The following is a 144,179-nucleotide window of genomic DNA, read 5'->3' on the forward strand; positions in this document are numbered from 1 at the left end:
GAGTTAGTGACCCGGGGAGGACAAGATTCCAGCAGAATGTTTTTTACCAAGCTGACTAATAAGTCAAATATCAGCGAGAACAATTTATTGCAAGAAACAAGTGTACTCACACTGCATCAGGACAACCCCTAAGTCGGTGGAGGAGGTGTCCGTCCTTACGGTAAATGGTTTTGCGAAATTGGTTGTATCACTGGTTCTGATGACATCGTTTTTAGCGTGTCTAGTGCTTGCTGGCACTCCTTCCTCCTTATTTTATTTTGCTGCCCCGCTTTGGTGTTGTTGGTTAGGTCTTAGGAGATTCACTGTCGCTGCACCGTTATCAATGTCCTGATACACTTCGGAGGTCTTACTCCGCAAGTTGCTCGGCTGTAACTGTCAGAACGGTCAAAACATTAACACCTTCGGTATTGAAATTATTCAGCGCTACCCTTCGGTAGGTAGCATCGGTGATAGCATCCGTTATACTCGTGCTGCTAATACAGTGGAAGGTCCGTCCTCATACACAGATTTCCACTGCATGCCTCTCAGAAGTAGAGTCCACAAGGGATCGCAGTGAATGTCTGCCGCCTCCGTGTTGCTCTATTCACTTCTATGTCTCACCGCTGAATACACCGATCGTTACATAAAAGATACCAATGTGTCGGAGGTCTGTCACCTCAAGCAGCTCCACTCTGACTGTGATTTCTATATGTTCCACAAACGAAAATCGTACTATGGCTTTCACGAAAGACCTGCCTGGTTCGGCGGTTCTATGCAACATTCTTGTGAGAGACAAACGCTTGATTTTGCTCTTGCCTGTCTCCTCTTCTGTGGGAGCATCGGCCATGAGCAGACTCCCGCTACTAGGTTTTAACAGCAGCTCCAGAGAAGTGAAGCTGACTTCCTGTAAAAATTTTCTCTGAGATATCAGAAATTTACATAATTCCTGTGTCACCTGCACTCTACAGTGCCTTTCAGACGAGGGAGATAAATAAATTAAAACACCGACAACCATTTAAATTTAAAAAATAATATAATTTGAAATGAAAAGAAAACAAAATAAATCCAAATTTCCCTACTCACACGTCCTAAAACAAGTTTCTTCTGTCTCAAAATATTCAATGTTCTTGTCGACAATGCAGTTCCTCACAAAGTCTCCACTTTAAAACAACACAAAATCTACACTTGAAGTAGCACAAAGTTTCCACTTGAAAATGAGACAAAGTATCCACTGCCGTCGACGCCCTTCCTGAAAATGTTAATTCAACGATGGCGGATACGAAGAATACGAGCAACAAACGAAAGAGAAAAACACAAAAAACCTGAAGAGGAAAAAAAACCAAACAAAACCATTCTTCAGACAAATGGCAAGTTCAAAACTCAACTATTTTAAATCATGTTCATAAAATATACACAAATATATCACACTCATCAGAAATTTCCCCATTCTTCAAACAGTTAACACAGGCTCACCGAGAATCAACAAAAGTACACACTCACCTCAACAGGTTCAATGTTACACAAAGATACAAACAAATCTGGTAACTTCCAAGTCTTTTCAGAACTTGTACAATACAATACAAATCTGATCAGGATTTGTACCCAGGTCTACAACACCAAGTCCGTTCAAGACTTGTTACAAAACAAAAACGTCAATCTCCAGCCCCGTAGTATCACTAGCAGAACAAGAAGGGAAATGTCTCCAGGAGGGTTTGTAAGGACACAAATTCTCCCTCACCCCAAGTAAGGACTTTTCGCTCTTTTCCTTTATCAACTGCACGCAAACTCTTGTATGCCCACGTCCATCCATCCTCACCCATCGGTTCTGTCGTTCTCTCTCTCACTTACACACACACCAATTAGCCCTCATACACACGCACATGCGTATAGAGCACAAACATATGAATACACGCACAGGATGTCTTCATACGTTGAACATGCTGTGGAGCTATCCCCTTCCTAGCTACAAAAAACAAATTATAAAAAAATACAGCGCAGTAGGTTTGTGACAAATATCCTCCCCCCCCACGACAACCAACCTACAATGACTGCAAAAAGATAGCGGTGGAATTTGTCGACAGCCCAGACAAGGCCTTTTCAATGTTAATAAATAAAGAAGCAAGTTTAGAAACATTTTTAGGTTTATACTAAGCATTCAAAATTTCAAAATGCGATTTGCTAGCTTTTACATTGGTGGTGAATTATTGGCAGGGACAGGAATATCATGTCTGCTGGTGTTCAGCAACGGGTGAAGGCAAGTTTAAGTGTGAAATAAGACTGCCCATTGTAACGGGATGAAAATTCCCAGCAGGACTAAACGTCTCGGTATAGTCTGCGCATGTTACTGATAGTGAATGAAATTGTAAAACGCATGTTGATGCCTAATGATAACTCATGTTACATGCTAGAGCTGCTTGACAATGGGAAAGTAAACTAAGAATTTGGAATTCCATCTGAAATATGGCTTTATTGCTGAATCTGGGTAAATAAGGGCACCACATCAAATACTTTCCACTTGGCTCTTGCTAGAAATAAAATAACATTGTAAAAGCAAAATTATACAAGCATATTTTGAAAATGTCAGCAACACAAGAAAAAGGTCCAGATTACATGGCGCGTAAGAACAACTGCCCCAGTTACTGTAAACTATAAAAAAGACAAATATATGTGATTTGCCGTTTAAAGGAGCATTCTAAACATATTTGCGTGGTTTTAATTTCAAGAATTATATGTTCTGGTTTCTTGTAGTAAGCTCACATCAAAGATAGCATCCTCCTAAAAACACAGGATAAAATTGGATATAGTAAAATTTCCAAGTATTTGACATTTAATTAAATATCAGATAATCTTAAAGATTTATATGACAAATAATGCACAGTCTTCCAGTCACAACATAAAATCAGTGATCGTCCTGTTACGAGTTTCCAAAATGTCATATACTGGTGTAACCAACACGTCAAAATGGCTACTAAAAGTTTGGGCTTTGTTGTACAGGAATAACAACACAAGATGGATCTTTCACGCTGAAGTTTCTTTATTCTGCTCTTTTCTCAGCGGCTGGCCTGCCTCCTCTCACTCATTTCAATCTCACAAACCCCCGTGCCACTGTCCGCCCCGCTACTTATTCCCCTACCGTCCGAATATTCTCGAATCTCGATCCCTCCATCCCCTGCCCCCCTCGCCCTGTCAGGTCATTGTTTCCACCCAAGTTCTCAGGCGGGTGTAGCAATAGACCAGTGGCCGGGGCGGTAGTTCAGGGTCGAACTCAGTCAGCGTGGGAAAGGGCCAGAGGTCGCGGGTGGACAGTTCAAGGTTGGCTACCTACAGACGCAGCCAGCGTGGGAAATAGGTTACACTAAACAATTTCATAGTACACTTCTACAGTGCTACACTGGGATCATGAACGCGTCGATACCCATTGTTTTCCCTTTCTTACATATTGACAACTCGGCTCTACCTTTCTGTTATCATATATTCAATGACGAAATTTTAAATGTTCAAAAATAAAATTGTGAAGAAACAACTACGATCCAACAATGGCTTGGTGTATGTGTATGTGAATATAGCGGAAGTAGAGACAGAGCTTGAACCAATCGACTGACATAAACATCGATGTGTATCGCTGACTACGACAATCTACACCGCATGAATATTGGCGTCTTCCGTAAAGTTTATTTGTCTGCGTGTTTCATACACAGCTACACCCCAGTGAATGGGCAATTTCACCTTTATTGAAGCGCAGCAGTCGCTCGTCACCATCAGAGATTCTCAGTGAGCCTGTGTTTAATATTGAAGAATGGGGAAATTTCTTATGAGTGTGATATATTTGTGTATATTTTATGAATATGGTTTAAAATAAGCGAGAGTTGAACTTGCATTTGTGTGTGGTAAAGCAGTGGATGCCATTATTCACAATGTATTTTATGATTTCAAACCTGGATACAACAGATGATGACGACGGCAAAAAAGGGTCGCAAAGAAAATTGTTCAAAATGCATGCACACAATCCCATATGTCAAATACCAAAACTGGTATCGCGGATAATAAACAACTAGAACAAAAATAACACTGGCATTGAATCGCATTGAAACACAAACATGAAGGAATTACCTTAATTGTAGTTTGCTTTGACCCAGGCTTGGTGTTCTTTGATATTATTCATTCCTGAATATCAAAAAAGTTTGGCTGTTATCAGAGGATAGTCCATCATTATTTAGAGGCGGCATAGGACCCCTGCAAATGTAATCCAGGACTAGCCCTGCTTCCCCCCCCCCCAAAAAAAAAAAGTTTACAGAATTTCCCAAGTACACAGCCGTTACCAGGGGGATTGGCAGTTTACATGAAATAAAAATAAAGGACGAAACATTACAGGACATAAGAAATAAAATAACAGTGCAAAAGGAAAATTCTGCAACTCACAATATGTTTTTTGAGCTGCTTTTGATAAATAAACCTAAGAAAATATTTATTAATCCATCAAGTTTGAACCGAGACGGTAGTGAGAAAGTTTCAGGCCATAGATAGGGTTTATAAATTGTTTTTAAAATACATCTTAAAATAATAAAATAGAATAAAATTACTGTTCGTACTCACTTTGAGTATAACCTTTAAAGTTATAGCTCTACCTCAACGCACACTGCTCGCTCCTCTACCTCAACGCACACTGCAGCGTTTAGATTGTGGGATGAAGTGCGCATGCGCTGACATCGACTGATTTATGACTATCAAGACACGTTTTACAAAGCGCTTATTTGTAATTATTTTCTAGATTGTTAAATAACATAGAAATATATTTTATACTTAATAGTTATCACAGTTTAAACAAATATAAAGTATGTAAAAAAAGTATATATCTAAAGGGGGCGCAACTCTGTCAGTGCGACCCACAGATGCAGGCAGAGGAGTTTTTGTTTAATTTCACGTGTTTGCTCTTGAAACCTTCGTGTACAGATTGATCTATCATACACAGAACAAAGTGAGGCGCGTCATAAACACAGCCAGCAAAATCGTAGGCTCACAACAGCTGACCCTTTCCCACCTGTACGATTCAGCCCTTGTCCGGAAAGCAACACAAATCATGCTTGACCACACCCATCCACTCAACCCCCCGCTTCGAGCCTATGCCCTCAGGACGGAGACTTTATAGAAGGTCATTCATCCCATCGGCCATCTCTGCTGTCAACAAACAAAAAACTATAAGCGACTAGTAGGGGGATGACGTAATCCCATCTCTGTTATCACTGTTATTATGTAGTCATGGAAACTGGTGTATTGTCCTTTTGATGCGGGCGTGTGTGTGTGTGGGTGTGTGTGTGCTCACTTCTGCCATTGCTGATGTTATTGTTGATGTTTTTGATTTTCTCTCTGACTGCTTGCATGCTGGAAGACACATCTCCTTTGCTGGACAATAAAGTTATCTTATCATGAAGCTATCGTTAAGCCATCCTGAAGCCATCCTGAAGCTAGGAGACATTCTGTAGCTACGTGATAGAATTGTATGGATAAAATGAATTGGATAGCAACTTCTGGGGATAATATAAATGAAATACTTCAGTTTTTACAGATTTGTTCTCTCTCTAGTTATAGAATGCATTCTATGTAAGTATAGAATAAAATGTATAATTATAGAATGCATTACATACAGAATGCCATGTATAGCTATAGAATGCCTTCTATAAGTATCAAGTGCATTGTATAACTGTAAGAGAAAATAAGAGAACGTTGGCCTCTTGGCGCCCCCTAGATGACTCCATCCCTGCCTGACTAGTCAGCCGGCCCCTACTCTGTGTCAGCTCCACACAATGTCTGAGCCTCATTCAGTACCTTTGCACCTGGTGGTTTCGTTATCTTCCTTCCACAGCTACAGCGTGATAAGCCTGATGTGGTCCGGGATGTTTGCTGGTTGTTTACAAACAAACAGGTCCGACCACAGGGTAGAAGGAGTCGGCGAGCTCCATAAGTCAGGGCAAAAATACTAAACACCAGAAGATGGGTCATGACCCCAAGTGTGCAATGTAAACAGCCAGGACCCTAGCGGCCACATGATACCTTGATTCATGGGAGATGATCACAGACAAGCGAAGAAGAAATGTTTGTGTCCTCGTGCAGTAAATCGCAGTCGAATAATGTGTACCATCATTGTGATGTTTTCTGGTGTGTACTTATCATCTTTGAAGTGTTTCTTGCTTATGCTAATTCTCTTATACAAACACTAGTAAGCAACAGGCGATAGGTCTACATCAGTAGATGTTCAGGGAATGCTCACATTGATCTCATTATACCATTGACCTGTATTTGAAGTAATTATTAATTTTTTTTCGATTTTATTAGTAACTGGTATGTCCAGCGAATCATTGGTAGCTCAAGTGCACGACTAGTCAGCCTGACTGTCAAGTAAAACATAAATTTCAACTGGGAGCTTGATATAAAAACTGCACGTGAGTATATTGGTGCTCTAATGTTCATGACATAATTTATAAACAATTATGTGTGTGTGTGTCTGTGTGTGTCTGTGGGTGTGTCTGTGTGTGTGTGTGTGTCTGTGTGTGTGTGTTGTCTGTGTGTGTGTGTGTCTGTGTGTGTGTCTGTGTGTGTCTGTGTGTGTGTCTGTGTGTGTGTGTCTGTGTGTGTGTGTTGTGTCTGTGTGTGTGTCTGTGTGTGTCTGTGTGTGTCTGTGTGTGTGTCTGTGTGTGTGTCTGTGTGTGTGTCTGTGTGTGTGTGTCTGTGTGTGTGTGTGTCTGTGTGTGTGTGTCTGTGTGTGTCTGTGTGTGTCTGTGTGTGTGTGTGTCTGTGTGTGTGTGTGTGTGTGTGTCGTGTGTGTCTGTGTGTGTGTCTGTGTGTGTCGTGTGTGTGTCTGTGTGTGTGTCTGTGTGTGTCTGTGTGTCTGTGTGTGTCTGTGTGTGTGTCTGTGTGTGTGTGTCTGTGTGTGTCTGTGTGTGTGTGTGTGTCTGTGTGTGTGTCTGTGTGTGTCTGTGTGTGTCTGTGTGTCTGTGTGTGTCTGTGTGTGTGTGTGTGTGTCTGTGTGTGTGTGTGTGTGTCTGTGTGTGTGTCTGTGTGTGTGTCTGTGTGTGTGTGTGTGTCTGTGTGTGTCTGTGTGTGTGTCTGTGTGTGTCTGTGTGTGTGTCTGTGTGTGTCTGTGTGTGTCTGTGTGTGTCTGTGTGTGTGTGTGTGTCTGTGTGTGTGTCTGTGTGTGTGTGTCTGTGTGTGTGTCTGAGAGAGCTGGCAGAGATACTCTTGCTCACACATCATATTATGCTTTCACCTACAACAAACAAAACAAAAATAACAGCTTTTAAAAAGAAGCACATTATTTTTTTCTGTAAAGAAAATCAGCATATGAAAAATAAAATAATCCCAATAAACTATAGAATTATCGCCATCTTAAGAACTAAGTGTGGGTTAACATGAGAAGGAAGTGTGCTGCAACATGAAACATAATCACAAGTGGATGAGTTTCATCAGCTTTCTCTTTTACTGTGAAGACTGACTAACAAACAACTTTGTATTTTGTTTGTGGACTAAAGTGTCAGCACACACTGAGGCAACAAGCTGCAGCAAGCAAGTGAACGCCTGCTGTCTGTGTTTGAAACTCCATCTGTCTGGCTGCTCGCACTTCTCTGAAAATAGAAATAAATGCAGAATGTACAGTTACGCACACACTGGCAAAGGTGTGGAACCTACAGCCATATTTTATTGTTATTGACATTCACATGTAACTAACACACAGTAGATGCTGCCACAAGTGGGTTCACGTTGATTAGTCACACAGTGTTCAATCGCTCACAAATGCAGACCACGTACGACCATTATAGTGCACGTCACAGACCACTACCGGCATTATCGCACACGTCACATACTACTACAGCCATTATCGTACAGGTCACAGACCACTACAACCATTATAGCACACGTCACATACTACTACAGCCATTATCAAACATGTCACAGACCCCTACAGTCATTATAGTACACGTCACATACTACTACTACTGCCATTATCGCACACGTCACAGACCAATACCGCCATTATAGTGCACGTCACAGAATACTACGCCCATTATAGCACACGTCACCGAGTACGTACGCCCATTACAGCAAACGTCACATACTATGTACAGCCATTATAGCACACGTGACGTACCACGTCCGGCCATCTGCTGTATCATCTCTAGCACCGGTCACTTTCTTGCTTTGTCTACTTTCCTCTCTTGCTTCCTTCCTGTCGTCTGTTGTTGCCGTCGTCAGGCATGGTCACGTGACACTCCCACAAGGCACGTCACGTTGCGGCCATCCGCTGTCTGAGATGTTGGACGATAGCAATGCACAAAGTCCATGGCGGCCTGAACTGGAGATAACTGCAGGAGCTAGGACAGCAGCCTTGTTTACCTCCCTTATCACACCATGTCCTGCCTCCCAGCTTCACATAATTCACTTTTCTCTTTTCTTCCTCGACAGGCGAGTTCACAGCATCACAAGAATGTTGTCGTCTCACCTTCTCATAAACAAAGGTTATTGTCAGCCAACAAACAACTCAGGTCACACACACACACGCACATGTTCGTACACACACGCACGCACGCGCACAGACATCAGGTGGCAGGTCCACCCGCTAGACACATGTTAGACATGATGTAGACAACTCACAGCACCCAACATCATGAAGCACTCCAAGTTGGGGGAGTGTGGGTAGGGGTGAGTCACTGGTGTTTACGCCGAGTCAGCAGCTGAGGCTTCGTCACGGCAAAGGCCGGCCACACGGACTGGGGGCACGCGCCCACCCCAACCTCAGGGCCCCGGGAAGCAAACCTCAGCTCACCCAACGTGCTGACAACAGTTTCACGTCTGCAGCGCTCGTCACAAGCTTGGTGTCTTGTGGCCTTCACACGTAACACACACATAACACACATATAACACACACCAAACACAACACACACATAACACACACAACACATAGCACACACACATAACACACATATAACACACACCAAACACAAAACACACTCATAACACACACAACACATAGCACACACATATAACACACAACACACAACACACACATAGCACACACACATAACGCACACATATAACACACACAATACAACATATAGCACACATATAACACACACATAACACACACAACACACACATAGCACACACATATAACACACACAATACAACACATAGCACACACACACACCACACACACACATCACACACAACACACACCACACACACATAACACACACATATAACACACACAATACAACACATAGCACACACACACCACACACACATCACACACATAGCACACACACACCACACACACATCACACACAACACACATAGCACACACACATAACACACACAACACACATAGCACACACATATAACACACACATACAACACATAGCACACACACACCACACACACACACATCCACACAACACACACCACACACACATAACACACACATATAACACACACAATACAACACATAGCACACACCACACCACACACACACACATCACACACATAGCACACACAACACACATAGCACACACACATAACACACTCAACACACACATAACACACACATATAACACACGCAATACAACACATAGCACACACACACACACACACCACACACACCACACACACACAACACATAGCACACACACATAAACACACACATATAACACACGCAATACAAACATAGCACACACATACACACACATAGCACACACACACACACACACACAACACATAACACACACAAAACACACACATATAACACACACACACAATACAACACATAGCACACACACACAACACATAACACATACATAACACACACATATAACACACACATAGCACACACATATAACACACACACAATACAACACATAGCACACACACCACACACACACCACACACAACACTACCACACACAACTTTGTTTGTCAAGCAGTATGAGTCATGAAGGACAGGGTCTGTGTGTCACAGATGAGCTCGTCACCGTAATCTGACAACACACCACTGCCAGGTGCACCACGTGACATGAGTGCACACCACTGTCTAGACGACTGTCATGACGATAACAAGAATACGAAGCTAGCGATGGCACTAACCCTGTAACATGGCGAGCAGTTAGCCCTGTAACAAGGCCAGCAGTTAGCCCTGTAACAAGGCCAGCAGTTAGCCCTGTAACAAGGCCAGCAGTTAGCCCTGTAACAAGGCCAGCAGTTAGCCCTGTAACAAGGCCAGCAGTTAGCCCTGTAACAAGGCCAGCAGTTAGCCCTGTAACAAGGCCAGCAGTTAGCCCTGTAACAAGGCCAGCAGTTAGCCCTGTAACAAGGCGCTCATGGAGTGATTAATCAGAATGTGAAAAGTCCGCAAACAACCGTCTCGCTGTTCTAAGCCTCCGGGCTGATAGTCCGACATTGACGGTAGTTGCCCTTGTGAGCACGTGGCCAGTGACGTCACCGGCAGGTAGTATAAAGCACTCGCTAGTCCAGTTCTCGCCTCCTTCTTGCCCCCGAGCCAGGTGGCGCTGTGGTCAAGCACTCACTTTTTAAAAAAAACTCTGACTATCGCGTCACAGGCTGACACGTCGACTGAGAGTGCAGGAACTTCTCTCTGGAGGTGACGACAGGTGGCGCCGTGGTCACGTGTCTCTTGATGTGACGCGTCTTCACAAGGCTGGACATCAAGGGTTATCTCACCCTGCTACCTCTGTTTTCTTCCCCTGCATCATCCCCCTGCCCATAGTGCGAGGTCGCCAGCAGGTGAAGCAAGTAACAAGTAACAAGTGAGCCGCCATGTCCCGACTTTACGTCGTCTTGCTGGCCTTGACCACCACAAAGGTCAAGGTGAGTCTCTCTGAACTCTTGTGGTCTGACATGACAAGGGAGGCAACCGCTGTGATGAGAGTAGACATGGGCGACATGGTGTACAGCGAGCACGAGATGTGGCGAACCGTCTGTAAGTCGCTCGTGCAGTGCGCGCAGCAGTGCTTCTCCACCCCGGGCTGCAGCGCCTTCACCGTCACCCACGTGACCTCATCTCTGATGACGTGTCGCGGCTATTCAATGACCTTAGACAAACTGCAGAGTGGCGTCCCTTCACCTGGCACACGAGCCTACGACATTCAAGGTACATCCAGGACCTCCATCATGCTTCCGCCCTGACCTAAACACCCAGTTCCGACCGACCGACCGACCGACCGACCGACCGACCGACCGACCGACCGACCGACCGACCGACCGACCGACCGACCGACCGACCGACCGACCGACCGACCGACCGACAGACCGACCGACCGACCGACCGACCGACCGACAGACAGACAGACAGACCGACAGACCGATCGACAGACAGACAGACAGACAGACAGACATGATGAGGTCGGCAGTGACTATGCTGACGTTAGATGTTGATGCCAACTACTTGACTTCTTTGTCAACACGAGAACAACATTCTACTCCATTGTGCTGTAGAAAGCTTTGTTGGTAAACACAATAAACAGTCGGCTGCTTCACAAACAACATGTGGTGCTAATGCTTCCTCTTCTCTGTTTGCTCACCAGAGCTGAGTTGGCTGGACAAGGAGTGCACCACTGACTGGGAATGCTCAAACCCAAAGTCCGTCTGCTTGGCTGGCCGCTGTCTGTGTAGCCCCGGCTACTTCTACTCGCACTCTGCACGTGACTGCTGGAGGCGTGAGTACCACTCACTCTCACCCTCACACAAGTAGCTGCAGGCTCTCGGTGACTTACTTAGCAAACGGTGTGAGAGCGTTTTCCTGTAGCCGTAAAAGTCGTTGGCAGGGAGGGTGGGGGAGACAAATAAAGGGCAGACTATAGAGAAGAGTAGGGGAGAAAACTCCTCACAAGTAGTATTGGCGTGAGTAGCCTTGACGTGAGCTGCATTCACAGACAGCAGCTTAGGGCCACGTCCTCTCCGTCTATTGCTGCTGCTAGGGCCGACTGATGTTGACAACGACAAGGCAGATGACGATAATGAATGAGCTTACCATGCTGACGCCCTGTTGACGCCATGTTGACATGTTGACGCCATGTTGACGCCTGTTGAAACCCTGTTGACATGTTGACGTAACGTTGACGCCTTGTTGACATGTTGACGCCATGTTGACGCCTGTTGAAACCCTGTTGACATGTTGACGTAACGTTGACGCCTTGTTGACATGTTGACGCCTGTTGAAACCCTGTTGACATGTTGACGTAACGTTGACGCCTTGTTGACATGTTGACGCCGTGCTGACGCCTTGTACTCAAGTATTAACCTGCAGCAAGTCTGTGGACTCTGGCAGTGACAACCTGTAAAGTTAAAAGGTAATTCAAAAGATTTACATGACATTAAAATTGTTATTTTTAGATCACTTGATTTGCTCTTGACTGACTTCAAAACATAGTACGCAATCGGTTGCCATGGAAACAGCCAAATGGCGCAAAGCAAACAATTTTAAAAGCTTGTAGCTTTACTCCAGTTGTGAGTAAAACTAAAATTAGTTTTGAACTGGCTGCCTGCAGGAATGATAGGAAATAGTTTTTAAAAAACCTAGTTTTATGAATTTTGTTGTAAAGCGGCAAGTTTAATGCGTTTAAACGTTGTAACTACTAAACTTCTAACTTTTTGAAATTATACCAGTGTTAAAATGTTTGCATAAATATAAAGAAAGGCAACAAAATATAAATCCTGTGTCTCATTAAGGTCTTGAATCGTAACACAAACAAGAAATCGAGAAAATGTGCAGAAAATGTTGAAAATCTGTTTCATCCGAGCCCTGTCGAGTGTTTCACCATCTGCTAGTGTTCTCCGATGTACAATTTAAACAAACTAATACATTTTTGCTTTATTGTCCTTTAAAAAGTGAACATGGATGCCGTTGTGTGTCCAAATGCTGACTAAGCTGCACAGAAATACTCAGCAAAGTGGCGTTTGCAAATATTGAGTTACACACTTGAAGTTGAGTTAGTTATCTCAGAGACGAGTGTCCACAGTCTCATGGTATCGCCATCTCTGGTCTCTTCGTGTCTAACACCAGGCTGACCTTGTGAGCAGCAGCAGAAGTAGCAGACCTCTGTGCTCATCTTCATTCTCCACCTTTCGCGAGGTGCTGGAATGACCCCCAACACTGAACTCTGTCACTCAGGAACTCAGTTCAAAAGCTCCATCATTAAAACACAAACTGCACACGGCACTGAGCCCTTGGGGCAGTGTGCCTTATTCATGTCAGTCAGTCAGTCAGTCGTCTCATGTCCGACACCTATGGTTGGAGGGATGACATGATAGAGGGGGCAGCTGACAGGCCGCCATCTTGTCTGTTGTGGGCGACAGTCAGCAGGTCCTGTACAGGACGACCTGTCTAGTAAGTCAGTTCTTCCTCTGACCACCGCGCTGTCCACTGCCCTCCAGGGTACCTTGCAGGACAGTCTTCCACAGGGTGTCGTGCCAAAGAAGACCAGCTTGTCACGTGACTGTTAAAAGTCCAGGTTGCTGGTGTCCTGCGAGTGCGGCCATCTTGTTTCCTACAAAGTCGTTGGTTCTGTGTTCTCTGTATGAGGTCCGGAGCAGCCTCCTCAGCCACTTGGTCTCCAATGTCTGGATGCTTCTTTCCGTGTCGGCGAGTAGAGTCCACGTGTCACATCCGTAGAGCAGGACGGACACTACCAGGGTTTGTACAGCTGGTACTGGTAGTCACCCTTATCTGATGGCTATGCCAGGTCCTATCCAGTCTCGCCATTCCGCTGTTGTTGTCGCGATCCTGGTGTGGATACCAGGCGTGGAGCTGCCGTCCATGGAGAGGGTGGCTCCCAAGTACTGGAAGCTGCTGACCTCTGGGACCTGTACCCCGGTGATAGAGACCTGTGCTGTGTCACTGCCATTGACCTCACTTTGCTCTTGTCAGTGCTGCTCTCCATTCCGTGTACATGTGAACTGTGTGTCTGTCTGTGGGTGAGGTCTTGTAGTTAAACTGTCTGTCTGTCTGTCTGTCTGTCTGTCTGTCTGTCTGTCTGTCTGTCTGTCTGTCTGTCTGTCTGTCTGTCTGTCTGTCTGTCTGTCTGTCTGTCTGTCTGTTGGTGCAGTTAGCCTGCTAACAGGTCTGATATCCAAGTGTAGGTTGTCGATCGGCCTTCCACCAGTGGAGATGGAAGTGTGATGGTCGTTGAGAGCTTCGTGCATGATGTTGGCAAGAAGATATCATGGAGTGTACTTCCCACTGACCCTGATGCTATGACAGTGCTAACCCTGTTCAGTCTAACCATTTCCCGTGTTGCAATCACGACCCTGATGTAGATATCCGTCCTGCAGCTGACGTCTTTGGCAAAGGTGCCGTTGTTTACGGTCTGCTGAGCTCACCTGTCTACAAGCTGCACCAACTAAAACACATATTGCTGTCACAAATAAGGTCTTACACAGCTGTTACATATCGCGTCTAGAGCTGTTACACTGTGCTTACACAGCTGTTACATATCGCGTCTAGAGCTGTTACACTGTGCTTACACAGCTGTTACATATCGTGTCTAGAGCTGTTACACTGTGCTTACACAGCTGTTACATATCGCGTCTAGAGCTGTTACACTGTGCTTACACAGCTGTAACACCGCGTATAAAGCTGTTACAGAGTGCCTATGAAAGTACTTATTACACAGCACTTTGAGGACTTGAACAAGGCTGTTTCCATGTTGACTTATACATCACGTGACACAGCTCCTCGTGACAGACTGTGTCAACAGCCGTGTGAAGTTGTGATTAAGGTCAGTGAAAGTTTCTGTCAGGATGTGACAGCTGGTCTGCCCCGCTGTGCTCCTACCTAGTGTGAAGCCAGCCTCTTGTCCCAGCTTTGGATGGGGCATCGACACGAAAGTGATCGACAGAGAAAGATGAGCCCTCGTGACAGCACGTGACAGCACGTGACAGCTCTCTGGTCAGCTCGGTTTTGGTGTTTTTCACTTTACGTTGTTGCCTACTGAACCCTGCTCTGCTTTCTTATATTCCCAGACTGCCCGGAGGAGGACATAAGTTTGAAGATAGTGGCCTACCCGGGGTGGTACGCAGGCAACATGAAGCTAAATACGTCACTCAACATGGCCGCAACGTCATGCGTGCAGTGGTGCCGTGACGTAACTGCCTGTCGCGGCTGTCTGTACGACGTCACAACCAACAGCTGTTTCCTTGGTGACGTCACAGCCAGTGTAGATGGCGTGAGCGAGTCCACTTCCCGTTATGGCTTCAACTATTACCAGAAGACATGCGCGTGACACTCAACACTCGGAAATGTTTGCCTCGTTTCCACATCGAGATGTCAAGAACAAGCACTCAAGTAACCACCTGGCTTTAACACTACGTGATTACAGTCACCTGGCTTTAACACTACGTGATTACAGTCACCTGGCTTTAACACTACGTGATTACAGTCACCTGGCTTTAAACACTCTACGTGATTACAGTCACCTGGCTTCAAACTCCAGAAGTAAAGAAAATAATAAAGAAATAAAGCAACGTCTATCAGTCACCTCTGCACGCGCGCTCGTGTGTGTGTGTGTTGCGGGGTGGGTGGGTGGCGTTTTGCCTTTCACGTTGCAGTTTGCGTGTGTGAGTCTGCCGCCTGCCGGTCCATCACCGACAGGGCTTTTACTGAACAGTCCATTCCTTGGAGACTGAGGTCTACAAAGTCCACACCTCATGTAGAGACAGGTGCACAAAGTCCACACCTCATGTAGACACAGGTGCACAAAGTCCACACCTCATGTAGAGACAGGTGCACAAAGTCCATACTTCATGTAGAGACAGGTGCACAAAGTCCATACCTCATGTAGAGACAGGTGCACAAAGTCCATACCTCATGTAGACAGGTGCACAAAGTCCATACCTCATGTAGACAGGTGCACAAAGTCCATACCTCATGTAGACACAGGTGCACTAAGTCCATACTTGTTATAACGACAGGCGTACGACAGGTTCACAAGTTGTGAAAGGGAAGTAAAATAACCGGAAGCAGTTTCCTAGCAAAGTGTCTTCACTAGCTGGTCAGCTGATGGCCTGACTCAGTCAGGATTCTTCATTAACCTGTCAGCCTCTAGGTCAGACCTGGGCAAACGCCGGCCCGCGGGCCGGATCCGGCCCGCCTCCTGTCTCTGACCGGCCCGCCCGCTGGCCGCCCACCAATATATATATACTATATATACAGTATTGGGTAAAACTGAGTTAACTATATTAGTCCGGCCCTCTAGAACCATCCCAGTTTCTCATCCGGCCCCTTGGGAAAATTAATTGCCCACCCCTGCTCTAGGTGGTCTTGATAAATTTAAACTATATTCACACAATTCACACATATTGCTATCTCTCTTTAAATCCAGTATCACACGCATTCACACTCACACACATACATTCACCCACACACTAACACACACACACACACCCACACACTAACACACACACACACACACACACACACTAACACACACTCACACACACACACTAACACACACTCACACAGACATATAATCACACACATACATTCACACACTAACACACACTCACACACACACACATATACTCACACACATACACATTCACACTCACACACAAATACATTCACCCACACACTAACCCACACATACATTCACCCACACACTAACACACACACACACTAACACACACTCACACACACATACATTCACACACACACTAACACACTCACACACATATACTCACACACATACACATTCACACACACATACATTCACACACACACTAACACATATACTCACACACATACACATTCACACTCACACACACATACATTCACACACAGACTAACACACTCACACACATATACTCACACACATACACATTCACACTCACACACATACATTCACACACACACTAACACATATACTCACACACATACACATTCACACTCACACACACATACATTCACACACACACTAATACATATACTCACACACATACACATTCACACTCACACACACATACATTCACACACACACTAACACACACATACATTCACACACAGACTAACACACTCACACACATATACTCACACAAACACATTCACACTCACACACATTCACACTCACACACATACTTTCACACACACTAACACACACTCATACACACATACATTCACACACACACACACTAACACACACTCACACACACATATACACACACATTCACACTCACACACACACACGCCGGTCGGTTTCTGACCGCTAATATATTTTTTAAAAACTAATTTTCTTCATCGCTCTCTCATTCTTTCCCTCTTCCATGCTGTTCATGTAGACCTGCTCGTGTAGTCAGATAAATCAAAGGCGAACACCGGTCAGCTGACAACAGCGACTGGCAGGTAGGCGTTGGGAACACATGGGAGACAACTACACTGTAAGCCTTCACTAACGGCCATTTACCTCCCTTTAGAGGCTTCTAGGTTCACTAATCAGTGAAGCAAGTCAATTAGCAAGTCCCACTAAATGTTTCAAGCATCAGGCTCAGTATGACAGTCGTTGACATTTTAGGGTTCAACTGTAGAGATTCTCTCCCCTTTGGGGGAAGCCTGATAGCGCAAGGGTAAAAGACTGTCTTGTCAACCTGTGACACCTTGTGTCATAAATAAATTCATAAATAAGTCAATCAATCTTTATTCTCTGTACTAGGCGTAATCCATGACACAACATTTTCTTTAGTTGAAAATAATGTATACATGTGAGCACAGCACAAGTATATATACATACAGATAAACATACACACATGTAACAGCACTTAACACGCGTGCATACCTAACCCTCGCACACGTACACATCAACTTCATCCAATGCCTCAACGTCTGTCCTCTCGGAATAAGATCCTATAGGGAATCAGTGGCACTCACATCTGTTTAGAAAGCTGGTCTAGAGGATGTGTGTGTGTGTTTGTTTGTTTGTTTGTCCGCTACCCTTGCCATCTCACCATTTATCTCCCATTTCCAATGGTGCAAAATCTTCTGTCGGTAGAAGCACTTTTCTACGAAACCAACTTTGAAAGCGATGCTTTGTGTTTGTTTCCTCGAGACCAGTGCGATATACAGGAAACTGCTTGTTGGTAGATGGCAGCTCAAGCAGATGGCCCAAGGACCGGCATTTTTCTACTCACCACTTGTTGAAGAGAGCTTGACCTCCCTATCTGCCACGACAGACACAGAGTAAGGCGGAGAGTGAGTGTCCCTCACAGTCCACTCGGTTTTCAGGAAAGGACGCTGACGACGAAGATTAAGCAGTTTCATACGGGTGGTAATAGTTTTAGAGGGTCGACGGGCGGTAAGAAGCTACTTAAGGCGTGCTGCCAGTCAACACCACTTACACGTGCGCGTGGGAAAGGCACTGGTGCGGACATTGAGACTCTTGGCCCGCTGACCTATACCCCTTGACCTCTCAAACCAGGCTTAACCCTGATGCAGACCAGGGTCTGGTACAGTGTCGCTGCCCTCAGCCACTGAAAGACTTACAGCAAAACTAATTCTTTGTGTTATAAGTTGTCAAGATTGTCAACATCCTTCGCTGTCATTGTCCATTCGGTGTCTCCGGTGTCCGAGGGTGAGACGACCGTCAGTACAGCTCTGGTGTCAGGATGACAAGTCTGAGGACACGTTCACACGTAGTTAGATGGCAAGAAGGATGACGTGTTGACAGGTCATAGAATGACAAGTCTGATGACATATTGACCATACAAGAAGGCCATTAAGATGACAGGTCGTCAAATATTTAGAAGGATGTAGAATGACATCGTGACAGGCATTTAGCAGCCAAGTAAGATGACACATTTCACAGCTCGCAGGAGGACATGTCTGATAACATACATCTACAAGATTTTTTATTATGTCGATAAACTAATTGCTTTTATAAAAATAATCAACTTCGAATGGCCATATAAATGAGAGAAAAATAGAATTCCTACAAATACACTACTTACAGGCATACAAGCCAGCAACAACAGGCTCACAACATACAGTACAAACAAAGACAAACATGGCGTAGTTCCAGGCCCAAACTTACTCACACACATAACATAGAGCTACCATGCACAAACATATTCACCAAAACTACTCATAACATAATGTACACGCCCACAAACATCCCGCAGATACACACCCATAGCATAAATATTACAGACACACACCATAGAGCATCACACGTACACACCAGTACTATAGACTATTGCATATACTATACCACAGAGCAGGACAGACCTACACGTACAGACCAGTACTATAGACTATTGCATATACTATACCAGAGTAGGACAGACCTACACACCAGTACTATAGACTATTGCATATACTATACCATAGAGCATCACACCTACACACCAGTACTATAGACTATTGCATATACTATACCACAGAGCAGGACAGACCTACACACCAGTACTATAGACTATTGCATATACTATACCAGAGTAGGACAGACCTACACGTGCAGACATTTACTATAGACTATTACATATACTATACCACAGAGCAGGACAGACCTACTAGCATCATACTTGTGTACTATTTGTGACACTGCTAGCATCATACTTGTATAGTATTTTTGACACTACTAGCATCATACTTGTATAGTATTTCTGACACTACTAGCATCATACTTGTATAGTATTTTTGACACTACTAGCATCATACTTGTATAGTATCTGTGACACTACTAGCATGATACATTGTCACTATTTCTACTTGGACATTATTTCTGACACTACTAACACCATACTTGTATAGTATTTCTAGCATCATACTTGTATAGTATTTCTAGCATCATACTTGTATAGTATTTCCGACACTTCTAACACCATACTTGTATAGTATTTCTAGCATCATACTTGTATAGTATTTCTGACACTACTAACACCATACTTGTATATTATTTGTGACACTACTAGCATCATACTTGTATATTATTTGTGACACTACTAACATCATACTTGTATAGTATTTGTGACACTACTAGCATCATACTTGTATAGTATTTGTGACACTACTAACATCATACTTGTATAGTATTTCGGACACTACTAGCATCTTACTTGTATAGTATTTGTGACACTACTAACACCATACTTGTATAGTATTTGTGACACTACTAGCATCATACTTGTATAGTATTTGTGACACTACTAACATCATACTTGTATAGTATTTCGGACACTACTAGCATCTTACTTGTATAGTATTTGTGACACTACTAACACCATACTTGTATATTATTTGTGACACTACTAGCATCATACTTGTATATTATTTGTGACACTACTAACGCCATACTTGTATAGTATTTCCGACACTTCTAACATCATTTTGAAGACATGCACGGCCATGTGTGTTACACTCACTCACACATGTAGCCAGTGTGACCTGTAGTACAGGGGAAGGTGAAGACAGAGAAAGCAGTCTGGCGAGTATCGTGGGTTGTTTTCATTCTCTCAGTCTCGCGGCGAGACAGGGCGTAACAAGGGTCTGAGGGTTCCCTCCGCTTCCATATTGTAAGAAACAAGAGATGAAGGGCAGATAATCTGGCCCGTCTCCTGTCCTGCTTATCAGTGTGCAGCACTTCCTTTACAACTCGACTTATCCTCCCCTCGTCTTGATCACACAGCTGTCACTCACACTACGCCCGCCATGGACCTCTTCGCGGCTACAGGACTCGAGTAATCTACGCAAAGCATTTGACCCTTTGGATTTTAATGTCCTCATTAGCTATGTAAAGCGGTCACGAGTTTTACATCTTAAGAATGGCCTCCACAGCCTCTACAGCCTCCACAGCATCCACAGCCTCCACAGCCACTACAGCATCCACACTCCACAGCCTCCACAACTTTCACAGCCTCTACAGCCTCTACAGCATCCACAGCCACTACAGCATCAACACTCCACAGCCTCCACAACTTTCACAGCCTCTACAGCCTCTACAGCATCCGCACTCCACAGCCTCCACAACTTTCACAGCCTCTACAGCCTCTACAGCATCCGCACTCCACAGCCTCCACAACTTCACAGCCTCTACAGCCTCTACAGCATCCGCACTCCACAGCCTCCACAACTTTCACAGCCTCTACAGCCTCTACAGCATCCGCACTCCACAGCCTCCACAACTTTCACAGCATCCGCACTCCACAGCCTCTACAGCCTCAGCCTTCACATCCTCTACCGCCTACACAGCCTCATAAACTAAACACATTAGAAGCCAGAGTGAAAGCTCCATGCTCCACGGTCGCCTGTAGCTGGAACTTATAGTCTCTCGTGCGTTTGTCTTCAGACTGTACACGTTACACCGAGCAGGATGTCGGCATCCCGGGTGTTTGTACTCGTTACACCGAGCAGGATGTCGGCATCCCGGGTGTTTGTACTCGTTACACAGAGCAGGATGTCGGCCATCTCGGGGGTTCACACACCACGGACGCCATGTTTTCAAACTTCAGTGAGGAACTAGCGAGGCTGTACGTGTAGTTCATCTCTCAATAAGACACAAGAGACGCACGTCACAATAGAACCGAGTCACACAGCTCACCAGATGAAAAGACACGAAGGAAGCACGTTACATACACATCCAATATCAAAGCACCTCACGAAGAACACGTCACAGGAGAAGGCATAGTGTTGCGATAGCCAAACACGTCACAGGAGAACACATTCATAACCAGACACGTGACATGAGACAAGCTTGTGTCCATAGCCAGACACGTGACAGGAGACCACGTCGTGTTCATAGCCAGACACGTGACAGGAGACCACGTCGTGTTCATAGCGTCGTGTTAACACGTGTCCTAGCAACCGAAATATAAGTTTAGGGGAGATAATAGTGTTTCCCACAAAGGACTGTAGGAGCGACGACACTTTCTTCCTCTGCTGAAGAAATAACTCTGGGGATGAAGATAAAATATTACAAGAATATAAACATGAAATATTGAGAACTAAGATTATTACTCTGTTGAACAAAGTATAAAAAGAGTCACACTTTATTTTCTCTCCTGAGCGAACTGTGGGATGGATTTGTACAGATGAGTCACTTATTACTCTACACAAGTGATAGGAGAAATAAACATGCTGTTTCTCTCCTACAGCTTTATGACTAGCACCATGGTTACTTCTCCTACAGCTTTATGACTAGCACCATGGTTACTTCTCCTACAGCATTAACACTAGCACCATGGCTACTGTCTCCTACAGCATTAACACTAGCACCATGGTTACTTGTCTCCTACAGCATTAACACTAGCACCATGGTTACTTGTCTCCTACAGCATGATCACTAGCACCATGGTTACTGTCTCCTACAGTATGATCACTAGCACCATGGTTACTTCTCCTACAGCATTAACACTAGCACCATGGCTACTGTCTCCTACAGCATGATCACTAGCACCATGGTTACTGTCTCCTACTGCATGATCACTAGCACCATGGTTACTGTCTCCTACAGCATGATCACTAGCACCATGGTTACTGTCTCCTACAGCATGATCACTAGCACCATGGTTACTGTCTCCTACAGCATGATCACTAGCACCATGGTTACCGCTGAGTGTCATCATGGCGCCATGCTCACTGTATCAAGTGTCGCGGAAGTATATTTGTGACAACAGGTCTGTGTGACTGTCGTGGGCTGATGGCTGTGTGGGCGGGGTTGACACTAGTCTCATATTTTTTCTACCTTTGTAGAGGATGTCTATGCTTGACGCCGGAACCGCTTGTCCTGTGTGCCAAGGGCTGATAACTCTGGCTCCTCACACGAGGTCTTCGTGCTGCAGACTCCACGGCGAGCAGCGGTCGTTGTCCAGGAGACGTCCAGCTGACCAGAGACACGAGTGTACTCAAGCCCTGGACAGCCAGGAGCAGGAGTGGCCTCAGGATTGGGAAAAAAGGTTTGAAGCCATCTGTGGCCTTGACTTGTTGTCTCCATCCCCTTCTCTGACACCGTCTGCCGAGTGGCGCTGTTGTTTTCTTTTTTTAGCCAATGATTTACTTCATAAGTTACAGCATCTACATGTAGTCTGCTTCCTGTTGTACAACCCTATTCTTGTACAGTACACAGAGCTGCATTTGCTTAGTGAATATAGTCGTGTAGATTATATATAGTCATGAAGCTAGTATTTAGTCACGTAGCTAGTGTATAGTCGTGTAGCTAGTGTATGTAGTGTAGATTATATATAGTCATGAAGCTAGTATTTAGTCACGTAGCTAGTGTATAGTCGTGTAGATTATATATAGTCATGAAGCTAACGTATATAGTCATGTAGCTAGTGTATAGTCGTGTAGATTATATATAGTCATGAAGCTAGTATTTAGTCACGTAGCTAGTGTATAGTCGTGTAGCTAGTGTATATAGTCGTGTAGATGATATATAGTCATGAAGCTAGTATTTAGTCACGTAGCTAGTGTATAGTCGTGTAGATTATATACAGTGGAACCTCGGTTAGCGAACGCCTCGGATAGCGAATATTTCGGTTAACGAACAAAAATTTCGTTAAAAGTTTGTCTCGGATAGCGAACAAAATTTCGGATAACGAACAGCCACGTGAACAACACGTGACCGACCAGCGTGTCATCATTCGCGCTCGAGACACAGTTACGATCAGTCGTTCCTTATCTATGCGCATTCTTCTTATTTAGTGATTGCAGTGCTTTATTTTAATAAGATAATCCTCAATCATGGCTCCAAAGAAGATTAAGAGCAATTAATAGTAGTGAGGTAATGACAAGGAAGCGGCCAACAAATGAATTGAAAAAGGAAATGATTTCAAAGTATGAAGGTGGCATGCGTCTGTCGGATATGTGATGTCGTATTACCGAAGAGTTTTACAAAAAAAGGACAGAAGGAACAGACACTGGACAAGTTTTTTCCTTTAACCTCAAAGCTACAGAAAAGGGAAGTCACCCCCGATTTTATAATGTCACGTGTGCTCATGGAGGGGGAATCCAAAAGTAATTCCACCCCATCCTCCCCACACCTGCTTCCAACCACGCCGTCAAAACGGCAAGTGTTCTGATGTTTAAATGCTTTCGTTAATGTTTTTATGTTTATTTAACTCCATTTATATTGCATTATAACTGTTCTCATTAAAACAAATACCTATATATATATATCCTGTAACTTTCAAATATTAGTGAGTCAACATGGGCTGGGAACCAATCAAATCTATTTCCTTTATTTCCTATGGGAAAAATTGTTTCGGATAACGAACATTTCGGATAACGAACAACTTTCCAGAACGGATTAAGTTCGTTAACCGAGGTTCCACTGTATAGTCATGAAGCCAGTATTTAGTCACGTAGCTAGTGTATAGTCGTGTAGCTAGTGTGTGTAGTCGTGTAGCTAGTGTGTGTAGTCGTGTATCTAGTGTATATAGTCGTGTAGATGATATATAGTCATGAAGCTAGTATTTAGTCACGTAGCTAGTGTATAGTCGTGTAGATTATATATAGTCATGAAGCTAGTATTTAGTCACGTAGCTAGTGTATAGTCGTGTAGCTAGTGTGTGTAGTCGTGCAGCTACTCTATAGTTATGTAGCTATTATATATAGTCGTATAACTACTATATATGCATAGTGTATAGTCGTTCAGCTAGTGTGTGTACAGAGATTATGTAACTAGTGTGTACAGAGATCGTGTAGCTAGTGTGTACACTACACAAATGTCTGGTGACGTCAGTGCACGTGTTAGTACGTCTGTAGCTGACTAGTTTGTGGGATGGAGGGGGTCAGCAAACTCGCAGCCATTTAACCGAGCATCAAACGCTTGATAGCTTCGTGGTGTCTGACAAGGTCTCCAGTCCTGTGAAAGACATCAATTCTTGCTTAGTGTGAAAGTAAGACACACACACCACACAATATACACCACACATACCCACACATCACACAGCAGACACACACACCCGTACACACACCAGATATACACACCTCACACATCACAACATACAACAGTTACACACCAGACATACCCACACACAGCAGACACACACACCCGTACACACACATCACACAACACACAACAGTTACACACCAGACATACCCACACACAACAGACACACACCCGTACACACACACAGCACGTGTGGACACAGGCAGAGCTAGCCACGTGACCTGTTGACCTGTGCGCGAGCTTTTCTGAGAAGTTGTCATTTCTCATGGTGGCGGTGGTCCCAGGCCCCGGTGGCTTATGCTGATCCCCAAGCAACATGAGGAATTTTCCGAAAGCCTGGCCCTTGAAAGAGGACGGACAGGTCAAACCTGTTGACCACCACGAAAATTCAAAACGCATTAAGTGTCTAATCAAGGAAATATTAAAACGAACTAATGAATTAATTAATCGATTAATTAGGGTACAATCTGGTACTTAACCAGCTGCTGCCCCGACTGGACGCACTGCTTCAGCCAAGACGTCCGTCAGGACACGACTGCTGCCCGCTGCTGTTGCCCGCTGTTGCCCGCTGTTGCCTGCTGTTGCCCGCTGCTGCTGCCGCTGTTACCCGCTGTTGCCCGCTGTTGCCCATTGTTGCCCGCTGCTGCCCGCTGCCTGTTGCCCACTGCCAGCTCGCCCAACCTAAGGTAGGCCACTTGTTTTGTCATCAAGTAACGGCTAGAGTTATCTCTCTTACAGTGGAACCTGCGCTTTTCTCCCTTTGTACGTTGGGTGAATACGGCAGCGAGCCATTAACCTTTGGTCTGAAATTCTCATCTGCATTTCTGAAAAGTATCCACTAAGTTGTTAAATTAGTCTTGTTGTTATGGCAACACCTAATTAACAGGTGGCTGCGGTCTTTAGTGACGTCAGCAACTGTCGCTTACGTTAGTTTACACCGTTTTTCATGCAAAAAGAAAAGAAAGAAAAAGAAAGTATCCACGCATTGCTGACATGGAATTAAGTATCAAGTGACAGGATATGTGCACACCAACAAAACATCCACTACAGCTGTGACGACGACGACAGGGAAGTTGCAGGCACCAACATCAAATGGCTGCACACTTCAGTAACTCCGCTCCACACTCGGAAGGAAGGCTTGACTCTAAGATGAGCGCGCCACCTCAGTAATCGCACTAAGCTGTCTCCAAGACAACCACACACCGACTTCAAGGACACCAGCAGCTCCCAGTCAAGGACAGACACCAAGCAAAGCTGCTGGTCATACAGTCACACCAGTCACACCCGTCACACCCGTCACACAGTCACACCGGTCACACAGTCACACCAGTCACACCCGTCACACCCGTCACACCCCTCACACCAGTCACACCGGTAACGCAGTGCTAAACAATAAACAATACCACAACGGACAGCAGCATGAGACAGACACAACAGCAAACAACACAAGTCCAGACAGGTGTACAACTCTCGTGTCACAGCTAGGCACGACGGTAGACATCTGACACTCCTATAATCAGTAGACATGATAATAGACACACAACTCGTACGAGACATGATGACAGTCACACAGCGGATAGTTTAGACATGATGATGACGATGATAATGACGATGACGACGACGATAACGATGGTGATGTACATGTGATAATAATAATACCTCCTAGAGACAAGGGCGTTAAGCAGAGATGTCTGGTGTCCAGTGTTGACAAGGGGAGGTCAGCCTGCCATCACATAAGGCTGCGGCCATCGCTAAAGAATCTTTCCTTCGTGACATTAGTGAAGTTACTGCAATTAATTAATTAATCAATGCTTAATAACATTTACTCCCTAAGCTTAGACTCAGTTCTGTGGATATTCCGTTGTAAAATTAAAGGAAGCTACATGTGAGAAAGCCTGGTGTCCCGGACACTAGTGATGTCACAGGTGTCATGTCATCGTGACACAGTCACAGGTAGCCCACGTCGTCAGCAAAGTCTTCAGCTTTCTGTGTAACTCAGCCGACCTGTGACCAGGAGACAGGACAGGGGAGTGTAACACACACCAGAGTTCACACAGACAGCAAAGTCTACTTTACACAAAGCAAAACACTGAGAGACAGAGAGCGTCACACTTCACACACCACAGATGCTAAGAAGACAGCGAGACACCACAAATGACACAAAGGATGTGAATGCAGTAATTACAAAAGTACAGAAGCAAGAACACTTTCAGACACCAGAATTAATACAAAACAGTCTTACATACATGAGAGTTCATACAAAGACAGACAACTCCAACAGACACGACAGATAGCAGGAAAGCAGGAGAGACTGACAGTGTAAATACCATCGTTCAGACAAACAAAGACCGTGTGAATACGTGGAGTTAGTTAATACAAAGACAGGAGAGTGTAACATGGGAGTTAGTACAGACAGGAGAGTGTAACATGGGAGTTAATACAGACAGGAGAGTGTAACATGGGAGTTAATACAAAGACAGGAGAGTGTAACATGGGAGTTAATACAAAGACAGGAGAGTGTAACATGGGAGTTAATACAAAGACAGGAGAGTGTAACATGGGAGTTAATACAGACAAGAGAGTGTAACATGGGAGTTAATGCAAAGACAGGAAAGTGTAACATGGGAGTCAATACAAAGACAGGAGAGTGTAACATGGGAGTTAATACAGACAGGAGAGTGTAACATGGGAGTTAATACAAAGACAGGAGAGTGTAACATGGGAGTTAATGCAAAGACAGGAGAGTAACATGGGAGTTAATACAAAGACAGGAGAGTGTAAATACTTGGGAGTTGATACATAGAGAGGAGTGTAGAACAGACACGAGAATGAATACAAAGACAGGAGAGTGTAGTCAGGTCAAGTGTTAAAGGGATACTCAAGGCTTGTGATCAAGGCTGTGTGACGGTCAAACGTGTCAAAACTTAATTACCACTTAATTACCACTTAATTACACTATGTCGGTCGCCGATGTTTATAAACATTGATAAAATCCAGTGACATCGACCTTTGTGTCCTTCCGCCGAGTAACCGCGATAGCTTGCCGAGATGGTCAAGCAGACGAGTCTTAGTGTGACGTCAGTCAGGGTGTGACGTCAGTCAGAGACGTACAGGAAGTGTCTGATGTCATTGTGACGTCAGTCAGTGACGTACAGCAAGTGTCTGAGGTCATCGCGAAGATTTGACGTCGTCATCGGTGATGTCACGTGAGTTTATTCAGGTTTTACAGCGAACTTTTCACAGCACAGTGTTAAAAATTATAGAAAACAGTCTGTGTCACGGTCAGCAGTCTTGGTCACATGTCATAAGGTCACGTGACGGAGAACGAGACTTCGTCTCAGTAAACGAAAGAGTCCGATGTCATTTCTCTTCTTAAACACAACATGCTACACAACCCTCAACTTTTCCATATGAACAGACGCGAGAACAGACGAGATTCACGTGGAGCCTACTCTTCACGCCATTCTGAGCAGTTTTATGTTGCCCTTACACTTCCTTTGATGAAGTTTAACAATGTGAACATGTGATAACAGGGTTAGAGTAACAACGATAGTACAACACAGCTTCTTCTTCTTATTATTATTATTATCAGCGATGCTCATGACGTGGGAACTGAGAGCGTTGAAGAGGAATAAAACTTTCGTATCTTTGATTTAAAAAAACGTCTTCTACATCCGACAGTAGGAATCCGGACAAAATACTTCTCATACGATATAAAGTAGTAATGCCGAAAATAATTAGAACATGAAGTAGAGCGTCCGTTGTTTCTGAAAAAAAAAATTCGGCTGGACAGACAATAGAGCATCTTGCAAACAAGAGGTCTTCATCGTTGTCATCAGGCGTTAAGTAAAACAGGTAAAAAGGTCTCACTCTCTGCAAACTGTCGCCACGAGCCCTAGCTTTGACCTCTTCCTCGCTGTCACCTGGCTTCTCGAAGTCACCCGTTGAACTTGTCCACAGAAGGTGAAGCAGGCCAGGGACAGACCACGTGGAAGACCAGCTCTTGCTGACTGAAGGCTGGAAGCAAGTCCCAGGCACCACAGATCCTGGCCATGACCTCCCTGCCCTCACAGGTGTACTTGGTCGCTTGGTGAGGAACTTCTCCACTCACTTCTGGTAGCTGAACCTCATGGCTCCTCCCTGATGCCAAAGGGCAGGAGGACAGCGGTATAGAGGGGGCGCTGGTGGGGAAGTCACACAGGGTTACCGGGAAGCCAGGCAAAGAGATGGTTGGGCAAAAAGCCGCCGCGCCATCAGAGCTGCAGGACAGGAAGCTGGCGCTCCTGACACAAAAGCGGTTTTGGCAGTTGAGTTTTGGCAGTTGAGTTTTGGCAGTTGAGTTTTGGCAGTTGAGCATCATGAGAGGCAGTGTACTGTGGTGATGATTGATGAGGATCATTCGGCGAAGCTTGCATTTCTTTCCTCCACAACAACCATCCTTTCACAACCCCAGTGCCACCAAAACCCGCTGACAGAAATGTCCCTGTGGTCCGACTGACAAGTGTCAAGCTCCACGCTCCCCGTCATCCACATCCTAAATGTCACGGTGCTTGTCACTTTAGTCCACATGACAAATGTCACCTTACTAGTCTTCCTTTCGTCCGCGTGACGTGTCAGGGTTGGCTGTGCTCTAAGAGGATTTTATGACGTCACGTGATGGTTACTTCTTGACTGGGCATGCAGTCCATGCACCACGTGACCAGACAATGGCGTCGCAGAAGCGCTGCTGCTAGACGGAAGTGGATTAGCCGCCCATGCAGGCGCAAAGGTCATTTTGGCCGATGGATGCTGCAAGCTGAGGATTTGGTCTTGAGAACTGAGCCGCTTAAAGACAAGTGCTGCCACCTTGTGTCGTGACAGGTAAAGAACTTTTTCAAGGTCCTCGTTAAGAGCAGTCTTCATCGTTTACTGTCGTCACATCGTGGTCCCCAGTAGAGTTGCTGTCGTCACATGGTGGTCCCCAGTAGAGTTGCTGTCGTCACATCATGGTCCCCAGTAGAATTGCTGTCGTCACATCATGGTCCCCAGTAGAGTTGTTGTCGTCGCAGGGTGGTCGTCAGTAGATTGATTTTTTTCAGCTTTTCTCACAGTCGTTGAAACCGTGGTTGACTTGAGGACGTGATAATGACAGTTTCAACAATTATCGTCAAAAGGTAATCGAAGTGTCAGATAGAGGGATTTATTGACCTTGCCCTTCTAGCCCAGCAAACTGCCAGAAAGGTGTCCAGCAGGTTTCCACACGACCACCTGTAGCAGCAGGAGATTTGAGCTCAGGTAAAGGTGTGAGGCCTGCATGCACAAGTAACAGGGACTTGAAATCATTTGTTACCTCAGCTGGTTACACGACTGAATTGTCTGGTGTGATGATGATGATGATGATGGTGGTGGTGGTGGTGATGATGATGATGATGATGATGTTGGTCTGTCTGAACAACGGTCTAGACGGAGGTTTTTAATTTTCTTACGATGCACAGCCTTATCGCTATCTTGTTATTTTTATCAATTATTGTCTCGATCACTTGCTTTGTCTATTTTTGTTATCTGAGCACGTGATTGTCCACTGGCATTCATAAAGTTGGTCATTTTCACTGTCATTGTCATCGTGATTGGAGTAATGACCAACTTGTCTGTCACATGTTTCTCCCCTCAACTGAGTGAGACCATTCTCTTGTGGAGTCAACTGATGTCACTCACTGTACGCATCTTACTCTGTCCTCTAATGACCAGGAAATCTGTAATCTCTGAGTTCGTGAAGTCTGTCTCAGCATGACAATAGTCTGAGTGGACGTTTGAATACAGTAATGAATGCAGTAGTGAACACAGTAGTGAATACAGTAATGAACACAGTAGTGAATACAGTAGTGAACACAGTAATGAACACGGTAATGAACACAGTAGTGAACACAGTAATGAACACGGTAATGAATACAGTAGTGAACACAGTAGTGAATACAGTAGTGAATCAGTAGTGAATACAGTAATGAACACAGTAGTGAACACAGTAGTGACTACAGTAGTGAACACAGTAGTGAATACAGTAGTGAATACAGCAATGAACTCAGCAATGGATACAGCAAAAACAAAAGAGTGAAAACAGTAGTCAATACAGTAGTGAACACAGTAATGAATACAGTAATGAAATCAGTAGTGAACATAGTAATGAATACAGTAGTGAAGATAGTAATGAATACAGTAGTGAACATAGTAATGAATATGGTAATGAATACAGTAGTGAACACAGTAATGAATACAACAGTGAATACTATATTCAACTGTGAATACTATATTCACAGTAGTGAATACACCAATGAACTCAGCAATAGATACAGCAATGAACAAAGTAGTGAACACAGTAATGAATACAGTAGTGAACACAATAGTGAATATAGTAATAAACATAGTAATGAATACAGTAGTGAACACAATAGTGAATATAGTAATGAACACAGTAATGAATACAGTAGTGAACACAGTAGTGAATATAGTAATGAACACAGTAATGAATACAGTAGAGAACACAGTAATGAACATAGTAATGAATACAGTAATGAATACAGTAATGAACACAGCTCACTGGCCCGGGTCTCAATAAACTAACCCTAACCCTGAGAAGTGAAGGCGGTAATGATGCTACAGCTGCTACACAAACAGATGAGAAGTGAGGCTTTGTACTCACTGCAGTTATTTTTAGAAGTGGCCTCATCCATGACTCAGCGACTCATTCTGCTGCTAACTTTAGTCCTTCGTAATGGCAATCAGTGGATGGACTGGCGCCTGATGGATGTGACCATCAGATGACGTGTTGACTGCTGTGTGGTGGTGCTGGTGCTGCTGGTGGTCTGGTGCTGCTTCTACTGGTGCTACTGTGGGAGTTGAACAGGAGGGGACTGACACAAGCAGGACTGGCGCTGCTGGTGCTGGTGCTGGTGCTGGACTGGGTGAGGAACCAGTGCTCAGCCTCACATTCATTTACACTTCAAAGAACTTGTGTTGTTAATATTTCATCTTTCATTCCATAGTGCGTGTTGTTCTCAGAAGTCTTATCAGCATGGTGGTCTAGGTGACATCATCGTCATCATCATCATCATCATCATCATATCATCATATCATCATCATCTCACACAACATTCGCAAACTTCGTTTTGTCGTCAGTTATTTTGCTCAATGGCCGCTTTGGGTGTTTTTTTTTAATTATTATATATTTTTTCTTCTTCGCTGGTGTGTTACTGGAGGCTGACCTCGGGGGTTGATATTTGGCATCTCTGTGTGAGCTGTAGCACGTGACTGTACACGTGACAGGTAGCCATGTGACACCAGTGACTTTGACCTGCGTTGTGTCGCATGTAGTGTGACCTTTGGTGACACTTCCCTCTGGTGGAGACACACATCTCAATCGTCTCCTGACACTTCCGCGTTACTGTTTATAGCTCTTGTCATCAACTGGCCTCTCAACGCTCGTGCTGACGTCTTCCTCCCCATGTTTACAAACTGGGGATAGTAGTTTTTTCCCTGAGTTTTGTGCGCAGCTTCCAGACAGGGAATCTCCGCGGATAGGGGCTGGAAATGTACGGTTGTGGTTTACAGTTTGTGTACACTTGAGTACAGTTGTGTACAGCTTGTACAGTTTGTGTACAGTTTATTTATAGTTGTATAGGTTGTGTACGGTTTGTGTACAGTTGTGTACTGTTTGTTTACTGCTTGTGTACAGTTGTGTACAGTTTATGTATAGTTGTATACGGTTGTGTACAGTTTGTGTACTGTTTGTGTATAGTTGTGTATAGTTGTGTACAGTTTGTATACTGTTTGTGTACACTTTGTGTACAGTTGTGTACAGTTTGTGTATTGTTTATGTACACTGTGCACAGTTTGTGTACAGTTGTTCACAGATTGTGTATGTTGTGTACAGCTTTGTGTACAGTTGCGTATGGTTGTGTACACTTTGTGTACTGTTTGTATACACTGTGCACAATTTGTGCACAGTTTGTGTACTGTTTGTGCGCACTTTGTGCACAGCTGTGTACACTTTGTGTACGGTTGTGTACGGTTGTGCGTGGTCTAAGCCAGCGACCTGACACTGACACCTACTTGTGTAGCAACACCAATAGTTGTCGCTGAACTTGGCCGCTTAACAAAAGCACACGTGACCTGTAGGGACATCAAGTCAGTCGTGACACCTTACTCCAGAAAAGCTCAGGGCCATGGAGCCGATGGCTGAGTGTCTTCTTCACAATGTTCGTGACATCAAAGTGTCTCGCGCTCTGCCAACGGGACATGAGGGTTATTGTCGTCACGTGACACGCCACACCTTTACCTGGCTTTGCCGTGTGATGTCCGTCACCTTTACCCACACCCGCCATCTTAGTCCACACTTTGGTCAGTGCACACACACACACATACACTTCTGTCTCAAGCATACAAGTCACACACACACAATCTCTCTCTCACACGTCACACACAATCTCTGTCTCACACGTCACACAATCTCTGTCTCACACGTCACACAATCTCTGTCTCACACGTCACACACAATCTCTGTCTCACACGTCACACAATCTCTGTCTCACAAGTCACACAATCTCTGTCTCACACGTCACACACAACTCACAGCCAATTTCCTGTAAAAAGTGACTCTCCGATGTGATGTGACTGACGTGTCGGCCTGACTGATCTCCTTTCAGTTCCCTGAGCTATTTCTGTCCTGTGGGGCTCGCCAGTCGAGAGGATGTGAGCGCCTGGCAAGTCTCGTCTTTCTCTCTGGTCCTTGTCTCTCTCTCTCTCGTCCTTGTCTCTTTCTCTGGTCCTTGTCTCTCTCTCTGGTCCTTGTCTGTCTCAATGGTCTCTGTCTCTCTCTTTGCTCCCTATCTCTCTCTGCTCCCTTACTCCATGGTCTCTGTCTCTCCCTGTCCACGTCTATGTCCACGTCTATGTGGTCCCAGTCTCTCTCTCTCTGTGGTCCCTGTCTCTTTCTCTGTTTTGCAGCTCAACAGGTGTTGTCTGCTCCTGCTCGTGCCCTCTCCTATGGTGTCTCTGTTGCCGGCATTAGTGGTGAACTTTGGCCTCTGTGCCTGCTGTTAGTCTGTGAGCTGCTCGCCTTGCATTGGGATGGACTGTGCTGATGCCCTCTGCTCCTGCTGTTACTTGCTATCATCCCTGGTGGTCACCTGTGTTGGTGACCAGATTTCTTTGCTCTACTTGTATTTCTGGGTTGTTTTATTATTCCTTGTATACACGTGGTTATGTTGCTATTTATAACCCTTTACCTACCTTATATTAGAGTATAGGTGGCCTGTCGCTATTGATGCTACTAATAAAAGTTTTTTATGCCATAGTTCTTTAGGTGGGTTGAGGCACTTATTAAGGTTTAGTGCCAGTCTGTATTTATCTAAAGAATATTTTACTTCTTCTCTTTCTAATTTATTTTCATTGCACTCCAGCGGTATGTGGAGTGCTAAGTATATCCCCACAGGCACATGAAGGAGGGTCTTTACATCTTGTTAGATATTCTTCATTGAGCCTCATTCTAGTTATTTTGGTTTGGTCTGACCTATTTGACTTTACGAACATCAAAGTGTGACTAGGCTGGTCATCTATCAGTCTCCTAGTAGCTTTAGTCCTTTACCTTCATTTTTGTATTTCTCTTGCCACCTTATTTTTATTGCTGGTTTCATTGCTATTCTTCTCTTTGCTGGTGAAATAGGGATGTTTAGGATGACTTTGGGGTTTGTTTCTTGTTTTACTGAAGTCTCGCTAGTTTATCAGTCTTTTCACTTCTTTGACTCCGGTATGGGAGGGAACCCAAAGGAACTTAATGTCTCCATTTTCCTGGTTAATCTTTATGAGAGACAGTATCTCATCTACTATGTCTATTCTGTTTGAGGATTTGTTTTTTAGCTCCTGGAGTGCTGACAGTGAGTCTGATATTACTAGCTAGATTGTCCTTCCTGTTAGGTGACGTGTCTGAAGAGTTGTTAGTCTGTCAGTTCAGCTGTGAAGATTGAGACATGCTTTGGGAGTCTGGTGGAGATGGTCATGTTGTCGGAATACTATATTCCTAATCCGGTTGTGTTTGTCTCTGGATCATGGGAAGGGTCCTCAGTCCATTACTGTTCAATAAAATGATTGAAGACCTCTTTCAAGGTGTCAAACATGTAAAATTTAAACAATTTACGAATGACACATCCCTCCTACGAAAAGTATAAATAGGTAAAATACATAACCATCACAGGCCCAAAACCATAGGACTAGATAAAATACAGGAGGATCTACATGAAATAGTGAAATGGTTTGAATATAATGGCTTCAAACTCTCAGACACCAAAGCCGATGAGGCTATAATACTCAAAAAACCAAATCAGAAAACAGAAGACCCTAAACTAACATCAAATCAAACAATCATCAAATATAGCTCACGGATATAATTCTCGTGTGTAATCTCAGAAAAACAAATTGGATTCCACATGTAGACAAAATCACTAAGGAATAAACCTAATGACAGAAGTTACTGGAAATAACTGGGGAGCAAGTCCAAAGTCCCTTCTTAACCTCTATGCAGCCCACGTGATGTCTAAACCATTGTATGTAGCCCCACTGCTGGTCCACCCGACATCAAGCCACTCTCAGCTCCAGTGAGTACACTAGTGCTAGGAGACCCTCATACACACCAAACCTGTCAGGACTGGCAGAAACCCTTACAATTGATAGTGAAAGGAAGGACGGCCACTAACTACTACAAGGTGCAGTGTCTCCCACCAGTCCACAGTCCGACAGATCCATTTACAAGCCCACAGACACAGAACACGCCTGCCCACCCCACAATCCCCATACAACACACACATCCAACAGAGAAAACACAGAGAGTGCAGAAACAAACATAACAGCCGCTAACCCACCCAGCAACATGTGAACACCACCCTGGACACCTCACACCCACAGGTAGACTGACCTCACCAACTATAACAAAGAACAAAAGCAACTCACTGCTGGAACACAGCTGCACTAAGCACCACACACCGCACAGCTGTATACTGAGGGATCCCTAAGCCAGTTCTAGTCAGCTCTCATCTAGCAGGATCCTGACCTAACCGGATTCTCATTGCTCATGTGGAGGAGGGGGCAATTGTTTGTCAAGTGGACTTCAGATGCTGTTAGCCTCGTTACCGGTGTGTCGCTTGCGTTGTCCTCACATCGACAGTTGTGAGCGTCCGTTGACGTGTGTCATCCCCAGCTGTGTGACGTACATGGTCAGGACAACATCCAGCCCATTGGTCAGTACTCGAATCAACAGGGACACTATACCCGAGTGGAGATCTGAACCCAAAGCCTCTCTGTGCAGCGGTGACAAGCGGGTGTTTGAAGTCCTACACGTGACCCCAACAAGACCATAACGACTTTAGCAATCATCATCACTCATCACACCATCACATCATCACATCATCACATCATCATTTGTTTACAGCGGTCTACTTCCTCCAAGTGGCTTCACGCTCTGTCCACTGAGCCACAGACCAGAGAGCAGTTCGTAACCAACGACCTACAGTACAACATGGCGGACATAACATTCGCTACAGGGAGTCACACTCACCACGTGACACACGTGAAGTCACACTCACCACGTGACACGGGAAGTCACACTCACCACGTGACACCACGTGACACGTGAAGTCACACTCACCACGTGACACACAAGTTCAGCCACGTGGTGTGAAACACTCACCACGTGAGGTCACACGCCGGTAAAGCAGTGCAGTCCGCTCTATCATCTGCTCCATTATCACGATGATCTTAGCGATGTAGGGCAGAGCGAGGTCTCTACAGACGACAGTACTCAAGTTTGAGAGGATCTGCTTTTATCACAAAGTAATAACGACTTTGTAGACGTGAACAGATGTGAACAGATGCTGCAGTCCTCCATTGATAATCTTTGACTCTTGTTTACTTGTTGACTTCTCGCAGTGTTGGACACGTGACACAGCGCCATGGCAACCATAGATGAAGTCCTGCAGCTCTGTGACTCATTACGGATGATGACAGTTCAAAGGTCTTGTAACTATGACATCGGTGGGTCGGCCACCCTGCCCATGGCTGTGTTTCCAGAGAAACCTTTCACAGGCCACTGACGATGGTCCGTTGTGCGACTGCGCGTGCGGTGTGGACAGGAGCGCGTGCCTCTTGCCTCAGTGGCTCAGGTGGGCAGCATGCTGGGGCCACGGCTACACTTTGCATCATCCGTTTGTTTGCGCGTCCGTGTCTGTGTTCTTGTCATGCTGTCGGGCTGTATATATATATTTTGTCAAGAGCTTTGAGGTAGCTTCGTTGGTGCGACAGAGTCCTAAATAAATTAAATTTGCTAGTCGTTATTAACAAACATTAACTAGCGTGTGACGTTAAGTTAATTAACTATCGTTACACCATGACATTATCTCCGGTAAGTCACGCTAAGTTACACTAACTAGTCAGTCAACTTAATCACATGAACTAAAGTCACAATCACATAACGTGAGTGACTCGTTTTAAATAGGCTTTACCAGCCGCGTGACGTGCTAAACCTGGTAATTCTGTACATGTTAATCCGCCACGTGACGTATTAACTCAGGTAATTCGGTACATGTTTATCAGCGGTGTGACGTACTAACCCAGGTAATTCGGTACATGTTTATCAGCGGTGTGACGTACTAACTCAGGTAATTCTGTACATGTTAATCCGCCGTGTGACGTACTAACCCAGGTAATTCGGTACATGTTTATCAGTTGTGTGACGTACTAACCCAGGTAATTCGGTACATGTTTATCAGCGGTGTGACGTATTAACCCAGGTAATTCGGTACATGTTTATCAGTTGTGTGACGTACTAACTCAGGTTATTTGGTACGTGTTTATCAGTTGTGTGACGTACTAACTCAGGTAATTCTGTACATGTTAATCCGCCGTGTGACGTACTAACCCAGGTAATTCGGTACATGTTTATCAGTTGTGTGACGTACTAACCCAGGTAATTCGGTACATGTTTATCAGTTGTGTGACGTACTAACCCAGGTAATTCGGTACATGTTTATCAGTTGTGTGACGTACTAACTCAGGTTATTTGGTACGTGTTTATCAGTTGTGTGACGTACTAACCCAGGTAATTCGGTACGTGTTTATCAGCGGTGTGACGTACTAACCCAAGTATTTTAGTAAACTTAACCAGCCGTGTGACGTACCCACCGTGGAGCCGCCATGTGTTGTGTGGTGTCAGCGGAGAAAACGTAAGAAGAAGACACAGACTAGGGCAGGCTGGCAGCGGTTCTCAACCTTTGACTTGTGACGTCCCCCTGACGAACAAAGGTAGGTCCACGCTACCCCCTTGGCCAGCAATGTCAGCTAATTTCACTAATACCAGTATAAGAAACTTGAAAAAAATGACTACCTTCGTGCCCCCCTTGTAAGCGGTTGAGAACCGCTGGACTAGGGACACCCGGTGTGCCGCCCGTCAGACGATCAGATGACGATAACGTGTATGTGCTGTCGGTGGACGCCTGTCAAAGGAAGCAGTCGATGCAATTCATGTTCCGAGAAATAGTTTGCACTAGTCCAATTTACAAAAAAAAAAAAAAAAAAAAAAGCAAACAACGGTGGGGTTGAGTGGGTGGGCTGCTGACACACACATACTCTCGTAAAGAGAGCCCCCCACACCACACACCCGTCTCCTTTCCCATCACGAGCTGTGGGCACAGGTCCACGTGCATGCACGCGCACTCGGACTGTTTTCTCACAGATGGCTGTGAGAGTGTGGACTGAACTGGGACAAGTACTAGGCTTGCAAATCTTCCACGCATGCGCAGTGAAATAAAGTGGACAGTTGTAGTATGAAGGTGGTCCACCAGTTCTAGTCGTCGGGGACTTGTGGGAGCCGGGGTGTGGGGTGGAGGGTTAGGGAGGCTAGCACCCGGCTGTGAAGGCTGGCAATAGTGTGTTGTGTTGTCATGCTAACACACACACCCCGATATGCACCCCTCTCTCTCTCACCCTCAAGCTCTCATACACACACATGCTAACACACACACACCCTGATATGTACCCTCTCTCCCTCACACACACACACAGGCTAACACACACACACCCTGATATGCACACACACATGCTAAGACACACCACAGTCTGATATGCACCCCTCTCTCTCTCTCATCCCTCTCTCGCTCACACCCACACACAAGGCGGATAGAGAGGTGAGGGTGACGAGCACTAGGGGGAGCCCCTGTGACCAGCCAATGAGGTTGCGAGCAGAAGCAATGTGCAGGACACCTGGCCGCTGATTGGTTGCTGTGCATACCTGTCGTCAGTCGTACTCGTCCACCTGTTAATGAACTGCTTTATTTAGGAGCCGGAAGTTGTGCCCCTTGTGAAGGTATGGGCAGACAACAGCAACACCACTTGTCACAGCCTCCAGCGCCCCTATGGCCACGTGACACAGTAATTCAGACAGACAACTCCACATCACCAACATCTACACAACAATAGCAGTGACAGTTATCTTCTCTTTGCATAGTTTCTAGTTCCTGCTACTCATTTTGTTTATGCTGTTGTTTACTCACATTCGCTCGGTCAGAAACTAGAGAATTTCACAGACTTCTGTGGGAGTGCAGGTGGATGTTGAGCATGTCACTGACCCTGTCACTGTCTGACAGTGGTAGACAGTGGTAGTCGACTTTGTCCCGTTAGTCAAGGATGCAGTCACTTGTTGCCCTGGGTAACTCCACACGATGCTGCAGGATACGACTTCATCTCTTGTCCTTGTTTCCTTCTTGTTATCAGCTTCCTCTTAGTGTTTCTGTATTCCCTTTTATTGTTCCTTGGTACTGTTGTTCATTCTTTTATAGTTCACATGTTCTTGGTCTTAGGCGCTGAGAGCGTGCTCCTTAGGAGTGTGAGTATGTGCTGTACACATTTTGCATTATTATTATATGGTTATTATTATTATCATCTCCGCCTGATAAGGATATGTGTGGATGGTCTTGTTCTGGGGTGTAAGGTGGCAGTAAGTTTGAGGTCTGGTGGTGGATGATGGGGCGGGAGGAATCCGCTCATAGGGATGCATCAAGTCGACCGGTTAGGAATTTAAAAAGAGGAGTTGGGTGGAGGGTGGGAGAGGGGGAGGAGAAAGAACCTACTCTCATTTAGAGTTGCAGTGACAGTACTAAGCTGCATTCCAGGGCAGCAAGATCTGCACCTGCACTCACATGCAACATGAAGTGCAGCTGTGTATAGAGTTGTACTCCACTACAAGATGTACACCCATGTATTACATTTACATTATATTTACACCCTGTGCTTCAGTGTAGCAGCTGTACACAAGCGGCGATACATTTACACAGATATTGGTCTACAGCTGCGCTCCAGTGCAGTCTACAGAAGATGGAGGCAGTGATGAAGGAGAGTAGCTTTCACAGGTGAAGCCGATGGCTTCCTGGCCTCCCAACATCCCCCCCCCCCCCAGACAGTTCAAAGAACGCTCACCGCGTGCTCACTGTGACAATAGCCTAGTTATGTCCCTTGTTCGCATCTCTTGTATCTGAGTTTTCTACTTCGTGTAGCAGCTTGTCTCGCAGTGTTGTATTCTGTCACCAGTCAGCACACCAAACATAACACTCACTTCTGAGGAAAGCTCTTTTTCCACTCACTGCGTTGCCTGGCAACTCGCAGGAAGCTGCGGAGGCTGACAACACGCCGCACGCTGTCGTCCACAGTTGTTGAAGTGAGGTCGCCACGCTCTGCTTGTCCCGTGCGCACGCGCGCTGAGTGCAAGTTGCTTTCACACGTCGACACGGAGATAGAGTACGGCGCGACCCCATGGCCCTGGCCTTGACCTGCATGACCCTACCCCCTCCCCCCGACCCTGGCTTGTTGCGGTCCGCCCGATGGTCCCCCTGCTGTACCTGCCTGGTACTCGTGTCCAGGAAATGCTGACACTTGGCTGTGTGTCGTGTCGAGGCTGGGACATTATGTTTGTTTCTGTTTGTTTGTGTCCCTGCGGTGCTTCACCCTGGGGTCGGCTGTGGATTCCCCTCACACGGCGACAGCGACACCCATTGGCGACCCTGCGTGCGGCAAAACACGGAGATAAATTTAGCCGCAGCCTTGACGGGCAGCAAGGAAAGAACGGGTATTCCGGAAATGCCCAATCAAAAGTCGGGATTGCCCCTGGCCAGCCAATCGGCGCGCTGCTATAGTTTTCACCGCATGGATCTTCTCTCCACGTAGGCGCCGTCACTTCCTTTAGTGGCCTCTCTATTTATAGCCGGCCAATGAGGGGCCGCCAGTGATATAAATATACTGAGACGGACGACCCTTAGGTTGGCATTCACGACTTCAGACACACAAACACGACACGTGCTCTGGACACTAATCGGGCAAACCTCGCTTTTCTGGAACTTCACAGTCTTCACACTGTCTTCACACAGTCTTCACAGTCTTCACACTCTCTCCATCTGGCTACAAGGTGAGTACTGTCAACGGGTGTCTTAGTGCGGTGTACCCGACTGTTCGGATGGCTCAGTGTGGACAACTCTTTTGGTAGATGAATGTGGAAAATGTGAGACTGTCAGATGTGGGCATCAGCCTGATCCCCTGACTGGCTAACGTATGTCACGTACGTATGAGGCTTCCTGTGTTATAGGGCATAGAGGTCTGGTCTGGATATTCAGGGGCATTCCATGTCACAAGCTTGTCTCTATGGAGACTAAAGTTCCCTTTGATGTCAGCTAGCTACCTCAGGGTGTGACGTACACTTTGATGTCAGCTCGCTACCTCTAGGTCTGTCTGTCTGTCTGTCTGTCTGTCTGTCTGTCTGTCTGTCTGTCTGTCTGTCTGTCTGTCTGTCTGTCTGTCTGTCTGTCTGTCTGTCTGTCTGTCTTCTCTGCAAATACCTAAAGCCCAAGATATGCGTCTGTCAGTCCTGTCTGTCTGCTATTGCCATCTCGATGTACGGTGTAGGTGTTGTGACTTGTAAGATGAACGGCGTAGTCGTGGTGTCGTGATGTGCAGATTTGCCTTAGCTGCCTTTTAGTGGTGGAGTAACGGGAGCTCCCAGAAGTATGCAAAATGTAAAGTGAGTGGCCCAGGTGTAAAGTGAGTGGCCCAGGTGTAAAGTGAGTGGCCCAGGTGTAAAGTGAGTGGCCCAGGTGTAAAGTCTGTCGCCTTGACTGTGGTGTTGTAGTCGCTGGAGCCGTAGGAAGGAGTGGTTAGCGTGGAGGAGCCGGCCAGAAGAAGTCGAGACGACACTGAAGCAGCCCTCACCAAGTAGCCATCATTAGGAATATCAATCAACAACACCTCAGAGGGGAAGCCTGAGCTAATGTTGGGACCGTTACTGATGGCGCCATCTGGCGACACGCGTGCGTCGACCACCTACCCCGGGTGCGCAGCCGAGTCTCTAGATTCCGAGACGATCGGTAAGTTAAGCTGTTTAGGGATTTAAACTGTTGTGTGTTTCGCACCATCAACTCTCTATCTTAAGACATCGACTCCTCCGGTCGCAGGACCTCGTACACATCACAACCGTACTCTCCATGTCAACAACAACTCAGTGTTGATGATAGTTATCATCATAAATAACATAGTTACTGGAAAAGACGAGCAGGTCAACTCTGGGTAAAGAGGGCTTAGGTCTGGCTTACAAGCCAAAAGTCAAACAAGTAGAAGTCAGTAGAAGGTGCAGGGTCAATGGTCAGTAACACCAGACTGTATGGTGACACCGGAATGTACAATGACACCAGACTGTATGGTGACACCAGAATGTACAATGACACCAGACTGTATGGTGACACCAGAATGTACAATGACACCAGACTGTATGGTGACAGCAGAATGTACAATGACACCAGACTGTATGGTGACACCAGAATGTACAATGACACCAGACTGTATGGTGACAGCAGAATGTACAATGACACCAGACTGTATGGTGACAGCAGAATGTACAATGACACCAGACTGTATGGTGACACCAGAATGTACAATGACACCAGACTGTATGGTGACAGCAAAATGTACAATGACACCAGACTGTATGGTGACACCAGAATGTACAATGACACCAGACTGTATGATGACAGCAAAATGTACACACCAGATTGTATGCGACACCAGAATGTACAGAATGTACAATGACACCAGATTGCATAGGGACACCTAACTGTATGTGACACCAGACTATGTGACACTAGAAAGTACAATGACACCAAACTGTATGTGACATCAACAAATGCCGTGACACCACACACATATCAAGACAGAAGCTGCACCAGAAGGCCACACAGTACAGCACAATGACACATCATTGAACACACAAGTGGTGGTGGTGGATGGGGTAAAGCAAGTAGCCTCCCCACACTGGCATGCTCTGTGGACAGGGTGAGGTGGTGGCGTGTGAAGGTGGTCAGAAGGTGGGGTGGACTGAGGATGAGCGTGACAGGGAGCATGTACAACTGGGGTGGGGGACAGTGGGATTGGGATACCCCAGTCTTGATGTTTGATGGGTGAGCAGCAAACAGTAATGTGAAGAGCTCTTGCACCAAAAATATATCTGTATATATAAATGAAAATAAATTAAATGAAAAATTGTCCAAACTAAAAATACTACTGCTAAAGTTTTGAGCGGGAAGTTTGGAGGAGAACAGCAAGCAAACAAACAACACAACCAAACACAAAACGAGATTTTAATTTCACTCGCTAGCTGGACACACCGGCAGTCAGGTAGTTAGTGTGTCTCTGTGTTTTCTGGGTGTTCTTCATCTGTTTGTATTCTTGCTACTACACGTGTGACAGTCAAGTCTAGAATGTGTGACAGCCCCGTCTAGAATGTGTGACAGTCAAGTCTATAATGTGTGACAGTCAAGTCTAGAATGTGTGACAGTCAAGTCTATAATGTGTGACAGCCCCGTCTAGAATGTGTGACAGTCAAGTCTAGAATGTGTGACAGTCAAGTCTAGAATGTGTGACAGTCAAGTCTATAATGTGTGACAGCCCCGTCTAGAATGCGTGACAGCCCCGTCTAGAATGTGTGACAGTCAAGTCTATAACGTGTGACAGCCCCGTCTAGAATGTGTGACAGTCAAGTCTATAATGTGTGACAGTCAAGTCTATAATGTGTGACAGCCCCGTCTAGAATGCGTGACAGCCCCGTCTAGAATGTGTGACAGTCAAGTCTATAACGTGTGACAGCCCCGTCTAGAATGTGTGACAGTCAAGTCTATAATGTGTGACAGTCAAGTCTAGAATGTGTGACAGTCAAGTATATAATGTGTGACAGTCAAGTCTAGAATGTGTGACAGTTCCACTTGTTGTGTTGACAGGTATTCTGGTCGAAATGTTTGATGTCAAAAAATTCGTCCCAGCGGAGACCGACAACGTGACAACACAATGTGAGTGCCACTCTCTGATACTCACTGTCTCACAGTAAGACACACTTGCACACTGACACACATACATTGACATACACACACTGACACACACACACTGACACACACTAACACTCACACATACACTGATACCCTCTCACAGTAAGACACACTTACACACTGACACACGCATACACTGATACTCACACTGACACCTACACACTGACACACACACTGACACACACACTGACACACTGATACACCTACACACTGACATACACACTAACACTCACACCCTGTTCACACCTTTTCACTCCCTGTCTCACTCTCTCGCCCTGTTGTTGCCGCCATAGATGGTTACTGAAGCAACTACGTCATTGTGGCGGCGGCGGCCGCGGTGGTGGTGGTGCTACTGATGATGCTCATACCGGTTACTGGTCTCTGAATATTTGCCGAACATATTCTTGCTTTAGAAACTTGGGGCAGGTAGCGGAGTCAGGGAGACAACCGAGCATCGCGACGTTATCGGCTGAGTTATGGCCCTTTAGTCTCTGTACAGTGGAAGAGATGAGGTGGCGCTAAAGGGTGGACTTGGGTGGGTATGCAGAAGCCAAAGGAGGAGGTGGGGGGTAAGACAAGCTTAAAGGGTGAACGGGGATTATTATTACGTGTGTGTGTGTGCGTGAACCACTTTGCCATGTCCGCTATGAGGAGATGTTCCCTGCTGTGTGTTCCTAGCGCCGGCTAACATCCCCTGCCTGGGTTCCTTGCTGCCGACTTTGCCCCACACCAGCCAAACCCTGTCTTCAAAGGGTTGTCTACCCGGCATGTCACACCCACACCGAGAGAAACAACCTCCCTGGCAGTCACCACCGCGACCTTCCACGGACACAGTGTTCCTGACGCCGCTCGTTGCTGCTTCTCCGCAACCACACCAACAGCACCAGCAGCACCAACAGCACCAACAGCACCAAGACACCCAACATCCCAAGCCGCTTCCACCTTCAGGTGGGGCAGGTGCTGCAAACGCTAGCGTGTCCAGTCATCTGTCATCAACAACCTTCAGGGTTTGTGACGTCGGGGTCAAACCGCCCCTGACCCTACCGAGTGAGCAAGCGCACGGACTGACACAAGAGGATGGGTGTGGTCAGCAATGCCGGCTGCTGCAGCAGACACACGCACGAGGGGCGGCCCCCAAATTTCCTCCCACACCCCGGCGCCGCACCCACCCACCGACAGACGGAAGGGACTCCGACCCCCTGCCCGCAAGACAACGGCCTGGCCTGCAAGCAAGTGAGTAAACCCTTGTAAACCCTGTAGCAACTATACAGGTGTTAGAGACCCTGTAACATCTATACAGGTGTTAGAGACCCTGTAACATCTATACAGGTGTTAGGGGCCCTTAACAGTCATACAGGTGTTGTACAGACCCTGTAACATTTATAAAGGTGTTGTACAGACCCTGTAACATTTATAAAGGTGTTGTACAGACCCTGTAACATCTATACAGGTGTTAGAGACCCTGTAACATTTATACAGGTGTTAGAGACCCTTAACAATCATACAGGTGTTGTACAGACCCTGTAACATTTATACAGGTGTTAGAGACCCTTAACAATCATACAGGTGTTGTACAGACCCTGTAACATTTATAAAGGTGTTGTACAGACCCTGTAACATTTATAAAGGTGTTGTACAGACCCTGTAACATCTATACAGGTGTTAGAGACCCTGTAACATTTATACAGGTGTTAGAGACCCTTAACAATCATACAGGTGTTGTACAGACCCTGTAACATTTATAAAGGTGTTGTACAGACCCTGTAACATTTATACAGGTGTTAGAGACCTTTAACAATCATACAAGTGTTGTACAGACCCTGTAACATTTATACAGGTGTTGCAGAGACCCTGTAACAACTATACAGGTGTTGTACAGACCCTGTAACATTTATAAAGGTGTTGTACAGACCCTGTAACATTTATAAAGGTGTTGTACAGACCCTGTAACATCTATACAGGTGTTAGAGACCCTGTAACATTTATACAGGTGTTAGAGACCCTTAACAATCATACAGGTGTTGTACAGACCCTGTAACATTTATACAGGTGTTAGAGACCCTTAACAATCATACAGGTGTTGTACAGACCCTGTAACATTTATACAGGTGTTGCAGAGACCCTGTAACAACTATACAGGTGTTGTACAGACCCTGTAGCAGCTATACAGGTGTTGTACAAAAACTGTAACATTTATACAGGTGTTGTACATACCCTGTAACAACTATACAGGTGTTGTACAGACCCTGTAACATTTATACATGTGTTACACAGACCACCTCACCTGACGATGTTCAGGTGTTTGTAGAAACTGCTTCGTGTACACCAGACCTCGTGTCTCAGCGCCTGGTGTTGACATTTTTTTTTCTCTTTTCCCTTACAAGGGGAGGTAGCTCCGTAGTCTGTACGGATTTACTTTTTAACGGTTATTTCCCTTCCTCAAAGGTGCTTTTTACACACTTTATATTTTGATCATAATACTTTTTGTTATGATTTGTAAACAATTTTTTAGATTAGAATTTTTCATTTTACAATTCCTTTCACTTATATACTTCCGTTGTCAATCATTTTTGGGTTTTTTATTTTTTTTTATAATGTAAATGTTTGTTGCTCTCGCGTTATCGATAAGAGTGAGCCGAGCAGATCAGAGGTCTCAGTGTCCCCACACCATGTTCTTAGAAGTGGGGCTCACACGAGTGAGAGGAGGGGCTGACCCCACAAGTGTCACGTGGCTCTCATGTATCGAGTATCACACCCAGTGATACCCAGTGCACAGCGCCTCGGGTACATTCTGATCTAAAGATAGGGTGCATGAACAGCATTTAGGTGTTACAGACAATAGGTCACGCACGCACGCACTCACACACACACGCACACGCCGAGCGTGCTCAGAAACGATGACAGCGACAAAGATGTCAGAGATCAGCTAATGCCGATAAAGGAGACTAGATAACAGTTCATTATTGCCGTTGTGGAATCCTTGCATGGAGGAGGATGTGAGGCAGTGGGTGCACGCGGTCAGAGCGAGTACGTGTACTGCTGACTTGTATTTCAGATACTTATCTACGACTTCATACCTTTCCGGATGTTTTCTCCGGTGTACCCTGTTTCCTTCACCTCCCCCTCCCTTTCCCCTCATAGTCCCAAATCACCCGGAGGTTGAAGCACTTTCCCGCTAAAGCAGCCAGCCGCATGGTGCCCCGGTGGCGCAGTGGTTAACTGTTGCCACCTAGACGCCGTGAAGCAGATCTTCTGGGTTCAGATCTCATCTGGTGAATGCTGTTGTTTTCCTATCTTGTGGGACATGTTTCATGGTCGGCTCTTTTGCTGTGCTAGAGCCGCGAAATACCAGTCCCTTTCTCTCTCTATTTCACACACGCACACACGCACACGCACACGCCTCCAGTGCAACGAGTGCCGCTGTCTTTCCTTGGTGTAGGGGTGTATCAAGGGGTGTATCAAGGGGGAAGTTTGCCCTTAGATTAATAATGGGACGCGGAAACAACAAGAAACTGTGATTAGTTCCTCTTAGCGGTCGAGTTCACTAGTTTAACGGTCACATGGGCGAGGGTTAGATTGTCAGTTGAAGATTAAGATTTCCCACGAGAGAGCGAGCGAGAGAGAGGGGGGAGGGGGAGAAGACTACAGGGTGACACTACGGGGTCCGGGGCTTCACAATAAGTTGAGAGGAAAGTGAGGGACTTCCCCACGCGACCAACGGTATCTCGACACTGGGTGCGCACAGTCGACGCCGTCACGCAGCATACGTCACATGAGGGCGGGAGGGGGTGGACCCTGACCCAGTTTAGCGGGGAAGGGGGGATGCGACACCCACCTTGCACCCGAGGTCAGCTTACAGAGCGTTGCAGCACGGGTCACATGACTAGCTTGTCATGAATGCGAGTGTACTTCACATCGGCTTTGCTTGTTGTCGTCCTTGGCGCGGCGATGAAAGGCAGCAATGCGTGCCGGGAAGGTCGCCCCCCCCTCTCTCCTACCTTTAGAGTTTAGAGTGAGATGGAGGACCTGGCTTGAACATCTCTCTTTGTTTTGATGTCGGCACCGTGTGCACCACCCAGCACCGTGTTTATGTCTAGCCAAGCTGTAGCTGTTAGCTTAGCCACACAGCTAGAGGCTAGCAGCATGCTAAGCACGCGGAGGCTGCTGTCGAGTGACGATCCCATCTCAAGCCAGCACGCTCGCTTACCTGTGATCTTGCTACCTACCTACAACCTCCTCCACGCAAGAGTGCGATGAGATTCACACAAACAACGTGCGCCGTGACCGCCGCTAGCGTCCAGGGAGGTTGGGGGGGGGGCGGTGACATGCAGACCTGGAATGTGATTAATATTATTATTAGAAAGCTTCTTATTCTCAACAACACACCATTTCTTGTGACTGTGATAACCGGGTGGGTCATCTTGAGTGACCTTTACTTATTTTATTGTTTAGCAGTGAAAGCAGGCAGTGTAGTGATGCTAGCATCATGCGCGTGTGTGTGTGTGTTTGTTTGTGTGTTTGTGTTTTTGTGTGCATGCCAGCACTCACGCACCTCTCTTTGACCGTACAGTGCGAGTGAGTCACTGTTGGCATGGACTTTGCTCACCTCACACACACACTCACACACACACACTCTCACACACTCACACACACACTCTCACACACACACACACTCTCACACACACACTCACACACACACACTCTCACACACACACACACTCACACACACACACTCTCACACACACACACTCTCACACACACACTCTCACACACACTCTCACACACACACACTCTCACACACACTCTCACACACACACTCTCACACACACACTCTCACACACACACACACTCACACACACACACTCTCACACACACACACACACACACACACTCTCACACATCTCACACACACACTCTCACACACACACTCTCACACACACACACACTCTCACACACACACACACACTCTCACACACACACACACACTCTCACACACACACACACACACACACACTCTCACACACACACTCTCACACACACACACTCTCACACACACTCATACACACACACACTCACACACTCATTATCGGTACACCAGCACCAAGCTGCTATCACAGACCTCAGTACGCATGAACTCATTTAAAACTTAAGCAAATTGCTGTCAGTTTTGAGACGAAGGGGCCTGGGCTGCCTCACGTTGTCATGGAGACGCAAGACACAGTAGACGGCAACAAATGTTAGGAAGCACGGCGTGCGTCCTTAGGGTCAAGGTTACGTGAGGGTTAGGGTCAAGATAAGGGCCGACATGTACCTGGGAATGCACGATCTGCCAGTCCCACCCGTGATTAATGGAAAGCCCGTCTTCTGCACCACCCCACCCCCCACCCCGCTACATTTTCCTGGAAGCGAGGGGCCTGACCTTTGAACTGCATGGTGACGTCAGCTAGTCCATCTGGTTGTGACCACCGCTTACTCAGACTGTGTCAGACGTGAGACAGTTTGTATCACACACTCACACACTCACACACACAAACACACGAACACGCGCACATTATTCTGTGGATGTGTTTTCACCAGCATCACACCCCTGACTCCCCTAAACACGTGACTGCTGTGACCATCAAGTGCATGTCACTGTGCGTGGGCGGAGGTGGGGTGACGTACGATGGTCTCCTTGCAAGGTTAAGATGGGAATTGATTACTTGAGTGGATAATGATTTGACAGTGTGATGTAACTGAACCTTGACCTGTATGCGTGTCTGTGTGTGTGACAGATCCTCCCGACGGCCACAGCGGTGTGCGTCTCTTCCGGTTCCTGCTCAACGAGTTGGAGCGTTCCGAGGGTCCTGACGACAGGGGGAGAGCACTGGCGTGGGTGGACAAGCGGCGGGGGGTGTTCCGCATCGTCCGCAAGAAGGAGATCGCCGAGCGGTGGGGCCGGGCCAAGAACAACAACTCCATGACCTACGAGAAGTTCAGCAGGAGCCTGAGGTCAGGAGAACTATGTTGTCCTCATTACGGTAGAGTGAAACCCTGTCCTGGTTATCTCCCTGTGTAAACAAGGTGCGTGTGGCTTCCGCTGGCTTGTGACACCTGCCGTCTTGCTGTGTGCAGGTATTACTACAAGGTGCGGCAGCTGGAGAGAGTGGCCAACCAACACCTGGTCTACAAATTTGGCAGCAATGCGCACAAAGAAGTGTGGGATCGTATCGCCGGCCTCAGCCAGGAGCCCGTGTCACACGTCACTTCCTCACGGGACCAGCAAGCGTCACACACGTCACAGACGTCACGGCCCGCTGCCAGGGATGGTAGCACAAAGGAAGACCACTCCTCTGGCACCTGGCGTCCTCTCCCAGAGTCCTTCAACACCGTGACGTCCCCTGAGCACCCTAGCAGCAGGCTGGTTGAGCTGAAATACGAACACATGGACGCAGATTTCTCGCATCATTCAACATTTTACTGCCCAGACAGCCAGTCTCTTGTAAATCCATCTCTTCCTCATGCCACCAGGCATTCCAACTCAAGGAACTTTTTAAACACTAGAGAAAATCAATTTGCTGGGCATCCGTCTGCCTCGCAGTCTAGCACAGTGACATCACACCAATCACCGACCAATCCGATTTCATCCAACAAAGCCACATCGTGGGGATGTGAGGTGCTGCCTCACTTTTTGCAGGAGAGGCGGGAAGCAGTCAGCCAACAGTCCTTCCAGACTGCGATGTATCGCGAACAATTCTGTGACGCCACGCTTGACATGCAGACGGCCCCGGCAAAGCGTTACGCAGCGTCACACGCGCCCTTTCTCATGCCTGCACCAGAACGTCACAAAGTGACGCACAACCCCAACGATTACAGTCAGCACCTCATGGCAGACCTCACGATGGAGTTCTCGTCGTCTGCCATGTGCACCACCTCGGATCAGAAGGGAAACAAACCGCTGCAAGAGGATGCGCTGTCGTCTCCCCTGCTTCTCAAGTGGTCCACCTCCGCCATGGACACCGAGGTGCAGGTGGATCTGAGGGGCCTCGTGCCGGACTCCTACGACCTCGACTGTATTTCTTCGAGCATTCCAGCGAACTCTAGCATTCCAATGGACTCCAGTATAGCGGTGGACTTTCACAGTGGAGGTCAGGGTGTGGACTGCTTACCTTTCACTCGTAAACCCTCGGCAACTAACCTGGACTTCAAGAGCCACAGTCCACAGGAGACTCAGTGGAGATGAACTCAGGACGAGTCGTAAACACGCCTGCCATCAACACACACACACACCCTCCGTGTCCCTCGCCGCTACACGTGAGACACAGCTGTGGCCAATGGAGTCAGCCAGCTGTGGCCAATGGAGTCAGCCAGCTGTGGCCAATGGAGTCAGCCAGCTGTGGCCAATGGAGTCAGCCAGCTGTGGCCAATGGAGTCAGCCAGCTGTGGCCAATGGTGTCAGCCAGCTGTGGCCAATGGAGTCAGCCAGCTGTGACCAAACTAGACTGCCGGGGACTCCTGAGTCGCCAGGTGCACAAGGTGCTACAGCAGTTGTCGATGTACAAGTGCTACGCCAGCCGTTCTGTCCGCCAAGCTAGTCAATACAGCCAACGAAGAGTTGTGCGTGTGATGTGACGTCAGGTGATGTTGAAAGGTGTGACGTGCTGTACTGTCAGAGACTTTCACCTGTTTCCTGTGAGGGACACAAGCGTATGTGTGATGTACACACACACCTGCCGCAGGTGCATGACTGCTGTAGGTTTCTCTGGCTTTGATCTCGTTGGGAACTAATCCTGTCACACCGCGATGATCACGTTTGTCAGTCGTGACGTTGTAAACACCAATTGCCTGTAAGTCTGGCACCCCTGACCTTTGACATTCCACTGATACACTGATAGAGAAACTATGAACTTTCATGAGTTCACCTGTGACTGTGTTGGTCTGTGATTGTGATGAGCGGCGAGTGTCTGTCTTGCGCCCCATGGCCTTGGTCTGTCTGTCTGTCTGTCTGTCTGTCTGTCTGTCTGTCTGTCTGTCTGTCTGTCTGTCTGTCTGTCTGTCTGTCTGTCTGTCTGTCTGTCTGTCTACTGTGTGTATACTTTGTCTACACACTAGACACTGTGTTGTGGTCCACGCTGACACCATTCACCTGTTGTGAATTACTACCAGGTGTAAATGACTTGGTTTGCACCATCTTGGTCGCTGTTTGATGGGTGGCACATATCGACACTGTGTTGTAAATAAATATAGAACTGCAACACGACTACATAAACACAGCAGGTGATCACACAGCTCACCTCCCAAGCCACTGCTGTGACAAGGCTACATCACGTGACGTTTATAACATCGTGTGACGTTTATAACACCGTGTGACGTTACGAACATTTTAATAAAGTAATGATGAAATCTTGATTTGAGACGTTACAATGAGGAGGTGTGTGTTTGACAGTTATTAATGAAGTGACGTGTTATCAGTTGTTTAAGGTTTTAGCTGTCACTGACACAGACTGACGCTGACTGACACAGACTGACACAGACTGACACAGACTGACGATCAACGACACCAACATTCCAGTGAGAGAAAGTTTGAGATTGAGTCTGTTGGACATCCTTCTGCTTCACACACTCGTCAACTGACACTGACTGACTGACACACTCACTGTATGCAAGCTACCCTCACACTCACACAGGTACACACTCACACACAAATACACACACACAGGTACACTCACACACAGATACACCCTCACACACAGGTACACACTCACACACAGATACACACACACACACTCACACACTCACACACAGGTACACACTCACACAAGTACACCCTGGCACACACTCACACACAGGTATCCACTGTACACACTCACACACAGGTACACACTCACACAGGTACACCCTGGCACACACTCACACACTGGTATCCACTGTACACACTCACACACAGGTACACACTCACACAGGTACACACTGGCACACACTCACACACAGGTATCCACTGTACACACTCACAGACAAGCAGCTGACACGAGCTATTACTGCATCGCTGACAGCTGTGTATGTATATTTGTACACAAACTGAATGAGTGGCCGATGCTGTGGATGCTGTGGATGCTGTGGACGGTGACACCACTTGGGCGGTGTTGAGGAAGTGTCGGGTCCTTCAGGATGCTGTGGATGATGACGCCAAAGATCTGCGCAACAGGTAAGAGTCAGTGACGTCAGGTCCGTTAGTTCCGTTATTGTAACAGCCGGCAAGTCTACTCACCTGTCACATTCTATTTCGTAGTCTTCAAACTGCTTGTAGCCGCGTGTAGCATGTAGTCCCTAGCTTGTGACGTGCACACCCACCATGCATCACTTGCCGCGTGTAGCCTGTAGTCCCTCGATAAAAATAAGCACAATAGCAAAAGCTTCATCGTCATTGCCATCATCAACATCATTATTATCATCATCCGCCACCGCTCAATCATCACACACGTCACAAAGAGGAGAGCGTGACGTCACATTGACACTCCCGCCACGCGCTGTGTGGAGAGCACTTCACTGTCATCACGGACGTGCATTCGGGAACTTCCGGTGGTGGTGCCACACGCTCGCAACCTTGCGGTCTCTTCCGCTATGTGCGTGCGTGTGTGTTGAGACGGGTACTTGTGTATACTTGTATGTAGGTGCGTGAGTACGTGTGTGGGAGTCAATGGCGGGATCTCGTCTCTATCACCACCACCAACACTAGCACCACCACCACCACCACCACCACCACCACCACCACCACCACCACGTCCACCACAGACGCTCCAGGATGTGTTCGTCACGAGAGGGAAGAGAGAAGCTGCTGCTGCTGCTGTGTTGGGGTCACCTCGTCACTTGTCGCATGCCTGTCTACAAGGCTACACGCGCCAAAAACTCACTCGCTCACTTACTCACTCGCTCACTTACTCACTCACCACTCACTTACTCACTGATTTACTCATGTACTCACTCTTCTGCTCACGAGCATTTTTGTCACATCACCACCTCAACACATACAGACACACAGACGCGGCTGGCTGTCTTCACATATTAATGCACACACAGACACGCACACACAGACACGCACACACACACGCACACACACACACACAGACACGTCACAACCACACGCATGCTGCTTACCCCCCCCCAGTCCTTGTCCGGGTAAAAGTTTCAAAATGGCGGAGGCGGAAGAACCAGTCTGTGGAGCAGGTCTCGTAATTTTGCTGGAGGATACATCAGGCTACAGACGATGTACATGTGGGAGGCGTGTACAGCGGTGCCCACACTGCCCACCTTTACAGTGTGGACTCTGACCACCTTTACAGTGTCTGCCCACCTGTACCTTGTCTGCCCATCTTTACAGTGTCTGCCCACCTGTACAGTGTCTGCCCACCTTTACAGTGTCTGCCCACCTGTACTGTGTCTGCCCACCTGTACTGTGTCTGCCCACCTGTACTGTGTCTGCCCACCTGTACCTTGTCTGCCCATCTTTACAGTGTCTGCCCACCTGTACAGTGTCTGCCCACCTTTACAGTGTCTGCCCACCTGTACTGTGTCTGCCCACCTGTACTGTGTCTGCCCACCTGTTCAGTGTCTGCCCACCTGTACTGTGTCTGCCCACCTTTACAGTGTCTGCCCACCTGTACTGTGTCTGCCCACCTTTACAGTGTCTGCCCACCTGTACTGCGTCTGCCCACCTTTACAGTGTCTGCCCACCTGTACTGTGTCTGCCCACCTTTACAGTGTCTGCCCACCTTTACAGTGTCTGCCCACCTGTACTGCGTCTGCCCATCTTTACCTTGTCTGCCCACCTTTACAGTGTCTGCCCACCTTTACAGAGGTGGAGTGACGTCAGTGGCAGTCAGAGCCTCGCGGACCGAGGGCAAGGTACCCTCCTACCCACACGAGAAGATGGCGGGTGTGTGCTTATGCGACGTCTGCTGTGATGCTCTGTTGTTGTTGTTTTGCAGTAGGTGCTGGTGTGGACACTGTGCCTAGGTTCTTGGGTTCTGTAATGGTGGCGCCACTGTGTTGTGGGCGTCACTTCCATGTGACGTGCACTTGTCATCAACATTACCAGTGTTGATGACTAATGTCGGAAGGGAACATGCCAGGAACTGTGGGAGCCGAGGATGGTCGTGGATGGTGGATTGTGGAGGGAAGGGGTTTGTGGTCACTTCCTGTAAGCCCCATGACGTGGCTAGCCGGCCCTCCCCCTCCCACACACCCCCTCACTCACTTGTGCTGCAAGGACACAACACCTGTTGACAACCTGCTGACAACCTGTCGACATCTATCACTTTGATCTTTGCCGATAAGGTGACAGGTGATGGGTGTGAGGATGTCCGCACCGGCTGACAGATTGGCCGCGCCTCATGGCCGGCGGTGGGGCTTGCCGATGGTGGCTCAGTCACCCTGGCAACAACGACGACTGACACCCGCCGACATCCCCCTCCCTGGGGTCCTATGCTACGGCCTCAGGCCAGGTGCGAGGTCATCTTAATGGCGGTGGCTCTCAATGTCCAGTGGACCCTAGCGTGTCGTGCTCTGTCACGTGCACACGCTCTATTTCCACAGGTGCCTCTCAACTCTACCCCAATGTCTCGGTAACACACACCTGCTTCTATAAATAGAAGGCACTCGACCCCACGTCGAGAGACACAAGTGAGAGAGAGACAGAGACTGCTGAATGGCTATCGAAGAGTTACGTTTCCTACTGACCTGACCTTTTGGCGCTGCTCTCCCCTGTGAGGCGGTAGTTCTGTCGCCTCGTGTCGCCACTTTATCCTTTATCTCCACACCGGAAAAAATTCTGCTTTGGGTTCTGCACATTCCGGGGTGGGGTGGGGTGGGTGCTTATCGTGACCTGCTACCCGGTCCTGGGAACGACTCTCCCCCCTCTGGTGTAAAGATACCACTTTGCTGACCTACTGTGACCTCGCGCCCCCTCCTCCCCCACATTCCAGCCTCTAGACTGTGTGTACGTGTGTGTGTGTGGCACTGGATACACACTGGCTGAACGCACTGCCAGCAGTCTGCTAGTGGGGCCTTCAGTCTAAGTCTATCTTAGTACAGTGTGACAGACACACAGACAAGTTGATTACATCTCATGTTGGCGTGCACGTGTTTCCCTCTGTGTGTGTGTGTGTTTGCTCTGTGTGTGTGTGTGTGTGTGCTGCTTGCTCTGTGTGTATGTGTGTTAATATAATTGTGCGCACGTGTAGACATGATTGTGTGCATGTTTGTGTGCACTGACGCTCGGGTAGATGTCATCACAGCAAAGCCACCCGAGCTGTTAGTCCAGTTCAAAAGAACTTGTCTTACTGCAGCACTTTCCTTCTCTACAGGCCAGGTCCACTCGACACCCGGGGTGCACTAAACGTCATGTTGAGAGATAAGAGTACTCCACCCGCTACACCAGGAGCACCACCCTGCAATAAAATGCAAACAAGCAGATGACTGTGTCGTCTGTGTGATTTGCTCCCAGTGTCACCTGCTGACACAGCGACTTGGCCACAGCAGGGCAGAGGTCACAGCACAGACACCCTGACTTGTCCGACACTGTACATCATCGACGATGACTAGACTGACTGTACATCATCGACGATGACTAGACTGACTGTACATCATCGACGATGACTAGACTGAGACTTGTCACACGCCTGTCTACACGCGCCAAAAACTCACTCGCTCACTTACTCACTCACCATAGACGACTGACTAGAAGGGAATCCTGATTGTACGTTGATGTTGACCACGTGGTACACAGGTAAGTGTGAACACCTGTACAGCGCTGTGTGGTGTCAGCACTCACCCAAGCATGCAGCCTGCTGTCACAGCGCCGGTGGCTGAACACAAGGCTACAAGTGTCAACAGCCTTTCACAGCCACGAGGTCTTTGACAGTTGAGTGTGACGGCTGCAGGTCAGGCTGGGGGTCATGTCTGCAGGTCAGGCTGGGGGTCATGTCTGCAGGTCAGGCTGGGAGGTCACGGCTGCACACGTGACTTGGCGGCCAATGGTGGAGGCGCCGTCAGAAAAGCCGCCACAGACCCCGCGGAGCGTGACGGCACCACGTGATCACCCACACAGCACGCGCCACACTCACCTGCTGAGCTGATTACAATCCACTTGTCGGGCTAATTACCGATACGTCACCACAGTGTAGTCTGCTCACTATTCATGCCAGCCCGCAGGTAGATATGTTAATTCTGTAAAAGGACACGTGACCGGATTAACCTCATGAAGGTTGAAAGAAGTGACACAAGACACAAGACAGGTCAGTGGGGTGGGTGGTGTCGGGTGTGTGGGCGGGTGCATTGGGCTGCTGGCGGCACTGACAATCATCCTTAGAGACTCGGGACAATCCACTGGATACAGACGACAGGTTGCCTCACACGGGGGACACGCGACACAGTCCTGCTGACAACAGGTTGCTGCCGGGGTGTGGGGTAGAGACCAAGATGCCTGTAGCTGTCACGGTTGGCTGCTGATGTTTTCAAACGACATTTATTTCCGTAAAAAAGCTGTTTTACAAAAAGACTAGGTTACACAGGTGATCAAAGATGGCGGCCGGCCAGGTGTTGCTCGGTGAGTTTACCCTTCACACAACACGCGAATCAGTTGAACCGCTCGCCTGACATGGGTGGGGGAGTCAAGATGTCTGACAGACACCCTCTCACCCAATCTCTGCACGTGCTGCAGCTGCAGCTGTGTCTCCTGACATGGCGCCGACCTGCTGCTGACAAACAAAAGAAATAAAGGTTCCCTTGACAAGGATCACCCTCTGGACCTGACTCCAAACATTAAATATCAAATAAAGTCATTTTATGCTTTATTACTGCACCTGTCTGTCTTCCTGTGAATGGTCCTTCCTGCAAACACATGAGAATATGAATATGACATGTTGTAGGCCATTGCACCACTCACAGATTGGTAGACAACAGAGCACAGAGATAGACAGAGATACACGGAGATACACAGAGATATACAGAGAAATACAGAGATAGACAGAGATATTATACAGAGATACACAGAGATAGACAGAGAAATACAGAGATAGAGATATTACACAGAGATAGACAGAGATACACATAGATAGACAGAGAGAGAAAAACGTGATTTTGCTCGCACACAGTACACCGGTGTACACACAGTACACAACATCTTGAAGAACATCTCAGTGTACACTGATGTAACCAAAGAGGATAAGGCGTAGTAATACAGTGTGTAATAACTGTAATAACTGCAATAACTGCAATAACTGTAACAACTGTAACAACTACAATAACTGTAACAACTGTAACCTACTGACACACACCCGGCTAAAGACTAACACCAGAGCTCGGTGCGATTTGCTGGAATCGAACACAAACTATCACGATGGTATTTTATCAGGAAGCGGCACGAGAAATATTTTACTAAAGTTTTTCTTATAATCACCTGAGTTTGTGGCGATGGAAAGAACCGAGGACAGGTAAGTATTTCTAAAAATAGCATCGTCGGCATCAGCTGAACTGGACGACAACAGATGCAGTTGTCGTGAAATGTTGTCTTCGGTTTGTACAGTCAACTAGCAAATGCTACAGGTACTGGCGACACACTGGGTGGATGGACTTCAGGTGTTGAGAGATGTGTAGATGTGTAGATATACAGATGTGTAGATGTGTAGATATACAGATGTGTAGATGTGTAGATATACAGATGTGTAGATGTGTAGACATGTAGATATACAGATGTGTAGATGTGTAGATATACAGATGTGTAGATGTGTAGACATGTAGATGTGTAGATATGTAGATGTGTAGATATACAGATGTGTAGATGTGTAGATATACAGATGTGTAGATGTGTAGACATGTAGATGTGTAGATATACAGATGTGTAGATGTGTAGATATACAGATGTGTAGATGTGTAGATATACAGCTACCATCTCTCAGGCTTTCGTCAAAAATAAGTGCGACCTTCGCCCCCGCACTGGACTCAAGATTGGCTGCAAACATGTCACAAGTGACTGGTAGCCTGTCACAAACAGTCGCAGATAGGCTGTCGTTAAGCCACAGCACCAGCTGTCAACACAACTACGACCGGTGGTAAACATCGTAAACAAACATCAAGCACCCGATATCAACATCGGCACTTTCTACACCTGTATAAGTAACAGCGTGACACAGTCACAAACACACCATCAGTCGTGTCATCAGTCACATTATCAGTCACACCATCAGTCGTATCATCAGTCACACCGTCAGTCACACCATCAGTCGTATCATCAGTCACATCGTCAGTCACATCATCAGTCGTGTCATCAGTCACACCATCAGTCGTATCACCAGGTCAGGGTCAAGACAACTGTGAGGTCACCATGCACGTGCTGCCGGCAGCAGACAGAGAGAAGGGAGGGGGACACAAGGAGCAGCTACACAAACACGTGCGAGGAGTAAACAACATTTTCACGCAGCTCAATGAAAGTTTTCACATCGATAAACATGCATTAAATTATTGTTATATTTTTTAATCATTAAAAGTTTATCAGCTATAAAAAAAATTCAATACTGTACAGGGCTTCTGCTTACGCAAAAAATTGCGTACAGTACGCATTAAAAGTTCGGAGGACCCCTTCAATTTTCGTCGATGGGGTCCCATTCAAAATTGGGCGAAGAACAGGGACCCCTTAAAAATCTGAAGAAGGGGTCCCTAGGACCCCAAAGAATTTAGCCTTAGCAGAAGCCCTGCTGTAAATCAGGGATGCCCAACCTACGGCCCGCGGGCCGAATATGGCCCGCGAAACTTCTGCCCACAGTAAAGGAAATCGGCATGTTAGCAATAAAAAAAAAAAGACCTAAAAAACGAAAAAGAAGGGAAGAAGAAGTATTTATCCCCACGTAGGGGCGTCTCTCAATCTTTTTTTCGATGGACGAACATTTCGATTCAGTGCTCCGACTTGGTGTCTCTACGATGCAGCCGGACATTCAGAGGTTGGTTTCGGGTAAACAACTTCAAATATCCCACTAATTACTACATAATTAATGGTAAGTACAACTTGTTTCTAATAAAAATGGTATCTGCTCTATTTTTTTACTTTTTTATTTTTTATTTTTGCGGTGAAGCGGCCCGTGACACGCATGTCGGAAATGTGTATGGCCCGCAGGCCGAAAAAGGTTGGGCATCACTGGTGTAAATGAACTATCCAAAATGTATTATTATCATTAATGTTATTGTTGTTGTAATTGTTATCGTTATCGTTATTGTTATTGTCATTGTTATTGTCACTACTAACACACACCAAAGCTCGCCAGCACTGCGGGTTCGTTTCTCCTGTTTCCGATGCCAGTGTTTACAGACGATCCTAACAATTACCCTAATTATCTACTCACATTAGCGATTATTATTTAAACTGAACCTAACCCAAACACAGATAATGGAGGTTGCACTCGTGTTCGTCTTTACGATGCAGCCCTTCCTCCAGTCCACATCTGCCTCTGTCTCTCCTTCACGGCAAACCGAGACTTTTGTCACAGTCTCAGCCAAGTCCTCCGTCCTCTCCTCAAGTCTCGGCTCACATCAAAGATTGTTTCTCTTCAAAACACGCCGTGTACCTGTGTGTGTGTGTGTGTCTATGTGTCTGTGTGCGTGTGTCTATGTATGCTATGTATGTGTATGGGGGGGGGGTACATTAGTCGCCTTGGACCGGAAGTGACGTTGCAGACGGCGACGTCAAGCTGACGTTTCACGCAGGACAGGCTGTCAACGCACCGATGTGTTGTGAACGGTCACCCGGTACTTCCGGTCAGTTGAAAATGACTTCCGCTGTGTGCTGACGCCGTGTGATGTGTGCAACCAATCATCTGTCAGCTGTGTAGCTGCTGGCGTCGTCCCTGTCGTCGTCCTCCTGAAGTAGATGTCGCTGCTGTAGTTGAACTGTTTTCTGTGAGGCAAAGTGACTTCGCCGTCTTCTTCCTTCAGACAAACAGCGCCGCCTCCTGCCCACCGACATTTGCTTTCCATTAACCCTTCCTTTGAAGTTGGCGGTGTTCACAGTCTTGTGAGCACGTGCTTGAGCGCGCACACACACATACATACACATACACACACACATACATACACATACACACACACACACATACACACACATACAGGAGGCGCACAGGTATAGGTACAAGTACAAGTATAGGTAAGGGTACAGGTATAGACACAGGTATAGGTATAGGTATTAAGTATAGACACAGGTATAGGTATAGGTACAGGTATTAAGTATAGACACAGGTATAGGTACAAGTACAAGTATAGGTACGGGTACAGGTATAGACACAGGTATAGGTATAGGTATTAAGTATAGACACAGGTATAGACAGAGGTATAGGTATAGGTACAGGTATTAAGTATAGACACAGGTATAGGTACAAGTACAAGTATAGGTACGGTACAGTATAGACACAGGTATAGGTATAGGTATTAAGTATAGACACAGGTATAGACACAGGTATAGTATGGTACAGTATTAAGTATAGACACAGGTATAGACAGAGTATAGGTATAGGTACAGGTATTGAAGTATAGACACAGGTATAGGTACAAGTACAAGTATAGGTACGGGTACAGGTATAGACACAGGTATAGTATAGGTATTAAGTATAGACACAGGTATAGACACAGGTATAGGTATAGGTACAGTATAAGTATAGACACAGTATAGACAGAGGTATAGGTATATACAGGTATTAAGTATAGAACAGTATAGGTACAAGTACAAGTATAGGTACGGGTACAGGTATAGACACAGGTATAGGTATAGGTATTAAGTATAGACACAGGTATAGACACAGGTATAGGTATAGGTACAGGTATTAAGTATAGACACAGGTATAGACAGAGGTATAGGTATAGGTACAGGTATTAAGTATAGACACAGGTATAGGTACAAGTACAAGTATAGGTACGGGTACAGGTATAGACACAGGTATAGGTATAGGTATTAAGTATAGACACAGGTATAGACACAGGTATAGGTATAGGTACAGGTATTAAGTATAGACACAGGTATAGACAGAGGTATAGGTATAGGTACAGGTATTAAGTATAGACACAGGTATAGGTACAAGTACAAGTATAGGTACGGGTACAGGTATAGACACAGGTATAGGTATAGGTATTAAGTATAGACACAGGTATAGACAGGTATAGGTATAGGTAAGGTATTAAGTATAGACACAGGTATAGACAGAGGTATAGGTATAGGTACAGGTATTAAGTATAGACACAGGTATAGGTACAAGTACAAGTATAGGTACGGGTACAGGTATAGACACAGGTATAGGTATAGGTATTAAGTATAGACACAGGGTATAGACAGAGGTATAGGTTAGGTACAGGTATTAAGTATAAGACACAGGTATAGACAAGGTATAGGTATAGGTACAGTATTAAGTATAGACACAGGTATAGGTACAGGTATAAGTATAGACACAGTATAGGTATAGTACAGGTATTAAGTATAGACACAGGTATAGGTACAGGTATTAAGTATAGACACAGGTATAGACAGAGGTATAGGTATAGGTACAGGTATTAAGTATAGACACAGGTATAGGTTAGGTACAGATTAGTATAGACCTATAGGTATAGGTACAGGTATTAAGTATAGACACAGGTATAGGTATAGGTACAGGTATTAAGTATAGACACAGTATATATAGTATAGGTACAGGTATTAAGTATAGACACAGGTATAGGTATAGGTACAGGTATTAAGTATAGACACAGGTATAGACAGAGGTATAGGTATAGGTACAGGTATTAAGTATAGACACAGGTATAGGTATAGGTACAGGTATTAAGTATAGGCACAGGTATAGGTATAGGTATTAAGTATAGACACAGGTATAGACAGAGGTATAGGTATAGGTATTAAGTATAGACACAGGTATAGGTATAGGTATTAAGTATAGACACAGGTATAGGTATAGGTATTAAGTATAGACACAGGTATAGACACAGGTATAGGTACAGGTATTAAGTATAGGCACAGGTATAGACACAGGTATACACACAGGTAGAGGCACAGGGACTCTCAGCCTCGCCTACAGCAATGTCCAAGGTTGTGTAGACATGACGTGTCCCTTTCAAAGATTGGTCATAAGAAGGTGTGACGTAGACTACTTTGAGATGTAGAACAGCAGGTGTCACCTGCAGGGTGTTGTTATTTAGCTCAGTGGCAATACTGTCTCTTTGTGTGATAGACAGAGAGATGGAGAGATAGAGACAGAGAGATAGAGACACAGAGATGGAGAGACAGAGATAGAGAGACAGAGAGATGGAGAGACAGAGATAGAGAGACACAGAGATGGAGAGACAGAGACAGAGAGACAGAGATGTACCCGATGTGGACACTAGACGACGCCGCCAATAATCCAACGACATTTCGTTAAGACAAGATTAAGGGTAGATTGTCGGGTACCTGGAAGACTGACACCATGTCCTGAGGTCACAAGGTCAGGTCAGACTTGGGGTAGAGGTGAAGGCGATGTCACGACCTCAGTGGAGACCGAGCTTGCCCGATGTACCCAGTGCAGATCGTGAGTGAGGGCGAGACAGAGAGGATGAGGAGCGCGACCAACAGAACATCATTCCACACCTGTCTGACACCTGTCTGACACAGCAACACATCAACCCACGTGACACACAGGTGAGAGGAAAGTAAAGAGTGATTTTTACAGTTTGTCTCTGGAAGTGTTTGCCAGCCACGTACAGCTTACAAGGCTAAAGGTCATCCACGTGGCCTTGCCATGACCTCAGTCACCTTGGACTTCAGTACAAAACTGTTCACTCAGTAAAACCGCCATCTTGTGAGTTTGTCTTGCGTGATGCTGGCTGACATTAGCAACCAGAACCTGCAGGAAGCAAGCGTCAGGTCAACGTGACACGTGACGCAACGTGCACAGCCTCCACTCCATGCCGAGGTCACACCATTGTCCTCGGACACCACGTGGGTCACATCCGGAAATGCTTCCTTCACCAATCGGAAAAAACAGCTCGGGGAGCCTGCGAGGGGAGAGGAGACACAAGAGGAGGGAGGATACACACCAGGACTGGCATCCCGGACCTGACACTTGACACTCACCCTACAGCTCCAATTGTCATCAAGCACTTTGCAACAGGATGGGGGCGCTTGCCTCCACCACCTCCACCACCACCACCACCACCTCCATGGCGACGGGAGTCTACTACTTCTACTGACGCTTCGTCAGCTCCGCCAGTCAACTCGAGGCTGTGGTCCAGTCAGGGATGACCTGCGGCTGACCTCAGGCTGACCTCCGGCTGACCTGCGACTGACCTCAGGCTGACATGCAGCTGACCTCAGGCTGACCTTAGGCTGACCTGCAGCTGACCTCAGGCTGACCTGCGGCTGACCTCAGGCTGACCTGCAGCTGACCTCAGGCCCCCCAGCGCCGCTGATTGTGGCGGCACCGTTACACTGGCCACAGACAGGCCTGACGAGAGGGGGGGACAGGGGGTCTGGTGTACCCGGGCCCGTGGCTGTCAAGGGGGCCCGGCCTTGGTCAGTGGATTTTTTTTTCTTCTTCTCCTTTTCTTTTTCTTTTAAAGAAAGGTCTAAAGACAGAACACCCAAGCATTACACATGCAGAAGTTGAGTTTGAGTGTAGATATTGAGATTCGAATTGTAAACATACATTATATACTGGGAAAATAATTTACGATTACAAGTACAAGGGGCCCGGAGAGGTCTGTCCCGGGGCCCGGGCTGGCTCTCGGCGGCCCTGGCCACAGACACTTGTTGCTGAGTCCGCCTCAGCTTCTTGGACACACGGCGACACGTGACGTCGGTGAGGTCAAAGCTACAGCAGCCTGTGGTGTCCGCCCGGGGCTGAGGTGTGTCGTGACCACCACCCTGTTTTGTCATTTGTCTACACAGCATGACGGCAGATGGCGCCAGTCAGCTAGTCTCCGCTAACCACTCACTTCTCCGCTTCCCCTACACACCAGCTGTGTAGACGTGCGCACGTGTCCTTTAAATACAGAAATAAAAATGTCAAGAATTGTCTTCCCTTTGATGAGAGAAGCACCGCAGCAGCTACAACTAACGGGTATGTGTGATGAGGAGGTGAGAGCAGCTACAACTAACGGGTATGTGTGACGAGGAGGTGAGAGCAGCTACAACTAACGGGTATGTGTGACAAGGAGGTGAGAGCAGCTACAACTAACGGGTATGTGTGATGAGGAAGGGTGGGTGCGATGTCCGGGCTCGCAGTACACAGCCGAGTTGAGATTGAAGGCCCGAGGTGTCGATGTCGGACATGATGCAGGAGGCTGGCTGCAGGCTTCACGTCCATGTTTGACTTCCTCCACCAGGTCCGGGGAACGGTTCCTGTAACGGTCTCACCCCACTCTCCCCGTTTGACGTCACAGCCCACGTCACTTCAGTCCGACTTTTCCATTTGACTTGAGAGAGTCTGGCTCGCAAAACGAAGCTTCAGCAGGAACTCACGAGCAGCAACAGTGATGGCTGACAGCAGACGAGCGACGAGCATGTTAATGAGCAACACTTTAATTAACCATCACAGGGCCCAGTAGTCCCCGCCATACCCGCCCTCCTCCCCCCGGGTTGTGTGGGCCACAGGTAGCACCACAGGTCTCCTCTCTTGCACTCGGTATCACGAACATGTACTGTGACGTAGCACACGTCGGGTGGTAGCAACCTCGCGACTCGCAGTGACGTTCAGCGGAAGTGGTGAAGGTTTAATTGTGACGTGAGAGCGACGTGGCATCGGTGAGGAAACTCCCATGTATTGCTAATATTTGAGCGTTATGTCACATCGGAGCCTAACCTCACTTTAGTCAGCACGGGACTTTAAGGTGAATGTGACGTATCGCGAGAACAAAACATCTACTGAGATCACACGGGACTTTAAGGTGAATGTGACGTATCGCGAGAACAAAACATCTACTGAGATCACACGGGGTTGTAAGGTCAATGTGACGTATCGCGAGAACAAAACATCTACTGAGATCACACGGGGTTGTAAGGTCAATGTGACGTATCGCGAGAACAAAACATCTACTGAGATCACACGGGTTGTAAGGTCAATGTGACGTAGCGGGAGTTTTAGAAAATGAGCGCCATGATAGCTACAGACTGTTGTCTGTCAACAAACAATGATCACAAAATTCGATGATTGTTATCCAACTCCATGTACTCGTTCTCGTCTTGTCCTGTCCACGTGTACTCCCAGTCACACCCAGCGGCCGTCCAATAAGTTGGATGCGCGCCTGCGGGTGGCGATGGGGTGGAAGCTGAGGTATCCTCGTTCCTCTGTGGACAAACAAGCGTGACTGGCGTTGTGGTCTACACTTGTTATTTATGTCGGGAAACCCACCGGCATGGCCTCACATCGGGAAAGTCCGCTTGCTCTACTGGCCCTCGCAATCTTGCGGAAAGTTTCCCAAACTTTTGTGAATGTCGTGATTCACATTCACCTCGCCGCAAGGTAAACAAACTTGACAAGCTGAGATTTCCGATCTTATAAAAACATTCCTTCCTGTGTGCTCAGGGTGTGATGTAACGAAGGGAGGCTAGCAAGAAACAGGAAAGAGAATAAAGGGAAAGAACCAAGGAACAACAACATTCCCAGTGACTCTCTAGCCTACGTTGCCATGGAGACGGACCAGTGAGTGAAATAGGAACAAGTGACAGGCGACAGTAGGAACTGGGAGCAGGTCTCTAACTCATCGGCGACCATCAGTTGTTGTTGTTGTTGCAGCCTGTCAGGACCTACATAACGGGTCGACCCCCCACCCCACGTTGTGTAGCTGCTGCTGTACACCGACAGACGGGCGCTCGTACCCGGGGTGCTGGGCTCACGCATACACGTAGGCCTTGTCTGGGCGGCTCAATGTTGACACAAAAGGGTCACGTGACGTGGTGTTTACGGGTGGGCCTATTTCTGAAACTTGGCTGCGCTATCAGGAGAAAATCGGTGGGGATCCCCTGGCTGCCTCAGGGCGGAGTGTCGCGTCACACGTGACTACGTGACTACGTGACACCGGGACCCCCCCTTCCCACTACGCTCATCCTGCTCGTCAACATTCCAAGCTCCTCTCCAAGCTCACTGCTCACCTGCTCACTGCTCACTCGAAAGAGTCAGTCACAAGAAGCTGGGTGTAATGTTATAGTATTACACTTACCTTATTAGTAATGTCAGTAATGGCTGGGTGTGACCGCGGGTAATTGACAGTTATATTATTAATATTGTCAAGAGTGGTTAGTGTGACCTCGGGTGATTGACAGCCTTACAATTATATTATCAGTAATATAAGTAATGGCTAGTGTGACGCGGATAATTGACTGTCTTACAATTATATTATCAGTAATGTCAGTAATGGCTATGTATGACCGCGGGTAATTGACAGTCTTACAATTATATTATCAGTAATGTCAGTAATGGCTAGTGTGACGCGGATAATTGACTGTCTTACAATTATATTATCAGTAATGTCAGTAATGGCTATGTATGACTGCGGGTAATTGACTACCTTACAATTATCATCAGTAATGTCAGTAATGGCCAGTGTGACCTTACAGTACACGGTTGAACAGAGAAAAGCTCGGGTTCAGGGGTCAATGAGAAGAAGACAGTGTGCGGAGGGGAGCAGGGTTCACACGCACGCTAAGCTCTAATTTATTGTGAACAGACCAATGCACGTCACCAGCCTAAGTGATACCCTGATCATCAGCTGTGAATGGTTTTCCTACTTCACAGTCTCGGCAGGTCACGAGTGTGATAGTGTGTGCGTCAGTGTGACAGTGTGTGTCTGTCAGTGTGACAGTGTGTGTCTGTGTGTCTGTGTGTGTGTGTCAGTGTCACAGTGTGAATGTGTGTGAATGACAATGCTACAGGTCATGTAAAGTGTGAGTCACAGTATAGTACAACCAGAAAGGTTCGGCACTCATCACCCAGCAACTCACCCACACCACCTCACCCCCTGGATGAGGCTCTATATATAGCAATAGTCCTGGGTGTGTGTAATCAGTGTGTGATGCTCTATATATAGGTATAATTATGGGATGTGTGTGTAATCCGTGTGTGTGATGCTCTATATATAGGTATAATTATGGGATGTGTGTGTAATCAGTGTGTGTGATGCTCTATATATCATATAATTATGGGATGTGTGTGTAATCAGTGTGTGTGATGCTCTATATATCATATAATTATGGGATGTGTGTGTAATCAGTGTGTGTGATGCTCTATATATAGGTATAATTATGGGATGTGTGTGTAATCAGTGTGTGTGATGCTCTATATATCATATAATTATGGGATGTGTGTGTAATCAGTGTGTGTGATGCTCTATATATAGGTATAATTATGGGATGTGAGTGTAATCCGTGTGTGTGGCTCTACCTCTGGGGTGGGACTGAGATCCTGAGGTGGCGCTCTGCTCCACGACCGACAACCTGCTGCTGCAGGAATAACTCGTCCCCGTCAGATCCCACAAGAGATGAAGTAACGCACACCACACGTCACTCTCCAGGCTAGTGACATGCAACACTCCAAGTTGCTGCAGACATCTCGCTGTCTAACAAAACTGAAGGGAAGAGTGCAGCAAGAAGAATAAAGTTGAGTCTTTCTGTTGCTGACTCCTTCTTCAGACTAGAACCTTCTGTCGCTCAGTGGGATGTCACGTGAAGTGGGCGGCTGCTTGCTGTTGGATGCTGGGAGACCACGTGGTTACCGGCGAGCTGCTTACTTTCGCACAATACCCAGGCCCGGGAGGGAGCATGGAGGAAGGTATTGTCTTGTTGACCACCACTGACAACATGTGACAACATGACACAACAACTGATTGTTTGCACGCGCTGACAAAGGTGCACCTACATCCTCGGCCACCCTCTGGCGTCCTGTGACGTCACAGTAGCCCTTCCGCTCGCCCTGGGAGCTGACATGCGTGTCCCCTCGGCCAGTTTCCTTAAGTGAGTGGCTCAGTGGCCTAGTGACAGCGGTCTGTGTCACGTGGGGCAGAGGGCGTCGCTCACTGGGCCTCGCTGTCTCGTCATTTGTTTGATGTCTGTGTCACACTCGTCATCACACGTCACAGTCTGCTCCGCTGATCATCACACGTCACAGTCTGCTAACAATGTCACAGGTCGTCACGCTCGTGATCATACAGCACAGCTGGGGTTACACTGATGATCCGAGTCCATAGTCTGTTGCCTGTTACCATGGTGACTACACATGACAACCCGCGTTACCATGGTGATCATACAGCACACCACAGTCTGCGTGAACAGCCGCACAGCCAGTGTAACAATGACAGTCAGCAGTGTAACAAGTGTCATGCTAGTCATCAACAGTGACAGCTAGTGTCACACTAGGGATTAGTGATTAGCAGAGTGCTAGTACTGACAACCTGTCACACTATCGACATAATCACAGTTTGACGGTTGTGAACACAAGTCACAATCTGTGACACTACTGAGCCGTGATCACAGCCAGTGATTACACTGGTGATCACCAGTCGACACTGAGTGTCTTTCATCTTCGCTATCATCGTCATCATTGAGGTGGATTAACACCCTTGCGGAACAGAGGGCGCTGCGTGATGAGAAACAGTTTGTATAGTCACGTGATCACACGTCACTGCTCTCATCATGTGGGTCATGACACAGTTTGTGGACAGCGATGGCGACTCTGGCAATTTCTTGGATGGTTGATTTTCTGCAATCTACCCGGTTCTTATCCATTCGTGCCACCCGGGCACGTGACCTTTGTTGACTTGTATTGTTGATAGTACTGCTATGACATGTCATGACATGTCACTATTACATGGCGTGACAGTGTACACTATTGCATGACATGCCAATGTCACAGACTGTACTCAGTCTCTCACTGGGGTACAATGTCACAGATTGCATTCCCAGCAAAGCAGCACTTTAACAGTCAAGTACCAAGTACCCGGAATGCAAGGGGTGGGTGATTAGCATGTTGCACTACTGACATCTACCGACTTCAATTAGCGACACGCTGAGCATTGCACCCTTGCGTCACATCCGCACTCGGGGGGACAGGTCACATCAAAATACCCGGGAAATACCCAGGGTCTCCTTGAGGTGACGGAATAGCGGGTATGATGTGTTGCTAGTCGCTGTCTGCGTGTGTGCGCGTGTGTGTGTATTTGTGTGTGTGTGTGTGTGTGTTTGTGTGTGTTTGTGTGTGTCTGTGTGTGTGTGTGTGTGTGTTTGTGTGTGTGTTTGTGTGTGTGCACGTGTTTGTGTGTGTCTGTGTGTGTGTGTGTGTGTTGTTTGTGTGTGTGTTTGTGTGTGTGCACGTCTTTGTGTTTGTGTGTGTGTGTGGTGTGTGTGTGTGTGTTTGTGTGTGTGCACGTGTTTGTGTGTGTCTGTGTATGTGTGTGTTTGTGTGTGTGCACGTGTTTGTGTGTGTCTATGTGTTTGTGCGCGTGTGTGTGTGTTCGTTCTTTCTGCTGTCACAAAGACGTGACTGAAGTAACGACCTGCCTGTGACAATTGTGTGGAGAGCGTGTGTCAGTGACATGTAGCCCCATGTCATGTACACATCACTGTATCTAGTAACCCACTGCACATGTGGCCGTCACTGTGTCAGTGTGTCAGTCATTACACCCCACAGTGTAGTGATTACCAGTGTAGTGTCACGACTGTTACAATGTGTCAGTCATTACGCGTCAGTACACCCCACAGTGTAGTGATTACCAGTGTAGTGTCACGACTGTTACAATGTGTCAGTCATTACGCGTCAGTACACCCCACAGTGTAGTGATTACCAGTGTAGTGTCACGACTGTTACCAATGTGTCAGTCATTACACCCCACAGTGTAGTGATTACCAGTGTAGTGTCACGACTGTCACAATGTGTCAGTCATTACGTGTCATTACACCCCACAGTGCCAACCATTACCAGTGTAGTGTCACTGTACCATACCAACCATTACCCAAGCACTTGTAAGTGTCAAGTGTTGATCATTACTACTGTTTACAGCCTGTCATCCCACGACTGTCACTGCCATCGATGACTTCACTGTTTGGTGTCTCTGTCTCGCCTTCAGTCATGACAGCCGCCAGCTGCAGCCACAGCTGTACCTACCCGCAGGATGCTCTACATGCTGGACACGTGCTATAAATAACTAGCGGGGGGTCACACCCTTCATTGTACCCCCCACACACACACATCATTGTTTTCATCTTGTTAGGGACTCAGTGTGGCTACAGGGCACGTCACAGCGCAGCCAGCGGGTGATCACGTCAATACGGGTAGTGTGTGTGTGTGATAGGTACATGTGTGTGATATGTATGTGTGTGATACATGTGTATGTGACATATGTATGTGTGTGTGATATATGTGTGTGTGACATATGTATGTGTGTAATAAATGTGTGTGTGATATGTATGTGTGTGAGATATATGTGTGTAATATGTGTGTGTGATAAATGTGTGTGACATATGTGTGTGTGTGACATGTATGTGCGTGTGCGTGTGCGTGTGCGTGTATAATGCGTGCGTGTGTGATATATATGTGTGTAATATGTGTGTGATATATGTGTGTGCGAGTTTAATGCGTGTGTGATGTATGTGTGTGAGATATATGTGTGTGATATATGTGTGTGATGTATGTATGTGAGAGATATATATATGTGCGTGTTTAATGTATGTGTGTGATATATGTGTGTGCGAGTTTAATGCGTGTGTGATGCATGTGTGTGAGATATATATGTGTGATATATGTGTGTGATATATGTGTGTGATATATATGTGTGATATATGTGTGTGATGTATGTATGTGCGTGTTCAATGCGTGCGTGCGTGTGTGATATATATGTGTGTAATACGTGTGTGATATATGTGTGTGCGTGTTTAATGCGTGTGTGTGATATGTATGTGTGTGATATATGTGTGTGTGTGTTTATTCGGACCCCTGCCAGTCCTTTCCGTGGCTGCGGTCCAGTAGTTGCAGGTGAGTGACCGGTGACGTCACGCTGCAGGACGCCAGAGATGTGCCAGGTGTGCAGGACACCCCGGGTGGACCTGCAGGTTGGTGTGGGGTGGAGGAGTGTAGGGGGTACAAGCTGTGTACACGTGTTGTACACATACACACCACTCAGCTCACGGCGTGTGTCGCAGTCTAAATATAGCTGCGCTCAGTTCCCAGCGATCGATAGGCGCACGGCTCGCACACACACACAACCAGGGCGGCCAGCCAATGGGAGGCCGGCATTGGTACGAAGGGGAATCCCCTTGGCTGCCCGCGCTGCGATTGGTCGCCGCGTCGTGTTTATGTGTCGCTGATGCCGTCACTGCAGCCATTCACACGCTGCACGCGCACACCTCAGCATCGACAGTGGACCCTGGCTCTGAGTGAGTGGCTTACTGTGACTACAGGCCACGTAGGCAGCCTGTGGACTCGGCATCGACAGTGCACCCTGGCTCCTCTGTACACTACAGTCTTGTCATAGTGAGTGGCTTACTGTGACTACACCTCACGTAGACAGCCTGTGCGCTAGTGGATGGCTTGTGTAGTTGATGTCTACAGTCGCAGGCTCAGGTCACCTGCTGGTCAACTCTGACTTGTTGTCTACCAGGTGACTGCAGGCCACGTGACAATGGTTGATGCGAGAGGCTCAGTTTGTTGTTTTACTAAGTCCACTTCTCAAGCGACAATTGTCTAATTAATTATCTTGATTAGTTTTGGCTTTGGATGTCAGCTCGTCTGTCATGGGGACCGAACCCACAGAGTGAGACTGAGCAGCTTCTCTTGTGACAGGTATTGCTTCTTACCTTAGCTGCTGCAGTGTAGGCGACCTCTACTTATAATGATGATGATGATTATTATTATTATTATGATTATTATTATTACAGGCTGCTGTGTCACCACCACTAAAGGAATTACCCAGATGGCGCTCACACTCTCCTCGTTCCCATCGCAACCAGTACGTAAACCTTCATTTCTGTCCTGTGTGCCTGATGTTGATTATCTCTTCTTGTGGCTGTCCGTCTTCCTGGTGTGTCTGTCCACATGTCAGTATGTTGCTGTCAGTCCGTGTGTCTGTGTGTACATGTTGCTGTTAGTCCGTGTGTCTGTGTGTACATGTTGCTGTCAGTCCGTGTGTCTGTGTGTACATGTCAACATGTTACAATACAATCTGTGGCTTATCAGCCAGTGTGCGTGCACAGGGCGGCTGGGACTTGCTGTGATTCCTGTGAATGTTGTTGAGGTCCAGCATGTGGTTGCCGCAGTTCACTGGGGTCACCACCAGGTGCCGACGCACAAAGTCACAAGTTGAGTGACGTGTTCACGAGGGATGTTCACATGAAACTTTGCGAACTGTTCAGAGACTAATTTGTGCAAAGTAGTGCCTGTCTTTCTTGACGCCATCTGTAGCTGCGCTGTAACGGTTGTAACGGTCGCCTTGTATCACCCACATCACCCACATCACCCACCGTCCTTTCTCTCCCTCATCAGCGCTCAGCACCGTTCTGCGCATGCCCCTGGTAGCGACATCGATTTGCGTCTCGTGACGAGCCTGGGGAGGGCAGGGGAGGGCAGGGGAGGACGAGGCCAATGTGTGCACCATCTTGTAGACGTCACACACGTCACTCACATTTCCAGTTTCTAGGGCGACTAAACTGGATCTCACCCAAGCACATTTGTGTGAACTTTGTGGCGTTGCTACAGGCCGGTGTGACGTGCACCTAGCAACGCACACAATTGTGGCCGGGTAGCGGGGTGGGGAGGTGAGTAAAAGTGACGTACGTCAACGTGAATGTGACATCATGTGTGCAGCTGCCGTCAGATCACCTGATGAGCTTCAACGACATCAGTGAGTGTATGACTTCCCTCAGTGACGTCTTCAACCCTTACCTGGTCAAAACAGAGCCAGCCTCCCCCGAGGAGAGCATGGACACCACCAGCACCAGCTGTGGCGCCACCTACACGGACCTGTCGTCCCCCAACTTCTCTCAAATCCTAGCCAGCCAGACAGGTGAGCAAAAAGCAACATTTTACTCTGTGTGTGTCCGCGTGCCGTGTGTGCGTGCGTCATCGTGATGCCAACCGATGTCTGTAGGCCGGCGGTTAAAAGAAGGTTGCGTGTGTTGCTACAGATTTGTACCGAGACAACAGCAGCTGCAACTTCAGCAGCTGGACATACCGCCACCCCGAACACTGGGGGCGGCAGGAGGTGCTGGACTGGGTCTTCTTCATCGCCGAGGTGGAGAACTTTGACGGCGCGCGCTTCTGTGGGGAGGCGTACCAGGGGCTGAGCGGCCAACAGCTTTGCTCCTTGTCACAGCGCGACTTCGTGGCCCTCGACAGGCACTACGGGGCTCGCCTCCACAGCGTCTTCCAGTCCCTCTCCTCCGGAGGTAGGAGCAGCTCTTCCTCTGTGTGTGGTCTGTGTCTGTCTGTGTGTCTGTCTGTGTGTGTCTGTGTCTGTCTGTGTGTCTGTGTGTGTCTGTTTATGTGCCCTCCCTATGTCTGTGTATAACCGGGTGTGAGTAGTGTGTGTGTGGCAGTTGTGATGTTGAGTCTCGTCTTCACCTGTTTGTAAGCTGAGGAGAGAGTGAAAGCACCAATCACTCCGCCTCTCTGTGTTTCAGCGTCGTTTAACGAGCCCAGTCCACCGGAAGTATTCCGAGGTCAGACGGTGGGCAACGTGCCGCACTTCCTGCTCATTAACGAGGGAGACAGCGACACACCCATCGACCCTCCCGACAACAATCCTCCCACACCTACCAGTAAGTGACCCAAACGTCTTTAGTCCGCTACCCTAGGTATGTTCCTCTACCCCATGAATAGTCCACTACTCCATGTATAGTCCGCTACCCTGGGGTGTAGTCCACTACTCCATGTGTAGTCCGCTACTCAATGCAGGCTTTGACTCAGTGACGTCAACAACACAGGCTGACACCTGGTGACTGACACCTTGTAGTCTCAAGGGTTTCTTCTCTTAGACGTTCATCAACTGACAAAAGTGATTGTCAAATCATCGATGATGTTATCTTTGCTTTGTTTTGCTTTTAGCAGACAACACACTAGGGATCATTGTCGACCAAAACGAGGTGAAGGTCGATTTAGGAGAGCTGGGTATCTACCCCATTGACGTCACACTGGGCGGCAACAACCAGGTGCTTGACGAGATCAGCGACAGCGGCTACCACTCAGGTACCTGACAACATTGCACTGCCTTGCACTGCCTTGCACTACCTTGCACTACCTAGCACTGCCTTTCGCTACCTTGCACTACCTAGCACTGCCTTGCACTACCTAGCACTACCTAGCACTACCTTGCACTGCCTTGCACTACCTTGCACTGCCTTGCACTACCTTCAACCCTCCCAAGGCTATGGGCAAACCTCGTTTGTTTTAGGGTTTATAAATTTTACGTTTAGTGTGGTGTGAGTTTATACCAGTGTGAGTTTAGTGTAGCATGAGCTTATTGCAGTGTGAGTAGTGTGGTGTGAGTTGATTGCAGTGTGAGTAGTGTGGTGTGAGTTTATTGCAGTGTGAGTAGTGTGGTGTGAGTTTATTGCAGTCTTAGTAGTGTGGTGTGAGTTTATTGCAGTCTGAATAGTGTGGTGTGAGTTTATTGCAGTGTGAGTAGTGTGGTGTGAGTTGATTGCAGTCTGAGTAGTGTGGTGTGAGTTTATTGCAGTGTGAGTAGTGTGGTGTGAGTTTATTGCAGTCTGAGTAGTGTGGTGTGAGTTGATTGCAGTCTGAGTAGTGTGGTGTGAGTTTATTGCAGTGTGAGTAGTGTGGTGTGAGTTGATTGCAGTCTGAGTAGTGTGGTGTGAGTTGATTGCAGTCTGAGTAGTGTAGTGTGAGTTTATTGCAATGTGAGTTTACGTAAAGTGCAGCCTGACTTTGCTCCATCATGAGCCTAGACTCAGACACAAGGGTATTTTTTGTGGTGAACAGCATCAGAGGGCAGCCAGGGTCACCGGAGTCCAGCGCCTGTAGAAGCACCCTGCCCAGACTCCACCTTCTCCTACTCGGATGACGAGGACCTCGATGTGACCTGTGCAGACTACCCGCATAAAGCTCCCTCATCCAGCGTGTCCTCCGACAGCGGCTGTGAGACAGACGACAAACCCAAGAACGGGTCAAAGCGGAGACCATCCTCGAGTAAGTCGTCGTTGTCCTCCTCCTCCTCCTGCTGCTCCTCCTCCTCCTCCTCCTCCTCCTCCTCCTCCTCATCATCATCATCATCATCATCATCATCATCATCATCATCATCTTCTTTTTCTTACCTCTGCTCCCCCTCGCACCCAGTCTAAGTCTTCCTGTTGTGTTTTTCATCGTTCTGTCCATCCTCGTTGTGGAGCGTTGCCTTCATCCTTCTCTCTGTTGCTGTTTGCAGCAGCCAAGGGAAATCACTTGTGGGAGTTTGTCCGCGACCTGCTGAAAGACTCGCGCTTTAACCCCTCGCTTCTCAAGTGGGAGGACAAGGACCAGGGGGTCTTCAAGTTCGTGCAGTCGGAGGCTGTGGCTCAGATGTGGGGGCGCAAGAAGAATAACCCCGGAATGACCTACGAGAAACTAAGCAGAGCCATGAGGTAAGATCTGGTTTAGTTTCGCTTCTCTCTCACATTGCTTTATTTGTTCCCCAGTGCTGTCTTTTGTCCTGTCTTTCTCAGTCTGCATTTCTCCTTTCCTTCATCGTCACGATCACGATAAAATGGCGACACCAAGATTAGTGGCCCGAGAGAGCAGTGGGTAGCAGGTACAGAGCAAGCCAAGGGTAGCGAACGTAACGGACAGTGAGACGTCACACAGTCCACAGCCCGCGGCGGTTCCCAGCCACCCCGTACCCTCTGACCCCCACCACCTCGGCCGTGACCATCACTCGATCAGCACGCGTCACACAACTGCTTAAGGGCCGCACGTCACCAAGGTGCGCAGTAACGTGGCGAAGGAAACGGCGAGGGAATCAATTACCTGTCAGACGGCGGTGCCGGTGACAGATCTCACCTGACAGTTGATGAGCGATGGAGTAAATTTAATGACCTTCATTAACTCTTTTATATCTAAGACTCGTCCCACCATGAGTTGTCACCCGCTGCCTCATCCGTCTTCCTGCCCAAACTTGTCGAAGGCGTCATCACTGCCACCCTCACGACGACGACGACGACCACCACCACCCTCACCACCACCACCACACCACCACAAACACACTAACCCTAACAGCCACGTGCGTGTGTGTGCGTGCGTGTGCGTGCGTGTGTGTGCGTGTGACCGTGCTTGTAACACCTGCATAGCTCACAGGTGCCATGTCTGTCCTGCAGGTTTTGCCGGTCAGCGGGCTACTTCGAGAGTGTCCCCAAGACCGGGCGCTTCCCCAAGAAGCTGTGCTTCAAGTTCGGACAGAAGGCCCACGACTGGCGAGACTAGGCGCCGGACACCCGCAGCCTTCAGGTACTTGACACACTTTGCTTCTCTCTCCACGCCTCGTTCACTGTCAACCGCTGTTTGCACGAGTGCTGGCGTGCGTGCACACGTGACTGTTTCCTCTCTCTCTCTGCATACTTATGTTACTAAACACAGACGCACGCACTCGACTGTACACGTACACGTTTGAAGAGGTTAGAGGACAACTTTATAAAACCGTGTTGCTCTCGTTTGCTGACGTCAGAAGCAGTAAGACTGAAGGTGTGACCTGTCTCCTTGCAGGTAGCCCCCCAGTCACAGGAAGCGTCCTGCACGTGGACCACGTGAGTGCGTCATTGCCCGCAGGACGCCGGTCCTTACGTCACTGTCATGCGCAGGCGCAGGTGACGTGACACAGGGGTGTGGTGCCAAAGACAAGCTCTGGAAGAAGCAGGCAGCCAATACTACCTCGTGTTGGGAGGACGGACTTGTCTAGTCACGGGTGGAGTGTCCACACACACACACACCGTCACACACGTGGAACCACGGCCAGCGGTCACACGGTCACACGGCGCTGGACCTGCAGCTTGTGGACCTGCAGCTTGTGGACCTGCTGCACAAAACCTGTGTTGGATTCTTGCATTCCCTTCGTTTCCCCGATTCCCCCCAACCACCACCATGCGGTGGTTTGTGATTGCGTCTTTCACCGGAGGAGGGGGGTAGGACGAGTTGGGGTGGTGCGGCCCGACTCGCCCCTCTCCTGTGGAAGAATCTCACGGACAGGATCATTAACTTACACCCGCCAAGTTATGGCCGCGACTGGATCACCTCACATTCCGCTGTATGTCAACTGTCCACAAGACATGGCAGACCACTGCCACACCTTCATTACAGACACTCCGTGTGGCAGCCAATCAGAAATGACTGACTTGTGACTGACACTCAGTGCACCTGGCAGCTTCCATTCATCTTCTACATTCCTCCACTCACCTTCGCCTACATTCATCCGCTGAAAGTCCCTTTTCCACAAATAGCAGGAAGGAGGCTGGGTGTAGTCCGTGAAGATAATTATTTGAATTAGTGTCGTGGCCTCACCCTCGGAGCTTGGTTAGACAGTTCATCGTGAGTGGTACATCGTGCTACACAGCTGGCTGCTTGCTGCAGGCCTCCCCTGTAAGCCCACACATAACAAATTAATAATCATCTCATCTACTTCCAACTGTGGCTTGAAGATAGTCTGCCTGGTGCCTGGCGGATGATGCTTCCAGTCTACAAGAGGTCACAAGGTCACACCCTACCCCCCCAGGCTTACCTGAATCGCGGAAATGAGGGATCACTTCCACAAGCGGGTCAGGGCCTGGCCTGGGGGTGGGGTTGGGGTGGGTCCGTTGACCTTAGCTGTCCTCAGGCTGTTAGCATCATGTAGCACCCACTGTCCCTCCTAATGTTAGAATACTCACGAGTTCTGTGCTCACGATGATGGCCGACAGACAAGCCACCACGAGGGGGAGCATACGACAGGTTACAAAGAACATTAGAGGAAACAAAGGTCAGCTACAGCAGTTTGCGCCATTGGTCGCCCGAGGGATGTCATGTGTCACATGTGTGTCACACGGCACACTCGTCCCTTGGATACTAGTGATGTGGCAGTTCTCGCTGATGATGTGCTCAATCGTGTGCAACTCGTTGCCTTGGTAACCTTTTGTTAAACTCCTGGTAACATCGCGCTGTCTGCGCCTCTTAATACAATTTCTTTGTTCATTATTTCTAAAGATGCCAACACCTCATGTTAGCTACTTGGGTGTCGCACATCCGGGCTTTGTTTTCCTAGAATGTTTACAGTTGTGCTGGGAAGTCTGTAAACAAGGAAATGAAACAAGCGAACAGGCAGACACGCATTCTTTCTGTCATCAGTGTTGGCAACAGGCAGGGGCACGTGTCACATGACACATGACATGTCACAACCCTAGCTTGTAGCATGACATCTCTCACGGTTGGTGGGTCTTGCCTTGTATTTGTGTGTTTGCTACATCGGGATGTCAATGTATGTGACTGTTACAGTCTTGTAGCCCTATTATCAGGGTGGAATGATAATCTCATGCAGTCGCTGGCCTCGTGGCGGGCTGGCTGGACCTGTGTCATGGCCTGCACACTGCTCAGTATTAGCTGGACAATCACATGTTGTCAGCACTGCACCCTCATCCTTCACTGTCATGTGACATATCATGTGACTTCATAGGTGGTGGGTAGATCAGCTGGGGTGGGGGCTATGTATCACTTATTATAATCTTTAAAAACATCACCATTGTTATTTTGTTACTATATATATATATCAAATGACTTGTTGGTTTTATGAAAGACTATTTTTGTAAATAAACCGCTGATAATGTTGTAATAAGTCTGGAGATAAGTGAGGATGAATGGCTGCATGGCTGGAGGGACAAATGATGACTGAGTGATGGAGGGAACAAGCTTGTGCCCCGACAAAGTCCACACCTTCATCTACAGCGATAAACTCCAATAACATAGGATAATGCAATCACACACGCTGACAAACACATCTCTAGCGCCCAGTGCACTCGCGACAGCAAGGGGCAGGTCAACTCGCCCACACGAAGAGTGCAGCTGCACCAGTCAGGTGCACGACTCCCTGCTGACAACGGACACAAAGGGGCGGAGCTATGCAAATGGAGGGGGGGAGTGAGTGCGATCCCACTGGAGGAGACGGGAGGGGGTTGAGCAAATGAAGAGGGGGGAGCGTGGAGTTGCGTGCCCTGAAGGAAATACTTTCAATACACCACGTGATCAGAATATTGGGAGACTTGTTTATTTAATTTTGGCTTTTTTTTTTGTTGTTGTTTGCATCGGTTAAAATGAAGTCGTATCTACAATCGTAAATTTGATTGGGCGATGGTGGTGACAATGTCATCAACTTATTTCCAGCAGGCAAGTCTTGTGTGTCCTGCCCTGAGTAATGCATTTCTTCCAAAAGACAAACTCAGGAAAAGTTCATAGTAAGTTCAAGTTTTCAGTCACTGGTGCCCATGGTCAGTGACAGTCACGTGGTGCGGTCACAGTTGTCTAGCATTGTAGCTGTCACATTAGTGCCATACAGAAAGTCACATGTTTTTCACAAACCTTGGGTCCATCTTTTTCAGATCGGGTTCAAACAAAAGAAGTAACATTCTCTCTATTTCTCTCTCTCTCACACACACACACACACTTGCTTGTCGCACCAATGCAATTGTGATTTCATGTAATATTACTGATAATTACTTCTAATGAAACCTGACATATTCATATGACATATGTCAGGCTATTCATAAGCCGGACACATCTTGACTAATTACTAAAGAAAGTATTCCTTTTTGTATTAAGCTTTTTGTCTGTGCTCTGTCTCGTCACACACTTTCACACAACCGCCACACCATTTCCCATAATCCTCAAACCTTCACACCATTTCAAATAATAGTCACACCCTTACACAATCCACACACACCTTTACACAATCTCACACACCTTTACACACAACATACCTTGATACAATCAACACACAATCCTCTCACACACTATCCCCGCTCCACACCTCACAGACTGACACCACCACGACCTCTGTCCTCACAATCTCAGTGTCTCACACACTCACAGTCCGCCCATCTGCCCACAAAGTCTTAGTGGTGTCGGTGTTCGCTCTGCGCGAGACTTTGTGGGCATGAGAGGTCCTGTGATGACAGGTTGTGTTGACACTAAATGGCGAGTGGCTTATTTGAAAGGCGTTAAAACATTTGATGCACATTCCCGCCTAAACATAGCTGGAGAGTGTGTCACAGAGAGTGTGTCACAGAGTGTGTGTCACAGAGTGTGTGTCACAGAGGGTGTGTCACAGAGACAGTGTGTGTCACAGAAAGTGTGTCTGAGAGAGAGCGTGTCTGATGATGTATGTGTCAGAGAGAATACGTTTCACAGAGAGAGTGGGTGTGTCTGTCAAAGAGAGAGTATGTGTATGTGTCAGAGAGAGTGTGTCACAGAGACAATGTGTCACAGACAGAGTGTGTCACAGAGTGCCTGTGTCATCATCAACATCACACACACAGGTTATATAGTTCCATAGTCATCCTATACATGTACAATGGTACCATTGTCATCATACAGGTCATTTAGCGCCTTCGTCATTATACACATATCTCGTTTAGCGCCATCATCATCATCATCATCATCATCATCATCATCATCATCATCATAGGATTATATTAGCACATTTCCCACACACGGAGGTGAGCTTGATGCTCTTGACAAGAGACCAGGTGCAGTGGGGGAACAGAACGCGTGATGTTGTCGTCACAGTCGAGTACAAACAAGTACACCACACACACACGTCATAGAGCGTCATCGTCATCACACACACATACACACGTGTCATGGAGCGTCATCGTCATCACACACACACACGTCATGGAGCGTCATCGTCATCACACACACACGTCATAAAGCGTCATCGTCATCACACACACACGTCATAAAGCGTCATCGTCATCACACACACACGTCATAAAGCGTCATCGTCATCACAAACACACACACACGTCATAAAGCGTCATCGTCATCACACACCTAAGTCATATCAATAACTCACCCTTTTACTGTGCGGTGTGAATCACACAGAATGGAGCAGAAAGTTTTGTCGTGTGCCGACGGTTTGGCTCGGACCTGACTTTTGTCAGTGCCAACTAAGCGTGTACAGTCACTCCGGCAGTGATGTCACCCAAGCGTGCCTCTGTGACAAGGCGGCAGTTGTTTGGTGTCGGCCCTTTGCTGTCGTGTCACCGTGTCACCGTGTCACCGTGACAAGTTCACCTGACTGGGTCTGTTGACGTTGAGGAGAGACATGGGAATCCCCCGTGTAGCCCCCGACAGGAATGTGCCACACTCGAGGACACCAGGAACCTCCACGTAAACAGTCACGTGACGTAAGCTGGTCTTCTTTGGTCACGTGGCCCACGTCGCGGCGGTCAGAGGAAGAACTGACACGAAGGGGAAAGACTGGACAGGTCGTCCTGTACACGACCTGCTGACTGTCATCCACAATAGACAAGATGGCGGCCTGTCAGCTGCTAGTCTGTCATGTCATCCCCCCAACCACAGGTGACGGACATGGACGACTGACTGACTGACTGACTGACCGGACACACGTGTCCTTTAGTGTCGTGTGCACGTAAATGTAACTTTCGCAATATCTGCAAGGTCTTCATCTCCTGATATCTTCTCTCTCTCCTGCCAAAGAAAACACAAACACACACAATCACACACACACACACACACACACAATCACACACACACAATCACACACACACAATCACACACACACACAATCACACACAGACACAATCACAGACACACACACACACAAAATCACAAACACACGCACACACAATCACACACACAATCACAAACACAATCACACAGAAACACACACAATCACAAACACACGCACACACAAACACACACAATCACAAACACAATCACACAGAAACACACACACAATCACACACAGACACACAGTCACAATCACACACAGACACAATCACACACACAATCACAAACACACGCAGACACAAACACACACAATCACACAGAAACACACACACACAATCACACACAGACACAATCACACACACAATCACACACAGACACAATCACACACACAATCACAAACACACGCACACACAAACACACACACACAGACACAATCACACACACAGTCACAAACACACACACACAAAATCACACACATACACACACACTTCTACCTGTTCTCTAGACACGTGTCAGCTCACGATCTGTCACAACCTGCCTGCTACGTGTCCATGGTGACTTCTCTCTGTACCCGACTTATCTCCCGTGGTACTCGCTCCTCTATTATCTCCACCCCACACCCCACACCCCACACCCCACACCCACCACACCCACACCCCACCACCCCCACACCACTACGGATGACACCAGCAGCCCCTACACTGCCATCCATGACACGTGATGTCGCACGTACAAGAAAAGCCAACAAAATGAAGTGTGTTTACAATCAACATCACCGCTAAAATCAAAATAACATTTCAGCTTCGATGGGAGATAACCAACAGTTCGCCTGCCTTTCACCCGCTTTGCAGTTACCTCCCTTGGAGTTTGCTTCTGATGCTGCTGCTGGTTTGATGGCAATCGGCGGCGGCGGTGGCGGCGTCCGTGAAACACGTGACAGGAGCGGGCGGGTGGCTGGGAGGAGACAAACACTGCATCACAATTAAAATGGCGATGTGAATGCATCACAATTAAAATGGCGATGTGAATGCATCACAATTAAAATGGCGATGTGACGGCCACACTTGACTCGCTAACCATGCGGGTTTCTATTATTATCTCACGGCACATCACGGACTATACAGGGAGAGTAGCTCGTGCTCATATGTTCTACTGGATTGTTCGCCCTTGTCCATGCCGACTGAACTCACGTGCGTCACTCGTTGGCGCCACTGGTGTAGGCGCAGTGCATTCTGGTAACACAGAGAACTCTTCCTCTCCCACATCACTCGCATTGTCTCCCTTCCTGCTCCTCCTCTCTCTCACTACACTCCTCCGTGTGATATAGTGTACAAGTGTACATGTAGAGAAACTGCTGTACATTTACATGCATGGTATGTGTGATATAGTGTACATGTAGAGAAACTGCTGTACATTTACATACATGGTATGTGTGATATGTACCATGTGCATGAAGAGAAATAGCTATACATATACATATGTCTCATTATGGGATATAAGTGTACATTAGAAAACAGCTATACAATTACATATATCATGTGTGGAATATATGCACAAGTGTATAAGTATAAAAACAGCTATATATATATATGTTGTGTATGATTGTGTGATATAAATGTACAAGTGTACAAGTAGAGAAACAGATATATAGAGCATATGATTGTGTGATATAGTATACAAGTGTGCAAGAAAACAGCTGAAGTGAGACTGGAGGGAGAATATAAAGACCCTGTCGTGCCGTTAGAGGCCAATGAAAACATGAAGATTTAAGGGAATTCAGACAGGTCTTATAGAAAAACTGGCATTAAACTTGAATGGATGCCTTAACCCACATAAAGAGCTATGGCATACTAAACTGTCATTTGTAGTAACCATGGTGACGAGCCATCCAAATTCTAGACTCATTTAAACCCACAGATGAAGAACACAAACTAGACAATAATATATCCCCATATAAGCAAAACTAGCATGAACACTGGCACGAAAAGAATATGAGGCCTGTAGGCAGAAATTTAAAATATTTGAAAAAAAAATTTAACAATAGCAAATATATTCTTCTTTCAGACAGCTCTAGAACTATAACCAAACATAAGGTAGAAAAATAATAAATATAGTATATACAACAAAGTAAATACCGCGGTAACCATCTCATATAGATTTATAAAAAACAAAAATAATGCAAAAGAAAGAACTAAAGCAAAAATATATTTAATTATTGAACAGTATAGATAAATACATAATCTTTAAGTAAATAGAAGTTTACATCTGAGGAATATGGTGACATGAGGATTCTGACAACTAGCTTAGTTCACCACGACTTCGGACGGCAGACCTCGTGGACATCAAGAGCTGGGAACAACAACTGACTGAGAAAACCAACAGTAACTAACATCTGAGCTACCCTCCTCACACACCTCCCTAACCCTGTCCTTCTATCCCACCCCACTATGTTCCTTTTCCCCCACCCCACTGTGAGAATCATCTTTAGGTGCAGGCACTTCCTCTTTAAACACAACAACAAAAAGCAACAACTGTGTGTGTACATGTAGTGAAATAGTTAAAAATTACAGTGTGTGTGTGTGTGAAAATGTAGTGCACTCCCTCTCACACCTGTATCCTTTCTTTCTTAAAACATGCACACACTGAAAGTGACCCCAAGTTTCTCACCCACTTACACACACACACAGAGAGCTAGAGAGACAGAGACCTATAGGCAGAGCTAGAGAGACAGAGATAGCTACAGGTAGAGATAGAGAGCTAGAGAGACAGAGACAGAGCTAGAGATTGAGATACAGAACGAAAGAGCTAGAGACAGAGAAAAGGCTAGAGAGACAGAGAGCTATAGGTAGAGCTAGAGAGTGAGAGAGAGGATAGAGAGAAGGGAAAGGAGAGAGATGAGAGAGCAGTCAACAAGAAGAGACACGTGACGTGTGGTGTAACGGATGGCTTGGTAAACACGTGCATGAAGACGTGCTGACGTCACTGATGCGTTAGGAATCCCGGCATGCATGTCTTGATGCTGCCCCATACTGCCTCCCCTGCTCCTCCCTTTATTGTATCCCCTTCGCCCACCCCTCCAACCGCGGCATCTTGAGAGATGTGTTTTGTTTGCGTGGCTGCTTTGAACTCCGCAGTCACACCCCACCCGGGTGTCTGTCTACCTGTCACACCTGCAACCTCAGGTCCTCTCCACTTCCCGCTCATTGTTTACTCTCGTATTTACATTTGTTACTGCCACGTGACCAAAACATCCTCCTGCTACCAACATCCGCCTCTACAGCCGTCTGTGTCACTGACACATCCCTCCACACACACACACGTGTACACAGACACACACACACACGTACACTCGTGTGTACACAGACACACACACACACGTACACTCGTGTGTACACAGACACACAGACACACGTACACAAACACACACACACACACGTACACTCGTGTGTACACAAACACACACACACACACGTACACTCGTGTGTACACAGACACACACACACACGTACACTCGTGTGTACACAGACACACAGACCACACGTACACACACACACACACACACACACACACACACACACACACACACACGTACACTCGTGTGTACACAAACACACACACACACACACGTACACTCGAGTGTACACAGACACACGTACAGTCGTGTGAACACAGACACACGTACACTCGTGTGTACACAGACACACAGACACACACACACACACACACACACACGTACACTCGTGTGTACAGACACACACACACAGCAGGCTCAGCACAAGTGCAAGGTGTCTTTATTGTGTCCAGTGTCTCCGTTTCTGTCACAAAGCAGTTTGTGTCGTTTGTCTTTTGCAGCAACGACGGCATCTTGATTGACGACACTGCATAGAGTCGCATCCTTCTGTGTGCACCTGTCAGGTGTTTGTTTACCTGTCCGCGTACAACGCCAACACTTGTACAGTCTTACTGTCAGTATGTGATCTCTTTGTAACACACACACAGACACACACACTCTCTCACACAGACACACACACACTCACCCATACTCACCCACACACTCTCACACAACACACCCTCACCCAAACACTCACCCACACTCTCTCAATCACACACACTCACACTCACACTCACTCACACACACTCTCTCGCTCACACACACTCACTCACACACACTCACACACACTCTCTCGCTCACACACCCTCACTCACACACTCACTCACACACACTCACTCACACACACTCTCTCACCCACACTCACGCTCACTCTCTCACTCACACTCACATACGCTCTCACACTCACACTCACACACTCACACACACTCACACTCACTCACTCACACTCACACACACACACACTCTCTCGCTCACACGGCAAAAGAGGAAGGTCAAGAGGGTGGCAAGAGAAAAAAATATTTCCCAAAGGTATTTCAAGCTCAGACCTCGTATTAAAAGTCCAGTGAGTTGTCAGGCAGTGGCAGCAGGCCGTGTAAACACTAGTAAACACTAGTAAACACAATGGCGCCTGGTAAGCCCCACAACTCTGGTCATGTGACGTGTCTTGCTTGAGAGGCTCCTGTGAGGGTTGGATGGGTTGATGGGTTGGTGGGCGGGTGGGTTCACTGGTTTTTCCTCCTAACAAATATTTGTGATGATGTGGAGCATGTCATTTCCTACATCCTGATTCCTGTCCTGAAATGATCACGTGATCTTCCTCTCTTCATTTGTTCCCGTTAGTAATTTTCAAACCACCGAAGCTGCAAACAGAAGATTGCTGTTGATGTACTCACGTGTTTGTGTGTGTGTTTGTGTATGTATCCATGTGTCTGTGTGTTTTGTGTCAGTAAACAACTCGTCGTCCAGTCTTTGTCCTGCTCTTCTTTCTTCTTCCTGACCTGAGAGGCAAGTGTCGGTGAACCCGTGACAGGGAAGAGAATGGCTGATTTCCCACCAGACTATAAATACTTTGCCACAGTCTAAAAATAGTCTCCACTGTTGTGTCGTCTGGGATGATGGTCCGTGTAGAGCGCACACACGCCAGTAAACACTCCGAGACTAACAAGATATTTTACCGGTAAACAGCCTTCAAACCGACAATTTGACTGAGGTGACATCGTGATGATCGTTTCTTCCTCCCGTCTTCCTCCCAAGCTCCCTCAGTGTGTTGTCAGCCTGTCCTGCAGCACGACACCACTGGAGGTTGTACTGGTGATAGTTATGTTTATATTTATGTTTATGTTTATCTTTATATAGAAATACTTATATATAAAGTGACTGCTTCACGGGGCTTAGCAGTTAGCTGCACTGTTATTATAAACATCTACATGTCAAGGGCTGCTGGCCGGTGAAGCTGTGCACCCCTCACTCCAGGGTAGCGGATCTTACCCCCGACATAGCAGCCTACTCCTGTGGGCAGCTCCTCCACTCTCCTTTGTTTTCCCCACGAGCCTGGGGGTCGGTGTGGCACACGACTGGACCTGCGCACTTTCTATGCTCCCAACAACAACAGTCACATCACCACTTCATTACTCACAAGTCTGCTCTCACATTACTCATAATGTACTCATGCATCATGAGACTCATAGACCTACTCACACACATCATGAGGCTCATAAACCTACTCACACACATCATGAGGCTCACAGACCTACTCACACACATCATGAGGCTCACAGACCTACTCACACACATCATGAGACTCATAGACCTACTCACACACATCATGAGGCTCACAGACCTACTCACACACATCATGAGACTCACAGGCCTACTCACACACATCATGAGGCTCACAGGCCTTCAACTGCCGAGGTACAGGTCATGGCCGTCATCAGGTCACCAGTTTCTAATAACTATGATGAAAACAAATCATTGTTTGGAAGACCGTTAGTTGTGATAGTTGTTATGACAGATAATTTGGAATAGAGTTAATTGTGACAGCTGTTACGACAGATACTTTGGAATAGAGTTAATTGGGTAATTACTCTGATAGATATTTGCGAATAGAGTTAACCGTGGTCAGAATGTGGTATGCGCTGCTTGCTAGCTCTACAGACACCCACTGAGTAGTGTTCACAACACTTTGTCTACAGTAGAGGTTGAGCAAGAAATATTTCCTCCCTTCACCTTTCCTGTCTGCCGCTCGTCGCTAGACAATAACAACGGGGACAAACCCCAGGCTTACAACACCCTTGGAGGAATATGTGGGGAACACAGCGTATACCCTGGGGGACCAGCAACAACCTCATCCTTGGAACTGTCAAGCGGTGCAGGCTGGTGACCACGGTACCCGGGGTAGCCATTTGCAGACAACCAGTCACGTGAGGCACTCTGGGATTGTGAAGGTAAGTGGGATTCATCACGGGGATGTTTGTGTCAGAAGGAACTTTAATTTCTTGACTAACATTCGTAAGACATGCAATGCATGGTACTGACATGTCCATGTTTGTAGGTGTTTGTAGGTGTGTTTGTAGGTGTGTTTGTAGGTGTGTTTGTAATGTGTTTGTAGGTGTGTTTGTAGGTGTGTTTGTAGTGTGTTTGTAGGTGTGTTTGTAAGGTGTGTTTGTATGGTGTTTGTAGGTGTGTTTGTAGGTGTGTTTGTAGGTGTGTTTGTAGGTGTGTTTGTAATGTGTTTGTAGGTGTGTTTGTAATGTGTTTGTAGGTGTGTTTGTAATGTGTTGTAGGTGTGTGTTGTAGGTGTGTTTGTAGGTGTGCTTGTAGGTGTGTTTGTAGTGTTGTTTGTAGGTGTGTTTGAAATGTGTTTGTAGGTGTGTTTGTAGGTGTGTTTGTAGGTGTGCTTGTAGGTGTGTTTGAAATGTGTTTGTAGGTGTGTTTGTAGGTGTGTTTGTAGGTGTGTTTGTAGGTGTGCTTGTAGGTGTGTTTGTAGGTGTGTTTGTAGGTGTGTTTGTAGGTGTGTTTGAAATGTGTTTGTAGGTGTGTTTGTAGGTGTGCTTGTAATGTGTTTGTAGGTGTGTTTGTAGGTGTGTTTGAAATGTGTTTGTAGGTGTGTTTGTAGGTGTGCTTGTAATGTGTTTGTAGGTGTGTTTGTAGGTGTGCTTGTAATGTGTTTGTAGGTGTGTTTGTAGGTGTGATTGTAGGTGTGTTTGTAATGTGTTTGTAGGTGTGTTTGTAATGTGTTTGTAGGTGTGTTTGTAGGCGTGTTTGCGTGTGTAGTGCACCTTGTGAGTCATCAGTAGCCAGTGTTTCTCAACAACTCAAGACATGTCGACAGGGGACCTGCCAACCTACCAGCCTCGCGTTAAACCTGAACTCGGAGGGAACAGCGAAAAAAGAAAAAGCCACCTGCTGTCATCAGAAGTCAAAAGCTTTCGGGGGACGGAGGGAGGATCTGCTTGAGACCTGTGGAGGGAGGATGGAGGGTACGTCAACCCGTGGGAAGCTGACGCTCAGGACTTCCCCAAGTTTTTTCCTAAGAAAGGTCAAGGGCGCTGCTTGTACCCATTCGTCCTGCATTCTTTCCTCGTTCACTTCTCACCTGAGCACAGGTGAGGGGAAACCAGGATGACGTTGCAGCGCTAGTGCGGAAGTGCAACAAGACACGACTCTTGATCTTGACGACAGCAGGATCTGAACCCCACCCCTACCCCCCACACACACCTCCCCACCCTATCCTGACGCTGGTGCAGGTCATCGTCGTCAGCCTGCTGCAATCACTGCGCGCGACACTTACGTCACCGCCAGGAGGATACCGAGGGTTTGACAGCCCCAGTGGGGGGGGGGGGGTGAGGTGGGCGGAGGGGCGAGACAGGGGCTGCATCAGATAACAAGCGAGCCAACCACACCACGCCGACAAGGGGCAGGAGGGGCACACAGCACCTGAGCAAGGTGCGAGTTGAGCTGGTGACTGCCCCGTGAAAGACACCAACCCTCCCGCTCTTTGATGTCAGTGTGCAGCCAGCCCGCCACGCGGCCGGTCACAACACTACAGGTGCCAGGAGGAGCTTGTCCTCTCACAGCTGCCGGACTCCCAGGAGACAATGCTACTCACTACATGTGAAAGGCTACATGCTACATGCTACTGCTGCTACACAGCCTACCTGTAGCTTCAGCCCGCAGGTGACAGCGCAGGTGAGGAGTCGAGCTGCACTGCATCGAGCATCGGAGCGTGAAGACAGACAAAAGCAGGATTTGTTTCCTAGGAGAGCATCAAGGCAAGAGTTTGTACTTGCGGAACTGTGGATGTCTGTAGGAGTTGTGACTTGTGACAAGTGTCAGTCACGTGTGTTGACGTGTGACGGTGGTGACACCTAGTGGCGGAGTCCAAGCTGACCATGGAGACTTTGTAGACCCCATGTCGAGGTGACGTCAACTTGTCTCACCAGCCGGGACGACCTGTGACATGGACTAACGCCTTTGACGAAGGTAAATCTCATCTCACGTGTTTTCTGTTTTCACTTGAGTCAAGAAGTCGTGACTGTCAAGCCGCCAGGTGCCAACTGCATGCTGGGAGCTGTTTCCATCATTCTCCTCATCTCATTCATCTGTTTTCTCTTCACTCTCTCCTTCCCTCGCCCTGTCTGATGTCAGTGATACACGTGTGACTGCCATCTCGACCTTGTGATGTAATCTGCGCTTAAGATCCCCAGATCGCGTGACACTAGTCACATGCACTCCCGAGGTCATTCTTCTATACACGACCTGGTGCTTGCAGGCTGTTGTCATGACAACGTCGTCTCCAGTCCCTGCTCCAGCAGCTCCCACCCTCATTAAAGCTTCAGAAATTTCACACAGGTGGCGCTTGTTCAGCTGTGGAGGTGTTCAGGTGACAATTGACTGTTCAGGTGTCACGCAATTCCACTTTCCGCCGGTTGTTGTTGTTGTCTTTGTGACCCCGTCACCCCCCTCACCGTTACACACACAGCACAATATGGCGTCTTGACGGTGGGTAGGTTAGCTGTCATAGTGTTGTTATGTCAGTTGTACCAGGCTAGGCTGTCATAGTGTTGTTATGTTAGTTGTACCAGGCTAGGCTGTCATAGTGTTGTTATGTCAGTGTTATGTGTAGACTATGCTGTCATAGTATTGTTATGTCAGTTGTTATGTGTAGACTATGCTTCCATTATTAACCTCTCCCGTCTGTGAGTGACAGCCTCTCAGGTCGAGTTGGCTGCGGGCGGCCGTGTCGCCCTGGCTAACGTGTTACCGTCGTTGGTACTTGACAAGACTGCGTTGGTCACACGTCACCAGACATCTCATCCTGTTACGTCACAGCAGAGAGCCCTTCATCGTCTCATATCACAGCAGAGATCCGTTCATCCTGCTTACCGCCAGGGCAGCCGTCGACATGGACAGAGAGAGTTATCTCCCACACCAGACTGGAAGGTCATGGCCACGCCCCTCGCTGCACTCCACTCACTACATGACCCCACAGTTGACCTTCAGCACAGGGCTGAGGTGGGCTTGACCCCGGGTCATAGATGTGCAGCGACGACAGCACAACACCTCGCCCCCCTGACCCCGTCTGTGGCAGCGGGGGTGGAGGGGGTGGAGGTGGCCATGTTATTCCTGTCGGTGACGAGGACTTGTTTGGGGCGAAGACACGTCACTTGTTCTTTGTCCACAGCAGTTCTTTCTTCACGTGACGTGCACTCCTGTCTTCCCGTCAATAAGTATAGGACTTACTTCAGGCTCGCGCTAGTCCCGTAATGTGGGGCTGTACTACAGTCTGTTATTTACGTCCCGTAATGTGGGGCTGTACTACAGTCCGTTAGTTACGTCCCGTAATGTGGCGCTGTACTACAGTCCGTGCCTTACGTCCCATCTAATCCTTTTGCAGGAAGACTGGTAGCCGTGTACTGAGTGCAGTGGTGTGCACACCGATAGCGAGTGGGTGAGTGCTAAGTGCTGTGTGCAAAGTGCTGTGTGCTAAGTGCTGAGTGCTGAGTGCAAAGTGCTGTGTGCTAAGTGCTGAGTACTAAATGCTAAGTGCTAAGTGCTAAATGTTACATGCTAAGTGCTGAGTGCTGAGTGCTAAATGCTACATGCTAAGTGCTAAGTGCTGAGTGCTAAATGCTGAGTGCTAAGTTATGTGTGTTAAGTGCTAAGTGCTGTGTGCTGAGTGCTAAATACTAAATGCTACATGCTAAGTACTAAGTGCTAAGTGCTAAGTGCTGAGTGCTAAGTGCTGTGTGTTAAGTGCTAAGTGCTGGACACCAGGCTCAGTGTGTCCCACATCAGTGTGGTTGTCAGCCAGTTGCTGAGATTAGCTGACACTAACACTCGAGGTGTCGAGGTGAACGCCATGGCGCACACGTTTAATCGCATCCGTCGAACCGCAAATCTCACAACTTCCGGGCACCAGACAAGGGAGATAACACGGCCCCGCTTCCCTCGCGGAAGAGGTGGTGAGGCTAAACTCGATGTCAGGGCAAATGTGTCCATCGTAACAGTGGTGTGTCACGGTGTGTCACAATAGTCTCAGCTCTGTCACTGTCACAGAAGTGTCAGGGTAGGTGTTGTGTCACAGAACAATCAAGTCATCTTCATGGTAATGCATGTCACGGTGTCATAATAATGTCAGGGCTGTGTCACGGTGTCACATTGCCCCAAGTATGACACGTGTACCTGCTGACAGCACCATTGTGTGTCTGAAGTCTTTGAGTCTTAGAATACACTCACGAGGTCCTCAGAGTTCCATGGACCCACCCACGTGGCATTCGTGACATTCACATTCACAGCCTCAGAGAGTTAAATAACAAACTGCTAAAAGCTGACTGACAGTGTCACATGTAACCTGTAGTCGACATGTGACAATATGTCATGACAACTATCTAATGTGCAGACAGCAGTGGAAGAAAATGAGACTCAAAGCTCAGTTCTCTGCTTTTATTAAAGCTGGCGATTGTTTGTTGTGGGTCGTTACGATGGTGTGACACCCGCGGGTGTTGGGGCCTGACAACAGACAACCAAGCATCCTGGGGTACAGCGGGTGTTGGGGTCTGACAACAGACAGCAGACAACAGACAACCAAGAATCCTGGGGTACAGCGGGTGTTGGGGTCTGACAACAGACAGCAGACAACAGACAACCAAGAATCCTGGGGTACAGCGGGTGATGGGGTCTGACAGCAGACAACAGACAACAGACAACTAAGCATCCTGGGGTACAGCGGGTGTTGGGGTCTGACAACAGACAGCAGACAACAGACAACCAAGCATCCTGGGGTACAGCGGGTGTTGGGGTCTGACAACAGACAACAGACAACTAAGCATCCTGGGGTACACTGGTGAGCATCTGGCAGTGACCTTGTGACCTGCCCTCGCCAAGTGTCCAGGGCTCCAGGGGCTGAGTGTGTTGCCTGCTGCATGGTTGTTCCTGCCCAACAGATTTGGTGGAGGATGAACTTGTTTCTCAAAATCACGTGATGCGCTGTATTGTCATTGCAGACGACAGGCAGCAACGTTGGCCGCACGCCTGACCTGCGTTGTCCCGCCGTCAGATCCTGTAGCGAGGATGAGGCTGTGGACTTCCGGAAGGGAAGCAGATGCTTGAGTGACACTGGTCTCACATCGGCGTGGGTCACGTCTGCTTCAGCGCCAATTCAAACGGCCTGCAGCAGTCCTGAGGAAATTCTGCAGCAGAAGTTGTACATGCAGAGATGTGTAGTTATTGTTTCTGTAGCTGAAGTAGTCAAAGTTGTCACTATGAATACAAGTCGGACGAAGATCGAGGTGAGAACTGTACATAGTCAGGGACAACTGTGAACACTGGACAGTCGGGGACAAGCCCTCCCCACCCTTCCCACCCACACAGCGCGTTGTCAAGGTTACATAAGACATAGTAACGCCAGTCACAACAACATCAGACTCATTAGGTCGACGAGGGCGTCAAGTGTACAATGAACACTGCTCACTCTTCCCGCTGCCTGCCTGTGACTCTGCGAGCACTCGACTGACAGGCACCGCCTCTGTTACCATGGAGATTGTTGTTTGTGTCGGAGAGACAAGCTTGTGAGATGGTAGGTGGCACTAGAGCAGGGCCTGCCGTGTGACAGGAGCTGATGTCCACAGAAGTGCAGCTGCATGGTGACGAGGTGCAGCGAGGGAGAAGCTCGTCGTCACACTGTGACTTGTACCTTGTGTTGACGGCGGGACGGACGGACGGACGTACTGCAGCCTCGCATCGTGTGGTCGTCAGGCAGCCATGCCAGCACCTGGTGCACTGTGATGTCCACGCTCTGGTCAACGGACGTCGTCAAGATGGAGGCCGACATGATGTGAGTTGACTCGCGGCCTGCGTTTCTTACTTTCAGTGACCAACAGCTTCCCTGTGGCACTCAGTCCTCCCCCACCCCGACAAGCGTCATGGCGGCTGTGGTGGCGCTCTCTTCCTTGTTTCATTTTCTGTAGCACGCACCGTGGCACTGGCTCAGGAGCTCAGGCCCTGTGTTCACTGGACGCCAGCTGCTTTTCGTTGACGTGTCAGCTGCAAGTGAACACCCAGCTCATTTCTTTCCGCTTCCTTGCTGTGCCAGTTGCGTGGCTTGTCTTTGGTTATCGCGCATCTTTCATCTGACATCTGACATCTCTCTTTTCCCACCGTTTTCATCGTGTTTCTGTTTTGTCGTTATCCTCCCTAATCCTCCATGTACAGGAGAGTTATCTCCACTTGGTACAAACCTGTCACTTGAGGAACTGCTGCTCTCGCGAAAAAACATCAGTTCTCTTCCTTGCTTCATCTCTTTTACTCATTCACTCATCCATTCACTCACCTACTCACTCATCCACCCACTCATCCACTCACCCACTCACTCGTCCCCTCACTCCTTCACCCACTCACTAACCCCCCCGCTCGTCCATTCACTCACCCATTCATCCACTCACTCATCCACTCACTCACCCACTCATCCATTCACTCACCCACTCACTCATCCACTCACTCATCACCCATTCACTCACTCACCCGCCCACTCACTAACTCACCCACTAGTCCATTCATTCACCCACTCAATCACTCACTCACTCATCCACTCACTCACTAACTCACTCACTCACCCACTCATCCACTCACTAACTCACTCACTCACCCACTCACTCATCCACTCATCCACTCACTCACTAACTCACTCACTCATCCACTCATCCACTCACTAACTCACTCACTCACCCACTCACTCATCCACTCATCCACTCACACACCCACTCACCCACAGAAAGTCTTGCCTGACCTGGCAGCCGAGAAAAGCGTCTTTTCCCCAAACGAGTGAAAGTGACTCACACAGCAGCGGGCAACGGACGCTGAAGTCAGATGAAGCTGAACGGCATCTTTACAAATCCTCGTGGCCCAATGTTGCTGACGTCGTGGCCCAATGTTGCTGACGTCGTGGCCTAATGTTGCTGACGTCGTGGCCGAGTGTTGTTGACGTCGTGGCCCAGTGTTGTTGACGTCGTGGCCCAATGTTGCTGACCTCGTGGCCCAATGTTGCTGACGTCGTGGCCCAGTGTTGTTGACGTCGTGGCCCAGTGTTGTTGACGTCGTGGCCCAGTGTTGTTGACGTCGTGGCCCAGTGTTGTTGACGTCGTGGCCCAGTGTTGCTGACGTCGTGGCCCAATGTTGCTGACCTCGTGGCCTAATGTTGCTGACGTCGTGGCCTAATGTTGCTGACGTCGTGGCCCAGTGTTGTTGACGTCGTGGCCTAGTGTTGTTGACGTCGTGGCCTAGTGTTGCTGACGTCGTGGCTCACACCGTTTGGATGAGCGGTGCTGTTGGTGAGGCCCAGTGCAGGTGGAGGGTTGAGAGGGTATGAGGCTGCCCACTCTCTGCTTCATGTCATGTCCCAGGCCTGTTGTCATGCCAACCACTCAATGACGATGGACGTCTTCCAGACTTTTGACGTCAGGGCTGTACAGATTGTCTAGCATTCGTGTCACAGCTGTCTAGCATGCGTGTCACAGCTGACGGGATCTGTGCTACATGATTACACAAAATGAGGCAAAAGGCTGAGCGTCGATATTTAGCAGCGATACCGGCAATAGCGGTAGTCTGTGTATAACCTGTGTCAGTGACAGCACGTGTATAACCTGTGTCAGTGACAGCACGTGTATAGCCTGTGTCAGTGACAGCACGTGTATAACCTGTGTCAGTGACAGCACGTGTATAACCTGTGTCAGTGACAGCACGTGTATAACCTGTGTCAGTGACAGCACGTGTATAACCTGTGTCAGTGACAGCACGTGTATAACCTGTGTCAGTGACAGCACGTGTATAACCTGTGTCACTGACAGCACGTGTATAACCTGTGTCAGTGACAGCACGTGTATAACCTGTGTCAGTGACAGCACGTGTATAACCTGTGTCACTGACAGCACGTGTATAACCTGTGTCAGCGATGTTGTGGGACTTGCGACTGATTGTTACAGGAATGTTACTGAGCGTTACAATAGTCAGGGTGAGTGTTACAGCAGTCGTAACGATCATGACAGTCATCGTGACGAGTGTCATGCCATAGTTGTCTGTCGTCGTAGTACCAGAGTTGTAAGTGGTTCATTGTATTTAGTGGCTATAAGGGCAGAGAGGTGTAAGTGGTCCGCTGTGTCTAGAGCTGAGCATGCAGCTTTCATCTTGCCGCCCGTTACCCTCCACCTACAAGACAATTACCTCCCCTGAATACGCATCGCGGCTCTGTGGCTGCCGCACGGCTCAAGACCGACACATTCCGCCTACCCTACTATAGCAAGTGCTACGTCACGACCCTAGCAAGTGCTACGTCACGACCACGGCAAGCCCTACGTCACTACAATACGATTGCTGTTCCTCATTAGAAGACGTATTGTCTGTTGTTTGACGTCATCAACTTGTGTGTCTGGCTGTTGTTTAATGTCATCAACATTTCTGTCTTTTTGACGTCATCAACGTGCCTCTGTCCGTTGCAGGCAATTCTACAGACGAATGCCAGAGCTGCTTGACATGTCGACTGCCGCGCTCATCTCAACGGTGAGTAAACTGCTGCACCAGCGACACCTTGTCCTCTGGTCCTTCCTGCGCTCTCTCCTCTCCTCCTCCTCTTCCTCTCACAACTCCTCCTCTCACAACTCCTCCTCCTCCTCTACCTGTGCTGACTGCTGACGTGCACAGAGAACGTGTGCTTAGTGACACGTGTTCACAGTGAGTGTCATGGTTACAGTATTGTGAGTACTGCTGTTACTTGCAGGGATTGGTCCGTAGGCAAGTGATACAGTGCACCACTCACATGTGATCATAGTGAATGTGAGATATATATAGACTTTGTGTTCATTGAGTGAGTGGTGTTCATAGTCGTACACAGACTGTGTTAACTGTGAGTGGTGTTCATAGTCGTACACAGTGTTAACTGTGAGTGGTGTTCATAGTCATGTGTGTTCAGTGAGTGGTGTCATAGTCATGTTAATGTGAGTGGTGTTCACAGACTGTGTTAACTGTGAGTGGTGTTCATAGTCATACACAGTGTTAACTGTGAGTGGTGTTCATAGTCATACACAGTGTTAACTGTGAGTGGTGTTCATAGTCGTACACAGACTGTGTTAACTGTGAGTGGTGTTGATAGTCGTACACAGTGTTAACTGTGAGTGGTGTTCATAGTCGTACACACACTGTGTTAACTGTGAGTGGTGTTCATAGTCATACACACACTGTGTTAACTGTGAGTGGTGTTCATAGTCGTACACAGACTGTGTTAACTGTGAGTGGTGTTCATAGTCATGGCGATATACTGACTGTTAATTGAGTGAGCGGTGCTCATACTCAATGTGAAATACAGTGTTTGTCAGTGATAACTTTGAGAGGTGTTTTCACTGTGTGATGTGAAGTGTGTCATCACCGCAGCACAGTTTAGCAAAGACACTTCCTTTCCAAGTAATCTCTGTCTCTCTCTCTCTCAGCATTGTTCTTAATGAACTCTGTCTCCAAGAAAGAATTTCAAGTTTCCCTTCTGAAAGTTTACTTTCAGGAAATACACAACTCTCACTTCCGGGTAGGATGAAAATAGCTTTGTGTACACGCCTAGTATTGTGTGTAGGTTGTGTACACACCTAGTATTGTGTGTAGGCTGTGTACACACCTAGTATTGTGTGTAGGCTGTGTACACACCTAGTATTGTGTGTAGGCTGTGTACACGCCTAGTATTGTGTGTAGGGTGTGTACACACCTAGTATTGTGTGTAGGCTGTGTACACACACCAGTGCTATGTATATGCTGTGTACACACCTAGTATTGTGTGTAGGCTGTGTACACACCCCAGTGCTATGTATAGGCTGTGTACACACCTAGTATTATGTGTAGATTGTGTACACAACTAGTATTGTGTGTAGGCTGTGTATATGTATATGCTAGAATTATGTGTACGGTGTGTGTAGTTTGTTTTTCCATGACAATGTGAACGCCAGAAAAGCCGTTAAGCTGAGTTCACTCATGGGGAGGGGAGATAATGCTGACATCACGCCATTCACAGGATAAAGATGCTGACTGCCTACTGTACGGGTGGATAACCCCGGTTGGCCACGTGTGGTACAAGAGGAGGTTAGAGGTCATCTCACTGAGCAGGACTTCAGGGATGATCTCCCCAACAGCTTGCAGCGCCGTCTGGTGCTCACTGGCGGGTCACGTGTTGACCTTGTCCATACTCCCATACAATGCCCATCCACTTCAAGAGCTTTTTGTGCGTCACGTGATGCGAAATTTCCTCAATCACATTTCGAAACCCGGATGACAGCGTTGCGTGAAGTGCGCGCGCCGTGGGCCCCGTCTGCAGACGCTCTGTGAATGTAGCTCTGTGGCCCCCCTTGTGCCAAGGAAGGCGCGTGCAGTTTGGCTAACGAGGAACCAAGGAAAACCTTGTCTCTGGTTCCTTGTGACGTGCAGCAGCAGCACAGCGCCGCCTGGTGGTGACGCAGGCCACACGCACGCCGCTCCTCTCCGCCTAAAGGTAAATACGACGACGATGGTTGTAAGTACCCGAGTACACTGCACCTAGCAGCTTCCCCACCCCACCCGACTAACAATGGCAGGGCGCACGTGAGTAAACGTCTCAGTTTTCTTTCGCAAATTTGCGTTCAGCCAACGGCAGCAACGACATTCACGTCAGCCCTGTAAACAGGCCGTTACGTAGTGTGACAGTCACAGGGTGGACATTGCTACTGTCAGTCTCCTACATTTCACATGGCATAGGCTGACCCGTTGACAGTTGGTGTCATGCTGGTGTGAGGGGTGTGATTACACTTGGTTACTTGATGTATTGGTGTGATGTAGTGTGATGTGGTGTGATTACACTTGGTTACTTGATGTAGGGGTGTGATGTAGTGTGATGTGGTGTGATGTGGTGTGAGGGATTACAGTGTAATTACACTTGGTTACCTGATGTAATGGTGTGGTGTAGTGTGATGTGGTGTGATTACACTTGGTTACTTGATGTAGGGGTGTGATGTGGTGATGTAGTGTGATGTGGTGTGAGGGGTGTGAATTACACTTGGTTACCTGATGTAGTGGTGTGGTGTAGTGTGGTGTAGTGTGATGTGTAGGTGCTGTGGTGCTGGCACCACTCATACCCTGTTGTATCGCCGATGTGACGTGTTGGTAGTGCACTGACAAAGCTGACGTAACATGTTCATCACCGACACGCCGCACGACGACTACTCACGTGTACTACTCCACCAGTAGCACCGGCTACACGGCAGTTTTGTGTATGAAGTAGTTAAGTAGTGTTCACAGCATGTTCACAGTCGTCAGACACAATGGTGGTCGTGTTCACATCATCTCTTTCTCCTCCATGTCTTAGTGTCTTCCCGTCTTTACTACGTTTGCTCATTACACGCATTATCAGCAGCTCGCTGCCTCCTTCACAGTTCACACACACACAGACTGGCGGACAACAGGCAACGTTGAGGGCATGCGGTAAAGTACACACACACACGCAGAGAAAACACACACACACACACGCAGAGAAAACACACACGCAGAGAAAAACACACACACACACAGGCAGAGAAAAAACTCGTGTACAACAGGCAACGTTGAGGGCATGCGGTAAAGTACACACACACACGCAGAGAACACACACACACACACGAGAGCGGCCTTGACTGTAGCAGTGCTACACACTTGCACGTGTAGTCTAAGTGTAGCCGCTACACCAGGCTAGCAGTTCTCTCATGCTGATGCTCTCACCACCCAGCCCCGCCCCCACCCGGAAGTGCATCATGGCCACAACAGGATCGTTCGCACACTTTCGCACACTTACTGTCAGGGTGGACCTCTGTGGGTGAGCTTGTCGCCTGTCAGTGAGGGAACTTGTTGCTGTCAGCCAGCTGTGGGACTTTGTTGCTGTCAGCCAGCTGTGGGAACTTGTTGCTGTCAGCCAGCTGTGGGAACTTTGTTGCTGTCAGCCAGCTGTGGGAACTTGTTGCTGTCAGCCAGCTGTGGGACTTTGTTGCTATCAGCCAGCTGTGGGATGTTGCAGCCAGCTGTGGGAACTTGTTGCTTTCAGCCAGCTGTGGGAACTTTGTTGCTGTCAGCCAGCTGTGGGAACTTGTTGAAGAGCCTTGCATCATTGTACCACGGACGTGTAGAGGTGGACTGCTGTCTGTCTGCCGAGACCAACGCTTAGCCTCTTGCCAAGTTCTCCACGGCTAGTCTCGGCGAGCCTAAACAATGAATGTGACTAAACCGGAAGCTTTGTAGTCTCATGCCTCGCTTTAGCAGTTAACTGGAAAAAATCGTCTGCCAGCAGTGGAGGGATGTTAGTTGGTGATTGTGTGAATTCACTGCCACATTCACAACAGCCTGACTCTTTATCTGTGACATATTGATGCCTGTGACGTATGCTTGGTGCACGGCAGTATGCTACGTCTTGCGACTGTCCACGTGCTGGTGTCCATCATAGGGATGTCATTAGCACTGTCACATCCGCAATCATTGGTCACGTGTCTGCCAAAGGCCAATGAGTGCCAATGAGCAGCGAAGAAAGCATGAGTACATGCACGTGGGTGTGTGTGTGGAGTGTGTGTGTGGGTGTGTGTGGAGTGTGTGTGGATGTGTGTGTGTGTGAGTGGTGTGTGTGTGTGTGTGTGTGGAGTGTGTGTGTGTGTGTGTGTGTGGTGGTGGTGTGTGTGTGTGTGTGTGTGGTGTGTGAGTGTGTGTGTGTGTGTGTGTGTGTGTGTGTGTGTGTGTGTGTGTGTGTGTGTGTGTGTGGATGTGTGTGAGTGTGTGTGGAGTGAGTGTGTGATGTGTGTGTGGAGTGTGTGTGTGTGGATGTGTGTGTGGAGTGTGTGTGTGTGTGTGTGTGTGTGTGTGGTGTGTGTGAGTGTGTGTGTGTGTGTGGATGTGTGTGTGTGTGGAGTGTGTGTGTGGATGTGTGTGTGTGTGTGTGTGTGGAGTGTGTGTGAGTGTGTGTGGGCTGTATGGATGTGTGTGGGGTGCAGATCACAGATGACATCGCCGGTCTGTTGCACCCTCGTGTCGCGCTGCGTCCGCCTCACCGCGCGGCAGCCTGACGCGGCACAGTCGCGAGTCCTTAGCATAGGAGTGTGTAGGGGGCAGTGGGGGGAGGGTGTTGGTTGGATGATTAGAGAAAATAGCTGAGAGCTGAGTGGCATGCTTGCTAGACGACCCACTCAGCTGTTGTTTCCAGTCGGGTGCAGCGTTGCAGCCAGCTGCTGTAGATGGTGTCTTGAGGACAAGGGTGCTGGCTCTTGCCTCGGGTGGATTCTGTGGCAGTCAACCGTCGATCGCCACCCGGTCCTGACCCTGATAAAAGAGAAGAGGAAGGTGGTTGGTGGGGGTGCTGAGAGAGGGGGGAGTGGACACTGGGTGCAAGAGGCGTATCCCACTGGCCCACTTTCTACACCGTCAGGCTGTAGACTCACCCAACGATGTTTGATTTTCATTTTCAGTTTTCTTTTTCGTTGAGGTTGGGTGGAGGAGGGAAAGACCTTTCTTTCGCTTTAGACAAATGGCGGCATGGTGACGTTTCACATGTATGGGAGTATGGGTTAGGAGTGGTAGGCTAGCTTGTGTGACATCACAAACAAAATATTCAGAAATGTCTGCGAAAAAATCATGAAGGTCGGAATGGAGACAACAAACCTTTTTGTCACGTGTGTCAGACACTTTGCTTCGCTCTGTACATCAGACTCTTTGCTATGTCAGACACGTTTGCTTAGGTGCTGTGTCAGACACTTACTGTGATGCTGTGTCAGACACTATTATGCTGTGTCAGACTCTTACTATGATGCTGTGTCAGACACTATGATGATGTGTCAGACACTTACTGTGATGCTGTGTCAGACACTATTATGCTGTGTCAGACTCTTACTATGATGCTGTGTCAGACACTATTATGCTGTGTCAGACACTATGATGATGTGTCAGACACTGTGATGCTGTCAGACATTTACTGTGATGTTTTGTCAGACACTATGATGATGTGTCAGACTCTTACTGTGATGCTGTGTCAGACACTATGATGCTGTGTCAGACACTATGATGCTGTGTCAGACACTTACTATGATGCTGTGTCAGACACTATGATGCTGTGTCAGACACTTACTGTGATGCTGTGTCAGACACTTACTGTGATGCTGTCAGACACTTTGCACCACATCGCTACACTGTGACGTCACTTGTCGAGACTCGTTACCTTTGATGTCGGCAGTTTGTCGGAATGGGACAGATAAATATATAAATATTGTCAGACATCTCAGACAAAGCTGGAACCCTAAAGCTGTTGATGTAAAGTAACAGTATAGTAGTCTATTATTTAGCCTGACAGCATATTTGATCAATGTCTTTACAAAATTCACCTGATCCCAGCTCTACTGTTGCCACGCCTACCACCACCACCACCACGCCCACCACCACGACCACCCCACCACCACAACCACCACCACTAATTATTATTAGTAGTAATTAAATAATATAGAGTGAGTCGCCCCGCGCAAGTCTCGGCTCAGGGTTGTGTCGCGCTCGAAGGGCATCACTTGAGGATTTATCTCCCGCCGGATGTCGAAATCTCTCTGTGCGCACTTCACACTCCTAGAAAGATGACAGGAAATGACGTAGAGAGATATCCGGGGCTTGGGCTGGCTCGATAGCGCCATGTCTGCTGGCTAAAGCTTCCTACATGCGGATTTTGCAGCCACACACTATACACTAATACACTAACTTCTCTACACTAACTTCTCTACACTAACACACTATCTTCTACACACTATCTTCTCTAAACTAACACAATATCATCTCTACACAAACACACTATCCTCTGTACACTAACACACTATCTTCTACACACTAACTTCTCTACACTAACACACTATCTTCTCTAAACTAACACACTATCTTCTCTACGCTAAAACAATATCATCTCTACACTAACTTCTCTACACTAACACACTATCCTCTGTACACTAACACACTATCTTCTCTACACTAACACTGTACACTAACACACTATCTTCTCTACACTAACACTGTACACTAACACACTATCTTCTCTACACTAACACTGTACACTAACACACTATCTTCTCTACACTAACACTGTACACTAACGCACTATCTTCTCTACACTAACACTCTGTACACTAACAGACTATCTTCTCTACACTAACACACTATCTTCTACACACTATCTTCTCTAAACTAACACACTATCTTCTCTACGCTAAAACAATATCATCTCTACACTAACACACTATCCTCTGTACACTAACACACTATCTTCTCTACACTAACAAACCATCTTTTCTGTCTTGCCCACTCACCTAGCAGACTGTCGTGTGTCTCCGTTGTGATCTTGCCATGTGTCAACAGATATTTTACAGGTGTTTACAAATGACACTAAAGCTTGTCGAACATCATGTTTGTGCTTGCCTGTGTCAACAACTCAACACCTAGTGACAGACGAGTGAACTAAAGAATGAGAAGTTGACAGTGTTGACTACAGAGCACATGGCCTCCGTTATTTACAGTTCACACCTGTGAACACCTAGCTCCCTCTGTTGACAACGTTTACTACACAGTCCACAGGCCTGACTGTTTATAGGGCTCTCCGTCTGCACAGAGTTTATTTCACATTTATTTTCACATGTGGGAAAACTAATTTATTTTACTCCCGTTTGACATGTTTGGCACTGTCGGCGTGTCAGAGAGTGTCAGTACTGACTGACACAAAGCCTGGACTGACTTGACAGTGACGTGCTTTATACACCAACACCTAACTCTCCCCCTCACCTGCCAGTAGTAAGTCTGATGGTCAGGCCAGGTGTGGCGAACGTGACCTATCATGTGACAATATAATTTGACCCATAATGTAACCACGTAATGTGACCCGTAATGTGACCCATAATGTAACCACGTAATGTGACCCGTAATGTGACCCATCATGTGACCCATAATGTAACCACGTAAAGTGACCCCATAATGTGACCCCATCATGTGACCCGTAATGTGACCCCATCACGTGACCTCATAATGCGACCCATAAGGTGACAGTACAACACTATGTTGTTTGAACTGTGACTGGCCTCGGTGTAGAGACTGCTACAGCCTGCCGACGACAGTGCAGTGTAGTGGGGCAAATCACTGGTGGGCTTCACACGACTGTGGCACCGTCGTCAAGACATCAGCAGACGTCTCATGCGTCTGACGCAACAGACTCCCAACTGACACCCTGCGAGTGATGCACAAAACAAACAACACGCACATCTCTTGGCTATCCTTGCAAATCTCAAAAACCACAAGTTTTTGGAAGCTATCTGTGGCTAACATGACCATAGCTATTGTGTGGCAAACATAGCCATAGCTATTGTGTGGCTAACATAGCCATAGCTATTGTGTGGCAAACATAGCCATAGCTATTGTGTGGCTAACATGACCATAGCTATTGTGTGGCAAACATAGCCATAGCTATTGTGTGGCTAACATGACCATAGCTATTGTGTGGCAAACATAGCCATAGCTATTGTGTGGCTAACATGGCCATAGCTATTGTGTGGCTAACATAGCCATAGCTATTGTGTGGCTAACATGGCCATAGCTATTGTGTGGCTAACATAGCCATAGCTATTGTCACAACAATCTACACCACTGTTCTCGTTGATTCGTGCTACAAACACACAAAGGGTTTCCCTCTAGAGAAGACGATGCGATGTGCAGGTGCGTGGCCGATGATGGCTTGTGTGATCATCGAAAGAGGAAAGGAAGTGGGTGCTGGTGGTGATGGTGCTGGTGGTGGGGTGGCCTAGTCATCAGAGTGACGGCGTCCCAAAACTTTTCGCTTCGCCACTTATGTGTGACACACTGTACTTGAGTCGGTTAAGCCAGCTGTGAAATAAGTACCCGACTGTATTGAGAGAAAGGGGTGGAGGGGGAGATAAGGTGTGAATGTTGGTATTGTCGCCTGTGATGACGTGCTGATCTGACGGTTTGTAGTCTCCAGCGTGTAGGTAGTGTAGTAACAAGTAACATCAGCTGTAGTTACTATATGTAGAAGAAGAAGTAACATCAGCTGTAATACATGTAACTACAGGTAGAAGAAGAAGTAACATCAGCTGTAGGTACTACATGTAGAAGTAGAAGTAACATCAGCTGTAATAATGTAACACAAGTAACATCAGCTGTAGGTACTACATGTAGAAGTAGAAGTAACATCAGCTGTAATAATGTAACACAAGTAACATCAGCTGTAGGTACTACATGTAGAAGAAGAAGTAACATCAGCTGTAGGTACTACAGGTAGAAGAAGAAGTAACATCAGCTGTCGTGTGGTTGATCTACCTTCACATACACACAGACCTTGCCTCACTTCACAGGTAGCAAACACTCACACACCTAGCGTTACCTGTAACCTCACTCACCTGTGAAGTGACACTAACCTACTAGCCTTTGTGATTGGAGAGCGACTCGTACCTCTACCTTTAACCTTTAACCCTAAAGTAGATTCCGCTGTATACAAGACGGCAACACACCTGATGTTTTTTCGCAGGCATTCACATTCACATTCACACATTCACACTGCACTCCTACACTAGTGGGCATTGAGGTGTAGACGTGTAGACATGTAGACTCGTATCCAGCCCTACTTTTCTTTTCTCGGAAACTCGTCTCACCTGCGGAATTCGTCTTGACACCACAACTTCCTCGTCAGCCGTCGTCACAGGTGGAAGGGGGAAAGGCAGGGGATTCCCCACGACACCTGGGCCGCCTCACCGTTGGTCCGCCTGCTGACGGCAGCCATGGTGGGCGCCCCTTGACTCCCCCTCCACACAATGTCCCCCTCGGTGGCCTTGAAGCCTTTCTTTCCGCCGCGACTGTGAGTCCGTGACTGTTGTGAGCTTGGTAAGACAAGCACAGGACTACACAGCTGTTCACTCTGTTCACTTCACATTAGACAGGTGTGTGGACAGGTAGACACAGTCACACCTCTAGTGTGCAGCCGCTAGTCTCGGTGTGCTTGGGACTGTCTGATGTATAGTGAACACATCCCGACATACAGACTTTACTTATATTGTTCATCATTGTGACATCACGATGCTTAGTTTCTATGTTCAGTGTGTGTGACATGTACTGACGACGATGATGATGATGATGATGTTAGTGCAACTGGCAGACCATGATTGCAAGTCCATACACCGCACTCGCCGCCTGAAGGAGGAGGTGGAGTGGGGGTGGAGTTCATCCCCTTGTCGTGACCCGTCTGATAAACATATTTTTCCTTATTCCTCGTCACGTGATGTAAACGGCCTTTAGTTTGCGGCCATGTAACCCTGCGGACGTAGTTGTAACACTGGGACGTAGTTGTAACCCTGCGGACGTAGTTGTAACACTGGGGACGTAGTTGTAACACTGCGGACGTAGTTGTAACCCTGGGGACGTAGTTGTAACCCTGCGGACGTAGTTGTAACACTGGGGACGTAGTTGAGGCCTGTGGAGCAGCTTTACTGTCCGGGTACATTATCGGGTCCATTGACTCACCAGGCGGGTGGCGGGTTGTTACACTGGGTGACGTTCTCGTCCAGTGTGTTGACATATTTATCTCCCTTGCTCAACAGTACCAAGCAGCTGTGTGGTTTGTTTGTGCAACTCCCTGTTGCAATCATCAGAATTATCCTCCCACGTAAACAGAAGCAAGCACATTGTGTGACCTGTCAACATGACAACACGATGACCTCCTGGCGTGTGGCTGACCGTTAGTGCCTTGACGTCACCAGGAGGAGACGGGAAGTAGGAGCACAGTTCCACCTATGGACATGTCGGAAGGGAGGGGTCAGTGAGGAAAAGCAAGGACCGCCACGATGGAAAGCAGACAGACAGACAGACAGCTGTGCTGCTGTGCTTGTGCTACCACTGTTACCATTGTTACTACAGCTGTCCTTGTCATGCAGTTACCACTGTTACTACAGCTGTCCTTGTCATGCAGTTACCACTGTTACTACAGCTGTCCTTGTCATACAGTTACCATGGTTACTACAGCTGTCCTTGTCATATAGTTACCACTGTTACTACAGCTGTCCTTGTCATACAGTTACCACTGTTACTACAGCTGTCCTTGTCATACAGTTACCATGGTTACTACAGCTGTCTTTGTCATCACCTAACCACCATCGTGACACCACTGTCGTCCTCATACAGTTATTACCGTGTTACAGTGTTACAGTGTATTGTGTCGTGTTTACTATCGCGGTGACTGGTGTCGTAGTTATTGTGGTAATGTTTCATATTGTCTCAGTCATTGTAACTCGCTGTCACTGTCACTGTCACTGTCGCTGTCACTGTCACTGTCGCTGTCGCTGTCACTGTCGCTCTTTCTCTGACATTTTGTTGCGCAACTTTCCTCGCAAAGTTTGTTTTCACTCTGTAGAAGTTATTTTTATCTTCAGGCACCTTGTGACGTTTTGCGCCGTTAGTTGTTGTGTTTACCTCGCCTGACACTCTTGTCGCTGTCGCTTGTCGCTGTGCTGTGGTCCTGGTTCCTGCAGTTCTTATCAGTTCTCATCGAATGCCTGGGAATCAATCACACTGAAGTAGGACTGGCATAAAGCCCCTGTCAACCCCTCCAACGCTCAAAACACTTTTACTTTCACCTTAGTTGTCTGCCCTTGACACGTCTCCTCCATCCCTCGAGGCTGGGTGTCTAACCGGGGTGGGGACACCACTTGCTGACTGCAGTTAAGTGGGGACACAAACCATCCCTCTCTCCTTCCCTTCCCTCTTGTATGTATGACTGCCTGCCGCTCTGTCTGTCTGTCTGTCTGTCTGTCTGTCTGTCTGTCTGTCTGTCTGTCTGTCTGTCTGTCTGTCTGTCTGTCTGACAGAATAAATCATACAGATTAATGAGCTATTAATAAACCTCCTTAATTAGGAGTTTTTGAAATTCATCAAAGCCAGATGATCGCTGAGAATGGTTTCAGTTGCAAACTCGACCAGTGTGCCTTCATTCCACTACCCACAATTCCAGACACCTCTAGAATCAAGTTTATTTGTTTCAATGTTGAAAATAAAGATTAAACCCGCTTGTTAGTGCTTTTCTGTGTGCCGTTTCCCTCAGTCAAGCTGACTTCTCACGTTGTTGGTCTTGACTGGAGACTGACAGGGGAGCTAACTGTGCAGGTAGGACAGGTGTGTAGACAGGTATCGCGGTAAGCACGCTCTCTGTAGATACACTTCATGCAGTGTAGACACGTGATTTCTACAAACAGTCGGCAACAAAGAAATCTTGTTGTTATAAACACGTGAGCAAAGTTGCCAATGAGGCTCAGTGGACTGGCGCGCGCTGCTGGTAAACAAAGACAACAATCTGTGGAGGGAGGGAGGTCAGGCCATTTCAACCTGTCACCTGACTCAACCCACTCAGCCATGACCAGCTTATCCTCCCACGTAAGACCGCATCGTCCCAACAGCAAAGGTGGGGTAGACTCCGTGGGTACCCGAGCAGCGACACGTGCTGCGGCCAACGGACCGCGTGCAGACACCGGAAGTACCAGCCTCCTCACTAAAGAACAAATGGCGGAAACGGCCTTAGACAACAATTATCTACGAGAAAATCGCCTGTAAACGCCATTGTGAGAGTAGTTGTGTAATTGTTTATTCAAGTAGTATTTTTAGTGAGTAAGGTGGTGGGTGAGCTTCTTGAAACGATGCCGGACTCTTGTGGTAATACTTGATGTTATCTGCTCTTGATAATATACTTGATGTTATCTGCTCTTGATAATATACTTGATGTTATCTGCTCTTGATAATATACTTGATGTTATCTGCTCTTGATAATATACTTGATGTTATCTGCTCTTGATAATATACTTGATGTTATCTGCTCTTGATAATATACTTGATGTTATCTGCTCTTGATAATATACTTGATGTTATCTGCTCTTGATAATATATTTGATGTTATCTGCTCTTGATAATATACTTGATGTTATCTGCTCTTGATAATATACTTGATGTTATCTGCTCTTGATAATATACTTGATGTTATCTACTCTTGATAATATACTTGATGTTATCTGCTCTTGATAATATACTTGATGTTATCTGCTCTTGCCATCGGCAACGGATTTGCCTCCTGGGCCTTGGTGATGGGACTTCCGGTGATGGGATGATGCTGTTGGTGGGACAAGATGGTCGTGGCCAGTCTGAGGCGGGTGGTCGATAGACTGGCGAGGTCTGGTCTGGGGTCAACTTGACCGGTGATCCAGTGAACAAGGAATTTCTGTCAAACGAACTTAAGTTGCTGTCCGTTAATTATGCAGAAATGTGTGAGATAGGTGAAATGGTCGGCCAACTTCAGTCTATTTAAAAGTGTATTTAATCATTTTTTACATTCAACTTTTGCCTAAAGAAGTCACAATACATAATGTCGGCCGTAAGTCGGTAGTGGTAATGGAGATGGTGTTTACAAGGCGAAATACGACCGCGACAACCGCTAATCGTGACTAAGAGGAGACCGCCACCCACAGGGTCTTTGATGAGGTGGCTGATGCTGTCGTTAGTAGGCATTAGAGCAGCACTCGCCGGTCCTGCAATATGTTGTTGTTATCCTCACGATATGTTGTTATCATCACGATATGTTGTCATCATCACGATATGTTGTCATCATCACGATATGTTGTTATCCTCCCCGCAATGTGCTGTTGTCATCCTCACGATATGTTGTCATCTCCCCGCAATGTGCTGTTGTTATCGTTGTTATCCTCACGATTTCTGTAGGATTCCTACCGTATAGTTGAATGTGTGACTATGCCTGGAGGATCCTTATGGCCGTTGCCTGTGGGGCTGCGGCTGTAGGATCCTGACTGTGCGCAGGGTTTCCCCGATCCCATGGCCGCAGAGTCCCGCTACACGGGTACCATCCACCCTCGTGCAGGGAGTTCCCTCAACCTTCAGGAGTTTGCCGATTATTTTGTTGTGGCCAGCACGTGTGTGAAGATCACTCAGTCCTCACACCCGCCTGTCTACCTTTACTCACCTTGCATGGCGCCTGTTGGTGGAGTGGTTGGGGGACAGTGACGTCTATTTATAGCTGACTGACATTCGTCTCGCATATCAGTCCCCCTCCTACCCCGATAAGGACCACAATGTGATATTCAAGTGACCCTTTCTGTGCACTTCCTTGTTGATAGGTCCCCCTGTTACCCGACTACGACGCCGTGTACCCACCAGTTGTGCCCGCAGACATCGGCATGGAGGGTATTCGGCGAGCTATCATCAGTGTGGAGGAACTGGACACCATCTCACTCAACCCTCTACAGGAGGCCACCATGGGCTACGAAGGTAAGGGTACCCGTGTGACGTCACTTGCACCTGTGTCCAGCGGCGTGTGTGTGTGTGCAGGTGTGTCCAGCCTGCTGTTTGTATGCACAGCTCGCCACCGCTAAATGCTACGTGACAACGGTCACGAGCGGCTTCCTCTTCCGTTCGCGCATGCGTGTCATTCTTTTGCAGCAGTGTGCGTGATGATGTGAGGGCTACTGTGTGTGTGTGTGAGAGTGTGTGTGCTCTGTAGAGATCATGTCAGACCTTTTCCATCTGTCTGCACGCTGCTGTCTGCATGTTGATGTCTGGTCTGCTGTCTGCACGCTGCTGTCTGCATGTTCATGTCTGGTCTGCTGTCTGCATGTTGATGTCTGCGTGTTGATGTCTGCACGCTGCTGTCTGCATGTTGATGTCTGCACGCTGCTGTCTGCATGTTGATGTCTGCGTGTTGCTGTCTGGTCTGCTGTCTGCACGCTGCTGTCTGCATGTTGATGTCTGGTCTGCTGTCTGCATGTTGATGTCTGGTCTGCTGTCTGCACGCTGCTGTCTGCATGTTCATGTCTGGTCTGCTGTCTGCATGTTGATGTCTGCGTGTTGCTGTCTGGTCTGCTGTCTGCGTGTTGATGTCTGCGTGTTGCTGTCTGCGTGTTGGTGTCCGTCAATATCAGCGAAAGTGAAGATTGGATTCTCGCTTGATGTGACTATTTGGGACTTGGGACCCACTGCAGTAATGTTAGGTCTACTTTAGTAGAGGCTGTGCTAACTACGATTGTGACATTTAGTGTCAGCGGCTGTGACATGCCTACAGCTGCATTACCGCTGTGCAGCTGACAGGGAAAGTGACGTTTGTAAACAAGCCAGCGCTTGCTGTCGGCCAGGAAGGGACTTTCTGAATGACAATAGTGAGTTTATCCTCATACACGGCTCAACATTTGATATCGACTGCAGCTTCGTTGCCATGGTGACAACACTCAATGACTCGGGTTGGGTTGGGTTGGTAGCGCATGACAATGGCCTTTTGACCTTTCAGATGAGCAACAGTATCACTGTGTACAACTGCCATTGCATCTCAAGGAAACTGTAATCAGACTTCGTCCTCAGCAGAGACCATACCTTGAGAGGGGGGAGGGATTGATGTTCACTCCAAGCGACAACTGAGACTGTAGGCAGCCCTATAGACAGATGCCAGAGCCACAACTGAGACTGTAGGCAGCCCTATAGACAGATGCCAGAGCCACAACTGAGACTGTAGGCAGCCCTATAGACAGATGCCAGAGCCACAACTAAGACTGTAGGCAGCCCTATAGACAGATGCCAGAGCCACAACTGAGACTGTAGGCAGCCCTATAGACAGATATCACGTGCAGAGAAAGAAGAGCGTGCCCGAGACGAGAAGTGAACCCAGGACAGCCAACCTTCACTGTATTGGTGACAGGCGCTACCCGTTGAACCACCGGACCGCCCTACACGTGACTATAGGGCTATCAGTACAGGACTTGGGCTTGACTATAGGGCTTCCAATAGCTAATAAGGAAAGTGAAGGGAAATTGTGTTCGGGTCGCCGACACCAAACAATGGAGGCTCAACGCGGAACAGGACCTCACATCTTGCCGAGGACCAAGTGACCAGAAGTAGGTTTGTAGGACAGTTGCTAAGCAACGAGCGGCTGAGTTTAAGTCACAAAACAGCTGCTGGCTAGTTGACACGCTTGCAGGCCGTGTGAGTGGTTAGTGGTGTCCATTAAGAGTGCAATGTGTGGTTTCACGTGACACCAGTCATCGTATGCTTTGGGCGGGAGGCGAGGGGTTCGTTTCTTCCATCTTGAATACGTTTATGAAGATGTGCTTTTATTCTCTTTTGTTCTCATAATCAAATTTTTGTATAGTTCATGTTTGTACATTGTATCCGTGATTGTGTATATTCTGTGTGCGTGTGTAAGCCGCGGATGATACCGAGCGCAATAGAAGCGACTGCTACTACGAACAAGGAAACAGGAAGCAAGATGGCGGCAGGGAGGAAGCGCGGATGTAAGGGCAAAGAAAAATGTCGAGCACTTGACTTTCGTTCTGCTGGTTGTCATCTAATATCATCGCCTGTCAAGGCTGAGTGCGCATGTTCAAGCTTCCGGATTGTTTATTTCATTCTCTAGTTTCTGTCAGCCTGGGAAGGGGGGGGCTGATAGGGGGGTCGGGTGTAAGTCTGTAGTTCAGCGTCTGTCGGTACACGACCGTTAGTCCGCTTACACACGCTACTGCACTGTGTCACGTGAATACATCCTACACTTTAGTTACACAGCAACGGTGGTAGAGACAGTAGTGGGTAGCTGTAGGACCCCAGGCAGACTAGTGGGTAGCTGTAGGACCCCAGGCAGACAGACTAGTGGGTAGCTGTAGGACCCCAGGCAGACTAGTGGGTAGAAGGGCGGTTGGTGGCTCAGTGGGTTTTGTGTCGTGTGTAAAGTGTTTGATGTAGGTGAGTAGAGTTGTGTGTAACTGTACAGTGTTCTATGTAACTGTAACTGTGTAAAGTGTTTGATGTAGGTGAGTAGAGTTGTGTGTAACTGTACAGTGTTCTATGTAACTGTAACTGTGTAAAGTGTTTGATGTAGGTGAGTAGAGTTGTGTGTAACTGTACAGTGTTCTATGTAACTGTAACTGTGTAAAGTGTTTTATGTAGGTGAGTAGAGTTGTGTGTAACTGTACAGTGTTCTATGTAACTGTAACTGTGTAAAGTGTTTTATGTAGGTGAGTAGAGTTGTGTGTAACTGTACAGTGTTCTATGTAACTGTAACTGTGTAAAGTGTTTTATGTAGGTGAGTAAAGTTGTGTGTAACTCTACAGTGTTCTGTGTAACTGTAACTGTGTAAAGTGTTGTGTGTAACTGTACAGAGCTCTATGTAACTGTAACTGTGTAAAGTCTTTTATGTAGGTGAGTAGTGTTGTGTGTAACTCTACAGAGCTCTGTGTAACTGTAACTGTGTAAAGTGTTGTAACTGTGAAGGTGTTACAGAGCCCTGACTGCCGCACAGCTGCTCACAAGGGGAGGTAATCAAATGAACAGGGTTATCGCTCTGTGTCTGTGTGCAGCACGGGTGGTGGGCCCAGTAGCATGACATTGTCTACTAGAGCCCTAGGAGCGACCTTTACTCACCTCTCTTCTCATTCAACTATCAGAGCGGTGCAGCAGAGTAGGTCAGAGTTCATTAAGGAAAGTGTACAAGTCACGTGACGGACGACAGCTGCAGAATTGTGTGGAGTGTGCGAGTGAACATTTAGCTAGTGAACAGTCAGTAAAGGTGTTCAGCAGCGCGTATCAACCCTTGAACCAGGCAGTTGTACAGACTGTACAGAGCATGACAGAAGATTGTGAGACGTTAAACAGGGTACAGATTATCCCTGACCCTAGTACCCTGTCGTCACACTGTTGCCAGTTGTACAGACTGTACAGAGCATGACAGAAGATTCTGAGACGTTAAACAGGGTACAGATTATCCCTGACCCTAGTACCCTGTCGTCACACTGTTGCCAGTTGTACCCCTCTGTTCAGCGTGAAGACTTGCAGGTGTAAGTGGAGCTGCTGTCTTCACTGCTCACCTGAAGTACGTTAACGTGCAGGTCTCCTGAACCCAGTTGCCAGGCTGCCCCCCCCCCCGCCACCCCTCGCCACCCACCCACCCCACCCCACCCCTCAACATACCGGCCGATTTTTGTGACGTGTTACCTTCACCTTTCAGTCTCTGGTATTTCGAATGGGTACACACAGTGGATCTCATGAGCGGACGCCGGCAAGTACTGACAAGTGTACAGGTACCCGGTTTATAACTACGGGTGTGTGGACGAACGGGTATAGCCGTGCAGCCAGAAATAAAACTTCAATGTAGGTGGTGTCGCCCATCTCGCTGCTCGCAACATTCTTGTGCTACGAGTGGGCGGCAGGTAGCCGCTCGTGGTTCTGTCATGCGAGTGGTGTAGAGACAAACATTGCTCCACACAGGGTTCCACATCGTGCTCCACATTGTGCTCCACACAGGGCTACACATAATGCTCCACACAGTGCTCCACAAAATGCTCCACATAATGCTCCACACAGGACTCCACATCGTGCTCCACATAAGGCTCCACACAGGGCTCCACACAGGGTTCCACATCGTGCTCCACATAATGCTCCATATCGTGCTCCACACAGGGCTCCACATAGTTCTCCACACAGTGCTCCACATAATGCTCCACACAGGGCTCCACACAGTGCTCCACATAGTTCTCCACACAGTGCTCCACACAGTGCTCCACATAATGCTCCACACAGGACTCCACATCGTGGCTACCGACCGCTTGTGGAGTGCGACTCCAACCGTTTGCACTCCGTCCCCACCCCGGGTAGCTTAAACAGGGTTATCAGGGTGCTTGGTGTCCAACACAAAAGTCTGCTTTGAACTCGTTATTGTACATTCCAGGGTTTCTCACCGACAGCGAGTAATAAACTTCTCCGTTAGGTACACGGCTACGTGCACACACACACGCACTGGCACACATGAACACACGCACACACACATACACACACACACATACACACACGCACACACACATACACACATACATACACACACAACAACATTACACACACATACAATACACACCACGCACCACACACATACACACACAACATACACACATACACACACGCACACACACATACATACACATAGTTAAACATACACACACATACACACACATACACACACATACACACACCACACGCACACAGATACACACACATACACACACACATACACACGCACACACACGCACACATTACACACAATACACACACACACACATACCACCACACACACACAGCACACATCACACACACACTACACACATACACACACAGCACACACACATTACACACATACACACACACGCACACATACACAACACACACATCACATACACACACACACTCGCACACAACACGCACGCACACACACAATAAAAAGCACACATAACCATACCACCAAAAATACACCCATACACACCATCACTCGCACACCATAACACCACACATTACACAATCCAACGGCAAACACCACATACAACATGCACACATACGCACACCATGACCACATACACACACACCGCACACACATACGCACACACACACACATACACACACATACAACACACATACACACGCACATACACACGGCACTACACACACACATACACACACACATCTCTGTAACACGCACACATACACACCACACTACACACGCACATACACACACCACGACAATACACACAACACACAACACCTACACACACACTACCACACACGCACACATACACACACATACACACACATACACACCTACACACGCACATACACACACATACACACACGCACACATACACCATTACACACACGCACACATACACACACGCACAGATCACACACACTACACACACGCACACATACACACACACACACACATAACACACATACACATACACACACTACACACTACACAACATACAAACAATACACACATAGACACATACACCACATACACACACACATGTACACACCGCACACACACATACCACATATACACACACCATACACACACCACACAACATTTACACACCACATACACACACATACACACACACACATACACACACACACACACACACCACACCACATCACACACACATACACACACACACACACACACACACACACACACATACACACACGCAGCTCTTTGTCTACACTAGACAACAAACTTTGTGTACACTACATTTGTTTACACATGAACGTCTTTATTTACGATGAACATTGTGCATACACACAGAATCATCATTTTCTTCTTGCTCGTGGCATTATCATCATCGTCATCGTAACGGTCATTATATCGCCTCTTCCTTTGTCACCCTAGATGACCTGACAGTAGCGACAATAATGTTGGACCTCCAGACGATAGGTGACGAAGCAGTTCCTAGTCCGGCGATGACTTTTGTTGCGACGACGTGACATCGCCCCTGTCCTCAGTCGTGTCCTGAGTGACGTGATTCGCTTGTCATCTTCTCTCGCGCCATAGTGACTGAAGTGACGCTCGTCTGTTGACTATCTACTGAATTGTTTCCCCTGTCTCAAACCAAGTCCTTGTGTCCGTAGATTACCTGCCCCTAAGTGGCGACATCTGTCAGCTGACACTCATGGGCCTGCATGAACCCGAGTCCAGTCCTGAAGACCAGCGCGGTTACCTGGACAACAACACCGGGTGTGGTACCCACCGAGACTACAGCCCGGGCTCAACGGGCGACAACAGTTGTGAGCAGGAGTTGTCGGGTGTGTTCGTTAGACTGCGATGATGTCATTACTTGAATGTGTGAGGAGTTGTCGGGTGTGTTCGTTAGACTGCGATGATGTCATTACTTGAATGTGTGAGGAGTTGTCGGGTGTGTTCGTTAGACAGCGATGATGTCATTACTTGAATGTGTGAGGAGTTGTCGGGTGTGTTCGTTAGACAGCGATGATGTCATTACTTGAATCTTTGTTAATGTCATCATTATTGGCTCTTGATGTCATTACCTAATGTTTGCTCATGTCACCATTATCATGTCTGTTAGTCTACCTTCAATGTCTCCGTGGTCTGTGCCTAGTGATGCCCACGTGATGTTGAAAGAAAGAAGTGTAGACTTACCTGCACTATTTTCTGTGAAGTAATCTTGACACAGTCAGCAGGTAGAATGGCTGAGCGCACTGAGTGCTGTTCACAGAGTGACGTCAGTGAGGATACTTACACCTTGTAGTGGTGTAGCGATCAAAGTGTTGACGGGTACGGAGCACACCTGTGCTAACCTCCAGGTACTTGTATGTCGCAGACTCCGCGGGTAGTGAAGAGTGCTTGCCCTCCTCCATCAAATGGGAGACAGTGGCGGAGTCCTACTCCTACGACACCCCCCTCCCTGATGTCAGCATCTTCAAGCGCGCCCCACCTCCCCCACAGGTGGGCTGTTGTGTGTTGGTGGCTGTGGTCACCTGATGTCAACATCTTCTGCCATTTCCTTTCTGAAGCTCTCCTCTTTCTGAAGCTCTCCTCTTCTTTCTCTCTTCTCTCTCTCCTTTGTTTCAGTCACGTTTTCTGTGAGACACCTGAACCCGTTGTCTGCTCTCATGATTGTCACACCTGTAGGATTGTGTGTTTACATGATTGCTACATCTGCAGCCACTGTCATTCTCTATTTCCATGATTGTTTGTTACACCTGTAATCATAGTTATGTCTCATGTTACACCTGTAACCGCAGTTTAGTCTCATTACTAGTTGTTACACCTGTAACCGCAGTTTAGTCTCATGTTACACCTGTAACCACAGTTTAGTCTCATTACTGGTTGTTACACCTGTAACCGCAGTTTAGTCTCATTGCTAGTTGTTACACCTGTAACCGCAGTTTAGTCTCATTACTGGTTGTTACACCTGTAAGCTAAACAGCTAAACAATATGTTAATTGTGTCAACACCTCTCACACTCTGTGAAGCCATTTACGTTTCCTCTCACACTTCACCTTCTGTCAACCCGATCACGTGATTCTCGTCCACCACTGTGTCCACTCAACCATCGCGGTGCGTCTCGTGGCAGGATGACTTTCTAGGTCAAGGCCGCCGGCGACCGGAGGGTTGTCTGGTCAAGCGGGAGCTGCCGGACTCGGGGGACGAGTCCCTGGACACCAGCTTTGACAACTACTGTGACGTCACGTACTGTGGCAGCAAGGAGGAGGAGGGCAAGCATCAGTGTTTCGAGTTCCAGCATTGTACCTTCCACACAGACAGCCATCGGCCCTACCGACCGGGGCTGCCCGACGACAACAACAACTACGCCAAGTCCACTCGCGCCACCTCCACCGACACAGTCACGCCACCTGGCGAGGGAGAGAAGTGTCAACGGAAAAAACCGGGCAGGAAGAAAGGACAGGGTGAGTAAGCGGGTGGGGAGAGAGGAGGTGAAGCGTCTGTGTGTCTGTCTGTCTGTGTGTCTGTGCGTGTGTCTCTGTGTGTGTGTGTGCAAGCAAGCGCCCACATGTGTCACGAGGTGTGTCACGAGTGTCGTGACAGCCTGCATGCTTTCTCTGTAGATTTTGCTGTATTTGTGGTTTTGAACATTTTGAACATTCTTCACCGTCCAAAGTTGTGTCCGTCCTACAACCAGTTGTCCCCTCTTGTTGGATTCAAACCACAGCCACCAGGTGGCTGCGCGGTGGCGGTGTCACAGCCTCTAAGGTTCCCCCAGGTGTGGTTACTGCTGGCTGGAAACTACCGGGTGGCTGGTGGAGAATTGTCCTGCCGTCACACGCACTTTCCTGTGATTTCTCACAATCACGTCACACGTCACGCACTTTCCTGTGATTTCTCGCAATCACGTCACACGTCACGCACTTTCCTGTGATTTCTCGCAATCACGTCGCACGTCACACACTTCCCTGTGATTTCTCGCAATCACGTCGCACGTCACACACTTTCCTGTGATTTTTCACAATCACGTCACACGCAGTCCTTACAATGCCAGTGTTCTCAAAGTGAATATTGTGTCAGCGGTGTCCTCTGTGGCTGCTGTACCCTTACTTCCCCTATTTCTACCCTTGGGGTTAGAATGTTAGAATGGATTGTCAAATATTTGTTCATCTTGATATTTCTTACAAAAATTATGAGTTTATCGTAACGGGCGTGCCGTTTCTTTGCGTTGTTTTCGATTTGTGTGCAAGTCAAGATAACGTAGCGGAAATGGCGGCGGCCCTCCACTGTGTCAGGGTTCAAAGGTCAGCGTCATGTAGCGGGCTGGAGCCTCGCGGTGTGATAAAGTCTTAAGTCGTGCCTGCGGCTGGCCAATCTTCTGCTTCCAAATGATTTTCTCGTAAACCATCGTCTGAAAGAAGCGACGATAAGCTGAAGATAAGCGAGAACAACTAGAGTCATTCAGCAGATCACTGGAATTATCTCCCCTTCCTCTCTGTCTCGCGCACACTCGCCACCCCCAGCCCCCCTTCACCTTTCCTAATCTCCAGTTTTCGGTTATTTTACCCAGCTTCGTCCCGGTCCTCTGGGCAGCAAGTTGCAGTATTTCTCTGCCTTATGGTCGCCATACGTGAAGCCGTGCATCTCTCTACACACCTGATGTGAAGCCTTCGCCAGCTATTGTTTATAGATGTCTGATATATATGTCATGTCTAATGTATATAATAGTGTCAGATGCAGTGAGTGACCGGAATTTCATAACAGCTCGGCGATTCTTTTTTAAGTTTTTTTTATTATTTTGTAACCTACGGTATGATCAGCCAGTGCGCACAATGCCAATGTCTAAGTTACCTGAGGAGACACAAGGCTAAAGCTACACAACTGTCGTGTCATCACCTGTCCCACCTTGATGTGAACGATGACTAGAGGCCGCCCATGGCGACTAAGCAGGTGTGGCCAATGTCCCCGGCAGGACACTCTGTCCAAGACTCCTTCAAGGCTCCTTAAAGGGCGGCCTCATTGGCCAGAGGAAGGAGCTGGGGAAGGTCGGGTGGTCTGGTGATTGTCTGCAGGACCTACTCACTATCCTCCCAGACAAGCGTGAGTGGCGGGCCTTGTTAGCTGCTCTGTGCTCCACCAAATAACTGGGTACCTGTCAAGGGACAACTGATTGAACTTTGCAGCTTCTCTCGCAGGTCGGCACTGCTTGTGGTTTCTCGGAGTCCGGTATTATCTGACATGATGGATTTTTTTATTTATAGGGCACCAGGGTGTAGGTGGGTTGAGGGCATTGTCAGTCTGAGCAATCCTCAAACCCCAAACTCAAACCTCCAGCCTTTTCCTAAGAATATTGCACAAGGTTACAACAAGCAGGGCGGAGGTACGCCTAGTTGGACTTTCAGGTATATGTGAGAGAAGAGAACTTGTACACCACGTGACTAGTGTACACAACCAGTGTGTGTGTGTGTGTCTTACTATAGTACATATCTTAACGTGACTGTCAGAATGTGTCAGTAAAAATCTGAGTACACCCATGTGGCACTACTACCACCTAATCTGACAAGGGAGACTATTTTCATAGGTTGCCAGTCCATCAGGTGGACATGGAGACACGGACAGCAAGAGCTGTACACCACAGTCACCATGAAAACATCAGTAGAGCCACTACAGCAGAACAACTCCATTTTGACTGGATTATAGGAAAATAAGAGCACCAGCCACTTGCAGACTGGGATATAGTTAATGACAACAGCTTTCTACCAATCAAGGATGTTATGTTACAACATAGACATAATACTATACACAAGTCTTCACTGAGATACTACATCTTGGATGACTCTCTCTTACATCTTCCTTTCCAATAACATTGCATTTGACTTTTTTAACTAGATGTTCGAGATCGAGTTTAGCAGATAGCAGAGTTTAATGCAGAAGCCGGTGTTGATGGAATTCCTTTTCTCTGTTAGACTTGTAAACATCAGCCTTTTAATCAACAATGTATTTTCGTGTTTAGAGACTGTTGTAGGCTGCGACTGGTGTGTAGGAGTAATACTTTCACATGTTGGCTTCCTCTGCCAGTGCCTGACCATACAAACAGTTTCTACCCCGCTTGCCAGTCTGTCCCCATGTTTTCATACTGTCTGATGCCATGTATTACTCCTCCTAGTAGAACATGTGACCTTTATCTTCCTATTCCTTTTCATAGTGAAGCAACTATGTATATCGTGTATGCTTTTCTATTCACAGTTTCGAAAGTCCTTCATCTCTGGGAATTCATCCGTGACCTTTTGTGTGACCCCGAGCACTGCCCTCGCATCATCAGCTGGGAGAACGAGAGGGAGGGCGTATTCCGGGTGGTGCACTCCACGGAGGTGGCGCGGCTATGGGGCGAAAAGAAGAACAACAAGAAGACCATGACCTACGAGAAACTCAGCCGCTCCCTGCGGTGAGCACAACTGTCCTCACCATCCGACAGAACCTCAGCTGTGTCTTTGTGTCAGTCAGCTGTGTCTTTGTGTCCTGTCAGCTGTGTCTTTGTGTCCTGTCAGCTGTGTCTTTGTGTCTGTCAGCTGTCTTTGTGTCTTGTCAGCTGTCTTTGTGTCCTGTCAGCTGTGTCTTTGTGTCCTGTCAGCTGTGTCTTTGTGTCTTTGCTAGCTGTCTTTCTGTCCTGTCAGCTGTGTCTTTGTGTCTCTTTGTGTCTTGTCAGCTGTCTTTGTGTCTTTGCCAGCTGTCTTTGTGTCCTGTAAGCTGTGTCTTTGTGTGGTGTTTTTTTTTTATTTGCTGACATCATCTCATTGTCTATGCCCTTTATATTTGACAATGTCATTGTAGTAACTGTGTCTATATTGTAGTGACTGTGTCTATATTTTACAATGTCATTGTAGTAACTGTGTCTATATTTTACAATGTCATTGTAGTAACTGTGTCTATATTTGACAATGTCATTGTAGTAACTGTGTCTATATTTTACAATGTCATTGTAGTAACTGTGTCTATATTGTAGTAACTGTGTCTATATTTGACAATGTCATTGTAGTAACTGTGTCTATATTTGACAATGTCATTGTAGTAACTGTGTCTATATTTGACAATGTCACTGTAGTAACTGTGTCTATATTTGACAATGTCATTGTAGTAACTGTGTCTATATTTGACAATGTCATTGTAGTAACTGTGTCTATATTTGACAATGTCATTGTAGTAACTGTGTCTATATTGTAGTAACTGTGTCTATATTTGACAATGTCATTGTAGTAACTGTGTCTATATTTGACAATGTCATTGTAGTAACTGTGTCTATATTTGACAATGTCATTGTAGTAACTGTGTCTATATTTGACAATGTCATTGTAGTGACTGTGTCTATATTGTAGTAACTGTGTCTATATTTTACAATGTCATTGTAGTAACTGTGTCTATATTTGACAGTGTCATTGTAGTAACTGTGTCTATATTTTACAATGTCATTGTAGTGACTGTGTCTATATTTGACAATGTCATTGTAGTAACTGTGTCTATATTTGACAATGTCATCCAGTTTCTCCCTGTCTTTGCTTCATAATGTCCAATGAGTGTGTCTTTATTTCATCTCATCTTTGTTTCTGTGTGACAGTGTCACAGAGCCTTTGTCAAGTCCTCCCCGTGTCTTTATTGTCATGTCATTCTCTGCCCATGGTATTAATTCTGACCACCGGCATGTTTCTCTGTTCAGCTATTCCAGACGAGAAGGCTACTTTGCCGCGCTACCCAAGGACAAAGGGTACCCCAAGAAACTGTGCTTCAAGTTTGGACCCAAGTCTCACGGGTGGCGAGACAGCCCCCGATGATGGGTGGCGGCCACTGCAGTGTTCTTCATTCCACAGGTGCCTTCGTGCCAAAGGTTGGCAAGAGACGATTGTCTACCTACAAGAGACACCTTTCTATGTAACGACTGAAGTAGTCACGTGGCTGGCTTCTGTAAATCTATGAAAAGACAGTTGAGGAGCTACCCCCTGCCCACCCCTCTATAATGTGTAAAAAAACATTAACAGACAAATGTTTTGTAGTCAACACTGTGCTCATACTGACACTACATCGTGTAAACTGGTTTTTTTCGTGTTGGAGGAGAAATGTTTGGGTGACCTTTGTGTACGATGGTAAAATGAGAAAAAACGGTAATATATTTCCTCAGCTACAATTATGTCCAGATGACCAGAAGAGAAATATCTTTTTGTATGTTACATAATAATGCAGTTCATTTTGGGATTTAGTCTCACAATCAGTCTCTTAGTTGAAAGCTTGCCATATTCACGATCGCCTATGTTTTGTTGTTTATATTTTTATCATAAAATTATGGGCGACTGAGAAACCAATCAACAGACAAACACTTTCCTAGAAGCGCCATCTTGTAAAGATGTCCAGTCATCAGATGGAGCTCGCTTACAGTCTGTGAGGATGAGGACTGACTGTTGGTTGTCTCACACATGTTGGTATTGCCATTGATGAAACCAATTTCTGAATGCTCAAATTGTAAACCTTGTCACATTTCCCATTTTGTCTTGAAAAAAATTATGAAATATGTTTTTCTTGTTAGAATTCTCTGGCTGCCACTTGTGTAGCTTCAAGCACTTTCAGCTCTCAGACCCTGGCTGCCTCCTCCTACAGGAACTGTAGTGTCTGGCCTTGTATACTACATCTGTAACACCGAAGTACATTTGTACGATAGCTTATTGCATTTCCTTGCTTAGATATCTCCATGGCTACCACGGTTACTGTCCGACAGCGGGCTGGATGCGTTTTATGATGTACAGGTTGCAGTGGAGGAACTATTATTTGCTGATGATTCAAAGTTTCCTATTCTTGACATCTACAAGAGAGATTTTCAGGAATCTTAGTAGTTATGCTACGAACAACAAAAAGATTGAGTTTTTCTCAACTTCCACTTGAAACTTCTGAGACATTTGCAATGATGTAATAATGATGTAATACCCGGTACAATGGCGCCACAAGACCCACCTGTTACGGAGATAGGTTTGTGTTGTTAATGAGAGATACTAACTCGTTATTGGCTGATTGAAACTCACTCAGCCCTCACCTTGCTGCTGATTACTACATCGATGGGATGGATGATGCAGTCAGCAATGTTTAGAGAATATTGTCCCCACGTGTCCTTTCATGACAAGGCAGCTACAACTCCATGTCAGGCAAGACTAGAGCAGTTCTAGTGGTCAGAGTATGAGTGTAACACTCAGTAACCACTGTAACCGATATGTAGTGTAATGGAGGGGCCTACAGACCCAGTCACTACAAGGTCCACTGTTTACTTTTTCTACGGGTTTCCATGAGGAGGAGTTCAAATTGAATTCGCGCCTTTTTTGTCCACAGTTCATGCTGCTGTTCATTGTTGTCCACAGTTCATGCTGCTGTTCATTGTTGTCCACAGTTCATGCTGCTGTTCATTGTTGTCCACAGTTCATGCTGCTGTTCATTGTTGTCCACAGTCAATGGTGTTCAGACAGACCGCACTTGCTGTAGAATTCTTGTTGGTGTTCGAAAGACATGCACTGCACTAAAGTGCCCGGATGTGCCGTCTAAGAAGTAACGTCACGTGATCTCTGGAGGTCACGAGGTCGCCAGCTCGCTGAAGCCTCGTTCCAGTTTTGCTATTGCGTAACCCGGCTTTTATCTGCTTTGTAGAGATCTTATTGTTACTGTATCTCCACGCCTCGCCGAGCTTGTGAGTTCTGAACACTGTCTTGCACACAAGTCTATTGTTGTGATTGTGTCATAATTTGTTTTGTTGTTGTTGTTGTTCTAACACATCTTTCGAAATATTGGCTCGAAAAGATGTTTCCACCAGCATAATCTCTCTTGTCTGCTGCTCGAGTTTTCTACGTCTGTCAGCTCTGCCATCTGTCCCTCATGTCAGTCTTCCTATGACACTAGTGATCTTTGACACTAATGACACTCGATGTCGAGGCCGAGAGCTGCTGATGAGAGTTTTTCTGCGCTTGAAACAGAGCCCAGCGTGGTTCCTGGGTCGGGATGACAACAACTGTATTTCAGGGTCTGTAAACATGTGCACAATGGCTTCTCTCTCGTGGCCACCACCAACACTTGTACCCGACCAGTGCTTCGAGGCCGACATCTTGGTGAAGAGATTGGTCTCACGTGCAGTGTCAACATAAACTGTTGTCATCAATCTAGCTAAAGAGGTTTTGAAGACCCAACAACATTTTCATCATATCCTCTTGACTATCGTCAAGCTCTAAACTGTGACTTTTGATGTGTCAAACGTGTCACGTGTTGCTGTGTCCAAAGCATTCTCAATGTCGGTTGGAGTGATCTCTGTGATGCTGCTGGCACCACCCGTTGGCTGGGCTGCTGGAAAGTAGCTCGAGATGTTTCCATGTCCCCACCCTAGCCTGACCTGCTGCTCCTGGGACCTCTTCTGTAGGACTGTACCCATCAAAGCTTACATCTGCTACACGGTGTGAATGTGTTTCACCTGTCAATGTGGGTGGGAGAGGGATCCCCAGCCTTGTGGGTGGCACACGTGACTGTCGAGCAGGTGAGCGCTGGTACAAGGTGCTCCCCTGTCCACTCAGCAGTTGTCAAACACAAACAGGTTCTTGATAAGGCAGGGAGGTACAGGATGTGGAAGGAGTTAGTTGAGCTCCATCTTCCACGTGCCCTGCCCTAGAGAGAGTGAGCCACTTTCCTTCCCTGCCACTGGTGCTTGGGTGCTACTGCACGTTTACCTTCTCTTGACCTTTGACCTCTCAGAATCTCTGAAGGCTGCAGAACACGTCTGGTCCTGATATAGTCGACAGTTCCTTTATTTTATAGAGTTCCAACTGAACAAAAGTAATGAATAGTTTGCTCCTCAAGGTCGTTACCAAATTATTTTTTTTATTCTTCCTGCAGACGGATAGCCTTCTAATCACTTTGGTACCCGCCTTACTATGACTTTGTGGATGCTAGGTTTTTAAAGTCTTGTTTTCTTGTTTTGAGAAGACTAGAATGTCGATGATCTGGTTGTGCATCAAGCCGCGGACATCTGCTGAATATTTGCAGAGATGGCGGAGTTGCTTGAGGTGATGAGGTGATGAGGTGATGAGGAGGGGAAAGGAAGATGTCTGCTGGGTGTCAGTCGCTTGTTTTTGTAAGCAAATAAGCAAATAAGCTTTACTGTGTCGCACTTTCTTCCTCTAATTCCTTACTGCACGTGCCTCAAATACCTACAGCCTTCTAAAGAATTCTCTCCGTGTCGGTTATTAAATATGTTTATGTCTTGTTGTTAAATATTTCTTAAAGAGCTGTTATTAAATAAGAATGATTTTTTCACGTCTTCCATTGTTTTCAAACATCCGTGACAAATGGCGGTTATATGGAGGGACCTTGCTTACAGTTATGTACGAGAGCTGGTGAGAGATGTCAGGCATCATCTTGTCTTCTGCTGCATGTACACGCCGTGAAACTGGCTATGAACAACATGAACATGAACATGAACATGAACACTAGCAACAGGAACTCGGGTAGAGAGCGAGAAGTCAGAAGCTGCGCAGTGCCGAGGAGCTTCTGTCAAAGGAATAAAAAGAATAAAATAATGTTCCTTCAGAGTAATTATCAGAAACTACTCTTGAACACCAGAAACTACTCTTACACAACACCAGTCTCTACCCCCCTGAAGCTACTCAGAAGGGAGGGTGCATCTACCCGTTCTCCCGACAAGTGATGTTTAATGTTCAGTGTGTATGGTGCCATCGTGTTCTCCAAGTCGCTAAACGAATGTAGGAGCAGTTTTGACAAATTCCTTCCTTCATGCTTTGGTGATCATAACTGATTTGTATAAATTTGTAAATGAACTTGTCGCTTGATGTCGCTGATGATTATTGTGACAACATCCGTGGAAGTGTAAACACCAATCACATTTGTTACAGCATGTTACAGTCTCCAACAGATGTAGGGGAGGATGTGTTAGCAGCAAATCAGTGTTCACTGGGTGTTCAGATGTCAGTCAAGGGAGATAAGAAACTCAGCCGCCACTGGTATGGTCCAGTGAGGCAGACGGCGATGTGTGTTTGACTCAAGAACACATTCACACTCTGGTTGATGTCAACACATTGTTGTGGGTAATCGACACTAGATGTTGACTCTGTACACAAACACGTGCCCCTTGAACTCGCACGTACGCACACAGTCACACACACACACGCACCCAGGGAGTTAGAGCAGACGTGATGCACACAACATGTGAGTGGGGGAGTGGAGGGGAGGGACTGTGCACTAACTGTCATGTTCAGCCATGTTTACCTACGTCTGACCTTTATTTTATTTTTGTAAACTTTCTTGGGCAGTTGAGATGATCTGTCAACAATGCAGTCGTTGTGTGGCAGCAATGTTGTTGTCAACAGCTGTAGTGACTGCAGGGGGGGGGGGGCGACACAACTCGTCGGTAAGTTGGAGGGTTAGGTGGTGTGGCGGTGGTAGTAGTGGTGTGGTGGTAGTAGTAGTGTCGCGGTGGTGGTAGTGTGGTGGTAGTGTGGTGGTAGTGGTGGTGTGGGCGGTGGTGGGTAGTGTGGTGGTAGTGGTGTGGCGGTGGTGGTAGTGGTGTGGTGGTGGTAGTAGTGTCGCGGTGGTGGTAGTGTGTGGTAGTGTGGTGGTAGTGTGGTGGTAGTGGTGTGATGGGTGTGGCGGTGGTGGTTGGTGTGTGGTGTGTGTGGTAGTCAGTGGGTGGTAGTGTGTGGTAGTGTGGTGTGTGGTGGTAGTGTGGCTCGGGTAGTGGTGTGGCGGTGTGGTGTGGGGGTGTGGGGTGATGATAGTGGTGTGGCGGCAGTGGTGGTAGTGGTTTGGTGGTGTGGCGGTGGTGCTGGTGTGGCGGTGGCGGTGGTGGTGGTGTTTCAGTACACGGCGGCACCAGGGCACAACAACACCGTGGCACTTTCAGATTATCAGTCATCTACAACACAGGACTGGGGTAGACGATGGACGTCTGTTGTGTGTAGCATGTTGTGCTTTTGTTGTGTTATTGCTATGGCTCTGTGTGTAGCATGTTCCTTGTGTCCTATGTGTAACATGTTCCTTGTGCCCTGTGTGCAGCATGTTCCATGTGCCCTGTGTGTAGCATGTTCCTTGTGCCCTGTGTGTAGCATGTTCCTTGTGTCCTATGTGTAGCATGTTCCTTGTGCTCTGTGTGTAACATGTTCCTTGTTATCTCTATGGAATGTGTTCCTTTGTCCTTGTATGGAACATTTTAGCTGAGGCGGTGCCGTTGCACTTCTTATTCCGTGAGAACTGCAAACTGGGATGTGATGGTCGTCTGTCGTCTAATCTCTGAGCATGGCAGATGACTGACATACTTGATGTTTTCTGGTACCTTCTGACGCTTTGTGTTACCTTATTGTTGTTATTTGTCTTTTTGAACCATGTTGTAACCAAGACAGCACAGGCTCACTCACACTCCTTATTATATCATTGTATTATCTAAGTGACCTCGTGTTACAAGGCCAGTCGTTACTGACCTCGTGTTACAAGGCCAGTCGTTACTGACCTCGTGTTACAAGGCCAGTCGTTACTGACCTCGTGTTACAAGGCCAGTCGTTACTGGACCCGTGTTACAAGGCCAGTCGTTACTGACCTCGTGTTACAAGGCCAGTCGTTACTGACCTCGTGTTACAAGGCCAGTCGTTACTGACCTCGTGTTACAAGGCCAGTCGTTACTGACCTCATGTTACAAGGCCAGTCGTTACTGACCTCGTGTTACAAGGCCAGTCGTTACTGACCTCGTGTTACAAGGCCAGTCGTTACTGACCTCGTGTTACAAGGCCAGTCGTTACTGACCTCGTGTTACAAGGCCAGTCGTTACTGACCTCGTGTTACAAGGCCAGTCGTTAGCCAGTAGAAGCCAGGGGCCTGTACTGTACCCTGTGTACCCGCTGCACCACTCTGACCTCCCACAGGGACTTTGTTGACGTGCAAAGCATGGCTGACAGTAAGTGGATCATTCTAGTAATACCTGCGTAGATCTGTTTACCTGTCAAGGAGGTCCGATAAAAACGCCTCAGGATCAAATACTCTGGGGCTTGCCCACCTGGGATCTGAAAGGGCCGTGCACCCGGCCATGTGGTAGAGGCCAACAACACTTTCATGACGGGTGGGGGTCTTCTTACTAGTCGATCGTGACCGGGTACAAGGAGCAAAATATTTTCAGTAGCCAGTCGCCACGTGCAGACCTGCATACACGTCACAAGGAAGCGTGCGATGTCAGCCGACATTGTTGTCCGGGCCACTGGCTCACCCATGACTTTAGTTGTGGTGACGTGCCTATCACAGCTGTCAACGGTGTTAGGTGACGTCGACTAATGCGATGTCACAGCTGTCAACGGTGTTAGGTGACGTCGACTAATGCGATGTCACAGCTGTCAACGGTGTTAGGCGACGTCGACTAGTGCTGCGTCACGTGTTGTGCAGACAATCATCACCACAAACACCTATGAAGACATTTTCCACTCACCAACACTACACGGCAGTAACCCTGGCTCAAGACAGCAATGTCAAGGCCACACTCAAAGTACACAGAGTGCGAGCCGGCCACACAGCCGGCCACACAGCCTGTAGGACTGAGCTGACCTCTCAGTGCAGGTGTGGCTGCCCACAAAGGTCACCTGCAGCGACGCCTGGCCAAGACTCATGACGCTGCCTGCCGCACCTATCTTCATACAGCTCGCCCCAGTCTTCATACAGCTCGCCCCTATCTTCATACAGCTCGCCCCAGTTTTCATACAGCTCGCCCCTATCTTCATACAGCTCGCCCCTATCTTCATGCAGCTCGCCCCTATCTTCATACAGCTCGCCCCAGTTTTCATACAGCTCGCCCCTATCTTCATACAGCTCGCCCCTATCTTCATGCAGCTCGCCCCTATCTTCATACAGCTCGCCCCAGTTTTGGTACGGCTCGTCCATGTGCTCATACAGTTCACCCTGTCTTAATACAGCTCACCCCTGTCTTAATACTGCTCGCCCATGTGTTCATACAGCTCGCCCGTATGTACATATCATCATACTTATCATCATACAGCTCTTAGCGGTCCGGTGGCGCAACGGTTAGCGCCTGTCACCAATACAGTGAAGGTTGGCTGTCCTGAGTTCATTTCTCGTCTCGGGCACGCTGTTCTTTCTCTGCCTGTTTACAGGGATGGCTGCCTAATATATAGCCTCAGCTGCTGACACGGCGTAAAACACCAATCCCTCCCCCTCCCATCATCATACAGTTCGCCTCAATTTTCATACAGCTCGTGTCTGTCTTCATACAGCTCATCCCTATCGTCATACAAGAATATCCGCAGCTTTTTCGTGCTTCAGACTGAAAATATACAACTGCTCTACAACCACTCTACAACCACTCTACAACTGCTCTACAACTGCTCTTCAAATGCTTTATGGAAGATTTTTTTTCCTAAGACCGAGGTCCGTATCCTCCTCTGGACGCTGTAAAGCGCCCCTCTCCTTGTTAACCACGAGGGCAAAGGGTAAAGGGTACAGTAGCAACTTTATTCCCTCCGCCATCTGACTGTCAATGTTACGACTCATGCAACCGTTTGTTTCTTTGTGAGAGCGAAGATTCCCCGTGCACAAGTACTTGTCAGTGTGCGTGGTGACATAACACATTGTGTGACGTACTGTGGGCCGTTGATCATACAAGTCTGAATTTACTGCCTTGAGCTAGACTGACATCTGTTTCGCGGAGGCACCCAGCTAGTCCCTCGCTGATTCCTCGATCGTCGTCTCTGCAGGAAATGTTTTTATCTCAACGCTGCCCTCACCTGTAGTTTCAGTGCACTTACCCGTCTATTGCTTTGACCTCAAGACTATACAGACCTTTGACCTCAAGGCTACAGACCTGTGCTTGAACAAGGGGTGGAGAGTTGGGTGGAGGTGTGTTTGCACAGGTAACAGAAACAGGTACTGTAAAGGGGAGACAATCTAGGACACTTTCCTCTTTGTGTGAGAGAGTGTGAACGTGTGCGTGTGTGCGCGCGTGTGTGTGTGTGTTTTTCGTGATAATCAGTAAGAGGTAGAGGGCGGCCAACGCGCAGGCCGGAATGTGACCTTTACCACCGACCTAGAAATATTTGGGAGGAATAGCGAGGGCGGCGAGTTCAATAGAGAAGAGGACAAGCAGACTGCACACAAGGAAGGTCCCTGAGATGCAGACGACAGTTAATGTCAAAGGTCAAGAGAAAGTGCCCCACAGCACCACATCACCACCACTGGGCCACCAGGGCCACTAGGGCGAGGGTGGGGCTTGGTTCAGACGAACTAAAGGTGAGTGCGGATGGAGGGGGAGGGGGCGGGAGATGAGGTAAGCATGGGTGAGGGCTCGCAGTGTCACGTGATTTGTGTATTTTTCCGTGCTTTATTTAGCTTAAACACATTTCAATTTCCTGGCGTAGTTGTATCTTGTTGATCGTGTGTTATATACCAGATAGTCTTTACAAAATTATATTACGTTCATTAGATGTAATTCTCATCGTCCTTCACGTTGTTATAAATGTTGTCTATAAATAGATATAGTCTATAAATAGGTATAGTCTATAAATAGGTCATAAATAGATGTGCACGTGCATGTGTGTCTATATATACACACTGTGTATCAGCTGTTATCACACTGTCACTGCATGCTACGTTAAGCTATGTAGGTAATATATAACTATGCGCCGTACTCAAATATATATATGTACACTGTGCATTAGCTGATGTCAAATGAGGATAGATGACAGGTGCTTGTAGGGACGATAACACCGCGGACTGATGTTTGTGCTTGTTGTGTATCAACAAACGAATGCTCACTCGTATCACATCATAAGCACTGACGACGGAATCTCCTCGGTGTGTCGTCTAGTAATGAGCAGTAATGAGAGGTAAGGACTAGTAATGACTGCACCTGTCCCCCAGGTGAGTGAGACTAGTAATGAGCAGTAATGAGCAGTAATGAGAGGTAAGGACTAGTAATGACAGCACCTGTTAGGTGTGCGAGAATAGAGCGGAAGCAGGCAGGGGGTTGACATTAGTGCAGCTCTCTGACCTCTGAACTCGGATATGGAATGCCGCTTGACAGCACAAGAGAACAAACTCAGTGTTTTGTCACAATGCTAGCAAGGTTGTCTCCCTTGTGTGTGTGTGTGTGCATGAGGGTGTACGCGCGCAGTTGTCTGTGCTGGTGTGTGTCGGGGAGGGGGAGCTGTGTGTAAATGTGTGAGCGAGCGTACTGTCTTCCTGTCACGTGATGAGAGCACTGTAGCTGCCTGCCTACTGGAAGTTCCACTGTTGGACCCGAGTAACGCCCTTGTGTATCAACAATATAGATATAGACTTATGCACGTACGCACACACATACACATATATACACAGACTCATGCAAATCTACGGTAAATAATAAAAATACTATTATCACTGCTAAGGAGTATGCTCCTAGCGCCTAAGAAAGACATGGACAGCATACGAGGGACAGGAAAACAAACAAATAACATCAACTAAGAAAGAATGAACAACAGCGCTAACACACACACACCTGCGCGCGCTCGTACACACATCTGTCAAAATTGACCCGAAATACATAATATGTATGTTTATTATGAAAATAAATCATCTGAAGCCTGTGCAGTGAATGTGACCGCCATGAAGACTGTGAGGTGAAAATGCACTGACACCTGTAGCGGTACAGGTGAACAGAGTACAGGTGAGGAGCGTACAAACTAGCGTAAACATGGCGTAAACATAGCGTTAACGTAGTATAAACATAGCGTGAACATGATGTAAACATGGCGTAAACATACCGTTAACGTAGTATAAACATAGCGTAAACATGTACTGTTAATGTAGTATAAACATAGCGTGAACATGATGTAAACATACCGTTAACGTAGTATAAACATAGCGTAAACATGGCGTAAACATACCGTTAACGTAGTATAAACATAGCGTAAACATGATGTAAACATACCGTTAACGTAGTATAAACATAGCGTAATCATGGCGTAAACATACCGTTAACGTAGTATAAACATAGCGTGAACATGGCGTAAACATACCGCTAACGTAGTATAAACATAGCCTTAACATGGCGTAAACATAGCGTGAACATTGTGTAAACATAGCATAAGCGTAGTGAAAACACACTGTTAACGTAATATAAACAACCGAATATAGCCTTAACATGGTGTAAACATAGCGTAAACGTAGTGATAAACATAGCGTAACATGATGAAAACATGTAAACATAGCGTTCACATAATATAAACATCGTGTAAACCATGTGTAAACATAGCGTTAACATAGCGTAACATAGCGTTAACATGAACATCGTAAACATGTAAACACAATGTGAATGATGTAACATGGCGTAAACATAGCCTTAACATAGCGTAAGCATAGCGTTCACATAATATAAACATCGTGTAAACACAATGTATCCATGTAAACATAGCGTTAACATAATATAAACATCGTGTAAACACAATGTATCCATGTAAACATAGCGTTAACATAATATAAACATCGTGTAAACACAATGTATCCATGTAAACATAGCCTTAAGCGCTAACACAGCGCTGGCGTGAGGCGAGTGTTGCACAGACTGTAAGGTGCACAGATAAAGTACAATAAATATTCAAATCGTTGCAAGCCTCATCGGTGTGCGAGACAGGATGAGAGAGGCCGGGTGGCTGAAAGTGAGCGCGTGAGTGAAGGGTGGGAGAGTGGACTGTTGGGCTAGTTAGGTTGGTTGGATGGTTAAGTGATTGCATTTTGTGTGAAATATTTTGTTATCAATCATCAGTTTTCATGATTGTCCTCCATTGACTTGTACTTCATTTGTTTCTTTTGTTCTTTTCTCACAGTTGGAAATTTTGCATACATGTCTGTGATATGTCTTTAGACATCCAATAAAAAAACGTAATTGAACGTAACCACCTTATGACCTTTGACTTCAGCAGTGCACTTTAAATCTGCCAATGGACAGAAATACTTGACATTCGTTCTTCAAAAACTGAGTCCACAAAACAGCCCACAAACGGCCCACAAAGAGTAACGATGCAACTTCCCACCCGTACCTACCTCCCGCAACCCACTTTATGAAGATTGGTTCTGTTGGTTTAGTGACTATAGAGACTATGGTTCTGTTGGTTTAGTGACTATAGAGACTATGGTTCTGTTGGTTTAGTGACTATAGAGACTATGGTTCTGTTGGTTTAGTGACTATCTGAGTATGGTTCTGTTGGTTTAGTGACTATAGAGACTATGGTTCTGTTGGTTTAGTGACTATAGAGACTATGGTTCTGTTGGTTTAGTGACTATAGAGACTATGGTTCTGTTGGTTTAGTGACTATAGAGACTATGGTTCTGTTGGTTTAGTGACTATAGAGACTATGGTTCTGTTGGTTTAGTGACTATAGAGACTATGGTTCTGTTGGTTTAGTGACTATAGAGACTATGGTTCTGTTGGTTTAGTGACTATAGAGACTATGGTTCTGTTGGTTTAGTGACTATAGAGACTATAAATAGCTCAAAACGATTCATTGCGTTGGCTGCTCCATTTTCTCCTTTGTGTTGACGAAGATTTTCCAGGACTACACTCGTGTTCAGATTCTGAAATAATAAACATCATCATCATCAATCATCATCATCATCATCATCATCATCATCACCACCACCACCACCACCACCACCATCATCTCCTGACCATCTATTCTACTCTAGGCAGCACACGTCACCACGTACGTTCTTAGCCTTGTACGTGAGCCTCACTTGTAGTAAGCCTCGCTCTCTCTCTCTCTGTCTTGTAAGTAAACCCCACTAGTAGAAAACTTACCTCCCCTGTGTGAGCCCTGTGGGTGAGCCTCATGTGTAGAAAACTGTTCTCCCCTCTCTGTGGCTTGCGAATGAATCTCATGCGCACAGGGCAGCCTGTGAATGTCATCCTCCACAACAGGGGTCAAGGTCGTAACCCTACTCCACACGTCGGGCTCCACTTGGCCTGTAATCACGTGACATGCATGTGGTTTTACTGAAGGTGCACTCACGGACTTGTATGATGTTTGTGTTTACATCAGCAGACTATGAAGTCTGTGGGCACACACCTAACGGTCATTGTGGAGTGTCGTCTGCAGAGCTACAGAGTGTCGGGTAGCGTCTGTCAGAAACACACCTAACGGTCATTGTGGAGTGTCGTCTGCAGAACTACAGAGTGTCGGGTAGCGTCTGTCAGAAAGAGACTTGAGAGCAAAAAGCACCCCTCGTCTTGTCTCTGCAGCCCAGTTGTGTGAGGTGGACACCACCCGGCCATATAGACACCTCAGTCAGCTGCTGAGTGTTGTTGGACTCTAGTGGAACACATGAAGCAGGTCATTACCCTGAGATAAGGAAGTGGTCTACAGGGTATCGTGTGTAGAGTGGACGATGTCAAATGTCTTAAACACATTCTTCAAAGTCACGTGATATATTCCTCGTGTGCAATAAACCACGACTTATAAAGGGAACCATTAAAACATGATAGCAAACGATTTTCCAGTTAGTACTTACCTAGTTTATCGCATGCTGTGTATCACAATGTTTGACAGAATAATATCTCATATACATGAGAGTTGGAACCCTAAACATTTATAACAGGCGACAGCAATGTAAACACAAATAAGATGTTTATCTCATTCGCCTTTGGGACACCTCACTATACCCCCGCCTGTCAGGCAGCTAGTAGTAAGGTGTGTACAGGACGTGTCACTCACCTTTACAGGTAAGTCGCCTGTAGACGTAGAACAGCACGTCACTCACCTTTACAGGTGAGTCGCCTGTAGACGTAGAACAGCACGTCACTCACCTTTACAGGTAAGTCGCCTGTAGACGTAGAACAGCACGTCACTTACCTTTACAGGTAAGTCGCCTGTAGACGTAGAACAGCACGTCACTCACCTTTACAGGTAAGTCGCCTGTAGACGTAGAACAGCACGTCACTCACCTTTACAGGTGAGTCGCCTGTAGACGTAGAACAGCACGTCACTCACCTTTACAGGTAAGTCGCCTGTAGACGTAGAACAGCACGTCACTCACCTTTACAGGTAAGTCGCCTGTAGACGTAGAACAGCACGTCACTCACCTTTACAGGTAAGTCGCCTGTAGACGTAGAACAGCACGTCACTTACCTTTACAGGTAAGTCGCCTGTAGACGTAGAACAGCACGTCACTCACCTTTACAGGTAAGTCGCCTGTAGACGTAGAACAGCACGTCACTTACCTTTACAGGTGAGTCGCCTGTAGACGTAGAACAGCACGTCACTCACCTTTACAGGTAAGTCGCCTGTAGACGTAGAACAGCACGGCGCCATACTCCTCGTGGCGCTGTCTGTAGTCCTGCAAGGTCATGGCCATCAGTCGCTTGCCGTCCACGTCAACGAAGGCGTCCGCCAGGGCGACCTTGACCTCGCTGCTTAGGTGATATTCATCTGCCACATGCTCCACCCACTGTCCCACCTCGGCGATAGTCCAATGGTCCGGGTGAGTGACCGCCCACAGCGGTCGTGCTACAGTGAGAGAACAGCCGGTGTTACACACCTGTGACGTACAATGCTACAGGTACTGTTGTGACGTAACGCAATGTAACTAACGTTGATTGCGCGGACTTTGCCTGATGTGTAAAGGTGTCAGTCATGATGTCATGCGTGTCTGTCATGACGATGTGTGTCGACTGTCGCATCATAATGGAGAAGCACCTGCAGCATCTGCGGGACTTCATCAAAACGCCGGAGACTTCAGTGGGGTGGGGGGTGCATGACGCGCGATGCATCGTAGGAGGCCTCGTCCTCCAAGGGCGGTAAGATTACAGTTTCATTTCCATCCGTGGAAGACAGAATTGCAGCCTACGCTTTGCACACGACCCAGACATCCTACTAACACACGTGGAATGGAGAGCAGCACTGACAAGAGCAAAGTGAGGTCAATGGCAGTGACACAGCACAGGTCTCTATCACCGGGGTACAGGTCCCAGAGGTCAGCAGCTTCCAGTACTTGGGAGCCACCCTCTCCAATGGCTAGACTGGATAGGACCTGGCATAGCCATCAGATAAAGGTCACTACCAGTACCAGCTGTACAAACCCTGGTAGTGTCCATCCTGCTCTACGGATGTGACACGTGGACTCTACTCGCCGACACGGACAGGAGCATCCAGACATTGGAGACCAAGTGACTGAGGAGGCTGCTCCGGACCTCATACAGAGAACACAGAACCAACGACTTTGTAGGAAACAAGATGGCCGCACTCGCAGGACACCAGCAACCTCGACTTTCAACACTCAAGTCAGTCAAGTGACGTAAACTGGTCTTCTTTGGTCACGTGACCCGGCACGACACACTGTGGAGGACTGTCCTGCAAGGTACCCTGGAGGGTAGTGGACACCGCGGTGGTCAGAGGAAGAACTGACTTACGAAGCTCAAAGACTGAACTGGTCGTCCTGCACACCACCTGCTGACTATCGCCCACAGTCACGTGACTAGGAGCAGGCAGACAGACATCAGCTCAGCGCACCGCACTTTTGATGAACATGGCAACCTGGCTCCAAACTAGTCGCGCGGGGCTAACGAGGCTGACCGCCCACAGTGAGCAAGGGTGAATCCCCCTCACCCCAATGACACCTTATGATAATGATAATGATGATGATGATGATGATGATGATGATGATGATGATGATGATGATTGATGATGATGTAGTTTTGTAGCGCGCTAGTATCCGCATCACAGAGATGCGCTCAATGCGCGGTGATCCCAGCAGCCACCAAACTGCAGGTCAAATGAAACTTCAAATAAGTTTAAACAAGTGAGTCTTAAGATTTTTCTTGAAAGTTGCAATACTATCAGACTCCTTGGTCGAGAGGGGAAGCGAGTTCCACAAAAGCGAGGCTACATTGGAGAAGGATCTGAAACCCGCAGTCTTCTTGTTAGCATTCCCTGACTGAACACTTGGTCGTTCAAGTCTGAAGTGTGCTGCTGAACGAAGGTTCCGCTGGGGTTGGTAACAGCGAATGAGTTCTTGCAGATAGGCAGGCGCAAGGTCGTGAAGACAGCCATAGGTTAAGGTTAACAATTTGTGGACAATTCTTTTCTCCACAGGAAGCCAATGTAGGTCACGAAGTACAGGAGTAATATGGTCAGATTTCTTCTTGCTTGTAACTATCCTCGCAGCCATATTTTACACTCGCTGAAGTCTCGACAACTCGCTCTTTGAAATCCCCCAGAGGCAGCTGTTGGCATAGTCTAATTTAGAACCGATGAGGGACACAGCAACTGCATTCCTATCGAGAAAGGGTCGGAGTCGTCCAAGTGTGCGGATATGGAAATAACATGCCTTGACTACAGAACTGACATGATCAGACATAGTTAGAAGATTGTCAACATAGAGTCCAAGGTTCCGTACGGAGCTGGAGAGGGGGATTCTAGCTTGACCCACTTGGATGGAGTCTAGAGAGACTTTGCTAAGGCTAAGCTTGGAACCACATAGCATCGCCTCAGTCTTCTCATCATTAAGCTTGAGTTTATTCCTCAGCATCCATGACTTGACCTCTAAACAACAATCTTCTACAGCACAAACTGCCTCACGCACCGACTCACTGTCTGTACTAAATGAAAAATAGAGTTCAGTGTCATCTGCAAACATCTTACGGTTCACATTATGCTTCTCAATGAGAGGACCAAGCTGAGATGTGTAAATAGAAAATAGAACCGGGCCCAAAACAGAGCCCTGCGGGACACCGCACAGCAGTGGAACTGTCACCGAAGAAGCTTGATTGACCATCACCCTTTGTGTGCGGTCACTGAGGTAGGAATGGAACCACTGCAAGGCGGAACCACCAATGCCCACCTCCATCTGGAGACGAGTCAGAAGAGTGGTGTGATCAATGACATCGAAGGCCGCACTCAGGTCAAGGAGGACCACAAGAGTCACTTTCCCTGCATCCGCACTGCACAGAAGATGGTTCATAAGACAGAAGGGCTGTCTCACAGCTGTGCCTGGGTCTGTACGCCGACTGGAATTTATCCAACAAGCTGTAGCGGTCCAGGTGGAATGTCAACTGCTGAGCAACGACACACTCCACAAGTTTCGAAACAAAAGGCAAATTCGACACAGGTCTATAGTTTTTACACGAACTCGGGTCCAAGTTGTGCTTCTTTAAGACAGGCTTGATCACAGCTGTTTTAAATTGTCTGGGTACAGAGGCAGTACAGTGTATAGACTGCCTGTCAGTACTGCCTGTCAGTACAGTGTATAGACTGCCTGTCAGTACAGTGTATAGACTGCCTGTCAGTACTGCCTGTCAGTACAGTGTATAGACTGCCTGTCAGTACAGTGTATAGACTGCCTGTCAGTACTGCCTGTCAGTACAGTGTATAGACTGCCTGTCAGTACAGTGTATAGACTACCTGTACTGCCTTCAGTACAGTGTATAGACTGCCTGTCAGTACTGTAAGACTGCCTGTCAGTACAGTGTATAGACTACCTGTCAGTACAGTGGTATAGACTGCCTGTCAGTACAGTGTATAGACTGCTGTCAGTGTCAGTACAGTGTATAGACTGCCTGTCAGTACAGTGTATAGACTACCTGTCAGTACAGTGTATAGACTACCTGTCAGTACAGTGTATAGACTGCTATGTCAGTACAGTGTATAGACTGTCCAGTCCTGTCAGTACTGCCTGTCAGTACAGTGTATAGACTACCTGTCCAGTACTGCCTGTCAGTACAGTGTATAGACTGCTGTCAGTACTGCCTGTCCAGTACAGTGTATAGACTGCCTGTCAGTACTGCCTGTCAGTACAGTGTATAGACTGCCTGTCAGTACAGTGTATAGACTGCCTGTCAGTACAGTGTTTAGACTACCTGTCAGTACAGTGTATAGACTACCTGTCAGTACTGCCTGTCAGTACTGCCTGTCAGTACAGTGTTTAGACTACCTGTCAGTACAGTGTATAGACTACCTGTCAGTATAGTGTATAGACTGCCTGTCAGTACTGCCTGTCAGTACAGTGTTTAGACTGCCTGTCAGTACAGTGTATAGACTGCCTGTCAGTACAGTGTATAGACTGCCTGTCAGTACAGTGTATAGACTGCCTGTCAGTACTGCCTGTCAGTACAGTGTATAGACTACCTGTCAGTACAGTGTATAGACTGCCTGTCAGTACAGTGTATAGACTGCCTGTCAGTACAGTGTATAGACTACCTGTCAGTACAGTGTATAGACTGCCTGTCAGTACAGTGTATAGACTACCTGTCAGTACTGCCTGTCAGTACAGTGTATAGACTGCCTGTCAGTACAGTGTATAGACTGCCTGTCAGTACTGCCTGTCAGTACAGTGTATAGACTGCCTGTCAGTACTGCCTGTCAGTACAGTGTATAGACTACCTGTCAGTACTGCCTGTCAGTACAGTGTATAGACTACCTGTCAGTACAGTGTATAGACTACCTGTCAGTACTGCCTGTCAGTACAGTGTTTAGACTACCTGTCAGTACAGTGTATAGACTACCTGTCAGTACTGCCTGTCAGTACTGCCTGTCAGTACAGTGTATAGACTGCCTGTCAGTACTGCCTGTCAGTGTAGACTGCCTGTCAGTACAGTGTATAGACTGCCTGTCAGTACTGCCTGTCAGTACAGTGTATAGACTACCTGTCAGTACAGTGTATAGACTACCTGTCAGTACTGCCTGTCAGTACAGTGTATAGACTACCTGTCAGTACAGTGTATAGACTGCCTGTCAGTACTGCCTGTCAGTACAGTGTATAGACTGCCTGTCAGTACTGCCTGTCAGTACAGTGTATAGACTGCCTGTCAGTACTGCCTGTCAGTACAGTGTTTAGACTGCCTGTCAGTACAGTAATAAGCATTTCTGTGACATATTCACTAAAATATAATTGAAGTAAAACTTTTCAGTCTTCAGTAGTAATGGTTGCTCTCATTGACAACTTGAAGCTCATTTGATATCTGTGTATGTGTGTGTGTGAATATCAGCAATGTATTTCAGACAACGGCAATAAAGTACAAACGTTAATTAACCTTTTAAAAATTATAAGTTAGAAACCCTTGTGACATGGGTTTTGCTAACCAAACTTGAGGCTGGTGCGCCGCCCACACAAGTAGACCTGAGGACAAGACGGCGCCATGCTTGTAATTAGTGCTCTTGAGTTGTCTGCCCTTTTGGTAGCAAACCATTTGCTTTTTGAGGTCTCAGGCTTTTGATGGAAATATAGACGAGGGAGGAACGAGAAAAACAGTTTCAATGGACATCGCTAATGATATCAGGTGACTGCTGCATAAACAGTTCACGACTGCTCTCGTGCCACAGAGGTTTGCAGACACACGTGTGGATACATGATACCCACCTCCTCTCCTCCTCCTCCCTCCTCCTCCTACCCCCCAACACATTGTGTCCGTGTCTTGTTTATTGCTTACTTGTGCTGTTTGTGTCCTACACTATGACTATACCACAGTGTGTCACTGCATCTGACTATGGTTGACTATACAAGTGTGTGGATAGTGTGTAACTATATTAGTGATGTTGGACATCACGACAATGGCCAGTTACCACCCATAGCAACAGAGCTGATGAAGTGCCTCAGGCCATGTGATGTTATGGGTGAGACACCCATCCACCTCTAGTCAGGCCACCTCCAACACCAGCATTTGGCAAACTATAAACACTGACCAAGAAAGACGATTTCAAAGATAGAATTCAAATCCTTCTTTGGACATTTCTGTTCGCCAATCTTGTTTGATAGCAATGCTGAAGTGTCTAATACAGCAGCAACACAGAGGCCTGGGTCTCTCTGCCAAACATGTTCAAAACCAAAACTAAACAACGCAAACACACAGAGAGGCCGACCACATCACGTGGCTTTGGTTATGGATATGTAACAACATACATGTATTGTATGCTTTGCTAAATAGTCTGTTTGCATAAAGCATAGCCAGTCCAGAATAGTTTTTACAAAGACATAAATCAGTCCGTTTGGGGTTTGTATTGGTACTCGCAGAAATCATTTTAGAATTCAAATTTACAAGAATGTCCCATACTTCTGAAGGGTAAGTCATCGTAGGTTGTATTTGTCCATCAAATAATTTTCAATACACATTAATCGTCGGTGGACCAAGGCACCCAAAGTATTCCAACTGGTCCCTTATTTTTATTTATTTATTTTGCTATTTCGTTTAAAGTGTAGGAGAAAGATAGACCAGTAGACAGATACCAAGATATCTGTACAAATTAACAACTAATAAGACCTGGTCGTCGTAGAGAAATTTCTCACGAGCAGATAAAAAGCCCACATTCTGAAATACAACAATATCAGATTTATGTAAGTTAAACCTAAATTATTAGATGCTTTTCTTAAGACATTTAGTTGATTATGAAGACCACTGACAGTATCAGAGATTAAGGCGACATCGTCTGCAAAAAGGAAAATCAAAATGTCAGGAGGAGCAGTGTCATAAGTCTGCAAAGGAAGAGCAGCAGGCGCACTAGTCAACTGACTATAATAACAACTTTTGACAGCCACGTTGATTGGTGTATAACTAGTGCTGGTGGAACAAATGTGCTTTCAGTGCACATTTAAAATATTCGATGGTGGATAGGTGACGAATGTGGAAGAGAAGAGAATTGCAATGTTTCGCTGCACAACAACTAAACATCCTGTGGCCATGTTGTTGTTGTGGTGACAGGAAGAGTAAGAGACGATCATCAGACGAGGAGTGGAGTCGTCTACCTGGGATGTAAGGGAAGAGCAGTTCAGGGAAATACTCAGGGCAGGTGCCAGCAAAGACATTACAACACAGCATGGTCTGTACTGG

At 47.3% G+C, this 144,179-nt stretch overlaps 5 protein-coding genes and 3 long non-coding RNA genes across 23 annotated transcripts in view; 5 read left to right on the forward strand and 3 right to left on the reverse strand.

Moving 5' to 3' along the window:
• Positions 1-6,411, forward strand: part of LOC112559004 — a 9,587-nt gene extending 3,176 nt beyond the window's left edge. Inside the window, exon 5 of one of the 2 annotated variants that reach the window (XR_003098260.1) lies at positions 6,310-6,411. This is a non-coding gene — a long non-coding RNA (uncharacterized LOC112559004). Of the gene's footprint in view, positions 1,329-6,309 lie in introns of those variants that run through there. The other variant, XR_003098259.1, reaches the window with a different exon arrangement.
• The window catches only part of LOC112559001, a 60,529-nt gene extending 45,027 nt beyond the window's left edge, over positions 1-15,502 (forward strand). Inside the window, exons 1-3 of one of the 2 annotated variants that reach the window (XM_025229817.1) lie at positions 10,363-11,130; positions 11,564-11,695; positions 15,000-15,502. In XM_025229817.1, the coding sequence (XP_025085602.1) occupies positions 10,797-11,130; positions 11,564-11,695; positions 15,000-15,259 (726 nt within the window). In that variant the 5' untranslated portion in view covers positions 10,363-10,796 and the 3' untranslated portion in view covers positions 15,260-15,502. Of the gene's footprint in view, positions 1-10,362; positions 11,131-11,563; positions 11,696-14,999 lie in introns of those variants that run through there. The other variant, XM_025229816.1, reaches the window with a different exon arrangement.
• A 7,097-nt stretch (positions 15,503-22,599) lies between these two features.
• Positions 22,600-52,233, forward strand: LOC112558999 (ETS translocation variant 3-like). Of its 7 annotated transcripts, XM_025229800.1 has the most exons (7): positions 22,600-22,913; positions 25,393-25,596; positions 42,102-42,336; positions 44,239-44,307; positions 45,022-45,576; positions 50,118-50,334; positions 50,458-52,233. In XM_025229800.1, the coding sequence occupies exons 3-7, from the start codon at positions 42,240-42,242 to the stop codon at positions 51,563-51,565; spliced, it is 2,046 nt and encodes a 681-aa protein (XP_025085585.1). In that variant the 5' UTR covers positions 22,600-22,913; positions 25,393-25,596; positions 42,102-42,239; the 3' UTR covers positions 51,566-52,233. The 7 variants fall into 7 exon arrangements, with proteins under 7 accessions (XP_025085585.1, XP_025085589.1, XP_025085591.1 ...); XM_025229804.1 differs by lacking the exon at positions 42,102-42,336; XM_025229803.1 differs by lacking the exons at positions 22,600-22,913; positions 25,393-25,596 and adding an exon at positions 29,654-29,770.
• A 20,449-nt stretch (positions 52,234-72,682) lies between these two features.
• On the forward strand, positions 72,683-80,145 carry LOC112559872 (ETS-related transcription factor Elf-5-like). 2 transcript variants are annotated; one of them, XM_025231334.1, is made up of 10 exons: positions 72,683-72,839; positions 73,244-73,314; positions 74,169-74,367; positions 74,489-74,749; positions 74,984-75,121; positions 75,408-75,548; positions 76,302-76,508; positions 76,744-76,939; positions 77,669-77,798; positions 78,054-80,145. In XM_025231334.1, the coding sequence occupies exons 2-9, from the start codon at positions 73,279-73,281 to the stop codon at positions 77,772-77,774; spliced, it is 1,284 nt and encodes a 427-aa protein (XP_025087119.1). In that variant the 5' UTR covers positions 72,683-72,839; positions 73,244-73,278; the 3' UTR covers positions 77,775-77,798; positions 78,054-80,145. The 2 variants fall into 2 exon arrangements, with proteins under 2 accessions (XP_025087119.1, XP_025087120.1); XM_025231335.1 differs by having other exon boundaries at positions 75,411-75,548.
• A 10,802-nt stretch (positions 80,146-90,947) lies between these two features.
• LOC112558678 (ets DNA-binding protein pokkuri-like) lies at positions 90,948-127,636 on the forward strand. Of its 3 annotated transcripts, none has more exons than XM_025229263.1 (8): positions 90,948-91,440; positions 97,950-98,010; positions 111,666-111,816; positions 117,979-118,152; positions 118,689-118,813; positions 119,445-119,778; positions 122,561-122,759; positions 124,026-127,636. In XM_025229263.1, exons 2-8 carry the CDS (start codon positions 97,966-97,968, stop codon positions 124,138-124,140), a joined length of 1,143 nt encoding a protein of 380 aa, XP_025085048.1. In that variant the 5' UTR covers positions 90,948-91,440; positions 97,950-97,965; the 3' UTR covers positions 124,141-127,636. The 3 variants fall into 3 exon arrangements, with proteins under 3 accessions (XP_025085048.1, XP_025085046.1, XP_025085047.1); XM_025229261.1 differs by lacking the exon at positions 90,948-91,440 and adding an exon at positions 93,936-95,293; XM_025229262.1 differs by lacking the exon at positions 90,948-91,440 and adding an exon at positions 94,643-95,293 and having other exon boundaries at positions 117,979-118,134; positions 124,026-127,635.
• Positions 93,890-97,943, reverse strand: LOC112558679. Of its 2 annotated transcripts, none has more exons than XR_003098223.1 (2): positions 96,295-97,943; positions 93,890-94,649 (listed from the first exon to the last, which is right to left on the reverse strand). It is a non-coding gene; the product is annotated as an uncharacterized LOC112558679 (long non-coding RNA). The 2 variants fall into 2 exon arrangements; XR_003098224.1 differs by having other exon boundaries at positions 96,224-97,943.
• A 7,928-nt stretch (positions 127,637-135,564) lies between the features above and the next one.
• LOC112559716 overlaps positions 135,565-144,179 on the reverse strand; it is a 12,726-nt gene continuing 4,111 nt past the window's right edge. Inside the window, exons 2-4 of the mRNA XM_025231070.1 lie at positions 137,629-137,868; positions 136,164-136,328; positions 135,565-135,940 (exon numbers count right to left, since the gene is read on the reverse strand). Of these exons, the coding sequence (XP_025086855.1) occupies positions 135,858-135,940; positions 136,164-136,328; positions 137,629-137,868 (488 nt within the window). The 3' untranslated portion in view covers positions 135,565-135,857. The remainder of the gene's footprint in view (positions 135,941-136,163; positions 136,329-137,628; positions 137,869-144,179) is intronic.
• LOC112559717 lies at positions 141,024-142,100 on the reverse strand. Of its 4 annotated transcripts, none has more exons than XR_003098353.1 (3): positions 142,063-142,100; positions 141,800-141,873; positions 141,024-141,398 (listed from the first exon to the last, which is right to left on the reverse strand). It is a non-coding gene; the product is annotated as an uncharacterized LOC112559717 (long non-coding RNA). The 4 variants fall into 4 exon arrangements; XR_003098356.1 differs by having other exon boundaries at positions 141,024-141,252; positions 141,776-141,873; XR_003098354.1 differs by lacking the exon at positions 142,063-142,100 and adding an exon at positions 142,002-142,053.

Source organism: Pomacea canaliculata, linkage group LG3 (assembly GCF_003073045.1).
Source record: "Pomacea canaliculata isolate SZHN2017 linkage group LG3, ASM307304v1, whole genome shotgun sequence".
In the NCBI taxonomy this organism is placed as follows: Eukaryota; Metazoa; Mollusca; class Gastropoda; order Architaenioglossa; family Ampullariidae; genus Pomacea; species Pomacea canaliculata.

Excerpts from the sequence above, each read along its gene's own strand:
- LOC112558999 (XM_025229800.1), top strand. The coding sequence starts at position 42,240 with ATGTTGGGACCGTTACTGATGGCGCCATCTGGCGACACGCGTGCGTCG. Across the intron at positions 44,308-45,021 it reads CGACAACGTGACAACACAAT|CGCCGGCTAACATCCCCTGC; the intron begins GTGAGTGCCACT and ends GTGTGTTCCTAG. Across the intron at positions 50,335-50,457 it reads AAGTTCAGCAGGAGCCTGAG|GTATTACTACAAGGTGCGGC; the intron begins GTCAGGAGAACT and ends TGCTGTGTGCAG.
- LOC112559872 (XM_025231334.1), top strand. The coding sequence starts at position 73,279 with ATGGCGCTCACACTCTCCTCGTTCCCATCGCAACCA. Across the intron at positions 74,368-74,488 it reads AATCCTAGCCAGCCAGACAG|ATTTGTACCGAGACAACAGC; the intron begins GTGAGCAAAAAG and ends GTGTTGCTACAG. Across the intron at positions 74,750-74,983 it reads CCAGTCCCTCTCCTCCGGAG|CGTCGTTTAACGAGCCCAGT; the intron begins GTAGGAGCAGCT and ends TCTGTGTTTCAG.
- LOC112558678 (XM_025229261.1), top strand. The coding sequence starts at position 95,244 with ATGTCCACGCTCTGGTCAACGGACGTCGTCAAGATGGAGGCCGACATG. Across the intron at positions 98,011-111,665 it reads CTGCCGCGCTCATCTCAACG|GTCCCCCTGTTACCCGACTA; the intron begins GTGAGTAAACTG and ends CCTTGTTGATAG. Across the intron at positions 118,153-118,688 it reads TTGTGAGCAGGAGTTGTCGG|ACTCCGCGGGTAGTGAAGAG; the intron begins GTGTGTTCGTTA and ends TGTATGTCGCAG.